Source organism: Musa acuminata, chromosome BXJ2-8, assembly GCF_036884655.1.
Source record: "Musa acuminata AAA Group cultivar baxijiao chromosome BXJ2-8, Cavendish_Baxijiao_AAA, whole genome shotgun sequence".
Lineage (NCBI taxonomy): Eukaryota > Viridiplantae > Streptophyta > Magnoliopsida > Zingiberales > Musaceae > Musa > Musa acuminata.
In genome coordinates, this window is record NC_088345.1 from 48,709,200 (window position 1) to 48,840,324 (window position 131,125).

The 131,125-nt window shown below is 39.3% G+C and overlaps 19 protein-coding genes and 3 non-coding genes across 36 annotated transcripts; 9 read left to right on the plus strand and 13 right to left on the minus strand.

Annotated features, from left to right (window-relative positions):
- Positions 1–5,114: 5,114 nt before the first annotated feature.
- LOC135619907 (uncharacterized) lies at positions 5,115–9,824 on the plus strand. Its single transcript, XM_065122369.1, has 2 exons — positions 5,115–6,160; positions 9,279–9,824. Exons 1-2 carry the CDS (start codon positions 5,704–5,706, stop codon positions 9,326–9,328), a joined length of 507 nt encoding a protein of 168 aa, XP_064978441.1. The 5' UTR covers positions 5,115–5,703; the 3' UTR covers positions 9,329–9,824.
- A 1,325-nt stretch (positions 9,825–11,149) lies between these two features.
- LOC135619908 (probable inactive receptor kinase At2g26730) lies at positions 11,150–13,910 on the plus strand. Its single transcript, XM_065122370.1, has 2 exons — positions 11,150–12,480; positions 13,215–13,910. The coding sequence occupies exons 1-2, from the start codon at positions 11,211–11,213 to the stop codon at positions 13,757–13,759; spliced, it is 1,815 nt and encodes a 604-aa protein (XP_064978442.1). The 5' UTR covers positions 11,150–11,210; the 3' UTR covers positions 13,760–13,910.
- Positions 13,911–16,280: 2,370 nt separating this feature from the next.
- LOC103996230 (homeobox-leucine zipper protein HOX16) lies at positions 16,281–18,720 on the minus strand. The gene is made up of 4 exons (XM_009417098.3): positions 18,071–18,720; positions 17,827–17,969; positions 17,221–17,460; positions 16,281–16,870 (listed from the first exon to the last, which is right to left on the minus strand). Exons 1-4 carry the CDS (start codon positions 18,162–18,164, stop codon positions 16,484–16,486), a joined length of 864 nt encoding a protein of 287 aa, XP_009415373.2. The 5' UTR covers positions 18,165–18,720; the 3' UTR covers positions 16,281–16,483.
- Positions 18,721–23,976: 5,256 nt separating this feature from the next.
- LOC135621339 (small nucleolar RNA SNORD14) lies at positions 23,977–24,098 on the plus strand. Its single transcript, XR_010490506.1, has one exon. It is a non-coding gene; the product is annotated as a small nucleolar RNA SNORD14 (small nucleolar RNA).
- Positions 24,099–24,228: 130 nt separating this feature from the next.
- On the plus strand, positions 24,229–24,349 carry LOC135621337 (small nucleolar RNA SNORD14). The gene has a single exon (XR_010490504.1). It is a non-coding gene; the product is annotated as a small nucleolar RNA SNORD14 (small nucleolar RNA).
- A 152-nt stretch (positions 24,350–24,501) lies between these two features.
- On the plus strand, positions 24,502–24,623 carry LOC135621338 (small nucleolar RNA SNORD14). The gene has a single exon (XR_010490505.1). It is a non-coding gene; the product is annotated as a small nucleolar RNA SNORD14 (small nucleolar RNA).
- Positions 24,624–27,105: 2,482 nt separating this feature from the next.
- LOC135619910 (early nodulin-93-like) lies at positions 27,106–30,784 on the plus strand. Its single transcript, XM_065122374.1, has 4 exons — positions 27,106–27,266; positions 28,498–28,559; positions 28,931–29,006; positions 30,455–30,784. The coding sequence occupies exons 1-4, from the start codon at positions 27,200–27,202 to the stop codon at positions 30,544–30,546; spliced, it is 297 nt and encodes a 98-aa protein (XP_064978446.1). The 5' UTR covers positions 27,106–27,199; the 3' UTR covers positions 30,547–30,784.
- A 1,022-nt stretch (positions 30,785–31,806) lies between these two features.
- On the minus strand, positions 31,807–37,419 carry LOC135619909 (phosphatidylglycerophosphate phosphatase PTPMT1-like). Of its 3 annotated transcripts, none has more exons than XM_065122372.1 (6): positions 36,817–37,419; positions 36,240–36,362; positions 35,761–35,854; positions 34,171–34,253; positions 33,928–34,017; positions 31,807–32,172 (listed from the first exon to the last, which is right to left on the minus strand). In XM_065122372.1, the coding sequence occupies exons 1-6, from the start codon at positions 37,009–37,011 to the stop codon at positions 31,912–31,914; spliced, it is 846 nt and encodes a 281-aa protein (XP_064978444.1). In that variant the 5' UTR covers positions 37,012–37,419; the 3' UTR covers positions 31,807–31,911. The 3 variants fall into 3 exon arrangements, with proteins under 3 accessions (XP_064978444.1, XP_064978443.1, XP_064978445.1); XM_065122371.1 differs by having other exon boundaries at positions 31,807–32,199; XM_065122373.1 differs by having other exon boundaries at positions 31,906–32,117; positions 36,817–37,415.
- An 842-nt stretch (positions 37,420–38,261) lies between these two features.
- Positions 38,262–42,495, minus strand: LOC135619911 (acid phosphatase 1-like). Its single transcript, XM_065122376.1, has 3 exons — positions 41,981–42,495; positions 40,580–40,789; positions 38,262–38,557 (listed from the first exon to the last, which is right to left on the minus strand). Exons 1-3 carry the CDS (start codon positions 42,379–42,381, stop codon positions 38,380–38,382), a joined length of 789 nt encoding a protein of 262 aa, XP_064978448.1. The 5' UTR covers positions 42,382–42,495; the 3' UTR covers positions 38,262–38,379.
- Positions 42,496–45,054: 2,559 nt separating this feature from the next.
- Positions 45,055–46,572, minus strand: LOC103996225 (myb-related protein Zm38). The gene is made up of 3 exons (XM_009417093.3): positions 46,266–46,572; positions 45,936–46,065; positions 45,055–45,833 (listed from the first exon to the last, which is right to left on the minus strand). The coding sequence occupies exons 1-3, from the start codon at positions 46,555–46,557 to the stop codon at positions 45,278–45,280; spliced, it is 978 nt and encodes a 325-aa protein (XP_009415368.3). The 5' UTR covers positions 46,558–46,572; the 3' UTR covers positions 45,055–45,277.
- Positions 46,573–51,512: 4,940 nt separating this feature from the next.
- LOC135619912 (zinc finger CCCH domain-containing protein 2-like) lies at positions 51,513–53,161 on the minus strand. Its single transcript, XM_065122377.1, has one exon. It carries the CDS (start codon positions 53,105–53,107, stop codon positions 52,034–52,036), a length of 1,074 nt encoding a protein of 357 aa, XP_064978449.1. The 5' UTR covers positions 53,108–53,161; the 3' UTR covers positions 51,513–52,033.
- A 3,847-nt stretch (positions 53,162–57,008) lies between these two features.
- LOC135620429 (probable F-box protein At4g22030) lies at positions 57,009–58,277 on the plus strand. The gene has a single exon (XM_065123355.1). It carries the CDS (start codon positions 57,009–57,011, stop codon positions 58,275–58,277), a length of 1,269 nt encoding a protein of 422 aa, XP_064979427.1.
- Positions 58,278–58,699: 422 nt separating this feature from the next.
- Positions 58,700–61,993, minus strand: LOC103996223 (peroxisomal membrane protein PMP22). Its single transcript, XM_009417091.3, has 7 exons — positions 61,714–61,993; positions 61,537–61,635; positions 60,870–60,971; positions 60,294–60,369; positions 59,346–59,416; positions 59,165–59,250; positions 58,700–59,062 (listed from the first exon to the last, which is right to left on the minus strand). Exons 1-7 carry the CDS (start codon positions 61,783–61,785, stop codon positions 59,014–59,016), a joined length of 555 nt encoding a protein of 184 aa, XP_009415366.2. The 5' UTR covers positions 61,786–61,993; the 3' UTR covers positions 58,700–59,013.
- A 1,308-nt stretch (positions 61,994–63,301) lies between these two features.
- Positions 63,302–64,622, plus strand: LOC103996222 (inorganic pyrophosphatase 2-like). The gene is made up of 4 exons (XM_009417090.3): positions 63,302–63,474; positions 63,593–63,714; positions 63,818–64,019; positions 64,113–64,622. Exons 1-4 carry the CDS (start codon positions 63,337–63,339, stop codon positions 64,485–64,487), a joined length of 837 nt encoding a protein of 278 aa, XP_009415365.2. The 5' UTR covers positions 63,302–63,336; the 3' UTR covers positions 64,488–64,622.
- Positions 64,623–65,459: 837 nt separating this feature from the next.
- Positions 65,460–69,563, minus strand: LOC103996221 (protein NDL1). 2 transcript variants are annotated; one of them, XM_065122378.1, is made up of 12 exons: positions 69,398–69,442; positions 68,809–68,899; positions 68,057–68,156; positions 67,431–67,528; positions 67,240–67,328; positions 67,058–67,118; positions 66,885–66,971; positions 66,724–66,801; positions 66,581–66,637; positions 66,413–66,468; positions 66,196–66,331; positions 65,706–66,062 (listed from the first exon to the last, which is right to left on the minus strand). In XM_065122378.1, exons 4-12 carry the CDS (start codon positions 67,524–67,526, stop codon positions 65,841–65,843), a joined length of 882 nt encoding a protein of 293 aa, XP_064978450.1. In that variant the 5' UTR covers positions 67,527–67,528; positions 68,057–68,156; positions 68,809–68,899; positions 69,398–69,442; the 3' UTR covers positions 65,706–65,840. The 2 variants fall into 2 exon arrangements, with proteins under 2 accessions (XP_009415363.1, XP_064978450.1); XM_009417088.3 differs by lacking the exon at positions 68,809–68,899 and having other exon boundaries at positions 65,460–66,062; positions 69,398–69,563.
- Positions 69,564–71,408: 1,845 nt separating this feature from the next.
- LOC135618309 (uncharacterized) lies at positions 71,409–78,428 on the minus strand. The gene is made up of 7 exons (XM_065119188.1): positions 78,191–78,428; positions 77,375–78,098; positions 76,180–76,282; positions 76,032–76,097; positions 72,579–72,746; positions 72,403–72,499; positions 71,409–71,735 (listed from the first exon to the last, which is right to left on the minus strand). The coding sequence occupies exons 2-7, from the start codon at positions 78,036–78,038 to the stop codon at positions 71,616–71,618; spliced, it is 1,218 nt and encodes a 405-aa protein (XP_064975260.1). The 5' UTR covers positions 78,039–78,098; positions 78,191–78,428; the 3' UTR covers positions 71,409–71,615.
- Positions 78,429–79,063: 635 nt separating this feature from the next.
- Positions 79,064–80,701, minus strand: LOC135618375 (uncharacterized). Its single transcript, XM_065119256.1, has 2 exons — positions 79,619–80,701; positions 79,064–79,502 (listed from the first exon to the last, which is right to left on the minus strand). Exon 1 carries the CDS (start codon positions 80,554–80,556, stop codon positions 80,008–80,010), a length of 549 nt encoding a protein of 182 aa, XP_064975328.1. The 5' UTR covers positions 80,557–80,701; the 3' UTR covers positions 79,064–79,502; positions 79,619–80,007.
- Positions 80,702–85,335: 4,634 nt separating this feature from the next.
- Positions 85,336–89,200, minus strand: LOC103996506 (receptor kinase-like protein Xa21). Its single transcript, XM_009417423.3, has 2 exons — positions 86,258–89,200; positions 85,336–86,051 (listed from the first exon to the last, which is right to left on the minus strand). Exons 1-2 carry the CDS (start codon positions 89,145–89,147, stop codon positions 85,642–85,644), a joined length of 3,300 nt encoding a protein of 1,099 aa, XP_009415698.3. The 5' UTR covers positions 89,148–89,200; the 3' UTR covers positions 85,336–85,641.
- A 2,358-nt stretch (positions 89,201–91,558) lies between these two features.
- LOC135619913 ((6-4)DNA photolyase-like) lies at positions 91,559–99,634 on the minus strand. 3 transcript variants are annotated; one of them, XM_065122382.1, is made up of 14 exons: positions 99,118–99,633; positions 98,019–98,090; positions 97,750–97,830; positions 97,405–97,575; positions 97,262–97,333; positions 94,968–95,054; positions 94,785–94,883; positions 94,621–94,704; positions 93,842–93,928; positions 93,666–93,737; positions 92,981–93,094; positions 92,777–92,864; positions 92,597–92,696; positions 91,559–91,860 (listed from the first exon to the last, which is right to left on the minus strand). In XM_065122382.1, exons 1-14 carry the CDS (start codon positions 99,535–99,537, stop codon positions 91,848–91,850), a joined length of 1,560 nt encoding a protein of 519 aa, XP_064978454.1. In that variant the 5' UTR covers positions 99,538–99,633; the 3' UTR covers positions 91,559–91,847. The 3 variants fall into 3 exon arrangements, with proteins under 3 accessions (XP_064978454.1, XP_064978452.1, XP_064978453.1); XM_065122380.1 differs by having other exon boundaries at positions 92,601–92,696; positions 99,118–99,632; XM_065122381.1 differs by lacking the exon at positions 94,621–94,704 and having other exon boundaries at positions 92,601–92,696; positions 99,118–99,634.
- A 406-nt stretch (positions 99,635–100,040) lies between these two features.
- On the plus strand, positions 100,041–106,450 carry LOC103996218 (calcium-dependent mitochondrial ATP-magnesium/phosphate carrier protein 3). 8 transcript variants are annotated; one of them, XR_010489536.1, is made up of 6 exons: positions 100,041–101,417; positions 102,832–103,440; positions 103,552–103,617; positions 103,713–103,803; positions 103,889–104,302; positions 105,193–106,450. XR_010489536.1 is itself a non-coding variant. In XM_065122383.1 (4 exons), exons 1-4 carry the CDS (start codon positions 100,940–100,942, stop codon positions 104,079–104,081), a joined length of 1,548 nt encoding a protein of 515 aa, XP_064978455.1. In that variant the 5' UTR covers positions 100,042–100,939; the 3' UTR covers positions 104,082–104,308. The 8 variants fall into 8 exon arrangements, 1 of the variants encoding a protein (XP_064978455.1); XR_010489532.1 differs by having other exon boundaries at positions 100,042–100,745; positions 100,875–101,417; positions 102,832–103,617; XR_010489535.1 differs by having other exon boundaries at positions 100,042–100,745; positions 100,875–101,417; positions 102,832–103,617; positions 106,286–106,450.
- Positions 106,451–107,256: 806 nt separating this feature from the next.
- LOC103996217 (peroxidase 25) lies at positions 107,257–108,954 on the minus strand. 2 transcript variants are annotated; one of them, XM_009417082.3, is made up of 4 exons: positions 108,660–108,954; positions 108,212–108,391; positions 107,902–108,064; positions 107,257–107,779 (listed from the first exon to the last, which is right to left on the minus strand). In XM_009417082.3, exons 1-4 carry the CDS (start codon positions 108,864–108,866, stop codon positions 107,355–107,357), a joined length of 975 nt encoding a protein of 324 aa, XP_009415357.2. In that variant the 5' UTR covers positions 108,867–108,954; the 3' UTR covers positions 107,257–107,354. The 2 variants fall into 2 exon arrangements, with proteins under 2 accessions (XP_009415357.2, XP_064978457.1); XM_065122385.1 differs by having other exon boundaries at positions 108,212–108,484; positions 108,660–108,798.
- A 5,972-nt stretch (positions 108,955–114,926) lies between these two features.
- On the minus strand, positions 114,927–128,253 carry LOC135619914 (aladin-like). Of its 2 annotated transcripts, XR_010489537.1 has the most exons (16): positions 127,998–128,253; positions 127,842–127,897; positions 127,408–127,569; positions 126,253–126,367; positions 126,072–126,171; positions 125,793–125,976; positions 125,512–125,566; positions 123,891–123,978; positions 123,712–123,787; positions 123,328–123,427; positions 119,406–119,457; positions 116,725–116,862; positions 116,521–116,608; positions 116,363–116,430; positions 115,252–115,325; positions 114,927–115,140 (listed from the first exon to the last, which is right to left on the minus strand). XR_010489537.1 is itself a non-coding variant. In XM_065122386.1 (15 exons), exons 1-14 carry the CDS (start codon positions 128,053–128,055, stop codon positions 116,368–116,370), a joined length of 1,335 nt encoding a protein of 444 aa, XP_064978458.1. In that variant the 5' UTR covers positions 128,056–128,253; the 3' UTR covers positions 114,927–115,140; positions 116,363–116,367. The 2 variants fall into 2 exon arrangements, 1 of the variants encoding a protein (XP_064978458.1); XM_065122386.1 differs by lacking the exon at positions 115,252–115,325.
- Between the last annotated feature and the right edge of the window lie 2,872 nt (positions 128,254–131,125).

The following is a 131,125-nucleotide window of genomic DNA, read 5'->3' on the forward strand; positions in this document are numbered from 1 at the left end:
TTCCAAACAAGCAGAAATGGTATATTGGCTCAAAACAACATGGAAGATAAGATTGGTGATCGATCCGGTGCAAACATGAAGGTTGATCAAGCAACAAAAGAAAATTTTTACAAGGATTTACTTGTTTGCAGAGTGTGAAACTTCAGGATATAAGTGTATTCTTAGATATGTAAGTTAAATTCACAAGGATTTACTTGTTTGCACAGTGTGAATCTTAAGAATCTAATTAAATTCTTAAGGGTCAAACATATTGTGGACATGTATACTCATATTACAAGGATTTACTTGATTGTATGCACCCTGTCAAACTACAGATACTCATTAATATTCAAGTGAAAATAAAACCAGCTCATAAATCACCAGAGGGGTGATGATATGGTACTGAATTAACAATGAAAAACTATGGTGTGGCGGAAACCTACATTCTGAAGACTTTGATGCCATCAAGTTTGATATAAATTAACATAAGAAAATTGTGTTTTTCATGTAATTCTTATCATCCATGAATATTTAAGTTACACCAGCAATTCTGAAAAAACAAAACTACATGAAGGGTGCGAAAAATAACATAAACACAAATGTAAGATTAATTCAGAAAGTGCTCTGTTCAGTAATACAAAGGCATATGAACTGATTAACTTTCAATTTGAATCCTTTCCTCTGCACCTTATCTCCTTATCGCGAAATTGACACCAACAAAACTGTAGAGATGGCAGGTGATTAAAACTGGACTGCATCTTTAAATTGCTGGCACAGGATACAAGTCCTGGCCAGTTCATCTAAACAACATGCCTTTTGATCAAGAATTAGCTTTTCTTCCTCTTAAAACTAAAAACTTGTGCACTGTGTTCATGTGATCCACTAGTAAGACCATTATGATTGTGAATGCATAGTAAATGCTCTTTGTTGATTGATCAAAAATAAGTTGAACATATTTGTGATCTGGTCACAGAATATTAAACTTTGGTTAATCCAGATTTATTTTAGAACTAGTAGTTGCCTACTTGTTTGATCATTTTATGCTACTGTGCATGATTTAGAAAGTTCAGCTATCTCTGAATTGCTCAAATCAATAGAATGTTGTTCTACCTTTGGATCGACACAAAAAAAAGAAACTACAGTGCCAGGTTCCCAAACTGGTTAGAGTAAGTCCCATAACTTCTTGTTATGCCCAGGAGTTACATTGACTGATCTTCTATCTCTCATAAGGACAATTATTGACAGACAATTATTGCATAAATTCTGATATTTCTTGACAGACAATTATTGCATAAACCAAATACCAATAATTTATATGTAGGATTGCAACTAGATGACAAAGGAACAATGCATAATCATGATTAAATTATAAAGATGACCTCTCTCATTAAACAACTAGTAGTGCTTAATGGAATCTCAACTGAACTTTATGCCTTCTATTTGCCACATAAGCATTTCAAATCTCATATTTCTTTCTGGCTAAGAGAGGTCAATGGCCATTAACATAATGCAAATACATATTTCATAGGGTTGACATCAGATGGGATCAGTGCTGCTTGAATGATTATCTTCAGTTGCTATGCATTCTGATTGTACATCTGAATGGTAAACATGAATCAGCATTCCAAGTGAAAGAGGTCCGGTAGGCTAAAATTTCTCTTCTTTACTTGGAGAATGACACAAACATAAAAATAATACCATGGATGGGTCAAGTATTTGCTCTCCTTTGTGGTCTCCATTAAATGATGGTGACATATAGGAGGAGAGATTGAATTCCCCATGCAACTGGTATGGAAGGTGCTTTGTGGGTCAATGACACCTCTTGCACTTAGTGGATGAAGACACAGCTTGCTTTAAGTTGGTAAAGCAGTGAAGACCAGATTAGAAGAACTTTGTAGCAATCTGCAGGCATCCACAAAAAGGAGCTTTGTGGTAGCTTGGTGGCTCACACTCTGTTATAGGCACCTAATCAAAAGAGAAGTCTTGTGTTCATCTGCTTTACATGTTTGAAGTCTTCTGAATGGCAAACTGCACATCATAAGCAAACTGATTCATTCAATGCACTCAGAGGAAGAAAAGGCTGGTATAGAAAAATCATATCAGAGCAACTCATATTTTCATTGAGCAGCAGAAACATAATTTAGACTCCTTTTTGATCTATAGCTTGCCAGCTTAATATAAATTCCTCTCCCTAAAATTAGATTAATCTTAAAATTTTTCTCATGTAACACATCTCGTGAAATCTATGGACTGAGGATAAAGACTGGAAAAAAGAATTATTATGAATTTTGTCTTGTTAAACTTAAAACAATCATTATGTACATAATCTTCCATCCTTGTTCTTAGCAGACAATGTGCAAGAAATGACACACAATTCAAGTTCTATATTTTTGTGATCCAGATCTGGGATTAAGTTTGCATGGACTTACAAACAAGCTATACTTTTGCTGACTATGTCCTGAAATGATGCAGATGAATCAACATCAATCACTTGATGAACAGTGTAGTAACAAAAGAAAATTAAATAAGCTTAAATTAAACAAAGGATACAAATTGGATGGGACCGCCTCATTCATTCACAATGATGATAAATGGTGTCTCATTATTAGTATTATCATTTTCTATTTTTGTCACTGTCACATTGTCACCACTGCTATAGATGAAAAGATCTTAGCCACTAAAAGAAAGAGATCAAGTTGCTGAAAAGACTGTAGAAGAGCATTAGAAGTCTGTAATAAACTATACCCATCTTAGTTTCAAAATAAATAAAAAAACAAAATTCTTTTTAGTGATGAGAAATTATTATATCTAAAAGTGTAGTATATTCCTTATCCTGATTAGACCTTATCTTTTAATTTGGTCATTATCATGAGCTGATAAAGATAAGAATATTCATTGACCACTATTCTAGAAAAAGAAAATGGATTGTGAAGCAGTTCAAGTGCAAACCCAAAACCCAAAGGAGAGATTAAATGAGAGGTGACTTCTTGGACAGTAATCTTGTCTCTTGCTCATGTGGATACAAACAGGTTGGTGAAGTATAGATCTGAAGTTTTTTTTGGGGATTTTTACATAGCCATCCTACAAAAGTTTGGGAATAGCATACTTGCTATCGCAAATTTTAATAAAGCAATTATATCTCTCCTGTTGATGTTCTTCGACAAAAAATCTAATAATAATCCAACAGATTGAGTTTAAAATTTGTAATATATATATATATATATATATATATATATATATATATATATATTCTTCCAAAGTGGTTTAAATTTAATACATATTCCTACATAACTCAAAACTTTACTTAAGAAATATCAATGCGGAAACTTTAAATAGCATCAATGTTTCTTCAATATCCTTTTACATTAATGATTTTTATATTCAATCTTAAAAAACTAAGTTTAGAAAATAAGAGGTAAAAAAATCAAGTGATAAGTACTACAATATATTTAAAAAATTTTAATAATTTTGAAATATATTAATAGATAGATGGTTACAAAATTGATATTATAGAAAGTAGAGACTCTCTATGTATGTTTTTATTCTCAGCTCATTGAACTTGAGTTGTTAAACTAGATTGCTTGAAAGGGATTTTGTTCACCTCTTATTGGATTTGAAAGTTTGTCACCCTATCAAAATAAATAAATCCCCTTATCATTATGATAATAATTAACTTATAAATTTTCAGAGCATATATACAAAAAGGTATATTCACATATGAAGTATGACTTAGTAACTATCCCTTTCTATACGATGCATCTATTCATGATAAACAAAATATATAAAATATTTAACACAACAAAAATATCACCTTTGTTTGTGATGTGTCCACTTAAAATAAAAAAGAAATATTTTAAAAAATTAATGCTATTAAGGTGTCCCCTTTGTATTATTTGTATACAATGAGTTTACTTAAGACAAATATATATATATATATATATATATATATATATTTATATATATATATTTATATATTTATTTATTTATTTAAACTACCTAATATAATATTCCCTTAGGATAAAAAAATATTTGAAGCACATAATATGACTAAATTATCCCTTTTGCATTTTGTATATGATATATTCATCGAGTATGAAATATATCTTAAGTGCTTACTTAATGAATGTGTTTACATGTGATGTGTTTGTCCAAGATAGAAAATATCTATAATATCTAATAAAAGAAAAATATCATCTTCGCATGCAATATATTCGCTTAGAACACTTTACATATAACACATTTCTTAGGAGAAAAATATCAAGAGTACCGACATGACCAAGGTGCCTTCTTTGCGCATGATGCATGCCACCCAATATAAAAACATCCAAGGCATCATGTATGACCAAAGTGACACCTTTGTAAGCCATATATTCATCTAATATAAAAGCCATTTACATCACCCAACATAAATAAGTCATCTCTTTGCATGTGATATGGTTGCCTAGAACAGAAAAATATCTAATGTGATCAAAGTATTCTTTTTGAACAAAATGCATCCATTAAAATAAAAATATATATTCAAAATATTTGATGTGATCAAAGCACCTTTTCATGTTTGATGCATCTTCCAAGGACAACAAATATATAAATAAATAATTGATGTGAGAAAAATATTGAGGGCAAACGATATAATACCAATCTTACATGTTAGATAAGAAGAATATTCTCTTATTATATATATATCTATATATATATATATATATATATATATATATATATATATATATATATATATAGAAGAGGCAAATATGCTATTTAGCCTTATTATTATTTTCGGATTAAATTGGGTAAGGCAACCGACGTGGCAATACAATGCACGGCAAACATACGCAATGATTGGACCTGAATACCTCCCTTCCCTTAATATTCGGTTGCCGGGTCCCACCATTTCCACCGTCCACAGATCCACCGTCGATTGTAAAATTCGAACGGTTCAAAATACGTCGCATATGATCGTATATGCGCGGCTCTATCGGAAACTATCTCATGCACCGGTTTCATGGTCTCCCGATCCGTGCGAACTGGGAGAAGCGGCCCGCTCATCGACGGTCTAGATTGAGTGTTCGTGCATCTCAACCGTCGATCTCTCGATCGCGACATCTGAAGCAGCTGTCCGACAGATTAAAATGAGCGGACGGCGACGGGGAGTCGCCCCGTTTCAATCGCTACTGCTTCGTACCTCCACCAATCTCCCTCGTCTCCGCCTCGCGCCCGCGCCCGCCGGTGGCCCGAGGACCACTGGATCGCTTCATCGCGTGGGCTCTGAGTTCCTTGTGGGATTGGGATTCTAATCAGCAGGCAATAGCTTGCTTTGTTATTTGAATTTCTTCTGGAGGCGTATCTCTTCCCGATTTTTAGGAGTTTTACCCGAAAGAGATTAATTTGCTGACAATTCTTCAACGGGATTTGAGATCCTCCGCTATTCCGAAAGATCTTTTGTAGATTCATTGTTATGCTTGTTTTGATCGGAGTCGTTCGTGAAGATTCTGATTTGATTGATGGTTTTTGGGAAGAAAACTGGGATTTTACATGTCGGTTTTCGCTAGATATGATTTTTAACGGTTCATGGGAAAAATTCGTTTTTTGATAGCTGAGTTTTGATTGTTTATGACTCTTTCGACAGATTCCAAAGCGTCTTCTTCGTAATTCTTTGCTTGTCGAAATCGTTTCGGAGGGCAAATTTAGTGGCTTGATTCTGCCGAGAAGGGTTTTTCCGATAGAAAAATGTCTATGTCTTTTCCTCGTTTCTCTTTCTGGATTTGGGGTAAGAAGAATCACGAATCCTCCAATTCATCCCTGAGTTCCTCACCCGAATCGCCTTCGGAATTTAAGGAGACGGATTACTTGAAATTTCCGCCCGCAAATGAGCCGAGGACAAGGACAAATTCGAGAAAAAATAAGAAGAAGTGGCAGAACCGGCAAGAGCGGCGTTTCGATAAGGAGTATGATATCGAAGTTGTGCCCTCGGACGGTGGATGCATGTCGGGGTCGGAGTCTGACGATTCCGATTGGTCCATCGGATGGCTGGAACATCTTTCCCCCGACTTTCGGAGTAATAATGAGTCGGAGGACAGCTTCGCCGTCTTGGTCCCGTGTTATGCGCGTGGTCGTAGTGAACAGGCGGAGAGCTCCAAATCTCATGCCTTGGGAGCGGTTGATCGCACGGGTGATGATCTTTCTGGTGAGATAAATACTTTTGACTTCTTCGGCAGATGTAGCCTTTTGTTCAACGTGTTCCTTAAATCATGCTGTCATAGCTTTCCTTTATTTCCCTTGCATGCTGTATTTGTTCTCCTAGAGGTAATAATAGTTCTATTTAAGTTTGATTTTGTAAATAGTTAGACTGAATGATAGTTTCATATTTCCTCGATATTCAAATTTTGTTTGTCATAGTATATCATTTAAATTATGGACTTCTGAATGCCAAACTGTAGCCACTGAGATCTCTTGAAATTTACATGGAAATAAGAAGACAAGAAGATGCTGCAGAAGGATACTGTTGATATATTTTATGTCTTGCGTATACTAAAACTCTGGAAATGTAAAAATCTGATTGCTATTGTTATGCGTTGCCTTGACAAAGGCTTAATATGATATTGCTTTTAAATTCTATCCTTGTGTAGTGTTGCATGTGCTGATGTGCGTTAGTAAATATGCATATGCGCAAATATTCTTCTCTTGAACGTGCCGTAGATTGCAATTAATTTCGCTTTTATAGCTGTGCCTTGCTGAGTAATGTGCATTTGAATGATTTAACTACATAAGGGACTGAAGAAGGTACCTTGCTTATGTTCCATTTGCTTGGTTGTTTTGATCAAATGCCTTGTTGGTTTAAGTTCTCCTCGCTGTGTATGTCTTGTTTACTACACGTGCTTCATGGGGTATGCATTATCTTACATTCACTAAGTTGACATTATTTGATATCATTGGTCTGATCTTTACGATTTTCATAATGCTAATAACATGCTGAAAGCTTGAATCTGATGAGATTTTTGATTTATTGCTGATCTTTATGTAAGAAACGATATGGTGACTGGTGAGCTGTGAAACTGGTAACCTGTAACAGACTTGCTGAGCTATATTTTTCTTCCAAGATGATTTTTTTTTTTCATATTGTCCAGTAAGCTTATTATCAGTTTTATAGACTAAATAGCTTTTAGGAATTGAGTATATTCTTCCAGAGGAATGTTTTTGACAATTTACAATGTGCTTGTGAGGTGGATTGGATACTAGATGATCAATGGATGACTGATTCTTAGCCCATCATGGTTGACATGCTGTTATCTTTATCTTCTTACATACTTGTGACTAGATTTGTTGTGTATCATTTCTGTATTTGCATCTGCTTAATTATCCATTCTGTTGGAAATATTACGATTCTGAGACATTAGTTTCAGCATTTCTAGCATATGTATTCATATAATTCTTTAATTTTATGGAAAGAGAATATTTAATTGTCTTTTTTTAAAGATATTTTGCTTGTGTAGAGCTAATTGACCTGCTGTTCTGTTAAAATCTTTCCTTTCTTGAAAGTGCATCTTTTAGTTTGAAACCTACAATCTGCCATTATTTGCCTTTCATCACTGTGTAGTTATTAGGGGAAAGTAATGAGTCATATTTTTATGGATGAAAATTACAACTACACAGGAATATTTCTTTGGGCAATAGTTCATTTTGTGAATATTGATTTGAAGTTTTTCAAGTTCTGCTTGACTGTCAAGAATTTTGTAATATTATCTGATTATTAATGATTATATAATATGTATAACTTAGCCAAATATGTACATAGATGACAGATGTTCTTAAGATTTTCAACCTTCTTTTTTTGTCTTGCTGATATGATATTGCTTGCAATCTTAAGCATGGTCATTATCCTTTTGGTATCATGATAAGTGATAGACATGATAAGTATATGCTTATCCGTGGTTGTAGCATTAGTGCAGGGAAGATCTGAAGTCTTTATGAAAGGTATTATAAGATTAAATACACGGTGGTAATCTAAATTTAAGTGAAAACAAGCCAGCAACTCAAAGTGACAACCCTGAAAGGAAAGACATGGTCTCATCATAGTCTCTTCCTTATTAAGTGATAGACGTGATAAGCATATGATTATCTATGATGGTAGAAGTAGAACTAGTGCAGGTAAGATCTGAAGTCTTTGTGAAGGGTATAAGTCTAAAAAAATGGTATTAATCCACTCAAATATGCACTAGTCCACTCGTGAAACATGAGTGTCTCCTGTGAGCGAGTGTACATTCTTTTGCACATATTGGAGAAATATTTTATTTTACAAATTATGATATTCAGTTTTCAGCATTGCAGTTGTGTTTGTGGTTACATTCTAGCCTCTGGCAGTTCCATCTTTCGATTGGAATTATTGACCTTATTGGAAGATCTAACTTCATTTAAGGACATTTATATTAAATGCCCTTGATTTTAAGATATATTTCCTTGGCAAGTACATTCTATGACTACAATAATACATTTGTCTTTTTTAAAAAGTTGTGCACTCGAAGTCCCATCTGTATTCACTTCAATGATAATATTGTATGAGATTGACAATAAACATTTTCTATTACCTTTTCTTCTCTTAGTTGTAACACCCTGCATAGTTTAAGCACAAGTATAATAATGAATGATGACATGCATTTTGTCTTAACTATTTCGATGCACTTATAGAAGTACATTCCCTCCATTATGTTGCAGGAAGGCAACATATTTTGGTGATCATAAAGATACTGCATCCTTTTTATTTTTTGGTTATTTTTAACATAATTTACTATGGTCTTTGTCTTCCTCCTATCGCATCTGTAGCTTTTATGGGCTCACCTGTATTACTGGTGCAATCAAATGCCATCTTTCTATTTCCAGATAAACTTTAAAAAGTTTCTTTTCATCTTAGTCTGATCTTGGTACTTCTATGGTACTGAAGCGTTCAACATTTTGATCTATGAAGTATGTATAATTTTTATTTTTCTATTTAGTACAATGTTTTTTTTTTTTCCAGAACACTTATTTTTTGTCTCTAAGTGGAAATTTAGGTGTTCTAAATGCATGTGGCCTTGTTACAGGCACTAGGGACTATTTTACTCTTTAACTTGAAATAATTTGATTTTGGAGAGATTATTTATTTCTCCCTTTTGTGTTATTGTTGTGATCAAATTATTGGATTATGATTTTTCACTCTAATGTATTTCAATCCTTTCATTGTTTCTTATGCATACAAGTCATTTTATGTTGAAGATGCTACATGTTATTAAATGCTTATTCTAATGGTGTTCTCAATTTGATTGTTACAGATGGAAAGAAGCACATAGAGGAATGGCTTTCGTCTCTTCAAGACAACTGACTTTGTGGAATCTAATTGAGAGCTTGGCCTTGTAAAGTATGATTCTTGTGTAGACCATAAGTTGTTTTTAATCTATAGGTTAAAAAAAGAGGAAAATTCCACATCAAAGAAGCACAATCATGGAGCAATGGGGCAGCTTGTCTGATATAATTCCTGCTGGACACCAGTCACTTGTGATATATATGGAAGCAAATTGTTTCTTAAGACCCGATAGGAGGCAACTAGAAAAGTTAGCAACAGAGCTTTGCAACATCCTGAAGGTTCAGATTCTTCGAAGGGGATGAGTGAAGTTAGGAATATTGTTTTATTCTTTATCCCCTTGTGCATCCAGACGGGGATTTCCACCATTGCTTAATGTACATATGGGTGTAAATAATGTAAATACTGCTGTAAATATGGAACCATCCATCCTTGCCAATTTTTCTGTAAATATTATTATGTATGATCTAGGAAGACCAGGCTTTGCTTTAAACGCAGGATTCATCTCTTCATTCTATGCATGGTTATTGATTTGCCCACTTCTTTTCAACGACTTTGTCGGTCTATGATTATATCTGCTGGATTTATGGTCAAATCAAATTTAGAAGCGGAAGATTAAAGTTATACTGTAAGCAAAGTGCTGATAAATCAGTCCAACTTGTTTGCTGTTGATAATTACAATATTTCCTTTGTGCTGAGAGCAGAGTATTCCATTTATATGTTTTTTTGTCTTTTATCTGTGCTTTAGATGAAAGAAAGCTTTTCCACCAACTTTCAAATTTGTCATTCTTCTTCTTCTTAAGAACTCCCTCTGAGAGCTGATCATAAGATGTGTGGATATTGAAATCAAGTCCAGTAATATTAGCCACTCCAATGTCTCCTCAAAATATACACCATCACTGAAAGTTATAATTTTTCAATTGCCATGAAGATGAACTGGATCTTATTGTTTTTCTATTAAGATTTCAAACAATTCAAAAAGGGAAAATTACATGGCTGTTTCTCAAAAATTAGATGCAATTTGAGATTGATCCCCATATAATAACTTGCATTAAATAAAAATTTATCCTTGAACTGTAATGCTTGCTGTATTTGGTCAGGTTGGTGGAGCAGATCTCATCTCCTAATTTTGTGCCGTGACTGTCGTAATCTTTGACCAATTCACATGATAGATGTGGACTTTTAGGCTCAGAAAGGTGTTCTTTTGTACTGAGGCAGCAATCTTGATTAGATTCTTCATCCCCACAACACAGCTTCCATTCTTCCTACCATTGCCCCAAGCACCAGTCATGGGATACATGTGGCCTGCTGTAGTCCTCATCACTCGTTCCTCGACCTTTCTTTCCCAGTACAAATAAAGCCTGTTATACGAAGTCAGATTCATCTTGAGATGAGTCCCCGCATTGTTCTTTGCATGGAATTCATGCAGCAATGATGATGATCTCAATGATGGCAAATTCATGCAGCAAATTTCAGATAATTGAAGCATACACGATCTTGTTATTATTGTTATACAACACATATATTATTTCTAAGCTGAAGTTTACAGCCATCGATCCAACTGGAAATGGGGAACAGAAGAAGAAGAAATAGTCACTGGGAACAAGTTGCAGTTTCTTTTTGTAGCAACATCTCGATCGAGAAGACTGATTCAGCCTGCCGGCTTCCATGTCTTTCAAATCTCACTCTCTCTTGCCTTCATCGAGAACTCAGCCCATATGGCACCATCCACTTCACTTGAACCCGTTCGTTCCTTCTACACTTTCTCTCTGTCACTTCCCTCCAAGACCAATCCATTAAAAATAACTTCCAACTGTCCACCACCACCTCTTCCTCTTCCCCTCCAGCTTTATCATCTCCTCGCCAACCTAACCATGCAGCCTCACTCCCTCCCCTCTTGCCCATGGAATGGAGCAGCACCCTCTCCTGGCTGATGTCTCTCCTCCTCCTCCTGATCTGCTCCGGCAACTCCGAGGAGTACGCCGTCAGGCTCTCGCTCGTCGGTTTCCTTCAGGTGCTCTCGGGCAACGACACCGGGATCATCGAAAAGTTGGGTTGGAGTGCCGCGACTGATCCATGCACCGATGGCTGGAATGGCGTGACGTGCAACAACAGGACGAGTTCTGTGTACAAGATCAAGCTCGAGGAGTTGGGACTTCGTGGAACAATCGACGCCGGCCGGCTCTGTCAGGCGCCGTCGCTGGCTGCGGTGAGTCTCCTCCACAATGCCATTCGGGGAGAAATCCCCCCGGAGATCTCCGACTGTGGCCGGCTGACGCACCTGTACCTCGGAGGCAATAGTCTCGCTGGAAGCCTGCCTCCCTCTCTCACCCTCTTGGGAAACCTCAAGGTGCTCGACGTCTCCGACAACGACTTCTCCGGTGAGCTGCCGGACCTGGCAAAGATCTCCGGCCTGGTCGGCTTCCTGGCGCAGAATAACCGCCTCCATGGAACCATTCCTACTTTCCGGTTCGGAAACTTCGATCGCCGACGCTTCAATGTCTCCAATAACCTGTTCGCCGGTCCCATTCCGCCGGGCGGTGATCGGTTGGACCAAACCAGCTTCATCGGCAACCCCGGTTTGTGCGGGAAGCCACTTCCTGTTGCATGTCCACCTTCGCCATCAAAGGAGGATCACAAATCACTGAAGCTGTCACGCGAGAAGGCCATCATGTTCTCGGGCTACATCGCTCTCGGTCTTGTCCTGTTCCTCTACGTCACGTACAAGTTGATCCACAGGAAGAAGAGGACTAAGCACAGGAAGATTGCTGACGAGAAGATTGCGTCTGATGGAAGCAGCGTAAAGAGCTCGATCCCGTGGTCTTCAACGGAAGCTTCCGCCACGGCGACATCCTCGTTGATCGTTCTGAAGAGACCGGGGACGATGACAGACTTGAAGTTTGACGACTTGTTGAAGGCTCCGGCGGAGTCGCTAGGGAGAGGAAGGAATGGAAGCCTGTACAAAGTGACGATGGCCGATGGCACTTGTTTGGCCGTGAAGAGGATCAGGGACTGCGGCACTTCAGCGGCGGAGTTTCGGAGGAGGATGGAGAGGATGGACATGGCTGGACACCAGAACGTGCTCCCCGCGGTGGCGTTTCATTGCTCGACTCAGGAGAAACTCGTGGTGTACGAGTACCAGCGGAATGGAAGCCTCTTGAGTCTCCTCCAAGGTAAGAAATAACATGAACTGATTGATAATTCAATTCTATAACTTTAAGTCATTAGATTCAAACTCATCACTCAGACTTTAAATAAGATTACTATTTACAATCTTTTTTTACTGTTTATAATCATATTTTAAAATTTTTAATATTTTAATATTATCTTTTCATATCTAAACATAAATATCTTTTTTACTTTTCTTCTATCTTCGATTCTTCTTCTTCGTCCTCTTTCTCGAGCGATAATCTTAAGGGGATGACAAGTGGGATCGAAGCATGAACTATGAGGGTACGATTTTGAGAGGGTCGATGATCGACGACAGGGAGTGCAAATTGAGGACAACAACTCATGGTGGTCTGGACTAAGCTAGATGGTGACAATTTGTGATGGGTCAAGAGTAGAGATAGTAATCGGTGATACGTACAAGCTAAGGGATGATTATCAATAATAGGAAACACTCGGGAGGCAATGAAATATGTGTATGAGCAGACGTAAAAAATAATAATAATCAGAATTAAATGAGTCATAAATAATAAAATATTATTTTATTAAATTTAAAAATTGTGAATAGTAAAAACAGACTCTTAGTAGTAAGCTCTAATATTTATATTAATTTTTTATTTTTAAATTTTTTGCTATACATAAATATTTTCTAACATACCTTAGTCCTTTTTTAAATATTTTTCCCTTTCATGTGTGGTCGATGTTTCCATGCTCCCTAACCTATATTGCCCTTTCTCAGGCAGGCAATTGGATTGTGTTGCTTTTGACTGGAGTTACAGGCTGAGGGTGGCCGCCGGAGTAGCCGAGGGCTTGGCCGCCATGCACAGGGAGCTTCTTGCAGATGGCATCGGCCACGGGAACCTCAAGTCCTCCAACATCTTGTTGACCAACGTCATGGACCCATGCATCAGCGAGTACGGCCTGGTAGCAGACAGCCGCAGTGTCGAGAAGGCCGGTGGCGGATCCGCCGTCGCCGCTGCCGACGTGCATGCCTTCGGGATCATCCTCCTGGAGCTGCTGACGGGGAAGCCGGTCCGGAATGAGCCATCGGAGCTGGCGAGGTGGGTGAACTCCGTGGTCAGGGAAGAGTGGACGGTGGAGGTGTTCGACGAGGCGCTCGTCTCGGGTGGAGCCAGCGAGGGAGGAATGGTGCAGTTGCTGCAGGTTGCGCTCAGGTGCGTTCATCCCTCCCCTGCTGCTCGGCCGAGCATGGATCACGTGGCAGCAATGGTTAACACCGTCCGAGAGGAGGAAGATGAGAGGTCTGATGTCTCTGAGCCTTAAAAGGCCAAGACAGGCACGTAGAAAGCTTTCACACATTTAATTAAGCCTCAGTGCATGCATGCGATTGTAACTGTGCAGATCTTGGGAAGCTATTCCATGACTTTGCTTCTTGAAAGATTTGGATTGGGATTGTTTCTTTGGTTCACTTATATTAAGGATGATTTATCACTAGATTTTGTTTGGAAAATTGAATTCTTTAATTAGTTATTTGATTGATGTTTAAACCTTTGGTGATCTGATCTATATATTGGCTAATCTGAGTGATATATGAGTTACAAAACACTCCTAATACATGAGTAGCTTTATTGTTGATTTGACTCTCAAAAGAATATTGAATTATAATTCATCTTTAACTTGTAAGTACTTCTTTGTGAGCATAAATGTGTTTCCAGAATAAAAAATATTTATTAGATTATGAGTGACCAGTTCTTGAGTTGAAACAGCAGCAACAAATGCCTCCAAGCTGTATTGTTGATGTTGTCACACATGTTCACATCCATAACAACAGATAAAGATATTTACCAATGATCTTTACAATAAGTTTGTAGTGGATTCCATGTGAAATATATGGGTGTTTATGTCTCTTATTCGTACATGGATGAGAGCCATAGAGTTTATGGGAATACAGAAGATTTTATCCAGTGCAGAAGAATAATCACTAAATATTCTCCCAAGTCACAACCATGTAAATGAAGCCTGAATGTGAAAAGCATTAAACCACCACTTAAAAAGTGATTCCTTTATTCTTCTATAAACACATGAGGTTCCACACCCAAGATCAATCTAGAAAAATCTTTCTTTTCTTTCTGGGAGAATATACCAAGAGAATTGTTTCAATGGCATGTGTTCATCTCCACAAGGATTGATGAGGAAAGGGATCAATCAATAGGGCAAAGCCTGATCTGTAGAAGTCAGACTTATTTGAATGGCAAATCAAGCAATTGAATCCTCTAGTGTTGTTAATATGCAAGCTACTATCTTTCACAATTCATGGCTGCTAACTGGATACAATATGTCCAATTCATTTTCACTTATCCTTCCATTCCCCCCAAGTATAATGAGTTATAATAATCCCAAAACAACAAGAGGAAGCACACTCTGTTTCCCCTTGCTAATATAACTTATCTTCAATGGACAGGACAGACAGTGGACTACACAACAGTTGTGTTGGATATCATCTTTGGGGAAAGCCAAAGAGATTGGATGGATGCAATCATGCACATGAGACAGAAAGCATGATGTCTGGCACAGAAGCTGAGCCACAGTTTCTCTGGTCTTCCTGCCTTTTAAAAGTTGGTGGCTCCAACTATGAATTCTATGGCTCAATAGCATCTTAAAGGACAATTCACCACTCAAAATCAAGTATGTAGTGGAGTTGGCACCATATCAGCAGGCGATGTTAAAAAAAAATCATGAGAGAAAAAGAGAGAGAGAGTCCAAAGCAAAACCACTGATTGGCACAAATAAAAAGAACAAACTATGATGACCAAGACAGCAGAATAAGATAAAATATGGTCAATGTCAACATCAGTAAAGGGAAGAATCAAAAGGAGAAGCAGCGTCACCCAAACAAGAGCCAATCAATGTGCTATTTCTTGAGTTCTAAAGTGGGAACTGACACTTGTTGGAAACTTGAGTCAGCCTGCAATAGGGTAGTCTGTGTCCAAAGTAATATAGAGACTGATTACCCAGTTCATGCTTCAGTTGGAGCAATTACATTGACTATATATACTCCACCCACCAATTCATTACCAGCAGGATCAAAACTGCTTTTCCAGTAGTGTTGAAACTTAAAGAGTAAAAGAAAATGGGTCTAATGCCAAGCATAAATTAGAATAAAATGATAATAAATGAAGAAGATTTCTTAGAACAAGTTTTGCTATCAAGCACAAACTGGGAGTTCAGGTTTTCAAAGAACAGGACTTTTGAAATCCTTCTGAATTTAATATAATAGCAGGTGTAAACTTTGCATGGCAGTGTAGCCCCAGCTAAACCCTAATAATCTATGTCAACATCATTAAAGGGAGAAATCAAAGATCCAACTTATTAGCCAAAAGGTGGATCTACAAATGTCATTTCTGGAGCTGAAAAGTGGGGGAACTGATTGATTGGCTGCTTGAGCCCACCTACAATAGCTAGCCTCTCTGTATCCAAGTAAAACAATGCATCTATAAGCACCATACAAAACAAAACTTCAATCATCAGCAGTCCCATTATTGTTTTTCTAGGGAGCATGAGTGAGCAAATACAGAGTAAATGAACATAAAATGATCTACAGGAAGAGAACAGGGCATTTCTTGGTTGTTTTTTGGATCTAATCACCATTATCCACATATGAGTAAGATTTTAATGCATATATAGAAAGGGGTACATATCTTGCATGGCACTGTACCATATATAAAAAAAATACAATTAACAGCAAAAGAAATCCAAAATTTAAAAGAGGAGCTGAATCAAAGAACATGACTATCCTTAAATAGAAGATTTTCCAACCAACCCTTCATGTGGAACATCAGACCAGTGAAGCAAGCAGAGTTCATTACTTACTAGGATAATAAACCCAAACATGCATAGCCTTTTTCCTCTTAAGTACATATTCTTACGATCCAAAAACATCTCATCATACAGGTAGTACACATCCAACAATGTTCGACTAGTGACATTTAAACAGCAGCGGCAGCATGCATGCATGCATGCAGCAGCCAGGCTATCTCATCCATGTACTTAGTTCCAGATACACCAATCCAGTTGAGCTTCCACCTCCTCCTGCTGGTGGTGCTCCGTAAACATGCCATCGGGGTAGTAGCTGCAACCCTCGTCACTCATGTCGTCCTCGGAATGGATTCCGACGACGTCGACCAGCTCCACACAGTGGTAGTTCTCCGGGAGGTAAGACTCCCGGCTGCTCTCCACAAGATGATGCCCGCCGTCCGCTTCGACCACCGCGCTTCCTCCACTCCCGGGGCTCAGCATGTCCTCCACCTTCTTCTGCTGGATGTTCAGGACCGTCAGATCCGCGGTTGACGCCGCCTGATCGTCCACCGTCAGCACGGTGACGCCTGATGCTCCTTGCTCGTTTGCTTCTTCTAGCTTTTCAGCCAGTGTGCTCAGCTGCAACACAATTAGACTACTCAAAACTCTGATGAATACCTTCAACCAAATTTTAATTACTAATTCAGCTAACTAAATAAGTTATTCGGATCATTAACGAGTGGAATCAACATAAGGAGAATAAAAAAGAATAACATTCTCACAATTGAATTAAAGATGACTCCAAATAATTAAAATATTCTCACAATTTAAAACCTTTGGAGAACATGAAGACGATTTAACCTCGGAATATCAATTTTCACTTTTCCTGAGTTACAAATCACGCTGACATAGCATCGGTCTAACAAACTTAGATCAAACATGAATCTTTGGGTCGGGAGGTGATGGGAGGGGCAGAGAGAAGAGGTCACCTGCGATCGCAAGCGGTGGTTGTCCTTGAGGAGGGCATCGTGGTCGAAGAGGAGCGCATCGTAGGAGGATTTGAGCTGATCGAAGTCGCGCTCCAGCTGCTTGTTCTTCCATCGGGCACGCCGGTTCTGGAACCAGACCGCCACCTGCCTGGGTTGCAACCCTAGCATCTGAGCCAGCTCGCTCTTCCTCTCTGGCTCCAACTTGTTCTCCTCCTTGAAGCTCCTTTCTAGCAAGTGGACCTTTTTTTCACACCAAAACATATTGTTATTCCCTATCCAAAATATTTTTATCGAATTTTTTATTGAAAAAAAATAATTTTCATAAGACTATTCAAAATTGAGATGTATTAATTGCATAATAGTAGTAAAATTGTCTAATTCTTTTCCATCCATTTTCACTCGGCAAATAATTTTATCCCACAATAATGAAAAGAGGGAGAAATAACGCCACTACTTAACGAACCCGTCGAGGAACACTCGCTAATCTATTGGAACTTTTGCGGGACCAAGTGGGAGACACCGACAAAGCTTCCGATCGCAAGGGAGGTCGATAACATCGTTATAGATAGGCTTGCTGATAGGAATTGGCTGTAAAAAGCGAATTACCTGTTCGGAGGTGAGACGGCGCTTCTTCTCCGGCAGCTGCTCCTCGTAGTACTCCTCATAAACCTCATCCGGCGACGTGAAGAACGGCCGCCGCTTGCTTGCGCCGCCCTTCTCGGCCACCCCAACCACCACCGGACTCACCGCTTTATTTCCCAACATAAAACATCCATCACGATCCGTGCTCTTGCCCACAAAAAACCGAATTCAAACCCAAATCAAGTAAAAAAGCTGTAGCGATTAGTACCTCCAAGGACGGGATTTCCGCCGCCCCAGAGGAGCAGGGGGCCGCGGGAGGACGAAGAGGAAGCCGAGTCAAAGATCAGACGGCCAGAATCCATCCCCTGGTCTTAGATCGGAGTCGATCGACGGTCTGATCTGGGTTCGCAGGTACGTCTCTCTCTATGTACTCGCTTCTAGGTGTATGTATGTATGTACTCCTCTCCCTGGGATCTCGATCGGTCGGGATCGATGGAAGGGGATCTATAGATCGGATTAGAAGAAGAAGAAGAGGAAGAAGAAGAAGGCAAGGATGGAGATGGTCTTATGGCGGAAGAAGCTGGTGCTCCAGAGGAGGCGCGTCGACGTCTTCATCGGGAAGAGGGAGAACCCCATCATCCAGCTTGGGGTTTCCGGAAGTCACGGTTGACGTAAACAGCAACGAGAAGAAACGTCACTACCACCACCGGGGAGAGCCTGCCGGAGACCGCCTCAGTGCGCGGTCAAGTCGAGGGGACGCCGGGGAGAGGTAGCTTTAGGGTGGGATTTCGCCGCCGGAACTCGAGATTCCGGCGATATGAGGGCTTGGAGGAGAAGAGTTTTGTTCTCCGGGGGGGTTTTTGTTAATTTATTTTTCAGTACATAATTCGTGGGGGCTTTCCGGCTAAAATTGGAGAAGCGAAGGGGTGGAGATTTATAGCGGGAAACATCGAACGGTCGGACGGATTTGCCCTTCGAGGTCTGTGGGTGTCATATTTTAGTGAGGGGATTAAAGAAGGGATACCGGATTCAATATTGGGAGGGTGCATAGGAGAGAATACGGCTTACGGCTGGATAACGGCCTTGGGAGAAGGGTAACGATAGGGGAGAGGATTAGAGCGGGGATACGGTATTCACGGATACGAGAGTAGGATTCACAAAGGTGAGGTTGGGTAGGGAATACAGCGCTTGTTCCGGCTGGATAACAAATCCATCGCTAATGGGGGTGGCGTAGGAGAGGATACAGTATTCAGGATGGGAGAACGGAGACTGAATAGGAGGGATGCTAACGTGATGAGGGTGGGACGGGCAGTGCCTCCCCGTCCTGTCTCAACCTGCATCCTCCGTATCTCTAGTTCTCACTCCATTTCACGTTTCGGACGGGGGATGGAAATCCCTATTTGGGACGGAGAATTATGCGTTCTTCATATTATCTCAATTATTTTTTTGTATTTTTAAATTTAATTTTTTATTATTAAAATTTATTACTAATATTAAAATTTATATAAAAAAAAATATAATAATAATATTTATAAAATTTGTGTATCGTAATAATATTTATTAATACTATATCATGTAGTTTGATTGAATCAAATAACTCATAATCGACTCAACTAACATTCAATCTAACTTGATTTAAAGTAGATGGGTGCATGGATCACCTAATATTTGAGCTTAATATTTTGATCTATATATTAATAGATGAGTCTGATTATGGGAATAAGGATAGAGAGTGTTTTATATGTCCTTGCTGCTCTATAATTGTGTAAGTAATAAAAAATAATTGATGAAAAATACTATTATCATTATCCATCTTTATTAATTAAGTGAGGGTAAAAAGATTTACTATTAAACGTATTAAAAAAATAAATTGATGGGTATAATTTAAACTTTTTTATTTTTTATTTTTTACAAAATTCATCCCTAATCGACTAAAGGACTTCTGAAGGCTTTCAATTATCTGAGAGTAACAATATGGATATTTTGTTATCATTCCTCTAACCACATATTCATATAATATTAAATGATCCTTTCTCTCTTCTTTTTTTTTTTTTTCCTCTACAGAAACATATATAATTGTTCAACGGGTGAAAATATATATCTCTTTTTATTATCTTAATAACTCTACACATCCTAACAAGCATTCATAATTAAATTATCATCTTTTACTAAATAATTCTTTCATTATATTAAAACTATATAAATAAGAATTTGGAATGTATCGACTATGCAATAGTAAATCACTCAAAAGTTTTAATATGATCGACACTTTCATATATTTACAAAGTCATATTGGTATTGATAACAGTCAAAAATCTTTCGCGATAACAACCTTAACAACAGCCAATATCTTCCCAACTTCATGATGAGATATCACATTGCAAAGTCACGTTGCAATTTTCTTCTTTCTATTTTATTTCTATTAGGCATCACATATTTGTTATCACTATCGAATCAAATCACTGCATCCCTGCGACATAATGCAACTCATCCTATCCACATCACATGCTTTCAGAATATAAATCCACTTCCATCACAAATTCCACATTCTGGAATATGTCAATTTCCGTCGACGACTAAAAAGAAAAAGATTCAGATGGTGTCTCCTCCGCGGCCATTCCGTGTGGACTCAGCGGAACAGTCGTCGTCACCCACCATGTCCCACTGAATACTAAACCTTCTCTTTTCCTACAGTGGACTTTGAAAGCAAAATGATGGTGGACAAGTCACATAGAAGAAGAAGAAGAAGAACAAGAACAAGAAGGAGAAGAAGAAGAACAATTTATAATATTAAATTTAAATTTTAGTCTGGAATATAGTGAAAAAGTTATCAATGCCATCTGGTAGACAGCATTGAATAGCTCTACTAAAGCAGCGCATAATCCATCAAGTTTCTAGTTGGTAAATTATATGTCCTCATAATAGGTTAAGATATGTATCCCTACCAAGCTCAAAAACTTATAAATATACTATTGTAGTTGACCTTCGTCAGTAGATTGTCAACATAATGACATTGAGATTCAAATTGACATTAATATTTGTTTTCAAAATATTGGGAAACATGAGGGGGTGGGTAAAATAATTAGTGAAAAAAATAAAAAGGTAGTTAGGTATATAAGCTTTAATATTTCTACCTTTAATGATAACTAATCAGTAATAGTTGATTTGAGTTTATTGAATGGATTTTAATGTGAGTGACATTTATGAAATTTTTAAATACTTAAAGGGATGCACATATATAATTTATATTTTTGTAAGAATATATATATAATATTTAAATAGATAAATAAATTCTCTATATTTAGAGGTAAGACTATATATATTAATCCTTCTTAAATCAGGATTTGTGTCATAGAATAACTTATATATATTTAGAGGTAAAACTATATATATATATTGTATTTCTAAGAATTTTGTACATTAGGTACACCCTTTTATAACATGGAACAACGTTAAAAAAAAAAAAACATGGTTTCTTATTTATAGTGTTAAGAATATTTCTATTTTTTAATATAATTCCAAGAACCATAAAATTTCTTATGTTTAGAAGGAGGAAAATAGAAATGTTCATTTGTTGCTTACGTTTGTGAAAAGAAAAAAAAACTAAAACTGTTGAGATATGGAGAAATAACTCATCTCCAAAATTATAAATATTTTTTGCTTTAATGAGCAAGAGATGAAATGTATTATACTATTGAAGTGAAATAATTTTGATCTTTTAGAAAAGAAAAAGAAACAATGTTGCATGGGTCTGCACTCCCACCACCAAGGCTTTCCATGATGTTTACAAGTCTCATCAACTCCAGGGTTCAGATGAGTTGCAAATGGAATCTAGGAAGCTAAAGAGAGTTGTTCTGTTTTCATTTCTTGTCACTGTTGTTTCCTGTAGTTGGGAGCATGTCCCTCACCATCATGGTGTCATGGAATAAGATGCCTGCCTACACATCAACTTGTTCCGATTGGGAGGAGGCACCTTGTTGTTGTTACCATCAACAAAGCCTGGACATTTGACTTCTGAATAATATGTTGCAACCTTAGTTTCTGACCCACAATTATGTGGTCGATCATACTATGTAGATTGGTTTTATGTTGGACAGCAGCTAACCAGTGAGCCAAACCAATTGATACATGTTCTATATTTCCCTTGGCATCACCAACTACCATGCACTGCCTCCTCATCATCAGCAATTCTCCTATTTCAGGACACCATTGATGTGTGATGCTGATGAAGTTATATTTAATGGCACCACTTAGTGAGTTTCTATTTGGCACATCTTATTTGGCTCCTATGTGCTTGGCACTAAGAAATAGGTAAACTGTGGTAATGCTCAAAGCAGAGTTGCTGAGATTGGAATATAAGCTGCTTCCATATCCAAATCCAAGTAAAAGATGTGTAGTGTTACATATGAACAGTAAAAAAAAAAAAAACTTGGTTGCTTTGAAGAGCCTTGTTTTTTTTCTGATGATAAATGGTAAAGATGGAATATGATCCTAAAACATAGTTAGTAGATCTGTATTAGCTAAGCTAGCTAACCTCTTTATAAGAGGTCATAGAAAAAAAATACTTGCTTGGGATGAAATCTGGATGAACCAAGAAAAAGAATATTATTGCTTTTGTGTTGTTTCTTCTATCTATTGTTCTATATTAGTTGGACTATTCTTAGATTCTTTTTTACTTTTTTTATCCATTAACCTTGAGAACACAAAGTTGGACCTTCTTTTGCTAGTTTAGATGCTTGTCCTATTTAGGCCTGAAAAGGCAGATGACCCTTACATGATTACCAAAAGCCTCCTCCTTTCATAGGTGAGGACTATTAGTATTGTGCATATGTCTGACAGTCTCAGGGATGTTTTGACATCACTGAGCTCTATACAAAACATTATCTTTAGTTAAATTAAACACATTTAGGTTTAAATTTTTGGTCTTCAGTAAAATCTTGTTAGCTCTCTCTTTTTCTTTTCTCACACCAATGATGCTAATAATTCATCTAACTACAGACTGTACATATATATAGATATATAGATTTATCAAAAATTAACAGTGTTTTTTCTTTGGAATTGTGAGGGCGAAATCGATCGGAATTGCGACATCCACTTCATCAAGCCGCCTAATCTCCAATCATCGTTCAGTGAAGAGATGGTGAGTTGGAACTCTTCTTGGCTCCCATCTTTTCTGGTCTTACTAGCTTTTCTATGTCAAAAAGAAAGTGTGCAGACATGAACCCTTTCTCTCTTTTATTTGCTTAGCTACGAAGGGATGAAGGTAGTGATCGAAGTGCGTGTTCCTTTCAATCCTTCTTCCCAATTCTAACTTTACGAGTTCAAGGTGGGAATAGTAATGTGACATGGATTGCTTGTCTACAAACATGATTGGATCCATTAAATTCATGCTTTCTCCTCGAGTTCTAAGAGACCTATGAACACAACAAATTACTCTGCTACTGTTCTACTGGCGCCAATGGGAGCCATTCAGCTCACAGGCTTCACGTCCAGCTACAGTAGGAAGGATTTCTCATAGATATATCAGACAGCCATGAGAGATTAATAAGAAAAAATAACCTATTCAAAAATACTGTAAAAAATCCATAGGGTGTTCCCCATAGATATTACTTCCCTTACATTTTATAGAGTACAATAAAAATATGAAAAAAATGAGAACTTCTCGAGAAAAGCCAATAAAGAATATGTTAATATTCGGAAAAGAAAATCAATTAAAATGTTTATAACATTTAATTTTAACAAACAATCTATATCAAATGGTTTAAGAAGTATGAAAGGGTGGTTTAAGCGGATCGAATAGATTTAACAGATCCGACCCGTCATTTGAAGCCCATTTTTATGAAGACCAAAATTGATTTAATGCGCTTTAAGATGAAGCCCAACATACCGAGCCCACATAGAGGCCACTATGGGCAGCGCTCTATATATTCTAACAAGGTGCCTACACCATCGCATGCAGCGACAGAAACCCTATGGCTTCTTCCGGGGGCCGCCGCAAAACCCTAGTTTCCCCCTTTTCGTCCTCGGCTCGTCGAGCGGATGATCCCTCAGCCGTGTCTTCTTCAATCGATGCCCCCTCTGCGTGATAATGTCACAATGTTTTCTTCTTCGACCGATGTTCTTTTTTTGGCTAGTCGTTCGTATATTTCTTGACGGAGTTTTATGTTTTGGGATCGTCGATGATGATAAATCTAAAGGCTTGTTTCTCAAGACATTCGCAGTGGCCGCCTGAGAGCTTTCGCCTCGCCGGGCTTGAGAGCTTGTGCTGCTCGACTCTTCCTTGGATGTCTGAGATCGATCCCGAAATCTATTCGGATCTTTTAATCCTTACTTTTTCGTTTCTATTGCGATAGAAAGTAGTTATGAGTCTTTTGAGAGCTTCAAAGTCGTATCTCTTTGTTGTTCTTGGTGAAATGTTTTGGTTTGTTTCGATGATGACAAATTCAAGGCTTGTTTCTCAAAACATTCGCAGTGGCCGCCTGAGAGCTTTCGCCTTGCCAGGCTTGAGAGCTTGTGCTGCTTAATTCTTCCTTGGATGTCTGAGATCGTTCTTCACCATTAATCCAATTCCTGGGTATTTTAACTGACTTCGCTGCGTTCGTTTTTGAAAGAAATGTGGTTCTTAGCACTTTAAATTTTGTTGCCCAATTCATCCAGCTTTGGTTCTCGAAGTCGTTACATTGAAACATCAAAGTTAATTGCCAATGATGACAGATAGTAAGGCTTGTTTCTCAAAACATTCGCAGTGGCCGCCTAAGAGCTTTCGCCTCTCCAGGCTTGAGAGTTTATGCTGCTCAGTTCTTCCTTGGATGTCTGAGGCCATCAGCTCGATCTCAATGTTAATTTGGTCTTTGGTTTTTGTCGTCGATTGGATTTTGGCGTCAAAGTACATTTCATTAATACAATTCATGTGGAAATTTTATGGTAAAACGCAAAGAACCCTATGGTGGGACTACACGTCTGCCCCTCTGGCCTGTTCACATGTCTTAGGGATGAAGTAGTCCCTGATATCCATCTGCCCTTGTGCTTCACTTGTCGGCAATCTTCCTCTGGTTGTCCTGGCATTCTCTTTGAGGGATACAAGACTGAGATCTCATCTTAACTGTTAGTTAAACGGCCATAGCTTGTTTCTAAGCTTTGTTGATGTAACTTCATCTTCTCCTTGTTCATATTTTCTTATAATTTGTAGTCATGATCTTCATTTTTTGGTGTGAATTTTTTTTTTTTTGAGTTGTTAGATTTTGGTCATGTTTTCAGGTTGGAAAATTTTGTCTAAGGATTTAATTTTTGATGCAAAATTATTTTCTATTTCCTATTGTTGATACTTTTCACTGCATATAATGCAATCAATGGGCATAAATTATGTTAAACTTGATTGGCCATTCTTTATTAATGGTGACATATATTGCAAAGGAATTTGGCAGGAAACAAATTGTTATTATTAATGGTGATATGTTTTAATCTGAAAATTATATTTTAATGGTGATGTGTGGTGTCACATTAGTTACAATAAACGTAAAATTATGTCAGATCTGCCTTATATTTATCACTTGGGTGTTTTAAATTGTAAATGCTTGGATGTGGTGTTAAGTTGTTAGGGGTTCTATTATTGTTTTGGATCAATAGGAGGAAGAAAATTAGAGTAAAAAGGTTAAGAGATTAGAATTAATAGATAATTTAAAAATAACTATTATAGATAATGTTAGATTTAAAATTTGATATATTATTAAAGTTAATCATGAAAATGGTTTAAGAATTATTTTTATTAAGGATTTTTTTAATATTATTATAGATATAAAAAGATTTAAAGATATAATTATAGTTTTTAAATTTATGAAAGGATAAGATGTTTTGAATTGTTTATTTTTTTTAAATCGGATTTGATAATTAAACTAAAAAAATTAAAAAAGTTTAGTCGATTTTACTTTTTATCATTGAAATATATAATAGTAAGAGATTTAAATTATAATATAAAGGGGTGTATGGTGATTTTGGTTATGAAAAGAGAAATGAAGTTTGTGGAATAATTTTAGATTTTATAATAATTTTACAAATATAAATATTTATTTTAAAAAGATATAAATATTTAATTATTTATAATATTGAAATATAGATAAAGTTACGATATCGAAAGGTATTTTAGTTTAATTTATTATACTTTTTATATGCGTTAGTTGGTAAAATATTTTAAACTCAATTTCATTGTTTAAAGTGTAGAAAATATCAAACTTCGATAAATGGGTGTAAAGAAAAATAAAATGACCTATTGTACGAATTGTATACACTTTATAATTATATAAAAAAATTTGCATATTTACATAAAAGATAAAAAAAAAAAGCTTTTGTATATTACAAGCATGCGTACAACTAAGTCATCGTATATTGCGAGTCCAAAGTTGCTGTGTTAGTTTGAATTGCAAGTCGAACTACGCTTCACATACATCTTTTGTCTTCTCCAGTTTTGCCCTTTTTCTAAGTTGAGAAGAATGCGATCATGGAAGAGCAGTGCTGTCCTTTCCAGTTTTCCAGCCATTACAAGCTCAAGGAAGCAACACTATTGCTCCAGAGAATTTTGTGCCCCCACTGAAATCAGATAGCTCTTTATTTTAATTTTGGCTTTGGAATTTTGGGCTTTGAAACATCCTTTACTTTCCAAGATGATGGATGGGTATGCTGTACATGGAATCAAAAGCCCTTTTCCTTGAAATCATATGAAATCCATGGCAATTCTCTCATAGAGGAATATTATCTTGGAGCTCCTCAAAGCACCATGATCGACTAAGAATAAAGAAATGGATTATTATCTATTCTCTCTCTTTTTTATATTTTTTTCCTGTTTCTTCTTGTCCATAAAACATTATGCTTAGTGCTTTTTATTATCTGATTATTATCCTTTAGGAAGTTTCTTCCTGTCGATGAAACATTAAGCTCTCATCGGATCTCCGCACGAATCTCGATGGCGCCTGTCAACGCTGACCGGTGGCTAATGTTGCGCGACGTGTGCGGTGGACACATGATACGCGTGCGTGAACATACGCATCATCCGACCGTTCGTTTTAGAAAGTCCGCAGTAATCCGCCGTAGTATCGTCGCGCTAAACCCTTTCCGGCTGTGTATGTGACTCACATCCAAAGTTAGCAGCAGACACACAATTTGCTTCTTCTTCTCCTTCTCCGTCTCCTTATTATGAGCAGCAATACTTTTCTACCAGTTAATGGACCACCCGAGTCTACCTGTTCTCTTATTGGACCAAACTTTGGACCCCACCGGAGTCTAACTTAAGGGCTGACCTTTTTTGTCTCCGCATTCCGCCCTTATATGACGGGAGGTGCTAAACGAGCAAAAGGAAGTTGGATCTGGGTCGCATCGACGGCGAGAACCTTTTTGGGCGAGCGCGATGAAGCCTACCGTGATCGCTTCCCCGAACGAAAATAAGATTTCGGATTCACAAAGCACCGTCCGAGGTACAGATTTCTGAATCGAATCTTTTTTTGCCCCATCAGTTTGGCTTTGCTTTGTCCCGTTTATTGTGATTCGACCATGTAATTCTCGAAAGATACTCCGGATTTAGGCCGGATTGTTGTATTTTATCAAGCAGTGACATCGTCTTTGCCATTCTTCAAACTTATTTCGATTTCTTTTTGGACCTTCTATTACTGTGGTGTTTGTTATGTTAATTAAAACGATCTGTTGCGCGTTAGCTAACACGATCGATATTGCTGGAAAAGGTTTCATTTGATTCATAAAACTTAATATGCTGCACTGCGCAAGTTACTCCGGTGCTGTCATGTATGTTTCACATACATTTGTGACCGTGTCGGTGGTGATTTATCTCCCGCTGCAGCTGGTAAACACCGGCGATATCCTCTTCTGGGCCGAGTCTCTACCATGTGCTGGTATCTGTAACTGTATTTGCTTCCGGTGGGAGTAATGCTGATGTCTTTGCATACAATGATCGTTTGTCCTCTGGTATTGTTTGTAATATTACATCAATTCCAGGTGGTTTATTGTGGCTTGTGGTAAGAAATGCTGCTATATGTAATTACTAAGTAGTCCGGGAAGTTGGTTTAGTTTTGGCCATGATATATTTGCATCGATTATCTTATTCCAAACACATTTGACACTACACTGGAGCATCGTTCATAGGAATCTGTACTTGTATTGATTAAGATCTGAAGGTCGTCTCCCTTGTTTTATCATTTTTTTTACCTTTTTATTATTATGTACTTGTTCTGGATTATGCACTCAGTGTTCTACAATGATTATGCTCGTTATGGTGCTACCTATTCTTCATGCAGCTCTATAAAATCAATTTACCTTCAGTTTGAGACCTTTTTTTTTCCGAGAAAACACTTGTTTTATTGTGGCAGAATCCCGTTGCACTGAATGGCTCTCTCTGATCTCATATGAATCTTTTTATTCACCTTTCGCTGTCTCTGTTCTCTTAAATATCTTCGATATCTTGATCATTGTCTATATGGTTCTTGCTTTACTCTTTTTCCTTTTAGTTATAATTCTGTATTCTTTTCATCTGCTTACTGTTGACCATGTTTAAAGCTAAATATCGAGGCAAGCTAATCATTGTTGTTCATCTTATGCATCATTGCCATATCTTTGTCTTCTAAATTTAGCTTGCTCTCTCGTATATCTATTTTTTGATTTGTTTTTGTCATTTCTGGTTTTTATGCTGTACAGAAGCAGCCTATTCTGGATTTAAGACAGCTGCAATTTCAGGTGCTATTGCTGCTGTGCCCACGGTATGTTTTCCTTGAATCTCTTTCTGCTTACCTCGATTAGTGGTATCAGCATTTCTAGTTGGGATATTGCATTTAATTGTCATTAAAATGCGTAAACTCTTGGCATCTTCTTTTGTCGTGTGAGTATTTATACTTGGGGCAGTGCATTATTTCTTGATATTCAAATATGTGATCTATTGACATTTTCTATCCATTTGTACATAATCAGTCACACATGAAGTAGACAATTAGATAGGATCAGAACTTAGAGCAGTTTAAGCTATCATTCAGTTGTCAACTATAAAATGGAAGTTTTAACTCTACATGCCAAGTTTTTTATTTATTCTCTCTCTTTGCACGTTGATTGTACCTAATTTACTTATTTTTCTCAGTTGGTTGGTTGTCGTGTAATTCCTTGGGCCAAAGCTAACCTCAACTACACTGCACAGGCACTTATCATATCAGCAGGTATTCTATTCTAAAGTACATTGGCTTTGCTGGTGACTATACTAGATTTAAACATTAGTTTTTTTCTGATTACAATGAAAAAGCAATTACTTCATTTTTTTGCTCATATTTCTTACCCATGATATGAGAAAATTTCCTACCATGATCCAAACTGCATTTGAATTATTCGGATACTCTTTTCTGGATTACTAATTCTGGATTATTCAGATCACTGAGTTAAAGACTCTTTTCTGCCCTAAAAGTACCTTCTTGGCAGTTAAAAGACATCCTTTCCAAACATATAAAAAATTAGAAGTTATGATGGTTGGTGCTACTATTATTAGTCTTGAAATCAGGAAGTTCAGTGCTGTATGTTCTACAACCAAAGTTCATAATACGGGTCCGAAACAACATATAGGGAATGAACAATACCAATTTTCTACTGGTAATCATGTTTCTAGGAATTATTGTATCTTCACTTCATTTAGAAATTCTGTAGACATGTCCTCCAGTAATCTTTTCAGAAGTAGAGGATAATAGGAAAAAAAAAACATTGACCTTTGCACTTTGTTACCATTTGAGGGTTTCTCTTTGTCACAGGACAGCAGACTGGATTTTTGTCCATGTGATAATATTCCACATCTTGTCAACTACCTAGTCTTTTTATGTTTCCATGTGGTTCTATTTTCAGTCCTTCTGGTTTCAAATTAAGCTTGTAACAATATGGAGTTGAAGTGTTCCTACATTTGGTACTGAAATGTCCAACTGAATCTCCTGCTCTTATTTTATAACTACGTTAGACCATTTCTTTTGTATCACAACAAGTAGTTTGTACATTTTTTTTTGTAGTCATGTAGCATTCCCATCAGTGGTATGAAGTAACAAGTATTAAGGTCTTTCTGATCTATACTATACCCATTATCAACTAACTTTAAGTGGCATGGCATGTCTAGCTGATACTAAAAATTCTTTCTGCATTTTGATGTGACTATAGACAAAATGATGAATGAGTATTTTGTGGTTGATAGAATCACCAGGAGACTTTAGTAGTGAAGCAGGACATTTCATTTGTGGAAGTTAGCAGATAGATAACGTTAGTTCAAGAAAAGAGGTGGTTTCTAGGGGTTCCAAAAGTTTGTCAGTGAACTCCAATGTTATATAATTTCAAAATTGATGTTCAGTTCACACTTGCTGGTTTCTAGGGGTTCCAAAAGTTTTTTGCTTGCTTATATTGACGTTTGGCTTCTGCTTTGATGAGCATAAGTATTGTGAGTTATTTAGCTTCCTGGTGACATGACCTCGTAGCCTATGCATGTCTGTAATTTTGAATTTAGTAAATTGTTTACTTTTGTTTTTCCCCTAGAAATAAATCATCGAAATAAATGACGTTATCTGGTCAGGCGTGAGTGTCACTTGATTCAGAAGACCTAAGGTCAAGATCACTAACCATTTGTGCTTCTCTTTTGCAGCTTCTGTTGCTGGTTTCTTTATAACTGCTGACAAAACCATTCTACAAAATGCGAGAGGCAATAGTATAGGGAAGTACGATAAAAGCACTTGATAAGAACCCTGTTTTTAGTTTTCACCGCAGGTCATATTCCTTTTCAAATAAGATGCATGAGATTTCCATTTGAGAGGGAATTGTGTTATTGTTGCGAGGACTCTATGGATGTTAAGGATAGATATTTACCTCTTTTGGTTGGTGTTATATTTAAAGTAACACCGTGTAGCAGGCAACGATCAACTCTGTTGTGAACATCTTTCCTTTGTCCAATCTACTCCTGTTATGATTTGATTTACTTACAAATCATATGGCATGAAGGGTGTTGCCTTATAGGAGCATTGATTAAACGTCAATTGGAACAGGAGGTTCTTAAGAGGTAAAAGCTAAAGGTTTAAAGTTCTGTAGATGTGGTGGTAGGTAGAACAGACAGAAATTGTGGTGGGCAAGAACTTGTTTGATTGAATATGTTAGTGAGTGATAAATCCAAATTCCAGTGATTCGATTGCATATGGCTATCTAACATTATGACCCTGTTTTGAAATTGGTGTTCTGCTGAAGTTAATAATAGCAATCGTTTGAGGCTTAGACCGATATGATAGAGTCTTATTTGCTACCGAGTAGCTGCTGGATGGTTTCTTTTTTTGTATGTTCCTCATGGCCACAACAGTTGTGTTGATGCGCTTATATTATCTGACTTGTTGATTCCCAGTTTATATATATATATATATATATAGAGAGAGAGAGAGAGAGAGAGCGAAACTATCTTATCTCCATAAATTTAAGCAACAACTATCTCTCTGGTGAAATTTCGGAGCACAATCAGCTTTTTAATCTTTACAAAATTGAATGAATAATACGTGTCCAGGGGAGCTTCTTCCATCATAACAAAATTGTGAACGTTTAATCTTTCTTAATATTGAACAAAATAGCTTCATTCATCTTGTGAAGAGCGTGCAACAACAAGTCAGTCGATCGGAGAGATCCCACAAGGAATTGGAGATCTTTGCAGGCCTCTGGAACTTAACACCTATCCTCTAATCAAGAATAGAGCCAAGACCCAACATGTAGAAGGGGCACCATCATGTCACTTTCCTTGGTTCTTGCTCGGTACACGAAGCTCTCAATGCAATCCTTTACGTGTAAGTAGTAATGTCGAGATCTCTTTTGCTGGGCCAAAAAAACTGTTCAACACCAAACAACATCTGAGAAACAACCGCATTTCTCAAACAATTGTGGGTGTTTGGCAGGTACCGGATGCAATGTGGGTATGAGTAGCATTTCTCAAACAAAGTGAATAAAGAAAGGAGCCACAAGAAATCACACCTTAATGTACGACATCTTTATTAGAGCTGTCATTTAGTATATATAAATACTGTACTTCCCAACTTGTATGCACAGAAAAAGGATTACCCATGCTTTTTCCTAGCAAGCTCTTATTTGTGGCAGTTGAGAAGTAACTGTTGGACAGCCACCAGTAGACCTCAAAGCAGACAAGAGACAAGAGAGCCTTGCTACCACTGGCATGGCCAGCCCAAATCTGCACGATGTAATGATGCTCAGTTCCTTTGAAGCAACCATACCCGTGTCATAGCCTTCTAAATCTGCCTCTGTTATCAGTACAGCATCTCCTGCAGGAAACAAAGAAGCGCTGCTTTTAACCATCTTGCTGAAGTCCTCCACCGCCTGAAGGTAACAAGAACCAGCATTCATCTTAAGATAAAAGCAGTTAGCAAATTACTCTGTTAAATATCTGTTGTAAATTCCTTTTAAGCAAAATAGACCATCAAATAAATGCTAACATTTGCAAAATGAATTCCATAGTAAAGTGAAATAGCTTTGTTGCATTTTCCATCATAATTGAAGGTCATACATAAAGGCAACTCCTATATACATTATACCCTATCAACCATTTAAAAAAAAAATTGATTCAAACTGTGCAACCAACAAGATTGGCAATTTCTGATTTCTCAATCTCTTCAACAAGATGGAGAAAACAAGTTTGTGGACAACTGTGTTGACAGAGAAGCATGTCCCCAGATTCTCAGTGATTGATGACTCGTGATATCAATATCAAAAGATAAATATGTGGGGTACTATAGCTAGCACCCTCGATGGTGATAGTGTGCACCCACATCATCTGCTGCATGGACCCTACCACCAAGATGGTTACAAGGAGCATCAAGAACTCTGATCCAAAACTGAATGCTACCTTCTGAGTACGATTTCAGGTTTGTAGGAAGTCTGAGACTTCCTCAAGCCCCAAGAGTGTTGTCCTTTTCCCAACAATAGCCACCACTAGCAAGCAAGAGTCTTGCCATTATAAAGCGGAAATCTATAGCCCCTCAAGATATATAACTTCTTATCCTACGGGCACTACATGTCATTGCCCTTCAGCTTCCGTAGCTTCTTCTCATTCTCCCATTGGCAGCTGTAGGCATCAGAGTGTTATTCCCTTGTATTGCGGGGTACCCATCTTCTTCCTTCCATCCTTTTGACAAGTGTTATTTCCTTATCTTGTGGGGTACCCATCTTCTTCCTTCCATCCTTTTGATTGATGACCTAGTCAGCTTGATGTACAAACGAAAAGGAGCCACACAGCTACCTTTTCATCAACCCAGCTCATCTTCTCTGATCCAGCTGGAGATAATTGTAAATCAGAACTGCCACAACCTATTCTTTTGCTGACTTCAAGTGAAGTTATTGCTCTACATATGAAAATGATTAACTCTTTGAAGTAAAATATCTTGCCCATGCTGTGAATCTCTAGGAAAGTATGGTTTCCTAATTGCATCGGTATCACGTGATCCATTAAATATACTAGGCTGGTGGATGACTATCATAAAAGTCCTAAGAAAATTAACTATCTAGACAAGTACAATATTTAGTAGTAACTTAGTCCTTATTTCCAAAATCATATAAAGAGGCATCCATTTATCATAAACTGAGGAATCATTGTTGGCAAACGACAAAATAAATAGAGTTGCTCCATCACAATTGACTTCTCGATCACAAGGATTACTTTGGTATATCACTGGTTGGGTTCAGCAACTTGAAATCAGAAAAGAAGATTTTAAGGTGTTCTGATGCTTATGCATCGGTACACTTGGTTGTAGCAGGACAATTCTATATTGGTGTAAACTAGTCCGTATGCCCTACATAACACAAAAATTATATCCTTGTTATCCATTGCAAGGAGGGCACTAAAACTAAAGCCAGATTACCACCCACTACACTGGTTCAGGAGAATCAGAGGCAAAACCAGGTGATGCATTCATGTAAAATATTTACAGCCCAACAAATAAAATGCTAACCAATAGATGACTGCATCATCGAGGGAATTAGACTTTTGTTTCATTTTTTACCTCTAAAAAATTAAGAAAAGCTAGACTTTTGTATCATTTTTATCTCTTCAAATTTAAGAAAAGCTAAGTTGCATACCCGCCATTGTGAAGGAGCCAGTAGCACCCTTGATCTTCTTGATCTAACATATTCCAGGGCAGCTGCAGGCGTCATATGTTTGTATTTAACCTATGACAATATGTTATGATAAGAACAGAAGTTTTACCAAAGATAATGTCACATAACACACTTTACTCTTGGTTCAGATTTTTAAATTTGACACACAACACAAGCAAATGCAACATTTTATATTTCCATGAATATAAACAAATATTAGATTACCAGATAGCACAAGACAATGGTGGTGCTACGACCCCTTCCAGCTTTACAATGAACATAAGTGGTCCTCCCAGAAGATGCATTTCCTGATAAAAAATTTGATACCTCACATAAATTACAAAGAAATCTATGTTTATAAGCTTCGATATCAAAACATACCAGCAGACCCATCACAGATAAAAGGAAAAAGTTACCTACAAATTATTCGTCCTTAATGTTTAAAGATATAAGAAAGATCCACTAAAGGTACTTCGAGTTCTAGACTTCTGATTATTGTTATCTGTTGAATTTTCAGTAGAATTATAGCAGAATTTCACAGTTTGCACAGTCATTCCTCCAAAGCATTTTAAGAGTAAGGCTAAAAAATTGATCTTTGAAGCAAGCAAAATTTAAAAATTCCTATGCAGCCTTTCTCAGGGTCATTATTTGGTGTTTGCACTTTGCACACACCTGTTTAATTTGAACACTGAAGTATAGCATCAATAAAATTCTAAATTGATTTTACAAGAATGAATCTGAAGTGACAAGAAACAAAAAAGATACAGGCATACAAGGAGGTGAAAATTATTGAAAATGACATGCACTTCAGTATGTTATATATGAACATTTAGATATGGGTTTACACGAAGCCTCGGACCACAATATAACCCACCTTTCAAAATCGTTAAAACTGACAGTCAGAGTTCGACCTGAGTCTGAATCATGATAATTATCCTAAAAGTGTATGCATACCAAAATTGATGTGAAGAGTCCAGGTAAGATTATACAGCTGGGATCACAAACCAACCAGCATGAGGGTTTGACTATGGCCAGCACCAGAAACAGCTCTTTTGGTTATATTTTCTAATTTTATGTAATTTTGGGAAAGATTTTTCATCTATATATTTTATTTTAAGTTGAGTTCATAGCCATATTTTGAGTTGTCTTTTGATTGCGTGTCCTATTATAGTTATAGATGGTTATAGGAGAGACCTTAAGTCATTCAGAGTCATATTTCAAGAATTTTAGATGTGTCTTTAAATAGGATTTTGTGGGATTCTTAGATTTCGAACTAGGAAGCTTTTCTCCTGTAAGTGATCCCCATGTAATATTTGTTAACTATATAAATGGAATACTACTGTAATATATTTATCATATTCAGCAGTAGTAACTTCTCTCTTTTCTCTTTTGCTTACATCCTTGGGATGCCCATTTTTGTTCTAAAATTGGGGAAAGTACCCTGAAAGGAAAATCAATCTATTTATTAGTATCATAGTGAAAAAGATCCATTACAACTTGTCACGTATATTTATTTTTCACTACTTCCATTACGAGATATACAATCTCATCTTGGCCTATCCACCATTGCATCATCGTAAATATCAGAAACAGACATCACTTAAAAGGAGAGAAAAAAAGCTTGAAAAAGCCCAGCACATAGCCACCACATAATACAAGCTTGAAATAGACATTGCAGGAGATAGACAAATCAATATTGCATTAGTAACAAAATTTGGAGGTGAGAAATAACAAGTTATGCAGGTCAAAGAATCATCACTAGCATATAAGAACATTAAAATATAAGCAAAGCAAGGACAAATTTCATAATCTTACTGTGTATGAAATCAACAGCTCGACATATATCCACAAAGGAAGGGGCATAAAGGTAGTCTCTTGTAGGAATCACCAAGTGATCAATTCCATGCGTCTGAAAATCAAACCAGGAAACCAAGATAAACAACATGTGCAACTTCAATGACTGCAACTTGACTTAATTCTCAATAAAACCAGGATAAAAGGTTTAACTCCCGTCAAAATGCATAACAAATGCAGAAAAGTTCACTTCAGCAAAAGTCAGCCAAAATTGTTGCATGATAATGAATTCCATTTTAAACAAATTTTATCAAACTACATGCTGGAAATATTAAGCATGGTGTAATTAGTGTAGTACTGTTGCAATCACTACAACAAGATGATATGGAAGCTCATAAACCTTACAATCAAAGTAAACAAATATATCTCATTGGTTCACATCGACTGCAACGAAAGGTAGGTTATTAAATAATGTGAATCCATAAAAACAAGAAACTTGCCTGATATAAGGATGATGGAACCAAAGTCTCATATGGTTCATTCAATGTAACAACACCCTGAACTCCAAGCTGATGCAACTGTGGAACATCTTTAGGAAATGGAACAGCCCCAAGCAAAAGAAACTGCAAAGACAAGAAGTACAATCACAAAGTAAACAAGCAAAACTGACTTAACAGTGTATCATTTAGAGGAAGGAAACAATATGCAAAACCCAAACGTCAAGCAAATTAAGACTTAAAAAGTTAAATGCATCTCCACTTGCAATAGCAACTAAAACTATAAGATCCAGTTTATCATATGATTCAGGAGTTCACAATGACGAAGTGATTATATAAGACAAGAATTTTATCACAAAAAGTTGCTAGGATTATCCAGTTTAATCTGACGAAATCAGAAATATTTCAAGCATGATGTATTGTACTGTACTTGTAACAGATCGATTATTTTCACATATAAGTATTAACCGAACATCTGATGCGCTACTCGATAACCCTGTCAAGAAAAGCAAAAAAAGATAGCGGCATACATGTGAAAAAGGGAAGAGACAAAGCCAAACATAACGAAATGAACAATCACCTCGTCTATTTCGTCCCACCAGCGGAATTCAGCTTGGATCTTGTTTCGAAAAACATTGTACAGAAGAGTCGGATAGAATAAAATCCGTGCTCCCGCCCCGACAATAGCCCTCTTCGCCTTGGCCGGCACGATCTCCCGCACGCCGGAATCGCAAGAATCATCAGATCCTCCGTCCTCCAACTCCGTGATCCTCATACCCTCGTTGCCAATTCAAACAAATCGAGAGCGAACCAGAAAATCCTACTCAGACCCCGCCTCCAAAACCGATCACCCTGTTACAAATACTCCGACAGCAAAGGAGACGCAACCCACCGCAGAATCCACCGCGGCAAACCGCTCGATGCCACAATAAAGAGATCGAACCTTGGGTGCTCCAATACCCACCGATTCAAGCGATTTCCACCCCGATCGGGAGCCTCGGCGGTGGATACACGAAATCCGATGATTCGGGCAAAGGTTAAAGCACAAGAAGGAACTTCTATTGGGAAACCACGATCTCACCCTCGCAACCCTAAACAGAATCTCCGCCTCGGTGGTGACGAACGCGACCGATCACGAACTCCACTCCCGTAATAGGATATTGCCGGTGACTCGAGTTTACTAAAAAGTTCCTCAACGTATTGGAATTTACGTGTAGACCTTAGCTTGAGATGCACGCCGTAGAAGACGGGATCACGACGGATTTAATCTCTACCGTCCGTAGTGGAGCGGCCCGAGAGCGTTGGCGTCGGAAGCGTGGATGATGACTTGCTGTTGACGATATAAGCGACTATAAAATTAATCTACCCGTTTGTCCGTCACCCGTCTAATCTGCCTTGTGTTCGTGGGAGGGGCAGGCCCACGAATCCCCACTGCTTTCGCCAGTAAGAAGGCGGGTACTCAAGAAAACGGGAGGACTATGTTTTTTAACAAAATAAATGGCAGGAAGTGGATATAAGTCCAATTATCGGGCCACAGGATAAGGACCTGTGGGCCCAAGTTTGGGTTCTCTGGACCACGACAAGTTTAGGTGACGAGCTGGACCAAGTAATTAATAAAAGTATGGTCCAAGAGATACCTCATCCAATGCATTTTTAATGGAATAATTGAGATGAAATGAACCAATTCGAAGGAATTTTACTCATTAAATATTTAGCCAATTACAAATTTGAACTACTTGATAAGATGTTTAGGTCAAACTATTTCTGACATTTTTCAACATGGCCCACCAACCACTTGATGGAAACACAAAACAAAAGATTGTGGTTCTCCTTACTCCACGCCATGTGATTCAAGGATAGCTCTAATCTTAATTGTTTTCCATTTTGGATGTTGAGGGAGTGTTGAGATAACCATGATATATATATATATATATATATATATATATATATATATATATATAATGACATATTTGCCCTATATATATAGAGGGCAAATATGTCATTTTAAAACTGCAAAGATAGACATGTAAACACTTAGTAGTTGACATGTCAAAACATCCAGAATCACTGTTCAGAAAGACTTTCCCATACAAAGGCACATGAGTTTGACGAATGGCCAAAGAAGCACTGCAGATTATATACATCAATTGACGTAGTACATGGGATTAGGGAGTTTGAAGGATCTCTTGGCTAACGGCAAACCCAACAAATCACTCCACTGATCCCCCGAGCTGCCATGGATCCTGAATCCTTGCGCTGCCAAGTCCGCCCGCCTTTCTGATTTATATACCAGCGCAGGCTTTCCAAGGTCAGAGGTTTGCCTGTTTCATCATTTCACCATCTATTAGCAGATACATTAAAAATCCATGTGCGTTACAGTGCAAATAAATGTGTGTTCTAGAAATCCTTTATGATGATTTAGGAGATCAAGGAACCGTTTGAAGAAAAAAAGATCTTACACCAATGATCGTAGTAAACTCAAAATAATGGATCAGCACTGTTGTTTATGCTCTAAATTGAATTTCAGTGTTATTTTGACTACTAGCAGTGATGGAGAAAGCTAAATAAGATCCAGGCATTCAAGTATATGCGATAAAAACTCCATATTTGCATTTATAGAAGATATATAGACTACACACTTGAGTGGGTCGAGTACTTTAGCACAATTAGCCACATATGCAGAAGCGGAAGGTTGGTTTAAATTTCCACATTCTCACAGGAATTTAAATATGGGACTTATTCAAAAAAAAAATACATGAAATATGATATCCAGACAACTATAATTCATGGTCTAAAATAAAAACGTTTATGTGAAGAATTCCTGCTTATGCTAGTTTAGGTATAACTAGATAATTAAAAATAATGCAAATTTAACATAGGAAGAAGTCTTTCTAGAAAACCGAAAACACAGCTAAAAAAGTTAATTGTGTGCAGAATCTGCAATTAACCAGTTTTCTGTTTGTTAAATTTTTTAACCCCATGAACAAGTTTTCCATCTTGTCAATAAGGTAGGAGGCCTCATGGCTTTCAAGAACTTTATTATCTGTGGCAACTCCTGGAAAAAGTACAACAACCATTCATGCTGACCAACTCACAAAACCAGAGTTTGGCTTGATCTAATCGAAAAGCAATCCATACAGCAGCGCTCAACTTGCAAAAACAAACTTGTTTTCTTATGTCTGATCCATGCAATCTTATTATATTACTGAAACAGACTCTCAGCAGAAAGAGCTTGACATGTCAAACATGACAATGCATAAATCAGGGTTCAAATTTTCCAGGGCAGAAATGTTGCTGATGATGATTCATCTGGCTAAATGTAACCCATTAACCACTGATGCCTTGGATTCTATTAAATTAAAAAACGACAGGTTTTAGACAAACAAGCCAGCGGAAAAACAAAGTGGATGAACGGCTAAAAGGGCACTAAAGGAACAGAGATATATTTGCCTAGATATGAAGCTAGCGTGCGAAAATAGTTCTTTATATGATCCAAGAGTCAGAGGTATTAATTGATAGATGATCTTCTGTTGAAAATGTTTAATAAAAAGTGTATTTTGAATTGAAATGAGAAAAAAATGAAGGCATCCGTATGAGACGTGATTTGGATTGCCTCGACCTGATTTTGAGGCCTGGATTTCAAGGTATCCGTAAATGCATTTGTAATTTTGTGTCCGTAATGCTCAAGTTAGGTGCTCAGTGCTCCCATTACACAGCAATAGCATTTGAGGCAGCATGCAGAAAGAATAACATAGAAATTTACAAACAAGCAAGTGATAGCATTTAGTTATGATGTTCAATTCATTTTCTAGTCACACCGATGTGATAACAAGTTCATATGCTATAGAAAATGGTACGAAAAAACAGGTTGAATTCCAGAAATTTAAACATCTTGTGAGATTTTCATCACATTCAGGGTTGTTTCAGCATATGGTGATTCCCTAGAGTGAAGCTTCAGACCTCATATCTATTGCATGTTTAATCTCTTAATCATTATTGCAGCAAGTGGAAACTCATGGAAAAATAAATCTAGTTATAACATACTTTTATGTGGATAAATCTTGCCAAAGAGGAAACAGGAAAAGTAGGAAAAACCACTTAACAAGTCAAACTATAGATGTCAGAAAATTAACATTGAGCAGCAACCAAACTCTTTACAGGAATGCTCAATGGCAACCTAACTAAATTCATCAACAATTAGATTTGAAAAAAAAAAAAAAAAGAATGAGTTTGCAAATAGTTGGTTTGCACTGACCAAAGCATTTTTACTGTTATTATTGTGCTTATGTGGAATGAAATACAGTACCAACTGTTCAAAGCAAAGATATAGGAAGTAAATGCACCTCAAAATAAGTGTTATCCAGGAATGATAACCAGCATACAGTAGATTATTCTCAGTGGAATTTCTTTGGTTCTCGCTTCGACCGGTCAGAAGTACCATCTGAAATCCAAGCCCAATAAGCTCCTCGTACAACCTTAGACTTGCTGGTAAAGCTGGTGCCCTCGCCAAGTCCACCCATTCATCAAATGAAGTTTCATTGAAAACCTCAGATCTAAAAAGTATTGACAAAGCATAAGAACTAAGTCAACTGAACTATAAACTGCAGAGTAGTTAAAAGTGAAAAATGAACAAACTCTTCAGGTACTGAATATATATAAGAAAACATATAATTTGCATATTACAATTACAACTAATATAATTCATCGTACTAAAATTTAGATACCAAACTTCTGCATACATGATTTGCAAACCACTACAAACATTCGAGATAAGTCTTTCATCCACAATTCTCTTTGCTGTTTACAACATTGCCCGCTGAGATGTTGCATAATTGTGAGGCAGCAGTCATATGTAATCTAGTCGGCCAATGTCTTTTATGAAGTATGCCTAGGCCCTAATGCTTAAATTCAAGATAACAGTAGTGGACTATGAAATTCTTATATACATATTCATTCTTTCATAGTTCACATTAGGTTCGATGTGTACACCCCTAATTCCTTCTCTATTCAGGTAATCAAAGTGCATGATGTCAGACTCGTTATTCTGGGCATCGGAGCGTCACCACGGTAGCCCTTTCCTCTGGGTCTACTCAGAACAACCCACCATCAAGATTACTATAACCTATTCGATTGGCTAATCAGTTTAAACTGAACCAAGTAGGGTCAGATAGCATGGCTAGACCTGACGTATATAACGATAGAGCTGTGCCGATACCAATTTAAGGCTCAAGCCTTATCATTAGTCTAAACCTATTTCTTCGATTGGTCCACGGTAATCTAAACCTTGAAAATAATTTGCTTGTCAAATTGCAATTGTTAGCTGCACCACCATCTAAACTAAAGCATAACAACAGATCATCATCGTCTTTATCTTCTTCACTTCAAACTTATTTGCATTCGTGGAAGCAGTTGACTTTCGTGAATTAAATGAGCTCCGCATCCACTCCCATATAAAATGGGGGGAACATCCTAGCGGAAGCAACAACCAAATAAGGAGCATTGGTACCAAGTAGCTTCGGAGCCATTAGATTATTGGCAAACACAAACGTGCTGGTTATAAAATGAAAACCACATCACATCCAAGAACAGCCCATGCTTTCGACTAATATAAGATGAATCTTGACACGGACTGATCTCCGTTCTCAACGAGAGAGGCATCGAGATGCAAATTAATTAACAGAATTTAACCCTTTTTTTAGGGATTAAAGGAAAAGTTCATCTAAATGGAACAGGAAGGGAATTACCCGTATCCGTTGATGGCGTAATACGGGACGTTGGAAAGCAGCGTCTCGTCGATGTCAAAGATCCAGACGTCCTTCCCATCGCCGGCGATCGGGACAGTCTCGGCGAAGGACAGTGACTCGCTGGAGATCACGTCGAAATCCGACGCGTAGCGATCCCCGTTCACGTAGTCCTCTACGAATTTGAGGCATTTCTGAGGGATAGTCCGCCAATACCCGGCGTCGTTGGTCTCCACCGACAGCCTCCAGCTATCGCAGAAAAGGCGATCGGCGACTCCTTCGCCGTCGGTGGAGCGGCCGGGGGTGGGGTCTTCGGGGACGGCGCGGAGGAGGGAGTGGAAGGGAGCGGCGGAGGCGACAGCGGAGAGGGCGAGGAGGAGGAGAAGCGATCGGACGAGCCCCATCGGGGAGCAACAACGCCAACCCGAACCCGAACCCGAACCCAAACCCAGCTGAGACGGATTCGATCTGGAGCTCTCCGACCGATGACTTACTCTCCGACCTTTCTCGCTTTTATTTTATACGGAGAGGAAAAAGAGGATGGGATGGACAGCATTTGCTTAAATAAAAATAAATAAATAAGATTATAAATAATAAAATGGCGGGACAGAAAAGTGATAGCTGAGTTGTCCATCTTCATCAACGTGCAAATCGTGATCTAAAAGTGGTCGAGAACGAGGAGGACAAAAAAGCTATAATCATGATCGGTCATAGATCTATTATGACATGTTGTGGTACGATCATGCGAGCTACAACGTAAGACATCAAATCGGTAGCAATGGCTATGTTAAGTTGATTAACAATGATGAAGCCGAGGGAAGTGTTCGGACTTCTCCTTGCCGTGTTATAGCTCTTTGTTGGATCAAATCATATCACGATGGTTCTTAGAATCCTAAATGTGATGGTGGTACTCTTATCGTTTTTTCATATTATGAATCCTCTATCAAGCGGGACAACAAATATTGTAAGGCCATCGGCCATGGTGGATCAATCCAAAAAGGTATCAGTCACATAATGCCATGGATGGGTAAGCAGACGTCGGTCAGGTGGTTGGAGGGCAATACAACAACTCAATCCTAAACGTCATAGATTTGTCTGCTGATGTTGTGATGGAGTCAAAGGGGGCTTTGGCATCGTCGTTTGCGATAGCGGGTTCTTTTGTATGAGTCGATCCGATTAGTTCACTATCGAAAGTACAAGTTCTTTTTGATGACTCCTTCTTATTGTTAGGAGAGTTGATATAGAGAGTTTGTTGGGGAGATATGGTGAAATCAAGTAAAAGAACGGGATTCTCTTAATTGTTGAGTCATCTCTTAGTCGCATCTCCATATGGTTTGTGTCAAGTGTCTCGACTCAATTTTTCGAATATATAAATCAGTGAAAGATGGAAAAAGGAAGATAACAATATGAGCAGTGTAAACGAAAAAATGTATGGTTTTTGCTCATCTCCTTTGTGTTGGTTTATGATCTGATTTTTAATATTTTGGTGTCAAGCAACATAGAAGCATGTATCGTGAAAGTATTAATAAGGACAACTTCTTAGCATGTGTCATTTAACATGTTGGACGGATTGTTGAGATGTATTTGGATTAACTCCCTTACCGTTTTTTGTTAGATAAGGAATGATCTCCCGACTGTTCGTAGAAAAAGATTGATGAAATCGTATAATATTATCATTAATACGAAGATATAATTTCTACTAAAATATCAGTCGGGAGATGATTGAAAAAACTAGGATACACTGTCAGTCATTAATACGATATAATTTTTTGGATTATAATATTAGTATCAGTAAGGAGGATGGGCATTTTGAAAAGTCAGGACAGGCAATAAATCTCTGCTGGCGGCTGGAGAGAGTTAACAGTATCAAACTTTTCCATAGCAATAATATAATATAATATAATATATTAACCATGCGGCCCTCACAGGCGAAGAACTTTCCAAAAGATGGCCAGCCTTTTCTATATGATGCACTGATTAATGAAGAGCAACCTCCCGGTCTACGCCGCTTATGGGAGCGTGGTGTATTCCAAAAGCCAAGAAACTACCGGGAAGCAGGGGACGGAGGTGAGGGTCCCAAGGTCAGAGTGTTTGACTTTTCAGCCCATGCGGGAGAGACTTGAGATATGGATCGACGCAAAAGTCTTACAGGGAATGATAATTCCCGGGAGAGTTTTAATGCGAGAGCGATGGTCTAAATGAATTATCGTAACTTTGCAATTTAGTTTCCCTGTCTGCTCTCATTTTGTGACTGGATCCAACATCCTACAAGTTGTTCTCGAACTTGTCTACTGTTCCCTGTCATAGAAGAGTTAACATCAGCCGCCGTGGTCAAGATTATATACAACTCCATTCTTTTAACTACAGCCACAGAAGTCTCTGCAAGTCAATTCTTCGAGTTATTTCTCACGACAGCACAGTGCATGATCTCATCTCTCTCTCTCTCTCTCTCTCTCTCTATTGAAGTCGGTAGAGTGGGCAGGCCAACGATCAGAGAGAGAGAGAAAACAGAGGGGAGTGATGTCTTTACTGTGATATGATCGAGATCTATGTCCAGATCTGTTTACGTATTATGTTAGACAAGTGGTCATGGATGGAAGATGAGATATTATATAACGTGGATAACAGAGGATCAAAGACGAGGCGCGGCTGACTAAAGTGATGGCTTCGACAAGTGCAATGCGTGACCGAAGGTTCTTCGAAATTGATTCGCTGACATGTGTGCATGCAAGAAAAAGGCGGCATCTGACAAATTAATGTTCCTTCTCCTTCGGAAAAGCAACCGATCAAGAGATGTGCTGAAGAAGCTATGAGAACTTCTCGAAATTGTAGAAACAGGTGAACATATATATGGCAAAAGCTTTTTCGCTTTGAGCTCACGCGAGTTTGATGACCTCAGTTGGAACAGTCGAAAGAGTCTTGCCGACGCTCATCTGCTCTTCGCATCACCGATCGATGACAAAAGAAACACGTTTATAAGTTGTAATTACTCGATTAATACTCCTGTTTCTTTGTTTATGAAACAGGAAGGTGTCATCATGCCTCTGCGTATCTCATCAGCGATGTCAAGAGCAAGATCGAGTGCAACATAATTCTTTTGAACAATATAGATGGCCACAGATCTGGATGACCTATGAAGGAGGGGAGTATAGATAATACAATATCAAGTTTAGCAACATGATGGTGTCCGGGAAGCTAATGCCGCTGTTAGTCTGCCGTAAATTCCTTATTTATGATGCACGGGCTTTCGACGGGAAAAGCCAGAACACAATACTCTGCTGGAACGTAGCAGCACGAGGGCTACGTGACCTGCGATCTGGTTTCGGTATCGAAGAATGAGGCGTCAGAGGAACTAGTCAAGAATTCCATGGGGACTTGGCCACCAAACTCCAGGAAGAACTCATCGGTATCACCCGATCCATTAGTCCACCAGTCGGAATAGAGGCTGCCGTCGTCCACGGTAACCAGAGAGGAAGCGTCGGACGCATTTAGCTGAACCCTGGGGGGGCCAGCGAGTCCTGCGACCACCGGAGGAGAATCGTAGCGACCGAAGCCAAGTCCAGTGTCGGTCGTTGCTGACGCTGGAGGACTTGGGACTACAGGTTTCAGAAAGTCATCGCAGGTGTATGTTTCGTCCTTTACGATTGGGATGACTACAGGAGATGTCGATGGCGGTGGCGGTCTAGGAAAGTCATTGATTCGGTCGACGATGGTGTCGATGGAGGTGGTGTTGTTTGAGCTGGGTGCTTGAGCTGCCGCCATCGCCATCGTCCTCCTCTTCTTCAGCTTAGTGTTCCAGTAGTTCTTGATATCGTTATCGGTTCTGCCCGGCAACTGCGAAGCTATAACGGACCACCTAGTACAGATTAATGAGTTGCCAAGAAGCGCTCAAGAAAGTGGAAACACGGAAACCGAGTCATAATTTAGAGGAAGAGGAAAGGAGAAAAGTCGAAGATGCCTGCTTCCGATGTTGTTGTAGAGACCGCAAATGATGTCGTCCTCTTCCTCGGTGAAGCCTCCGTGCTTGATGTCGGGCCTGAGGTAATTGAGCCACCTCAAGCGGCAGCTTTTGCCGCAACGTTTGAGACCTGAGAGTTGTGGGTTTCCGTTTGTTCGAACCGAACCCAAGAATCAGAGAAATAGATGGAGGAATATGAGCAAATTCACGATAAAATCTGGTAAACCAAGAGATGTATTTGCCATTGGTGATTTCATATCTAAAGTAGCCAAAGAGAGCAGCAGACACAGTGGATGGGTTAAATGCTGAAAGGGCAGGGCGGTGAGGAACCTGCTTTCTGGGGCAAGGCAATCCAGTTTCCACCGGTTCCATGACCCTCTATATACTTCTTGAGAACCATGTCCTCCTCCGGAGACCATGGCCCTCTCTTCACCTGCGCCTTGTCGCAGCACGGAGTTCTGCCCATCACCTCACCTGCCACCAGAACCGACAGAGAAGCAGACCCAAGCTCGCCTCCGGCCGGAAACAGAAGACGAGTGGTGAAGAGACTAGCAAACAGCGGCTGCTCTGATCTGGTCTGGTCTGTGAGAGGATGGTAACTAAATGAAGACAAGGTAGGCATCGTTGGTCCACGTCCGTGGTGAAGAAAAAGAGACAGGATTTACGTGGACCCAGTCAACGCTGTGGAAGGATGGATGCACACCGCGGTGATCAAAGATTAATGTTTTTGAATTTCGAAATCATAGGTTAAAGAGTACAACGAGGGGAGGGAGAACGGTGTGGAAGATGAGAGAGTCCATCAAGTTGGTTGATGTGTTAATTAAGTCCCCTTATTACTCTTTGTCATGTCCTGCATCTTTTTTGCTCCCTTGTCGACGACGACGACGACCCAACGGGTTAATCTGCAGTGCGGTGGAGGTCGACGCGTGGAAGTTACAGCGTAGGCAATTGAAATGAAGGTTTGAAATGATATCCGAGTGTGTATATATATTTATTTATAAGCAAGTAATTGACTAATAACAGGTGATTGTGAGGGCAGATTGGGGTACGAAGAACACGCTGCCGTCGTTAGCTTAGATTCATTCATGTCCGGGGGGGGGACCCACGAGTGGATGTCAGAGGAATAGGAGTCGGTAGATGGAGCGTGCTAAAACTCGTAATTTCTTGATCGTCAAGCGTCCGTAAACCTCCGGTAGATACGTTTGTTGAGGTGGAATATGGATTTGACTGGGTTTTGGGGGAATCCGGGACGATGATGATGTCACCATCATCTCTTGTCGATCAAGGACAATATTATAGGAGTGCTTCTCCTCGGTTCTTTATAGGTGGAGAGGATGATTTTGGAATCAAAACTCTACGTGCAATTAGTTTTGCTTCGTTTATATCCCCCTCCTTGCCCTTCCATAGTAGTATGTGTTTATAAGAAATGATACCCCTATATATTTCAATTTTATGATTCTTGGGGTTTGAGACTTCAAAGTCTTTTACCAGTAAGGGATAACCTAAGGAAATATAATATTTTAACGTAAATTCTATTTTAGTATCTTGAACTCAATTAACAATGATGGTAACGACTTTGACTCGGTCTAAAATGACGTACTATTTCTACGATGGTACAGTTTATTCTCTCCACTGTCGTGTTGAGTGTGAAACATTATATGTTTACGAATGCTTCCTTCCTTTACTTAATAAATAGTAAATTCATCGTTACAAAATTTCAAGGTATGAAGTGTCTAAACATACTTTTCGATTTGTTCCTCCACTATATATTTTTTATATCTGAAATTTTTCAAAAATATTAGTCTTGAGTTTAACAAAACCTTCATTGACAACTCATCAATGAAAAGTATACAGTGAGCTCCTTTCTTTCTTTCAAAAGTCCTCGTTTGTCAGTGATGGGCCCTACTACTGTTGAACCTCGAAGTCAACAGTAGCAAAACAGTAGTAGAAGACAATCACATCCCCTAAGAGACTCTTTTCTTACCTTCAAGAGTCCTCTTTTGCCATATCTCTTGAATTTAATTGATTTCGTTCCAATGATCTTGCACGATGAGCTGTTCCTCATAATCACATTTCTTTCTTGGTTGGGTTAAGAACTAATTTGGATGTGGTGTTATATGAAATGAACATGCGGTAAGGAACAAATACTAACATGTCACAGTAGAATTAAATAAAAATATATTTAAATAAAACATTAAGATATACTTGTAAAATCCCTTTAATGTAAAGGATAAAAATTACGGAACAAACTAGAAATAATCCACTATGAAAATAATGAATATATAAATCTTAATCTCTTGCCCTAAACTCTAGCAATAATTACAAGATAATAACGGAGATACAAGGATCGTGTCACTATGCACAATATCTAAAATCTCTCTAAGTAATCACAGCAAGAGTCTACTGTAGATTTGGTCTAACCTAAGATGAGAACATTGCTAGATGATTGAGAATAGTCTCTTTGTATTGTCATTGTTTTCTTTCCTTTCTTTCTTTTGTTTTTCTGTCTTTTTTTTCTCCTCTTTTCTACTGCGAAGATCTCTCCATTTGCTACTCTCGTTGCTGTCGTATTTATACAGTCTTTAACAATCACCATACCTCCCCTAATGTTAATTAAGATTAAATTAAAAGAAGATAAAATATGAATTGATAAAACTCATATTGGGCTGAATACGAGCCGTCAGTCAAACAGGTTAAGCCTCTTTGTCTCCGAGAAGGCGAGATCGGCTCTTAGGGAACTTTGCCTGTAGTAGTACTTTCAGACATGTTCCGCACTTTACAGTTGTGATTATTAAGGTTGCCTGAAGCATTTGGTGATCTCGACAGAATGCCGTAAAACTCGAGAAGACCATGAGCATAATAAATTCATACCGGAGACTCAATTCTGTGACACTTCATTTTTGGTTGGTTCGATGCGACATTACTTCATGTACAGCAATTAATGAACATGCTCCCCGGATAGCAAAGAGAGAAAAGAAAGATGTAGCGTGAAATGGCATTGGGCTTTGCCACTCAAACATGTCTCTGCAGCCCAGAAGGCCCACGTCATACACCCACACGTGCATGCGTGCATGAACTTGCACGTCGAGATGAGAGCTCAATAAATGGTGTGATGATCGGTGGTCAGAGCCTGTCGGTGAGATGGTCCTTTCGCCCGAGTTCTGGTTTTCTTTTTCCTTCCCATCCCTGTCTTTCGGGAGTGACCTTGCGTGATCTCCCTTGCGTTACCCTTTCAGCTCACTACCTGTGCTCCTGTGGAGGCTGCAGTGAGCCGAGTCGTCGTATCAAAGGCGGTGAGAGTTGCTTCGGTGAAAGCCAACAGGGCAGGCCTGCTTGAGGCTGACACCGGAATGATTTCCGGATGAGGACAACGGCCACCGTCATCTCAAGAGACCGACCCCCGTAAGAAGATCATACGAAACCGACGGAGAAATGAAGGCTCCAATTGTAGTAGTCCTGTTAGAGACGAGACATGCGGATTCGGACGGTGGTGAAAGGGGATGCATGGTAAAACATATGGCTGGAGCAAGGAAGACGAAGCCCTGAAAAAAGCCAAAGGCGCAAGGATGGGTGACCGTCGGATGATTCCACTAGCCGAGCTGAGTTGACACTACCACTTTAGACTTCAGCTGCTCGCAAAATCACCGTTCCATATCGCCTCCAGTGTCTGAGAAGAGCAAAAAGGACGAGAAGACGGAGAGAAGAATCCTAAAATAGTTGGATCTGATGGCATGTAACTATATATGCAACTATTGCGGATAATGGGGGTGGAAATGTGACAGATGCTGCGACCAGAAGAAGGGGGATGTGGAACACCGGATGTGGTCTTGGGACGTAAACATCAGAATAATACTTGGTGAGGGGTCCCCGTCCATTATAGCCATCAGTTCCTCTCATGCGTTTATTCCATCTTTTAATCATCGATCCTGGAGGAACAGGTTAATCAATAGAACCGAAGCTTGGTAAGGTTTGACCTCATCGTGTATAGATATCGGGCTCCCGACGATATGAATCAGATAAATCTTGGTCTGGGTTTCAGGCAACAGAGCTCCACTTTAGGTCGAAGGCCGGTTGTTGGGCAACCACGCACCACCGAGCTAGTGTTTTTTCCAACGTAGGACATGGAACTATTGTGACTTCAATCCACAACCCAACCCATGTCCTCCTCCCTCTTACCTTACCGCAGATTTGTTGACCCGGAGATAGTGGATAAGCTCGTCCGAGGGGGGGGGTGGGGTGTGAAAGATGACACATCTCGAAAGATACCATTTTGCGCGGCCTGTCAGCTGATCTTTACCCGTACGACATCTTGTCATGCAGGTAGCTGATGGGGAATTCCACGCTGGAGTGGATAGCATCCACGGGATGGACAAACACGTCCACATTTCTCTTACGCCGGGTGCGTGGGACCCACGCCCTTATCTTCCCCCCCCCCCAACCCCCCGCTCTTTTCCTCCATCCCCGTCCCATCCCGTCGGTGTCTTCTGTGACTCAGGTTTCGCGAAGGGTGCAACGCCTTGACCGCGTAAATCGGAGGAGATACTGTTCAGCTCAGGAAAATTAGCGGTGCTTAATTAGTCTTTGATCCAGTGCGGTAATTAGTATGGAGTTCAGAGGCACATTTCCGCGGCGGCTTCTCTTCCTAACTTTTCTGCTCTCTTTTTCTCAAAGCAGTCATATCAATCAATTCATCGTATATCAGCTTTCATCATTGCGCCAGGCGAGAGGAGAAAAGTTTACCGAGGAAATCATCGTCTTTGTTGCTCCGAAGCTGCTGCCGCGTTAGAACCACCGGAGACCGAAACCCCCCTCCCCACCCTTGTGTCTCTGCTTAATATCAGGAGGAAGATTAAAGAAAAGCTGTCTCTTCTGTATCAAACACGACTTCCCACCTACCGGTCTCTAACCGGAACGCACCAACTACGATAGTGAGAGACATCCGTGCATGCTATGCTATACCATGTCTGTCATAGCAAACCCAAAAGTAGGCACCCTCCGGCATCGTGCCGATACATCCAGCTCCAGGTTCTACCACCTAGTCCACTCGATGCCCGTCTTCCAGGCCTCTCATTGCTCGAGCAGACACGAGGCGACGCACCGTGTCTCTCCGATGCCAAACATCTTACCGTATCTCACATGAACCACTAAAATAGTCAGTCAATAGATCGCATCGAGCTTTGCAATACGAGGCAATCGACACACAGCCAGCCCGTCTCTCACAGGCCAAACATCTCTGATCTCGTGATAAGAGTCTCGCTGTTAACAAATTCTCTGGCGACACCAATAACAACCAAAGCACCTCTATGTGTTATCCCTAAACCATGCCAATCTGTGCACCGATGAAGCGGTCAACGGATAACTCGACAGCAAGCGAAAGAGGAGATGTTCCTGTTCTCGGGGGACTAGCGAATTCATGTCGCCATCTGATCTCCTGGCATCGACCGGGCACGATTGCAAACTTTCAACATTGTAATGCAAAGGTTCACATCGGAGGGTCTCAATCGTGAGGTTTTGCGATAAACCAACTCCATCCATCCACGCCCACCGCAAACATTTACGAAGCAAGAAAAGAACCGCTTATGAAAAGAAACATCTGAAATCCACTGGATGGAAACTTAAGATACACAATGTCAACATGGTGACAGAGATGCTACTATAACACCTATTTACAGGTCCAATATTTCAAACTGGACATCCAGCATAACCAGAATGACAAGAAAAAGCAAGACGTCGATGACCCAAATAATGCAGTTTCCGCAGAATGCTGCTTCCTCCTCTAGAAGTCTTCAGCACTCATTCAACCCTTCCTTGTACGGCAGAAGCAGCATAATAGTTATTGAATTCCTCATTCTCTAACCCAAATCTGATCCAACCCTCCGCTACTCTTCATATATATATATATATATATATATATATATATATATATATATATATATACAACAGGAGACAACTTTTTTTTTTCTCTCTTTTTTTTTTTTGACCTCGGAGATCCCAACGTTGGCAACAATTCAAGAAAGAATTGAGGATAATAGCATATTTTTCTTCCTTCAAATCTTCATCACTTTTTGACCCCTCACTTTGCCATTAGCATCTTTCTGCTACTGCAGCAACTCTGACACCCACCCGACGTCCGGCGCGGCCTCTGCCTTCTCAAAAATGTTCTCTTTACTCAGCCTCTCGAACATCTTCGCCCTCAGAGCCCTCCCGGACTCCACCCTCTCCGCCGGCTCCACTTCCTCCAGCCACCTGGCATCGCCACATATCATCGTACTAGCCGTCGGAGTCGATGGCAGGCTGCAGAAGCCAGCATTAAATCCTGCAAACGCGCTTGGCGAGGCAAACCCACCGCTACCCACCTGCAACCCCCAGGAGCTTGGCGCCGACTTGGCCCTGCTGAGCTGTAACTGCCTCAGCGACGCCACGATCTCGTTCACCGACGAGCCAGCATGCCATGAACCCAGCTGCGCGCCGTTGGGTGATATCGGCGGCGACTCCGTCGGCGGGGAGTTGGGCGGCGAGATCCGCACCGACGTTGGCGAGGAGACAAGATTCTTGGGAAGATAAGGCTGCATGAACGACTGCTGGTGAAGAGGCAACCCGTCGTAGGAGTCGACGCCAGCGGCTGCTGCCGTCGGCGAGCTCTGCTGATGGTGTGGAGGCACCACACGGAGCTGATCGGGGGTATGGGCGAAGAAGCAAACGCGGCGGCGGCAGGCGGTTCCGTCTTTGCAGGGCTGGGTGCGGTAGCGATCGGGGTGGAGCCAGCACTCGAACACCCCGTGGGCAAGATCGCATACGTCGCCGCGCTTGCACCCACTGGCCTTGCGGAAGTCCGGACAGGCGGAGCCGGAGTATCGGTGCTTCCGAGGGTCGCGACGGCGGGCTTTCTCCGCCGGGTGAGCGAAGGGGCACTCGGTCCAGTCGTGGGCGCGCCCCCGGGCGCACCGCCGCACCTTGAACTCGTACATCCTGAACTCGTCCGATGCGTACGCGTCCACCAACCGAGCGTTGTCCTCCCCCGCCTCCTCCTCGCGGCGGAGGTAGAGCTGCAGCGCCGCGAGCGTGGCCTCGTCGGGGAGGCCGTCGCCGGCCATCGAATCATCGAAAGAGGACCAGGGTGGCACGTGGACCGTCGGATTGTGAAGGGTGACACCTCGCCCGATCATCATCATCGTCGTCGTCTCTCTCCAGCGCCACTCCTGTTGTCTTCTCTCGCTCTCCAGTTTCCACTGCGCTACATGGCATATAAAGGGGAAGGGGGTGACCGGGGTTGGGTTATTAACTAACCGCGATTATAAAATATCTATAACTGACGGCGTTTCGGGGGGGTTGAGGCGATGACGGGTGGGATGGTTTCGGTTCCGCTGCAGCGGCGTCGGGATGACGGAGGCAGAGTTAAGCAAGCGGTTTTTCGGGAGGCGTGTAGTAGGTGGTGGTGGACACGTGGAGGAGGGAGAGGGATCAATCTATCAGACCTGCGCTTGTCCCGACAGCAGACACGTTATATCTCCTCCACACGACAAAGGCAGTTAGTGAATTCAAAATCCTCACCTTCGGAGCGTAACTATGTGGGCTTCACAGTTTTTATCCAATCAGTAGAAAGGTAAAAGACCCCGGTCGTTGGAAAGGGTTCTTTGTGGGCTTCACAGTTTCGATCCAATCATCAGAAAGGTAAATAATGCGGGTCGACGTTCGTTGGGGATTGTGTAGCGTTGTTATCGTTCAGAATTGATGGTGGTTCGTACGGTTGAGATTGGGCCTGGGGCCGCGGGAATAACTGTTAAGATAAGTCGGTGGAAGCGTGTTATTACTTTTATAGCCTAAGATGAAAAAGGAGTTGGTGGAGTCATGTCATGTCACATGAGCCTCGCTTTATCATCGGTCTTGATTAAGGACCGTCCGATCGAAATCACCACGGCCATGGAGTGGTTTACCGTAAGGCTTGGCTGGGAACGGTCCTTGTCTCGGCGGGTCGTCGTCACGCGAGCCCCGCCGTGATGCTTGTGGTCCGAAAACGCCATAAATGCTGTTTGGGAGGAGGGAGGAGGGAGGAGGGAGGACGGAGGGCCCACGAGAGGGAGCTCCACTAGCGAGTGCACAGCTATGGCGTACTGTCTCTTGCTCCACCAGCACGGTGCAAGCTCATGGAACATCAACGCAGGGAAAAGAGAGCAGCAGCATGTCAGAGTGAGGAGATGGTACCGGTGGATCCCATCCAAATCTAATCCGATCGAACTCCAGTGAGGCGTAGCAGACGCAGCACGCGTGTGAGTGCCCAGATTCGTTGTGTCCAATTATTGTGGTCCAAGCATTCACTGTTTTCTTGCTTCTCCGGAGATACTCGTAAAAGCTACGTAACAGCCACGACAACAATCATGGTGACAAATCCTAGCCTATTGTGTGTTTCAGACAAGGATTAAATACTGGGAGTCACACATTATGTCCTATTCTCCGATGTCCGCTTTGGTGAGATGAATGAGAAGACCGGATGGATTGCCCCCAGCCAAAGTGAAGACCCGGGAGACGACGTAACCTCGACGTGCACTGCTGGTTTGCTTTGGCTCGGGGCGAGGAAGACATTAATGAGAGGAGGGAACAGTTGTGGGATAGACCGGTGACCGACGGCATCGCAAGACGTACGGGCCATGGAAGAAGACCACGTGAAGGATCGGCTAGGGTGTGCGACATGCGTGCACGTCGTTGGGGGGACAGGTAGTGATCGAAGGGAGTAAAGCATGGCTGTTGAATGCAGTACGTACGGCTTCAGACTATCACGACATCTCCGATATCTCCCGCTTCACCGTGACGTGTCCCTCCTTCCCCGAACATTTTCACGGTAAGATCCTCGACGCATTTGTTTCCGGGTATTAATATCTGGTGTGTGTCGTTGTTGCTGCTACTGATTGTGGTTTGGTGCAGTTGTTGGCCAGCTCACGAGTTGACGAATGTAAGATTCGGATTTCCAACAATAGAAGAAATGAAATCGTAAGATATATGTTGGTTATCTTTTATGTGATTAATTAAGTTGGTGGGTACGCTTCTGCGGAGACGAGCACCGATGTGATTCTGACGTGGTGAAACACGAAGCGTCGGCAAGTTTTACGCAGACTTTGGCGCATCCAATCGCAGAATCTAAGAAAACGAGTTCCAATGTGTTTATAGAGTCGAGGAGGAAGAGAGAGAAGCTCTGGGCCATTTCCGAGGCTATGGGGGGAACCCATCGCCTTCCTCCTTCATTACCTCACCTCGATTGACTGCCCTGTCCACTAATTCTCGATCTTCGCCTCCCGTTAATCCTAGCCAACCTCCCGATCCCACTGGTTTAAACCCTTCTTCCTCGGTTCTCAAAGGTCCTCCTCCGGAGGTTCCTTCTGCTAGTTTTCCCTCTTCTGGTACACCGACACCTTCAGCCAATGCCTTCGGCCCCTGCTCGGCCAGCAGCACCTTCGAAGGTTGTTCTCCCTCACGAGGTGTATAATGGCTCTCCCCCTTCCAAGCAGGCTCAATCTGATGGCTCTTCCCCACTGTTACGCAATGCTCGTAGGAAGACTTCTCTTCTTCAGCCCAAAAAAGAAAGCGGGTGACCATCCTCATAGGAGGACTACAAGCGATGGACTTCTCCTCGCTTACTCGACAACAAGCAAGAGAACAACGGAGTCCAGAGTTCATCAGGCATCCATCCTTTTTCAAGATTATTTATGGTAGGTCTTTGTTTTTTCTTTGTGTGATCAGCGCTAAAGAAGAAGTATGCCCTTCCCCTTCAACCACGGCATGTGACCGAAGGCTATAGTTACATCAAGTAGGTTTCTCTCTCTGTGATTTGATCGGAGAAGTGGGTTTTCCTGCCTTGTAGTTAGTACAAGCCCAAAACACCAAGTCATGGATTTAGGTCCTGTGGTTGATCAAGAGGGTTGCAGATCATAATGTTTCCCCCTCATTTCCAACAACACGACACCAGCATAGGAGAAGTTCATCCGAACAACATTTTGAGGCCCCGTCTTCTCGTCACCATCCGCTTCTCGTCTCGTTGTTGACCAGAACGTAGGAACGAGTAATCTGCAAGGTAAACAAAAGAGGAAATGCAAACGCTTGACAAGCATTGTGTCACCGTTGATCCTCCTCGAAAGGCTGAGCAACATCTGCGGTACGTAAGACATGCAGCCGACTGAAGCAACCGGCATATCTATACAGAGGCCGTGTCAGAAGCGTCACCAAACTCACGCATCTTTACCGAGTCAGTAAGCTTAATACTTGGAGGATGAAGGCAGCCTGCAACCTGTGAGGAGCCATCTCGAGGTGAACGAAGCTGAAGCATTTGGTTTCGACGTAGAGATGGAACAGCGACCCTATAATTCGTGAAAAAGATTCCTCGCCGAATATAAGTTTCAGAAATTATACTGTACGATTAACTGTTTGTGTTTAAAGACTTCTTCAATATTTGAAGTTAATAAAAGTTGGTTCACTCGATTCAAAGGGAAGCGTCCGATTTGCTCTATATTCTAACAGTGTTTCATGCGAAGTCAGACTCGATCACTAACGATTTGGAGAAAAGCTTACTATATACTATGTATGATACATGCAACCAAGTGGGATACCACCAAATAGGTCCTCCGAGGAAGGAAGGAGAAAAAGACGGTTGGACTCGGACCCCGCGAATGAGAAGTCAACAGTATGAAGAGGTGGAAAAATGTTAGGGTGTAACAGTGGAAATAGTAGGAGTTCACACTTGAGATTCTCTTTTACGCTTCAACGTCTCCCCGTGTTGGAATCTAAGTTAGTTATTCGATGAACAGAATGTGGAGAAGAAGTCAACCGTTTACGAAGTCAAACTGTGAAACCCAACGACTTTGACTAATTCATCTTCGTTCAGGCTTCTCCGAATTCGATGTTTTGAGGTCTAACCTGCAGTCAGCCGACAATGATCCCCGATCGCTTATATGTGTGAAATGCAGCCATCCCGTTTCATCGCAACCCGGTCCAACAAGTTCTTATTTCCATTTCTTTCAAGTCTGCATCTGCTTCTTCCTCGATCCTTGAAGACATTTCAAAACACAAACACAGAGAGGTTCAGACATGGCAGCTCTCCAATTCCAGATCTTGCAGCCATCTAAATCATCATCATCTGATCGAAGATTTCACGCGAGCCTGTATCCCTCCTCCAATTTCAGAGCGAAAAGCGTCTACCATCAAAAGCTGTCAAAGAAGATCACGGTTGAGGTCTTCATCCTGAGACGAGAGCACACTGCCGCCACGGAGGCACCGACACAAACCGTGCCAGGTAACGAGGACAAGGATTTTGTGGTCAGCGAGCTTCTTGCCATAGCCGAGGCGGTTGCTGATAGAGCCAACATGCATGCCATCATCGGAGCACAGAGAGACAATTGGAATCACCTCCTTACGAACTCCATCAACTCTATCACTCTCATCGGATCGCTCTTGGCAGGAATCTCATCGATACCGGTAGGAGAAGCAACACCGCAGCTACTACCGCTCAAGGTAGCGTCCGTGCTCTTATTCAGCACCGCGACCGGAATGATGCTGATCGTCAACAAGGTTCAGCCTTCCCAGCTAGCTGAAGAACAAAGAAAAGCAACGTGGATGTGGAAGCAACTGGAGCGATCGATCCAAGACACTCTCGCACTGCGAGCTCCAACCGAGTTGGATGTCATGGACGCCATGAACAAGGTGCTCGCTCTCGAGAAGGCTTATCCCCTGCCTTTGCTCCCTGGAATGCTCGAGAAGTTCCCGAAGAAGGTTGATCCTGCTTGTTGGTGGCCTAAACTACGGCAAAGGCGACCAGGAACACATCAGAGGCGTACGATTAATGGCGTAGAAAGGAATGGTTGGAGCAAAGAAGTGGAAGAAGAGATGAGGGGTCTTCTCAAAGTTCTAAAGCTGAAAGATGAGGAACAATATGTGAGACTGGGGAAGGTGGTCTTGAACATCAACAAGACGTTAGCTGCAGCAGGACCTATATTCGCTGGCCTAGCTACCATCGGATCTGGTTTATTAGGTGTTTCGGCGCTGGGGCCACTGCCAGCATTGCTTGCGGTGGCCGGAGGGTCGTTGGCGACCGTGGCGAACACCTTGGAGCATGCGGGGCAGGTAGGGATGGTGTTCGAGCTGTTCCGGAACAATGCCGGCTTCTACAGGTGGCTGCAAGAGGAAATCGAATCCAATTTGGGGGAGGAAGATTTGGAGAAGAGGGAGAATGGGGAGTTATTCAAGTTGAAGCTGGCTTTGCAACTCGGAAGGAGCCTCTCGGAGTTCGGAGACTTTGTGCCCTATGCTGCTGCTTGTAAAGATGAAGATATCAAGGAGTTTGCCGGGAAGCTGTTCTAAAACGAGTTGGCCTTTTCTTAGGTGTAGTAGCACTTCTCTTGTAGAATCGGATGGGATCCCATACATAAAGGCTAGTGGACTTGCTATATGCCGAACTGAGTCACCCAGCGACTTGCTATACTCGTAATCAGCATGTGAACAGCCAACGTTGGCTGCAAATATTGGTGTTCCTCGCCAAGAGTTCACCGGAAGCGAAAGCCTAACTCCAACTCCTTACGAGCAACTGGGGATTGGCTCCCTCTCCGACAGCATTTACCGCCAAGTTCTATGCAGATCTATCTAATCATTCGGCATTTTCCCTCTGTAAGGAGGAACCACAGCCAACAAACAAGTGCTAACCGGAAACGTTGCTGTAACCAAGCAGGATAACTTGGCCTTCTGAAAAGACAAAAAAGAGAGAGAAGAGGCCAGTCAGTCATCTCTTCAATTTAAAATCACAGATAATGCCTAATCAATTCAAATATTACATTCACCCCTGTGGCAAGAGAAGATATACAGAATATATGCTTCATGGCTATCTATGTATATGGTACTTTTGAAGTTTCAAATGTGCAACTCAAAAGATATATTTCTTTCGAGAGGTATGAATATGGAATGCTAAAACTTCAAAGAGGCAAAGATATATTTTGTCGTTTCGAGAATAGAGCCTTCGCCGAGCTATGAATCATATAATTCAAGTCTTGATCTTTTTTGCTTTTTCGAATGAATCCCCTCCTTGCGCCTATATTTCCTTCCATCATTTAGGCAACGCCTTAGTCCTCGCTCTAAGGTTCAAAAATATTCCCCTGTGGATTGCAACGACCACATATAAACATTGTAGTATCAGGAAAAAAAAAATGATGAGGATAAAATGTAAATGAGAATGTCAAACGGGACTAAAATGATACCAGCAACATGCCACAAAGCTATGGAATATAACACGGAACTGTAGCGGCATATACCGATGATTTACCCACCCTACTGCTGGCCAGAACTGCAAAACATAACGATCAGTCAATATATAGTTTTGAGTTGAGCAAACGCTAGAAAACCCACAACTCAGACCAGAGAAGACATCATCTTACGCACCATCCATGAAGTCAACTGCACTGAGGGGTAATCCTTTTTAACTTTGTCCTTGACCTGTGGCCAAGGCCTTCCTACGGGCAATAAAAGTTCAAATCAGTTCCGATGATGCATATGGTATGACGTACATGGGCAAGACACTTGGGGACAAGAAGCGCTAATCTGTCCTAGTTACTTTTAACTCTCAGACTCCACCAACTAGGCGAGAATTAACAATCCGTGTCGCTATCAAAAACTTTCATGGGCACTCATCATAGGCAACTATGAGTGGAGGGAGACGAAGATCTTCTGTGAAGAATACTTATGATGTTTATCGTACTTAGTTGCGACAGACCCAGTTGACATTATTTCAGTTTTTCGCCATAAATCAAGTCGGAAAGCCAAAGTGTAGCCACTTTATTCACCAAATTCACCATTAATAAGATGGGTGGTTGAGATTAAAAAGAGGAACTCTTATTTGCATTAATAAAAGAAGCAGTTCATGTCCATGGTTGGCATGAAAACAGAGCTGTTAAATTTGAACCATTCATATAGTAAGAAACCTTCATTCAGATCACAATTAGAACATATCTTCAATCACCAAACAGTAGCTTGGATCATATCCACTCTCATTCTCTTATATAAACTTTTCAATCAAATCTAGAGATATAAAAATTGTGATTTGGGTAGTTTCAAACTCTAAAAATTATATTTATTATAGTAGAGAACAAAAGGATAGACCATATGTGAACTTCCATCCTTCATGCTAGCTGCTGAAGATATACAAAGGTTCAATTAAACAACAGAATCACAAATGAAGATTAAACATAAAAAATCAGCGATCCACAAACGAACTTACAGAGAAGAGTTTCATTCGCTAACAAAAGTAAGTAATTGAAGTCATGTCAGCATATAATATAGCCATTGACACAGTTTATCTTCATTTAATGTTACTGGTTTAAGGAAACTTACTCTCAACGATCAAGCCATAATATATCAAGAAAAGAAAATTGTTCCAAGGAGAAGATGTCATCTGTTCCAATAGCACCTGAAAGAAAAATTATGAAATTGATAATTTCGTAAGAACAGAGCCATATTTAAGTATGAAGATGTCATATGTTCCAATAGTAGCACCCGAACAAAATATCACGAAATTGATAATTTCATAAGAACAAAGCCATTTCTAAGTATAGGATGACCTAATGATTTAAGAATTAAGAATACATGCTTTCCATTCTCAAAAGATTACAAAACAAGCATATGGACAAAGAACTCAAACATAACATGAAACAAATGTTCTATATAACACAATTTATAAATGTAGGATATGATACAGCATGGAGACAACATCTAATAATACATGAATATTATCATAAGTTATATAATTTTATACTTTGCACAATATAGACTAAAATCTCTGACCATCAAAACTTATGTAAAACACAACGACAGTTCACATAAGCTGCAACATCTTCCGGATATAAGTCGATTGCTACCTTCAAGAAAAGGAGGAAGCTGATAGACATGAAACTAGATGCATAAGAATACCTTCTTAGCTACCGTTTTGGAATCTTTCTTTCCCTTGAAAATGATCTCCAACAGCTTGTGCAAGAAGTGCCCAAAAGGTCCACCATAGGCAAAGCCAAAGAGCTGAAGTACATGATAAGGGAAAGTGTCATGGTGGAATTATGTGAACAAGTGACGGATTTCAGCATGGAAAACAAAAAATGAGCCATGAAGAAAATATAAAAGAGAAAATTTCCATTTGACACAAAAGTTGGTGACGACGACATCGAGTATACTGCAGCTACAAAGTGAACAAGCTAGCTCGGAGCCATGCGAACATTTCAAACAGCTTTGAGTAAAATCTACAGGTAGATTATGTTAGTACTGTGTGCTTCAATTGGGTTGTACCGATCGCATGGTTGTCAACTAAAGTTTGCTTCTCCGACATAAAGGAAATCACCAAAATCTAAAGTCAAGAAGAACCAGAAACCATGGCGCTTGATGGTCTTTGTAGTGACGAATCGAAGGAGCCGGACCCTAATTTTGCCGCGTCGAGGACGAATCTAAACTATTTCTCGTGGAACAAATTTCTGAAACTTAAATCAGCAAAACGCACGCATATTTCTCAGAGATCAGATCAGCCATGCAACCGAACACAAAAGGTGGACAAATCCAACCAAAACCATCAAGCAGAGTCAGTCAACAGTACCACTTTGAGGAGGAGCCGCCTCAGCTGCAGCCTGGGGATGCCCGAAAGCTTCTGCGCCACCGAATCACTGATCCCTGCCAAAACGCCGGTCGTGATCGCCTACAGCCCAAGCACGATCAATAGAAGAAAGAACACAACGTGCTTTGAAGCGGAGAGTAAAAGATAAAAAGTCCGAACTTTGGTTCTCAGAGGGTGCAGTTGGAGTTGAAGCATGTACCGCTCCCATCCCTTCTTCACTACTGCGCCCATCCTTCCTTCTTCCCCTTTGCTTTGGTTGGAGAGATCCAAGACCAGGCGAGGTGGAGGGCGGAGAAACACAAAGGAAGCGGCAGTGGATTACGGAGAGGTGAGGACGCCGGCCTCGACGAATCTAACCAAGATTGTGATCCCAAGTTGCAGGTGGCCGTGCGCGAGGTCCACCGTCAGCAGGGAGAAAATATCTTGGAAGCGCACGAGTGAGCGTACGTGCGATGCAGTTGTGCTTTGGAAATCTTATAAACAGAGCAAATCATGTCATGTTGCATTCAAATCTTATAAACAGAGCAAATCATGTCATGTCATACGTACACTGTCCAAGTAATAGGTTGAAAAATTACAAATACTAGAATCAAAATATATTTATTATAGAATATTATATAGCCTCTAAAATAATATTATATAATATCTAAAGTTTTAGATGGACTAATTATATATTATTCTTATACTTAGATTTTATTAATATCATAATTTTTATACTTAAAAAATTTATACCGAGATCTCTATAATTTTAAAAATAAAATAAATAACTCTATTTATTCTACTGTGACATCAAGTGTTCTAAGATAATAGGATAAATAAAATTATTTGTGCTAAAACATCACGTGTTCTAAGACATGACACGTGACATCAAGTGGATGGATCGGTATAAAAGTAATGAGTAAAAAAGATAATTTTAACATTCTTATGTTTTCAATAATTTTACTGATAAAAAGATAATTTCAAAACGAAAGGGATATTGAAATTATCTTTTTATCCATCACTTTCGTACCGATCCGTAGTATCATATATAATATTTTTCGTCAAAAGATTATTTATTTCACTTTCAAATTATAAAAATTTTAGTATAATTTTTTTAAGTACAAAAATTATAGTATTAATAGCATCCAAAACATACAAGGTATTATATAATTAGCCTACTGATGACGCAACACCAAATATAGCTGCATGGGATCTAAGCTTTCCAATGTAAGTTGGTGTCCTAATTTCTTCCATTTATTATTAATGCAAGTAACCAATATTTCATCTTATCAAGATAAGAACCTTCCATCATGTGCCCTGCATGACTCGTTTGTCATGTAGAACGTATGAGCCCTAAAAGGATAAGTATTTTCCTTCACAACATACATACACACATTAAGTATGCTCAGATGGCTTATGCTCTCTACTCTGTTTGAGCTAATATATACAAGTATATCCTTTTTGAGAAAAGAAAAGGAAGAAGAATTGAAGTACAGCATTATCTTGCGTAAGACAAAGGACATTCCCCACGCCAGGAATATATCATCCGCTTAGTTGAGGGAGAACATCTCGAGAAAGATTCCATATGCTTGATCGATGTTGTCATCCTATGCCTTCAATTTGCCAAGCAGCCACCGACATTGGAACCAGACGTTTCGATCGGTGGCTTCTCGGAGTATTTGAGTCGGAATATTGTATAAGGTGCTGTGGAGGCCATTAACTACAACATTCCATTGGCATATCTTGTTTCCTATAAATACTGCCTCGCACCTCGCATTTCTGTGCATTGCCATTGCCACTGCCATGGCCAACGTCGTTGTGGTGTTCGACTTCGACAAGACCATCATCGACTGCGACAGCGATAACTGGGTCATCGACCATCTCGGCGGCACGCAACTCTTCGATGAACTGCTCAAAACCATGCCATGGAATTCCGCTATGGTATGTATTTTTTGCGGTTTTGGATGCAGTTTGAGTGCCATCAGTCATGTTCTTTATTACTTGCACGAGTTTTTCTTCTCTTGGACTGATCACTGGGTTGCGCTTTGTTTGTGTGCAGGATAGGATGATGGGGGAGTTCCATTCGCAGGGAAGAACAATCGAAGAGATCGTAGAAAGCCTGAGGAGGGCTCCGCTGCCGGCTAACACCATTGCTGCCATCAAATCTGCTTTCGACCTTGGGTACAAATACACGTGCTCGGCCTTTTTCATAGTTGTCGTTGATCGTCACTCTGGTTTCTTTTCCGATCGACCTCTTCATTAATGGCATGCGATCGATCGTCAGGTGCGAGTTGCGGATCGTAAGTGACGCCAATAGATTTTTCATCAACACCATTCTCGAGCACCACGGGCTCATGAGCTATTTCTCGGAGATCAATACGAACCCAGGGTATGTCGATGAGGTGGGGAGGCTTCGAATTTTCCCTCATCACGACTTCGAGACTTCTCCCCATGGCTGCAACCTCTGCCCTCCCAATATGTGTAAGGTGAGTTCCTTTGTTCGCTTGCTGTTAATCTGACTCACCACGTTGTCCTGATGAACACCGCTAATACATACATACATACACGCATGCATGTAGAGTAGAATCATAGAGAGAATGCAAGCATCGGCATTGGTGGAGAGGAAGCGATTCATTTACCTGGGCGATGGAAAGGGCGACTACTGTCCGTCGCTTAGGCTGAATAAAGAGGACTTCGTGATGCCGAGGAAGAAGTATCCCCTGTGGGAGCTCATCGTCGACAATCCTCCTGAGGGCGCCCTCAGAGCATCGATCCATGAATGGAGCGACGCGGAGGAGCTTGAGAAAGTCTTGCTTCGGCTCGTCAACGAGTCGGTGACGGCCGATCGCGGCAACGTCGACAACCAGTTGGTTTCAGTTGACTGCAAGTTTCAGACGACACCACTGTCTTCGCATGAGGCTAATTTACCAAACCCTCTACCTGTTCCTCACTAAACATGCCACTACTTTTGAGCCTCGAAGACGGGTAGAGACGGCAAACCCTTTTCGACTCTTGTCAGAAGATTGCTTTAGAATGCCTTCTTGTACTTGATCTCATACAGAAAATAATTATCCATGAGATATTCGATATGTTTGAGAGATTGCCATACAACAAAAAGAAAATTTCTTTATGAGATATTCATAGAAACCAGTAAAGATCATCATAACTTAATCAACCCCATATTAAAGTCAGTTATTCACGGGTTGAAGTAGCGTTAGTGAATCAAAGTTTGACTACTCAACAACAATGATGATGGAGAACAGTTAAGAGTCAAGAAAGATGTATTGTACCTAAAGTAAAAGATTGAAGATTCAACAAAGATGACGAGATACAGTTTCTATGAAGTTTCGATGAGAATATCAAAAAAATAAATGATGAATAGATCTATATAAATAATATTCGATATAATGTTTATATATATCGGAGAATATTTTTCGGTTTTATTTATATTTTATAAAATATATAAAAGATTTATAGTAGGATTGACCGTTTCATTTTGAATAGTCTTTGTGATTATTTAAATTTTATAAATACATATTATGTACAATGCAGAGATAAAATTATTTAAAAATAAATCATTCAAATGATTATTTTAGAGATTTTATACTCTTGGTTACTTATTTGCAGCAGAAACGTTGAGGTGTGCTGCTGCTAACAGTCCTACGATTAGCTTTTGGAAACCCGAAGGAGGCTCGCAGGCAGGACCTGAGGGCCAATTTATTTGTGCAGATGTAACCTACACAAGCAACACTATCACGGTTGGCTATTCTGTAAATTGATACAGGATTTGGGATGTGTTGGTTTATTACACAAATGATGAAAGATAAGCAAGCAAGACAACACCAATCCAACCCTGTTTCAGGATAATAAATAGCATATATTATTCTGTGTCATATTGACAGGTGGGTACCTCAACAACAAGGACCTCCGAAATAATATCATCCCAAATATTAAGTAGCAGAATAAAAGAGCTACAACAGATACAAAATGATCTATTAGATCGAGGACAATCAGTCACCCCCTTTTATTGTCTTCTTGTCCTCACAAGAAATAAAAGATATACACATCGCACATCTACAAAGTGAATCAGATGGAACCCCACCGATCAGCGATCCCCCACCTCCTCGGTAGCTTGTCCTCGACACATGCTTCTGTTTATCACTTCTCGTATCTACAGTCCAAACGACCAAAAATTTGTATCTATGTTTATAAATACATCTTTAATTTACAGTTCTTGAAGACCGATCATTCAAATTTGCACAAGCTGTCGCCGATCTGCCAGCTAGGTACCGCCACCTTCTTGATTTTCAAACGTGGAGTGAGATCCGAGTCTTGATCGGCTTCAGCTTCACTCCCATACTCTCTGGAGAGAGTAGCTCCGGCGAGATGCACGATGGACTGAGTGGACTCCGTGGGCTGCAGCTTACCTGGCTTGGTCGGTACAAACCATAGCCCATGAGGAAGTATTCGATCGGTATCAGCATTGCGTAAGGCTGCTCTTCAGTCACAACTGATCCACACGCCTGAACCTGCAATGTGATTTCAAGAAACAAACCAACCACACTAATTGATGACAGAAAGACCAACATAAATCAGATGGTAACTTAGAGTACCGAAGAAAATATAGTACCACAGGCAAATATTTCACACGTCATAAAGTACCTCGACCAGGGCACTGAATCTTCTGTCCAGTTTTGTCACCATGTTAATGGCCTCCAAACGGAAGGGAGAATTCTCACCAACAAAAATTAGTGTCCTACACTGAAGTTTCTTCGATGCCTCTGCCAAGTCATATCTCCTGTTTGGGCATTACAACGTTTAGAAATATCCACTAGCTTGCTTTAGTAGAATAACAACTCATAAAGTAATACAAACTTACTCATTTATTGACTGAAGAAATCGCCACACGTTTACACCATGCCTTTGATCCAACAACTACAGAAGGTAAAAAAAGCACAATAATGGAGAAAAACATAAGTATAGCAGAATAGCTTAAACAATCTTCCCAAGTGCAACACAGAGAAACAAAGAGGTTCAGAACACTAACACTTCTACATGCTTGCACAATATCTGATTCAGGAACCTGTGAACTTCCTCGTACTCCCTGCCAACAAGAGAAAAAAAAGAAAAAACTGAAATATCAAATATATACAGCATACACATTCAAAGCATGAGAGAGGGCTGGCGTACCTTACTGAAATATCGATGAAGTAAGGATTCCTTAATCAAGCCACAAATTCCATAAAAATAAAGAAAATTTAACATCACCTGAGAATTTAGAAGCACTTCTTAGAAGAAACATAAATTATTAAGTTTGCAAACATAACTTTGTAAGAATACAAAAATGATACCTTACTATACAACCATTCTGTCCATGAGGGAGCTTTACAAAGGGGTGATACAAGTATCAAACCTAGAACGCGTTCCCTATATTTTGTCTATAACCAAGATAAACAAGATGCATAAACTTAGTGAAGATTCAGAAACCAGAAATTGAAAGGTGTATAATTGGAGAGGAACTTACAGCAAACAGAGTGAGTACGTAAGCACCTGCTGTGACCCCCAAGCACATTACGGGACCCAACCTGTAAACTGTGACGTTTCAAGACACTAAAAACACTAATAACCAATTGCATCCTGACAGAGCACTATGTTTGAGGATGCTACAATCAGAAAACATAATTGAAAAAAGTCATATGATATTACTCAAAGAAATCAAGAACATCTGCCACTTGATCTGCTAATTGATCAACAGAGAGAACTGGATCATTTGGAGAAATTGGAGCAGCACCTAACTGCAAGACGCTTAAAGAAACAGACCAACAAAATCATGTTAACATAAATATGAATAACTGTCTAAAAGAATTTGATTTCAGAGATACAAAGAGAAAATGGACCTCATGTCCTGGAGGACTGATATGGTAGATGCAGAAATTGTGAAGAAGCAAAGAAGCAGCTTCAGGACAAAAGAATAATCCTTGAAAGCAGGACATATCTAAACCAATCAAAAGGCGCAACATGTTAGGTGCAGAAGTTTCTGGCTTTCCAGAAATTTAATATAAAGAAACTACAGATTATTTTCATAATTTAATATGTATTGTACTTTGGAACTCATGTAAATGAATATGATAAACTAAATACAGCCAGATAAGAACATGGTTGCATACACCATCCAGGGCATGATAGTCATGTGACTAGTGTAAATACAGTGTAAGCAGTTTTGAGTAGTGATCAGCATGCCAGTTAAAAAAACAAAAGCAATAATGTTGACCAAATAAACATATCAATGGAGAGAAAAGGATCTTGCATGAACGGGCACTTGACACTAATAACCACCAGAAAGGAAAGGATAATAGCGTTATCCCAGTGAACGCTAATAGTAGTATCAAAACATAGAACAAAGCTTACAGGCTTATTCAATTATACATTTTAGTTCATGATCCAAGTAACCAGAGTAACAAATAACGGGAATATGTAAGGAAAGAGAAACAATTCTTAATCATTGCCTTGACATCAAACTTACAATTTAAAGCAACATCTGGGTAAGTAATAAGTCCAGGCTTCTCGAGATCCCCATACACGGCAACTGATATGGGACCATGGCTTGTTAAAACATGATGTTCCTGGCAATATAGATAATATACAAAAATTTAATCACTTAACAAATTAGAATGACAAAGTTAACCAGGTGAAGATGAAAGAAAGGTCTATTCTAGACATAAAATCTGACAAGGCATGTAATTTGGCACAACATCAAGAAGAACCTTTAGATGATGTATACAAGAGATAATATGCATTGGAAGAACCACCATAAGTTACATTCTCAAGGTTACTTTTGAAGTTTTGAGCACCAGAGCGTACTAGGTGTAGTTTATCAACATACCAGTGACAACAAGATTTGTTTAATACCCTACAATGAGTGGTTTAAACGTGCAGAATTTTTTATAAGAAAAGAATTTGGCTATAGCAACTATTTTTATGAGTTCAAACTAGGTTTATTTTATCTGCGTGCACTTTTAGTTTACAGAACATAAGGGAGATCTAATAGATGTATGAGTTGCAATATTTCACTTTTCAAACGCCAAATTAATAAACTGTTGAAACTTCTATCCACAAACAAGCAACATAATCTAAAAACAAAAGGATCAGTAACATCAAATAGGAGCTTAATTCATTGAAATCAACAAAAAAAAAGCCCTGGAAGCCACTCCACAAAATCGACATCTTTGTCGATATTACTAATACACTACAGTTCCGACAAAAGGTAGATTTTACCTAAAAGGATGCACCAATGATCCTCGCCTATGTAGTTAAAGAAGGGATTCAACAAAATATTTTCCAAAGAAGAATTATCTTTCGATTCAGCCTACACGAAATATGAAAAATATTTGAATCCAATGGAACAAATACCCAAAAAAATGATAAAAAGGATTATCATTAAAAGAACATAGGTAAAAGAATAAATTCCTAGGAAAACAATCAGTCACCAAGTCGGGAAAAAAGAATCAAATACATATATGCAAATATATAGTTAAAGGAGCACTTCACATTTCCAAATCGGATGCCTAGATAACAAGTAACAATAACCATTCCGTAGTCTCTCGATCAACCATTCATTATGTACAAGACACAAACTCCTCGAGAATCCAATTAATAGAACAAAGATCACGTATACAAGTAAAATGAAGCAAAAAAATCCTATAAATAATGAGACCTATCGCTCATATCAAGATATAACTTTGGACAAAACAGATGGAATAATGGTGGCGACAACACTAGATCCAAGATCGCACACGATAGAAAACTACGATAAAAAGGAAAGAGAATACACACTAAAAGACTCCACAAATTGAGAAACCCTAACCTTTCCTCCAAACGAGATCCGCTCCACATCCAGCGAGACCGACGCGCTCGATTCTCCCATCACCAACCCCCGCCCCCACCCCGCTGTCTTCTCCTCAGTCCTCTCCCTCGAGGAGATGCGTCTTTCCTCCGATGGTCTCGGCTTAAATACCAATCTTCCCTTTCTCGACTTCCCCGTGCTGTTTGTTAACCCCGGTTAGCCCACCGACGACGCCCTCGCTAAATCCAAGTTATCCTCTACCGGTGGCCCGGTGAGCTTAACCGCGGGTTAGCGTACCGACAGTTTTCTTTGTTAATTGACGGAAAAGCCCTCCACGGGGATTTGTCTCATGTCGAGGTGCCGCTTGATGAGATCTCTGTCGTCGGATCGGCGGTCCGCCACGGTTTGACCTGTACCACGCGGTGGTCCCTTTGACTCTGGCTCCTTGTCGGGCTACCGGTAGCAGGCCCCAGTCACGGGACCCACCCGTAGACCCGCGACTTGGTAGGTCCGGTCTCTGGTCGCGTGCGGGTACTAATTTCCCGGTCACCCATTTCTCCCACCGCCCTTGGGATTGGAGCTGCATGGCCGCGAGGAGCGGAACCCACCACAGCTGGCGGGCTCCAGCGGGACGACAGGTACAGACGTGCGTGCAGGCAAACTAAGAATGGGTTTGGGTCTCTAAAACGTTCTAATGGATCCATCACATCGCCATTCTTTATATTTACATGTCAACGTGAACCTCGTGTCATAAATGACGTCATATTTATGTCATCGACATTTACTCGGCGAGGGAAGTAGGTATCGCAACAACTCTGGACGGTTGGAAGTCGCGCTCAATCAATGTTTGCGATGGGATGGTAAATCATCATCCCAAGGCAATAATTTGATGTAAACACTGTATCCAATTTAGTCCATTAACCCATTGGTTTCTGGCCAATCATTGATGTAAACACTGTCTCCTTCCTGTAATCACTTCCACTTCCAATTTACTCCTTAAACCTTTAGTTTCTTGTGTGAGTGGCAACAGTCAAATCGAAATTAAGTCAGTATCATCTTTTTTGGGTCATTAAAGTGAATTGTGACTCTCGAAAAGATTTGCTGCTCCTCACTAGTCGAATTATTCCGATGAATAAGAAAAGATGTGACAATCGATGGTGTGTCGGGTTCCAAACCCTCAAGTTGATCTTTTAAAGAATAATTTATCAATAAAGTTTAGATCGATAGTATCCACTGAAAAATTCACATGATTTTTAGTTTTGGTCAATCCTATGATTTAAATCTAAAACTTGGTCGATGTCTGTCTTAATTGTTTAGGTTTCCAATTCCATAAATTCTGCCTATAAAATTCATGTTTTTGATTTAAATTTTAATTGTTACCATTCAAAATTAGATTAGATTCGATCGATATGATACTAATTTTGACCCAATTGTGCTGTAGTGTAGACCACCGTTTTCAAGTAGAGTAATTTATGATCACATCAATTATTTAGTATCTAAACTCGGGTCGTGTCGTCGTCGGATGGTTTAGTAATTTTTATTAAAGTGCTTTAAGATATTTGAAACAAAAGAAGAAGAGAAAGACGATGATAATGATGGGATGAGAGAAAGAAAATAAGTGTAATTTTCTCCATTCTTAATTTTTCTATGTTGCGTCTTTCCAAAGATGTTAGCAAGTCCAAATCAAAATGTTAGTGAGAGCCCAACAACACACCCCTTTCATTGGGAAACCAAAGCTAATATGAATGGTTTGTCACAGGCAGATGATGTGATTGGATGGTGAAAGGCAGTATTATGTCAGATGAGATAAACATGTAAACAACCACCTCTGACCCCTTCAAACTGATGTATTTCCATCCACTCGACCGATAAAAACACTTGGAGAATTTCAAGAATTTGGAACTCAAAACTGGCTGACATCAAGTGAAAAATATTGTTTCCAATTTGTCTCACAGCATCAGCATCAGAGGCGAGCGATGAAAGACATTTTTTATCAAATTGATAAAAAAAAATTACCCTAGGGAAAATTTTATTATGGGGTGTTATTTGATAAAAATCCAAAGGACGATTTTGTCGATCAATGATACACGGCCGGGTTAAGAAAGAAAGACAAATACAATCCTTATGTTGCTACTCCGACGCTAAAAAGCAAAGAGAAAAGACCGGGTGATCAAACAGCACAAATTCACAGGAATCTACTATCATATACATCAGTGTCTCGAATGAATTAGCTGGATAACTAACGGAACTCATCATGATAGTTATAATCGTCTTCCTCGGGAATGATAGCACTATAGAATACATATGGATTTTCAATCATCTCTTTCAAATTTAAGCGTCCATCTTTATCCGTGTCTGCCTGCAGATTTGCCAAGAATTACTAGGTAAGAAGTCACTTCAGCTTCGATATGAATATTCCAGCATTATGTGAACAACATATAAGTCTACCATTCAAACAGGAAAAGCTTACTAGCGAATGTATAATTTCCAGAAAATACGTTTCAAGAAATTGTACAGGCACTCTTCAATGTCTCAATGGTACAATTATTTAAGATTTTGCACTTAATCATGCTATAACCGACACATTACCTGAGAAATTGTGAACAAAGTTCTAAACTTTTCTATTCCACCTTCCATGCCATGACAAGTACCGAAAGACAAAACAATTAAACTGTGCTATATGTTTATCACACCAGGACCACGACACCAAACTCGAGTCCTTTTTCTTCTGTCCCCAAAGCTCATTGAGATAATAGGCAGACATAATTGAGGAGAGTTGAAACATGGAATGTAGAAAATGAGATATTGATTTTACTATAATCCTAAAATTACATCCAGCAGTTTAAGACTGGGTACTGGAAAAGAAAATTTTAATTTTTCTTCTCTTCTCAAAGAAAAGTTTCGTGTTCATGCCTAGGAAAATTTCTACTTGGATTTATCAAAGTCAATCACTGGCATTTGGATTGAAGAAGATATCTTGGCACGCTGTGAACAGTAACATTATCTAAGAAGTCATCAGCAGATACCTCTGAAGCAACATAGTCAGCCTGTTGCTTAGCATAGTAATGCTCCGATGGGTGTAGATCACCAATTACAGGTATCAACTCATCTTCAGACAAGTATCTGTAAAGAAAATCAAAATTTTTCCGAATAAATTCCATTTTCAATTTACAAAAGTAAAAACAAATACCAATGCATGTACCCATCTTTGTTGTGGTCAAGCTGCGAGAATAGCTTTTTAGCTGGTGCCTCTGTTGAAGCATCAGATACATGTGTAAGGTTATAAATATCATCTCTCCTGATTAAGTCAAATAAGCCATTAAAAAACTCTTGAAAATTAAGCTTCCCATCTTTATCTTTATCTCTTTCCCTGAAAAAGAGAACTGGAACTTATTAGCAAAAAAAAAAAAAGTTGCCAAGAAAATATTTTCTGTACAAAATTCAATAACAGAAACTTTAAGGTTTTTACTCATGAAATGTGCGAATATCAAGAATGGTCATCAAGCCTTTTTCCAATCAATAGAAATATCGACCATACCAACGTATTAAAAGGATCCATGAATAATTTGATACCAAGGTTCTCAAGATCAAGATCAGTTAGAATCAGTCTAGAATTTAGGTTCAGGATAGGTCAAGATCTCTTAGATGGTGCAGATGCCCACCATTGTTTGGATTTGTGATCAGCCAGATCGTGAATAGAAATATAAATCATACCTATGTATTAAAAGGATCCATGAATAATTTGATACCAAGGTTCTCAAGATCAAGATCAGTTGGAATCAGTCTAGAATTTAGGTTCAGGAATAGGTCCAGATCTATTGTATGGTGCAGATGAGGACCATTGTTTCGATTTGCAATCAGCCAGATCGGCAAGAAGATTTGAAAATAGGATTGAAATTGACAACGGTCAGCTAAATAAGCTGGAAATTCATCAGGATTGGTATCTGCGTGAGATCTGTTATATAAACCAGGTCTAACTTGACCAGTCAATAAGTGGATGAATCACCAAACAAATTTCAAAATCATCACAATCGGAAAGATCAATTTGAAAAAAGTGAGTGTGTAGATTGGAATTAGCCGTGCAAACCATGTTGCAGGAATTGTACACCATCCATTTAACACTCGAAAAGATGTTCCTAGTTTAAGAGATAGGATTATAACCTAAAAGGCTATATCTAAAAAACAACTAATTGGATTGCCCAAAGTTTGTTGACAGATATGATGCAATATTGTTTACTTATTTGTTCTTTCCCCGATTATTTTGATAAAATCTTTTGGCATATAAAAATGTTAATAGATGACCATAGAACAAAGACAAAGTAGAGAAACACAGTTTAACTTGAAGTAAACTTTGAAAGTAATTGCATACCTAAATGACAAAACGCCATTACAAGGTTTTCAAGCTCATCTTCTAGGATAACAAAACTCAGAAAGGGTTAAATTATCAACTTGTACCATACATATAGACAAAGAAGGATATCTGATCTCAGTCAAAGAGAAACAAGGTTGAGCCCTGATGCCTTCGTAATATTTTAAAAACCTTAATGCATCAGTCAAAATGAACTTTTCGTCATAATTTTGTCTAAACACAGAAAGGTTTGAATTATATACCTGTCATATAAACAAAGAAGGATATCTGCACTCGGTCAAAAAGTATCAAGGTTGAGCCCCGATGCCTTCATAATATTTTAAAAACCCTAACGCATCAGCCATAATGAACTTTCTCATCATAATTTTATCTCTATTTTATTGAACAAGCATCTGAACATCAGATTGATACATGCCGAGAAGGATCACCGACATATGATGTTACACGGTTTTTATGGACTTAAGAGTAGCATGTGGTATGACGGCTAAGGGAATAAAGCTATCGATAGAATGTACAATTACTTAACAAGGTAAGGACATGCATAATGGAGTAGCTTGAAGTACAGGGCTAGAGCAAAGAGGAAACTGATGATGAAGAAAGTTTCCAAGAAGCAACAGCAAATCCTCACCTTTAACCTTGGCTATAGTTATATTTCCAAGGCAATTATAGAATGAGCTTTGTTAACATCTGAACACTGATGATTGTAAGCCTTTTAGAACAAGCACTATTAATTATGCAAGTTTGGCAAGAAAGCTTAAAAATGCTAAGACATTGTATACTTAAAATAAATGATCAAAAAAAAAGAGAGAGAGAGAGAGAAGAAAAAAGAAAACTTGCATGAACTAATCAGTTTTTTTTTGTATTTTGTGTCTTCTTTAAACGCTCAATGGCCAAGGTGTTATGGATTGTTGTTTCCTGTAAAAGATTCCAGGTTGGTTATCTATTTCATGGTTTGATTTAATGGACAAAGGGCATTGATTCTGATAGTAAAGATTTTTCTTATGTCTGTAGATGCTATTTGTCAGACTCTAACTTGAAAAGAACCAACTTGCTTCCTAGGATAAGTCAAAACACTTGAATTTATTGTTCACTGCTGCTTCTTAACTGATAAACGACTGGCTTGCAGCACTTAGGGATTCAGTTGTCCGAAGTGGTTGGTCGTTTCCTCTTTGAGTTTTTTTCTCCCATTTGCTGTTCTTTGGTCTGTCCCCTCCCTCCCCCCACAACCCCAATTCTTTGTGGGCTTTCTTATTCTTTATTTACTTTGTTTTCCTTTTTCCTTACTATTATATAGTTTCGGTGGGTCAATCTTTCCCCATATTTCATTAAAAATAAATTTTCAAAAATAAAAGATTGAAGATAACACTACAATAGAGACAAAAGTACAACAATGAAAGTGAAAGGCCCTTCTGCAATGTTTGTTGATATCGGAGAACACCTTGGTTGGAGAAGGGAATTTCTAGGACAATAATGAGATCAACCAAGAACTGATAGGAGGTTCCCCAATCATGATGCTGAACATGCAGAATTCAGAGTAGTACAGATTAAAGATGGACAGATAACCAGCCATTAGAAGATAGGATAAAAACTATCGAATCCTAGTCAAAGGTAGCACATGCTAAGCATATGGAGCTATATTCTAAAGAAAACATTATGTACTGTATTCCTTCATCGCACCCTTGACGCCTGAAAGAAGAACCCAAAACCAAAACTGTGGCATCTGCATAGAACTTTTCTTTTGCATTATATGAGACAAAAAAGATTGAGTTTATATATGCAGTTTGAAATTAGTAAGTTTAAACTTCATGAGATCACCACTGCAGAGCATGGAAAGGAGTTTATGCTTCGAGCATAACATATAGTTTTCAGTGAATGGATAAACTAGTGAGACAAGAAAATCTCTTCAACAATAGATGACATACCATGCACAAAAATATGAAATTATTAGCATATATATTAAAATAAGAACAAAGAGCTCTATCTTCAAAACCTAAACAAGAAAACCTCAGAAACTTATATATGCTGGAAACACATTTTTTCAGTTGATAACAGAGAATTACTTGGCTGAGTCAGTTACAAAACATATGTGAAAGAAGTTATTTGGACAAATGTGATATAGTCTAATGCCTTTAAGCACAAAATTAACATCCAAATAAGAGAACTAAAATCAGCATGGTGCTTCTACCATCCTAAAAGTATGTTATACTACAAATATGACTAATCTTTTAATGAAGTATTGACGCATACAAACTATAAGCATGTTTGGCAAAGCAGAGAAAGCAGTACCTAATTTCTTCCTTGGACAACCACTGGATCAGTTTGGGACTGTTAGTGTTTGCTGGATGAAGAAAGCTGCATCCATAAAATAAAGAAACCCAATAAATAAAGAGCAGTACCATGTAAATCCAGATGGGTATGTGAACAAAGAACATACTCATTGAACTCTGTCAAATTAAGAAGACCATCGCCATCCATATCTGAAGCGTTAAAGTGATCCTCTTTCCACCACCCCACTTGATCACCAGTTGAATTATCATCTGCCAATATATTAGAGACAGAAAGATCAGAAAATATATTTATCTCAGGTTCAAACTTCAAGTTCCATATCTCTATCTATATGCACGACCAAGCTTCCATGTGTATAACAATTAAATGCATAATGTCGAAACTTAATGACTGAATTGACAAAAGATTATGTATATTTGTGCCAAACAGTAGCGATTAATAGCCCTCAAAATGGATAAGTTGTTGATAAATTTGTGTTCTAGTACATGTTGTTTGAACTAACTTTAAATTTACTTTTGTTGTTAATCTTGAGGAAAGATTTATAGTACAAACAGGGGCATTGCACTGGAGATGGACAGACGACCTACCAGTTGAAGGAAATGATTCTTTAAAGACGACTGACAACTTTGGATAACATTTCTTTTTTGATATCCAAATCCCAAGGTAAAAAAGAAAAAAAATATATATCTACTTGATGCTTTAGCCCTTTAACTTCAAACCAGTATCATAAGACAAAAAACACATAAGTTCGTCATATCTGCTTTTATTATTATTTTTTTCTCTCTCTCGAAGCGGGGAGGGTTTATTATTACCAAACTTAAATGCATTAAGCTTTTGCAATATACTTATTCACTCATATTGGACTCCAATCTTTGTGATCCAAACACTTGTCGATTTCCTAGATCAAGATTGTGCATAAATAGATTCCGCTGAATCCAAACCTCAAGATATCATTTTTTTTATACTTCTGTGCGGTTTCTCAGCCAGAATTCGAGACATAAGGAGAAAATAAACATCTCAAATTAAACAGGTCCGAAAATCCACAGCAACAATGCAAATAATGCAAAACAGATTCCCATATCAAACGAAAAGTTCAAACATCAGATGGGTAAAACATCGCATCTTTTGCTGAAATATAAAGTCCCCCTTAATGATATAAAGGGTATTCTGGAGAAAGGGAAAACTCAATCTTGACAATGAAGAAGTACAGCAAACAATAAATCTTTCACCAAAGAGGACGGAAAAGAGAAAATGCCTAGAATTTCTGTAAATCAGGAACCAAAATTCACGTCCAGGCAAAAGAAAAAGAATAGAATAGTCGCAAAGCAGGGATCTAGACCGACCATGGTATCGATGAACCCAGCTGGGCGGCTCGGATTCCTCGAACGAGATGAAGCCGTCGTGGTTCCTGTCATGGAGCTCCATGTCCCGCTGCGTCCGGTGCATCACCTCCTTCTCCACCTGCCTGAGATTCCACTCCGTAAGCTCATCGGAGCTGACGAAGCCGTCGGCGGGGCTAACGTCGATCTTGGGAAAAAGCTTTACGATGCGGTCGGTAACATTGAAGCGCTCCTCGTCGTTGATGAAGTCCTCGGCGTCCATGAAGTCCTCCCACTCGGGCTGGGCCTCCATGGCGGGGGCGTGGCCCTGGGGGAAGAAGTTGGCCCGCTCCCACTCGCGGTCCTCGCGGCGGCGCTCTATGTCGGCGATGATAGGGTCGAAGGGAATGCTGCGACGGTCGTGGCCGGACATGGCGGAGCGGAGTCTGAGACGGCGGTGGGGGTGATTAGGGCGGTTCGGGGCGAAGGTGAGGAGCAGGACGATGAAGAGCACCACGCTCAGATAGAGCAAGACGGAGGATCTCGCCATCGCGCGCAGGATCGCTCGCGTGAACAAACTTCTCGTATCACATGGAAAGCATACGGCTGCGGCGGATGTAAACAGGGGCGTGCCACTCACTCTCGTGTCTCTGTCAAGACATCGAACACAGAAATCAAGTCTTCGCATTGGTTCCTGACGGGGCCCACGAGCGAGCTATTAGCCAGTGGGGAAGCTTGCTGTTTGGAGCTGAGATTGGGATCAATATGCAAAATGTTATAGTTGATATACAAATTCCAAAAATTGTAGAGATCTGTATGCTTCCAAAACTAATCTCTCACCATACGTTTGAAACGGATCAGGCATCCGACGGCGTAAAAGCCCCGAGAGTTACAATATAACAGGGATAGGAACTCGGGGATAATTAATTTGCCCCTTTTCGTCCCGACGAAGGAGCAGTGATTTCCAAGTACTTGAAATTGGTGCAGCTAATGTAATAGACTCATTTGAATTGAGCGTTTTGACTAGCGGATGACATTATGATGGCTGTAAGCTGTTGTTCTTCGGATATTAGCATCTGTTCTTGCGATTATTTCCTTGCAACCACAGTAAGTAATGAAGCAATCATACTACATAAAACTATCTCCAGGCTTGCAAACTGCAACAAAATGGAAATGTGTGATGCTGAAAATTGGTGTTGAGATCCATCAACATCATACAGTAAAATAAAATGGATAGGTTAACCATCATCCTGAAGTTGAACGAGTTGCTTAGGCAAAAGCACTATATATATATATATATATATATATATATATATATATATATATATATATATATATATATATATATATATATATATATATATATATAAGAATACTCTTGGATTTTATCAAAGTGTTAGAGCAACCTTATGTCGTGGCCGATGGATCAGCATAGCTTGATTCGATCCCAAAAGCACGAGGTCACTTGTGTGGTTGCTTCGGCGGGGGTGGTCGACGTCAGGTCAAGTCTGAATTTTGCCTCTAGAGTCAATTTGAGGTAGAGCAACGAGTTGTTCTTCCTTCCTTGTTGGGTTGTTGTTCCTTCTTCGTTGAGTTTCTACACACAAGCCAAAGTCGAGAGGAGGATTTTTCGATTCGACTCCTTTAAAACTTGAGTTAGTCTTGGGTGGTGGGTGTTAAAGAGAGTTTGAGTATTAAGTCCGACTTTTGACGTTGGTCAAGAGGCTAATTTTTATATCTGCGAATAAAGGTCGGTTATACATGGTCTGTTAATGACCGCTAACTTCTCGAGTGATCGACTCATACCTTCCATGTGGACGTTGACCGACCTGCACGGATTTGCACCACATGGTACCGTTTCAAGTTTCTCGGAGTGGCTCTGCACTATGCGTCTCCATCTTGCATAGCCTTGGGGTAGCGCGGGAGTAGGCGATGCTATTCCGAGTTTTCTAGCATGGCTCTGTACTATGCAGTGGCATCTTGTATAGCCTCGAGCAACGCGAGAGCAGACGACATCGTTCCAAGCTTTCCGGAGTGGCTCTGTACTATGCGACGTCATCTTGTACGACCTCAGGAAGTGCAAAAGCAGGCGATCGTCCTGTTCGAGTCCGAGGTGTTGCACCGAGCAATATACTATGTCAACCTTGAGGCTCTACGTTGATACTGAGTGTTACTTCGAGGATATTACCGGAATATGTCTTTATCACCAAGAAACCTATACGATGAAGAATGCATAGAAGACAGAAGTAGAAAGTCAATTATACTCACCGAAAGCTTAAACGAAAGTATCACAAACCCTAGAAAATCCCACACGCGATGCGATGCGATGCGATGGCAGTACCGAACCAGCTTTCTCCTGCACCCACCAACACAAGGAGTAAAACATTCTTCGCCCACTAAAGTGGGGAGGAATGCATATGAAAACCTCCACGTTGTATAAAGAAGTTTATATGAAATTAATAGATAGTGAAATTATTTTTTTATCCTTTTCATTCAAGTTCAATGTTTTACAGGAATCTGAATATTATTTTTTAAAATATAAGAATCAAAATATTAATTATAATTAACTAAAAGATAATATATAATTACTCCAAAATTTCATCATCTTTTACGGAGTAATCTAATCAAACTGACCGTCTTCGAGTCGTCGTTGCTTTTTACACTGGAAACCGTTCGTTTGTACATGTCACCATATTGGACGCCACACACACGTGCACTGCTTCCCAATCCACCTCATCCTCATCCTCGGCGGCGCCGCCGCACCCACCCGCCTCCCCCGCCACCGGCGCATCATCCGATCGGTCCCTCAGCTTCCCGATCGACGGCAAGGCGGACGGCCACGCGCCGTGGTCGGAGGGGCACCCCATGAAGTAGGGCACGCCGCAAACGCCGCCGATGGTGTCGATGCTGGCCATAACGGTGCACGCGGAGCTGGAGAACGATGGCCCACAGCTCTCCTCGTTGCCGTTGATGGTGACGAAGGACGCCTCCTGGCAGCAGGACGGCGAGGAAGGGGGATGGGAGACGGCGGCGGAGCGTACCTCCTCCTCCAGCCATTTCATCACTTCCGCCACCGCTGCCTCCCCCATCTCCACTTCCTGCTCTGCGTCGAAGATCGCGGCGGGGATCGTTTTGACAGCGTTCACCACCTCTCCTCCGTCGTCGTCATGCTCCTTCCGCTTTCGGCTGTCCGCCGTCTCCTCCATCGCTTCGTCTCTCGCAGCAGAGGAGGAGATCTGTGGGACGATATATGCTGGAGGGGCGAGGCTCGTCTGTCTCGACGCACACAGGGATTCGACGTCTCACATCACGTTACTACCACGGTGGGGTCAGAGAACAGATCCGTGACGTCAATAAGTACTGGGGATCCCTGTTTCCTGCCCCGTCTTGGGATCCCCAGCCCCAAACTCGTCGGTGGGCGAGAGGAGACCCGTTATATCATAACGTGGAAAAGCAATATGATACTTCCTACAAAATATCCATCTTCTTTGTCGTATATCTTTTTTCCTACAATCTAAAAATGATATCTTATCAGTTTATACAAATTCACTATGGAGGCTACAAATACCATCAAATTATTGAATCAAGATTTTATTCGTTTGGATCGTTTTGATGGAACGAATTTTACCCGTTGGCAAGACAAGATGAAGTTCATGTTGACTGCTTTGAAGATCTTCTATGTGCTTGATCCAAATCTTCAACCAATTCCTAATCCAACCGACGATGACACCGATGAAATCAAGGCTAAACAAAAGAAAATAAATGAAGATGAAGTCATGTGTAGAGGACACATTCTCAATGCTCTTTCGGACCGGTTTTATGATCTTTATACGGTGGAACCATCTGCAAAAGCAATTTGGAATGCTTTGGAATTCAAATATCATGCCGAGGAAGAAGGTACAAAGAAATTTTTAATTTCTAAATATTTTGATTACAAGTTTGTGGATGGCAAGCCAATCTTGGCACAAGTACATGAGTTGCAGGTCATTGTTAATCAATTGAAGGCTGAAAAAATTAAACTTCCTGAACCTTTTCAAGTAGGGGCTGTAATAGCCAAGTTGCCTTCATCTTGGAAAGGGTATAGGAAGAAGTTTTTGCATGACTCCAAGGATATTACTTTGGAGCAAATTCAAAAACATCTTCGAATCGAGGAGGAATCGAGGATGAGAGATAAGAGTGAGAACTCTTTTTGCAATATAAAAACAAATGTTGTGAATCAGCCTGAGAATTCCAACAAAAGCAAACAAAACAAGGAGAATCATTTTGGCCCCAAAAGGGATCAAAGAAAATTTAAGAAGCCATAGAGTGGAGGCTGTTTTGTTTGTGGAAAACCTAGTCATTTTGCTAGGGATTGCAGATTTAAAAAAGGCCAGAAACCAAAAGTCAACTCCGTTGAGGGAGATGATAATATAATCGCTACGGTGAGCGAAGTGAATGCCATATTTGGCAAGGTTTCTGGTTGGTGGTACGATACTTGTGCTACCGTCCATGTTTGCTATGATAAGGGACTCTTCAAGACTTACAAAGAAGTCACGGAAGGGTAAGAGATTCAAATGGGAAATGAAGTTCGTTCTAAGGTGATTGGCAAGGGAAATGTGGAACTCACTTTCACTTCAGGTAAGAAAGTCACTCTTACTAATGTTTTTCATGTACCGGATATGAGTAGAAATTTAGTGAGTGGGAATCTCCTTAGCAAACCTGGAATTAAATCTATATTTGAATCCGGGAAGTTAATTCTATCCCGTAATGAAACTTTTGTTAGAAAAGGCTATTCCGCTGAGGGAATGGTCAAATTATCTATTGTTGACAATGATTCTAAAGTTAATAAAGATGTTGCTTCTATTTATATCGTTGATTCTTATTCATTATGACAAAGAAGAGGATAAAACCCACTATGGAAACAAATAACAAACACAAGATCAAGAATACTTTAGGAAAGATATTTAGGCTTGAAACGTGTATAAACACTTTCCTAAAAACGATATTTGCACCCTCTTCTCAATAAGATTGCTCTGGGTTTGATGCAAATAGTTTTAGTGGATATGACAAGCCTTTAGAAGATCTGTATTGAGCAAACAATAAAGAATCTTCAGAGAGGAATTGGAGAATGTCTAACTCAATCACTTGGAGAGTAAAGAAGAAGATCATGAAAGAATTGTCTATGTAATTTACCCCCAAATAGCTATTTATAGATATCTTCTCAAAAGACACGACCTTTGAAAAATAACTACCAAAAAATAAAAGAAAACACCTTTTCAAATAAATCTTTTGAAAAGAAATTCTGAATTTGAACAATTTATAACAGTTACTACCACGGGGTCAGAGAACAGATCCGTGACGTCAATAAGTACTGGGGATCCCTGTTTCCTGCCCCGTCCTGATTGGGATCCCCAGCCCCAAACTCGTCGGTGGGCGAGAGGAGACCCGTTATATCATAACGTGGAAAAGCAATATGATACTTCCTACAAAATATCCATCTTCTTTGTCGTATATCTTTTTTCCTACAATCTAAAAACGATATCTTATGAGTTTATACAAATTCACTATGGAGGCTACAAATACCATCAAATTATTGAATCAAGATTTTATTCGTTTGGATCGTTTTGATGGAACGAATTTTACCCGTTGGCAAGACAAGATGAAGTTCATGTTGACTGCTTTGAAGATCTTCTATGTGCTTGATCCAAATCTTCAACCAATTCCTAATCCAACCGACGATGACACCGATGAAATCAAGGCTAAACAAAAGAAAATAAATGAAGATGAAGTCATGTGTAGAGGACACATTCTCAATGCTCTTTCGGACCGGTTTTATGATCTTTATACGGTGGAACCATCTGCAAAAGCAATTTGGAATGCTTTGGAATTCAAATATCATGCCGAGGAAGAAGGTACAAAGAAATTTTTAATTTCTAAATATTTTGATTACAAGTTTGTGGATGGCAAGCCAATCTTGGCACAAGTACATGAGTTGCAGGTCATTGTTAATCAATTGAAGGCTGAAAAAATTAAACTTCCTGAACCTTTTCAAGTAGGGGCTGTAATAGCCAAGTTGCCTTCATCTTGGAAAGGGTATAGGAAGAAGTTTTTGCATGACTCCAAGGATATTACTTTGGAGCAAATTCAAAAACATCTTCGAATCGAGGAGGAATCGAGGATGAGAGATAAGAGTGAGAACTCTTTTTGCAATATAAAAACAAATGTTGTGAATCAGCCTGAGAATTCCAACAAAAGCAAACAAAACAAGGAGAATCATTTTGGCCCCAAAAGGGATCAAAGAAAATTTAAGAAGCCATAGAGTGGAGGCTGTTTTGTTTGTGGAAAACCTAGTCATTTTGCTAGGGATTGCAGATTTAAAAAAGGCCAGAAACCAAAAGTCAACTCCGTTGAGGGAGATGATAATATAATCGCTACGGTGAGCGAAGTGAATGCCATATTTGGCAAGGTTTCTGGTTGGTGGTACGATACTTGTGCTACCGTCCATGTTTGCTATGATAAGGGACTCTTCAAGACTTACAAAGAAGTCACGGAAGGGTAAGAGATTCAAATGGGAAATGAAGTTCGTTCTAAGGTGATTGGCAAGGGAAATGTGGAACTCACTTTCACTTCAGGTAAGAAAGTCACTCTTACTAATGTTTTTCATGTACCGGATATGAGTAGAAATTTAGTGAGTGGGAATCTCCTTAGCAAACCTGGAATTAAATCTATATTTGAATCCGGGAAGTTAATTCTATCCCGTAATGAAACTTTTGTTAGAAAAGGCTATTCCGCTGAGGGAATGGTCAAATTATCTATTGTTGACAATGATTCTAAAGTTAATAAAGATGTTGCTTCTATTTATATCGTTGATTCTTATTCATTATGACAAAGAAGAGGATAAAACCCACTATGGAAACAAATAACAAACACAAGATCAAGAATACTTTAGGAAAGATATTTAGGCTTGAAACGTGTATAAACACTTTCCTAAAAACGATATTTGCACCCTCTTCTCAATAAGATTGCTCTGGGTTTGATGCAAATAGTTTTAGTGGATATGACAAGCCTTTAGAAGATCTGTATTGAGCAAACAATAAAGAATCTTCAGAGAGGAATTGGAGAATGTCTAACTCAATCACTTGGAGAGTAAAGAAGAAGATCATGAAAGAATTGTCTATGTAATTTACCCCCAAATAGCTATTTATAGATATCTTCTCAAAAGACACGACCTTTGAAAAATAACTACCAAAAAATAAAAGAAAACACCTTTTCAAATAAATCTTTTGAAAAGAAATTCTGAATTTGAACAATTTATAACAGTTACTACCACGGGGTCAGAGAACAGATCCGTGACGTCAATAAGTACTGGGGATCCCTGTTTCCTGCCCCGTCCTGATTGGGATCCCCAGCCCCAAACTCGTCGGTGGGCGAGAGGAGACCCGTTATATCATAACGTGGAAAAGCAATATGGTGAAGCGCAGAATTGTAGGACGTGGCACGAGAAGAGTAGAGGAGAGGAGAGGAGAGTTTCGTAAACAAGTTGCGTGCTCGACGCATGAGACGGGATCTCCGGACTTGTAGGTGCACCGGCCGCTTCGCCGGTAAGAGTAATGGTGTACGTAACGTAACCTATTACCCTATATCTTAGATATGAGAACGAATCCGATGTATATACACTTATTAAAGACTAGCAATGCTCGAATCAAGCCAAGTCAATCATAAGATTCAGCAATCTTCATGAGTTTTGGCAGCTTTCCTTCTCTCGATCTAGAAAAGGAACTGCAAACATCCATTTAATTTCCTTAAATGCTGTGATCGTGAAGAGGAAGGCGCCCGGAACGCGCTGCCACCGGTGACATTTAATTTCCTTAACAGCTTTGTGTCGGAGTTACCACTGTGAAGGTTGAGAAAACGCCATGGTGAAGAGGAATAAGGTTGACGCATGGCGTCTTTTCGTCTCGACATGATCCGAACTCATATGCAAGAGTAATCGTATAAGCGTTTAATCAGGACTCAGACGACTCCATTGCTCTAACATTTTTTCGGTTCTTGGCAACACAAACAAGAGTCAAATTCAGAAAAAGAAACAATCTCAGCAACTAGCAAGACGAAAGCCAAATAGTAAAGCACAAAACTAGCTAGTAGCAAACTTTGACGCCTCCGGTGATGTACGATTGATTATTCAGAATCTTTACTCCGATCCTACGTTACTTAACCATCAGGAAATTTGGGCAGACCTGCGTGCAACTTTCGTGCTCGACTTTGATAGTTTACTTCGCTGTCGTAGTCGATGGAGGAACATCATTTCCGAGTTAGATTGCGACTCTTCTCCCACCTTGCACCTTATGCCTGAACAACGTGCTCCTGATCGCAACTAATTCACTGATCACATCTTTCATCTGCATTCGCTCCGGTGGCGATTCTTTGGTGCACTCGATGCCAATCCTAAGGATGGAGATTATGCACTCCACTGCATCTGCTTTCATACGCTCCATGTCTTGATGTGCTTCTTCTTCATCTCCCTCCTCCATTATCAACTGCAAGTTGGCATCCATGATATCGGCGACACGCTCTGGGAGCGTCATCTCCACGTATCGAGGTAGACTGAGACCGTTCTGGGCAGTCACATCCGTAGGTTTCTTTCCCGTGAACATCTCTAGCACGACTATTCCGTAGCTGTAGACATCCCCTTCGGTAGAAGCTTTATTGGCCACTCCATACTCTGCATCATCATGGTTAGAGTATGTATTCCGCAAAACTATAACCAAAAAGAGATGTCCGAATGAATGCCACCACATCGGCCATGAGTTCGTAACTGGATTGAACTCAAACCATGGCCAGGCTTTCCCAAACTTACATCTTTATCGGTCAAAGCAAATGGTAAACGAGAAATAATTAAGGTGGAGACGATAGAAGATGAGTGTGTACCTGGAGCGACGTATCCGATGGTTCCCTTCAGTATCATAGAGCTAGATGATCTTTGAGGTTCGGTGATGGGAACTCTGTTGAGGATCCTTGCCAGGCCGAAGTCGCCCACATGAGCCACCATGTCATTGTCCAGCAGAATGTTTCTGGGCTTTATATCACAGTGTACAATTGGATCTGGACCCTGGTGATGCAGATAGTCTAATGCGCAGGCCACGTCCATCAGAATGTTCAGCCTCTGGGTGAGGCTCAGCGTCCTCCGAGTTGGCCCTTGTGCGTCCGGATGAAGCCACTGGTCTAGATTCCCATTCGGCAAGAACTGGTAGACGAGTGCTTTGAAATCGTTGCCTCTGAAATCGATGCTTGCGCAAGCTGTCAATATCTTGACAAGATTTCGATGGCGTATGTTCCTCAGCGCGTCGCACTCGGCAATGAAACTCCTCGAAGATCCTCTCTGCTGCAGGTTGAAGACTTTTACTGCAACGACGTCGTACACGTCGACGACGCCGTTCATAAATCCTTTGTACACTGAACCATAGCCTCCCGCACCGATCAGATTTGCGGTGGAGAAACCATCAGTTGCTCTCAGCAACTCGGCGTAGGAGACCTTCTTATATCGATCTCCGATGCTTGTCATGGTGCGAGTTTCCCGCTTTGACTTTAGTATCCAACGAAGAGCGCAGAACGAAGAGAAAAGCAGGACCAGGCACACGGTTCCAGCGGCAGCCGAGATGATGGCGATCAGCTTTGGAGATGTATGCTTCTTCTTCGTGGAGGATCTGTGGAAGGAACACGGAGGCAATTTCAGATTCCGGACGCCCCCACAAAGCTTATTGTTTCCAGCAAACGAGAAGGCTCTCGCGTTCCGGAAGATCCCATCTGGTGGTATTTCGCCCTCAAAATTATTGAAGGAGATGTTGAGAAGCCTCAAGAATGGGAATCTCCCAAAAAAGCTGGGAATGCTCCCGGACAGGTTGTTCCGTGAAACATCCAATTCTTGAAGTCCCTTCAACCCGCTAAACGATGGAGGAAGGGGTCCGTCGAAAAGGTTCTCTTCCATATGGAGATACTGCAACACCTCACATCCGCCGATACTGCCAGGAATTTCGCCCGACAATTTGTTCTTGGAAACATCCAAAGCTCGAACATTCTTCAGGTTTCCCACCTGCGGAGGCAGGGATCCTGTCAGTGAATTGCTGGAAACGTTGAGGAACACGGTGAGAGTGGAGATGGATAGGATTTCTTTGGGCAATGTGCCGCTTAACTTGTTGAAAGAAAGGTCCAATGTATCCAGTGGGCAGCGTGCGAGAGTAAGAGGTATCGGTCCGTGCAGTTCATTGGAGGACACAAGAAGTGTAGACAATCCAGTTAGGTTGCCAAGGGTCGCCGGGATTTCTCCCGTTAACTTGTTATCTTCCAGAGCTATTCGTTGTAGACTCGGGAGGCTTCCAAGTGTTGCAGGAATCGGACCGCCGAGGAGGTTAGAGGACAGCCATACCTCGCTCAACTTAGCAAGGTTGACGATCTCAGCGGGAATGCTCCCAGCTATGTCGTTGGTGATCATGGACAGCCGTTCCAGGGTCGTAGACAAATTGGCTATCGATCTCGGTAAAATGCCGCCGAGATAGTTCCTCGATAGATCCAGTGCTCTAAGCTTGGTACAGTTGGATAGCGCAGCCAAAAAGCCCCATTCCACATCATTCCCTGCTTCTAGCTGGTTGTCGTAGAAACTCAAGATGTATAGATCTTTTACGGATCCCAAACTCGATGGAATGGTTCCCACCAGGAGGTTGCTAGAGAAATCAAGATTCCTCAGCCTCCCAAGGTTGCCGATCTCGGATGGGATGGTTCCAGCGAGCTGGTTGCCAGACAAATAAAGTAGAGTCAGGGGGACAAGATTTCCAATCTCGGATGGGATGCCTCCTGTGAGTTGATTATTCGAGAGATCAAGCAGAGCAAGGGAGGAGAGATTCCCTACTGCGGCAGGAATCGCCCCAGTGAGTTGGTTGTCATCCAGATACAGAGTGGTCAGGGTCGTAAGATTCATAAGCTCCGATGGAATGCCGCCTGCAAGATAATTATAGGACAAATCAACATGTGTCAGGGACGTGAGGTTCCCGATGGCGGCAGGAACAGAGGCGGTGAGTTGATTGTGTTGTAAATTGAGCTGGATCAACTCGGCAAGATTCCCAATAGCCGGAGGAATGCGTCCACTGAGGCTGTTGTTCCAAAGCGAAAGCACCTTGAGCTTGGAAAGGGATCCCAGCTGACTTGGGATTCCCCCCTCCAGCATATTATCCGTCAAACCAATAAGTTGGAGTTGCGAGCATCGGCCGATGCTGCGTGGGATTGCCCCGTGCAAGTTGTTGCCGTTCAGGCTGAGGTATCGAAGACGAGAACAGTTGCGAACCAGATTCACCAGAATCTTGCCTCCGGCGAGAGGATTGTAGCTCAGGTTGAGATGTCGAAGACGGGACAGCAAGCCCAGCTCTTGCGGAATGACACCCCGAAGACGGTTCTCAGGGAGGTGGAGCCTCTGGAGGAAGGTAAGATTGGATAGGGAGGGAGATATGGAACCCGCCAAGCCGAGAGACCCCAACCGCAGAGCTGTGACACGCGGTTGATGGTTGCGGAGGCGGCACCTCACACCCCGCCATTGGCAGAAATGCAAGGATGCATTGTTCCAGGAGGACAGCGCCCCCAGGGGATCGTCACGTATGAAGGACTTGAAGGAGAGGAGCGCCGCGCGGTCGGTGGCGAATTGGGTGGGTGGTGTCTCCGATCGGGAAGCTACCGACTTCACAGGACACGAGAGGAGAAGAAGCACTCGTACGACAATAAAAAAGGATGGCCAAAGGGCGCATGCAAATATGGTCTTCCTCATGCTTGACATGCACGGAGGCTCAGAAACGATCGACCATATGACAGTCTCCCCCGCTCGCTCAAACACACACACACACACACACACTCTCTCTCTCTCTCTATATATACACACATCCCAGAGAGAGCTAGCTGGCTTTAAAGTCGTTTCCAAGGTAACTTTTCTCTGGTCGGCAATAACTCCGTGCCTTAGATTCATCCCTCCGGTGCAGTCATCCTACCGCTGCATGGACCGTAAGACACGCACGTAGTTAGTCAACGATTGCGTTGAACGTCGTTGCACTCACACCGTGATGCTACCACTGCGGTTTGGTGATGTCGAAGAAGCATTCATCACGCACTTGGCCGTGGTCGTGGTAGACCATGGGATGGGACGGGAGTTTGTCTGGACAGGTGTGAATGAAGATACTGCACCTAGCTGTGTTGATCAAGAAACAACGACTTCAACGCGGGTCAATGATTCTACTGATAACAAAACCATTCGTCACGCACCAGAGGAGAAATATTTCAGACCTTTTAGACGGACGGTACCGGTGAAATGATTCCGGTTTCACACCATGAGAGACGTCGGAAGTCGGGGACGGATGGTCCAAACCATGATGGTGTTATTGGGAGGAGTAATCACGAAGTTAGCGTCATTGGAAGTCAAAATTCATCGTATAAGTTTGGTCAAGATATACACGGTGGTGCCCTGAGAAGATCATGAAGACTACGTTTGCCTACTTTTCAATGACAATTGAGTTCCAGAATCCAAAACCACGGATATACAAGCCTAATATTTAGCTACTACCCTTAAGCAGCAGTTCACAGGCTTGGCTTGCCATCATCAGATCCTATGGAAATAAGTTATAAGTAAAACAATGCTGAATTCATTGACAAGGGAATAATTATCCTGTCTGGATAGAGGTTAAACAACCAAAAGCTAGTTTTGCATCACAACAAAAGCAATTTGATACCTTATGTATTCAAGTACATAGATCCACCTCGGACTTCCTCCTTCGTTGCACATCCCTGAAAACAACATTGACCACATCCAAGGCTCGATGTGTCGATGAAAAAACACATTTCTTCCAAAAACTCTCGACGGGGACTCCCTTGCGATCTCAATCTCGATCATCATCAAACGGGTCCACTCCGAAGATGATCATCATGACGGGGCCAAAAATAAGGAACTTAGGATCGATACAAAACTAAACCGTAGTGACAAGCATAAGTAAACGAACGAGTAGATTAAAGAAAAAATGCATGCACCAGCCAGGAATCAAACTTAAGATCAACACTGAATCAAACAATAGTGACAAGCATAAGTTGAGTTCGCAATTGATGATGTCACGAATACCATCAATTGAATTGGTGAGTCGGTCTGGTTAGTGTAGGTCTATCATCGTGTCTCCTCCATGCTGACACGAGGGATGCTTTGGCTTGAGAGTGAAGAGGTTAGGTAGAGGGATTGAGATCTTCTTGACTAACATGGTTCTTTCTTGGTCGTTGAGTTGCCTTCCGGTAGCGGGATCATGTCCTGGGCACCAGTGGTCCTGTACGATAGGTTAGCATCATGGGATTCTCGACTCGACCCTTTCAATGTTTAAGTTAATACAAGAGAGAGAGAGAGAGAGAGAGGGGGGGGGGGGCATAAGTTGTATAATGGAGTGAGTGTCGAGCCCCCCTTTAGCATAAGCTTGCGGGTGAATTTTATACCTCTCATTAAAAGTTAGTCGTACATGGGTCGTTAATGATTACCGATATCCTAAACAATCAAATCTTCCACTTAGATGGCATGGGCCGACTGTTCTAATTCCACATCGTGCGAGGCTATTTTGCTTATTTTGGATGTTGTTTCGTATGGTTCTGAGTGGCGTGATTACTATTGTTTTTAAGTTTGTTGTGTCATTTTGAGATGCGATCGATTGCGTTGCTCTTAAATGCTTATGTTATGTTGATTCGAAGATATCACATTGGTTCCGAGGTTGCTGGTCATGTCCCATATCACTAATATCTCATATCACTAATAAAAATATAAAAATTTGAAAGAATATATATGGGTCTATACGGTGACAAGGCATGGACCACTAGTGCATCATCAATTTAATTATTAAAATATTATTAAAATAAATAATATTTTAAATTCTTAACTCGATTTGTATAGAGGGTAATGAGCCTCCCCATAAACCCACTCTTGGGGGCATGGGTGTCACATTCTTCGAAATGTTATGGTAGATTATATAAACTTATTTAATTATATAAGATATACTATAAATATAATTAATTAAATAATATATCTTATCTAATTAAATAATATTATACATTTTTGGCATCCTCAGCCTTTGGTCTCTCTATAATTGCTTAGGAGCTTAAAATGCGTAACTTATAAACGTTATTATATGCTATTACCTGAGTTGGGCAAATCTGACGATTGCTAGCAAATTAACCATAAAAGACTTTCATATTTTATGTATTGTAGGCCCATTCCGCGTCATAAACTTCGACGACAAAAAGACAGTTTGTTTCTTTCTTTACTTTTACTACTCTTTTTTGTTAACATGGTTTTTGCACACAAAATGTTACGCAATCTATGAGCTGCATTCCTTAGGTCCGCCTTTTCCGTTTCTGCATAGCTGTGGATTCAGAAGCTGCTACATTGTCTTCCTCTTCCACAGAACCGACCTTTCCATACGCTTCTCCCATCTTTTTTCTGCATTCTTTGCTCGCTTTGTCATGGACGACCACTGCAAAGTTATCCAAAGAAAGAATGCTAGCGATATCAAGGATAACTCTACATACAAATGGTTGCTCAAGTAGTGTACTGTGCAATTTCATTTTTCTATTACGCTAGCAATGGTTCATCTGCAGCTAGCTCTCAACAGCCACCAACAAAAGAAAAAGAAAGTGATCATATAGCCAATAAAACTGTCGTCGAATGACCATTCAGGTGCATGGATGCATGAAAATTATAAGTTTGCATTCACTATTTACTTTTTAGCAACTCTTACGCATGGAATATCAAGTCAAAGTTTGACCAAATTATTCTGTGGAACATAATGGTTACCCATAAAGAAATTTGTTACTAGGGTAGATTTCTGTGCGTCAAACTTAAAAAATGCAAGACTGTTTAATAAAAAAATATTGATAAGCTAGCATATGCCATCTGATATACTTAAATAGGGCTATATCAATCATCATGATTTGATCTAATGGATAATTAATTCATTAATTTCATTAAATTTGATCCAATGACCTGAAATATTTAAACCTATAAGTCAATCTAGATCTTATCCTATTTTGATGTGCGACTAAACCGGGGTGTTACACATCCAAATATATTTTTCTCACTAAGAAAACATATAAAAACAAGTACCTGGTTGACCAGCAAACATTGTCACTGTTCCTAAGCTTATGCTGAAATATGGCCTACAATTGTTTCCATAATAACATTGAAGAAAGAGTGATGCGACATATGCAGACAGACCTGGTCTCGGATAATCTTTTCCAATTATGCAGTTTGCTTTCTTTTGGATGCTAAGTGGAGCTGTCCAAGGTTCATAGATGTACTCATTCGGCATATCTGTGACAAACCAGGTGGCCTTAGCATAATGGTAATTATCATCATAAAAATTAATTTGGTGTCGAAACAAAAATAAGTACCTTTTAGTACCGGGAGAAAGTGTCGAATATATTTCCCATCAGGATCGTACTTCCGTCCAAAAGATATTGGAGAATAGATGCGGTGATACTGACAATAAGCAAGATAGCAAAATAATCAGGAAGATTTCCAAAATGAAACTGTTTATGGCAGATAAGGTGGAATCATTCAGTTTTCATGAGCTTTAAGGATGGTATGCTGCCTACCTGGTAAAAAAAGGCTGAACAAGAAAGCCATAACCAATTACCATTATTAATGGCCCAATCAGAATCGATCAGTAATCTCTCAAAGACATCACGCCCTTTTTCCCAGTGGATAAACTGCATGTCGGTCAAATATTTCATCATCAAACAAAAAGAGGAAAATCCTAAGAAGCTATCCCAACACTCTAATTATGCACAAAAACTATAACTACTGCCTATCGACAAGATACAGGAGTAAAATAAATTGGGTATTCTATCCTGGTAGTTTTCAGAAAGCAGCCTCCCATATATTACCATTCATTTATATCATACTGTTCAAAGATTGAATCCAACGAAGTTTTTCCAAGGTTGACTTCATAACAGAAATTTGGCAGAAGCAATAACTTTATGTAAAGCTTTAAAATTCTTTCTGATCTGTGTTACAAAACCAGGGAGGGATTTGATTGGATCTTCACCTACCTTTCCCTTTAAAAAAAAAGAACCTTAAAGAGATTCTGTTATTTATCTTTTTTCTTCCATCAACAAAATACAATAAGCAACGCTAAAACTATAAGCTACAACATCCAATGTTTCAATCATCATTTTTCAGTAAGGAAAGAGAAGATCCCAAGTTCAAATGTTAATTTCAAGATAATGACGAGCAACAAACTTAATAATTAACTAAGTAATTTAAAATTTACACTCATACCAGATCACCACGTGTCAGGAAGCATGCAACTGAATGCCGTGCCAGATGGTGCATCCATCCCCATTTCTTAAGCTATTAGAAGATGCAAAAGCTTCAGAATTTCTGTTATACGGAAGTAAATATATAGCTTGGTTAAACATATTGCAAATTTTGCCTCATCAAAGGGTTGATCAAACCTGTATCATAATGGCATCGATCCAGGGATATCCTGTCCGACCTTCTCTCCAAGCTACAAGTAATTTGTCATCGTCCTTCCAAGGAATCTGGAATTTCAGAATGTCTTCAGTTAAAAAAAAAAGAATTGAGTAGCCTTAAAATTCCTGAGTAGGTTGCAATAAAAATAAAGATCTGGAAATCAAATCATATGAAACAACATTATATTAGAGAGGACATGCAGCAAAAAAAGCCTTCATAACATTGCCTTTAATTAGAGTGGGCAGTAGAATGCATGACTTTATTAATGACAAACTTTGATGGCACAAAGGTCATTAAAAGCAGAATTTCTCTTTGGGAACTGATTATGACTTAGGGAATGATGATTATGTTTCTTTGGAGAATTACCTTTAACAACATATGAAATGCTGACAAGTTTTTGACAAAAATTACCTTTAGACAGAATATAGTATCCATAATGATTAATAATTTTTCCTTTGTTTCCCTTTCCATATAAATAGTTATCCTTAGCAGTAGCACAAACAAATTTAACGAGAACAAAAGTACCAGATTTCAAAAGAAGATAAAACCGCAAGACCAACAAATGGGCATCAAGGCCTCTAACCGACAAGACAGACAGCAGAAAGCATTCACATTTGCAACTAGAGCCAGTTCAGGAGTAATTTAGATTTTCATGAATAGAGTAGCAATTCATAGTTTTATCCATACCATAAGGTATCGAAGTCTCTATTGAATATCAAATACAAAATGATATACTAAAATGCCTGAAGTTTTCACTAACTTGCTTGCATATCTTGTTTCCTCTCATCTGATCAAAATTAGGAGTTCCAAAAGCCACCGTGTAGAAGAATTCACGCCATAATAACTATCATAAATTTGATGGACAAATGATTAGCTAATTTTCACTTAGTAAAGTTGAAAATAAGGGGCTTGTTAAAAGCTAACCTGGCCAACAAGTGAAACTGGAGGGGATGTGTGTTTACCAACAGTCAGGTAGACATTGTGAAGGCAATGATAAAAGTACCTTGAAGAAAGACAACCAAACTGCACCATTTCAACAATTAAAACAATCGCACTGTTGTGACTTCAATATGTCTAAACTACCTCATTTATTATTTATCAACTTACTTTCAGATATGGTGACAAGACAGTGGTTGCTGGTTTCCAAAATGCCGAGGGATCACCCTTTGGTTTCTCAAAATTTGCTACCCACTCCTACAAAATTCACAGGATTAGAAAGATAAGAAACTTCTACCAAAAGAAGAAAGATAAGCAACTGCTCTTATATAGACTTCGAAGAATTTATATCATTTTCTCACATTCTTTAGAAACCCTAGATAGTGTCATATCTAGATACCCCAAAGAGAAACCCAAGAGCACAAAAAGTATTCCTCACATCTTACTCTCTCCTCTCACCAAAACCTTGAGACTTAAAGGTGTATTTATAGGAACATACCCTAATTCACTAAGGAGTTTTGATTTAATTAGGATACTATCAACTAATTTGAGTACAGTTAGGACTCATAAAATACTTACCAATCCTAACAATATCTATTTTGGTGAGTATTTTTTTACTTTGTGTCTCATGTTGAAATTTAATCATTGGCTTGAAGAATTTACCATAGCTATACAAACTGAATCAGTTTATAGTCCAACATTTGATTTCAATAAGCAGCCAATACATCCTATGTAGCTGGAACCGAATCAATGGTGCTACTTGATTCCAGAGAGGCCTCCATCTCACTATCTTACCACCAACAAGATTTTTTCCCTTACAAACATTTGTATATTGAAAATCATGAATATCACCCTTTGTTTTCTTGACTGCGAATGAAGCTCGCTACCATAGGTACTTACCATCCCCTACATGTACAACTTGTTTTCAACCCTTTGAGGTCTTTAATATACTTCCTCTAGACGTACAATCCTTGATGTAATCTTCCTTTCATTAGGACTCAACTTGTCATTCAGTGAATCAAAACAATCCTTCTGAAAGAAAACATGAGTAACATAAGCAAAATCTAAAAACCAATTTTTCTAGAAAGATGGATCATTACCATTGGGTATTGTGGGAACATCTCCATCACCATCCATCATAAGAGAGCACTTATCGATCTCTTCTTCCTATTTTATTTTTTTAGGAACAATTCTGCTTCATATGTTTGTACTCTTTGTATTTACAACACTAAATATTATCCAAAGAGTTGACTTTTGATCTCAACCTACCATATTGAGTTTTACCCATCTGAAAATCCTCCTCATCAATCTCTACCATGAGAAACTAATGTCTCACCATCCATATTCCTAGATTTATCATTTTTCTTAGTAGCATGAGACACTAAGGCTTCTTCAACTTGTTCTAGAGTTATTGTATCCTTCTTACACAGTATTATCTCTACAAAGTTATTATAGGAGTCGACGAGTGATACAAGAAACAACAACTTATCTTTTTCATCAATCTTCACATTAACTTTTTTCAGTTGATCCAATATTCCTTTTAATATATTTAGATGCTCTACCAAGACTCTGTCTTCCTCCATCCTTAGCTTATATAACTTTCGCTTCAGATACAACTTGTTAGTTAAGTATTTTTGCCAGATAAACCTTTACTAATTTATCCTATATTATCAGTGATGCAAAGATGAATAGTACTCATGCACTTTGCCTCAAACTCCTCCCAATCTTTGTCGCTCATCTTTTTTTATTTTTATGCTCGTCCCCTCAATGTTCTTATTAGACTTTACTGAACAAGAAGATCATTCACCCTCCATTGCCATAGAGTGAAAATATATTTTCCATTAAGTTTCTCCACGGTAAAGCCAATAGAAATAACCGATGACATCCTTGTTGAATCTCTGATCACTGGATCTTTTGGGCTCTATAACTACTTTGTTGGGGAGGGAGAAGAGAAAAACAAAAACCAAAAAGAGAAATCCACCATAGATCAATGATCAAATAATGTATCAGAAAATCAACGTGACTAATATGGCTCAACAAATCTTGCCACCATCCACGGAGAAAACCAAATTCCTCAATATATACAAGATCAATTATAAGACCTTAATTTTTCCTACTGAAGCACATATTTCCTTGTTGACCCTCCCATATAAATATCAAAGAATTTACATTATTTTTTCACTATCTCTAGAAACCTTAGAGTGTACCCTCTATAGATACCCTAGAGAGAAATCCAGGTGCATCAAAAGTATTTCTCATTTCTTTCTGTCCCTCCCCCCACCCCCCTCTCCTCACCAAAGTCTCGAGACTCAATGCGTATTTATAAGAACAAACCCTAATTTACTAAGAAGTTTTAATTTAATTAAAAATTTATCAATTAATTTGAATATGATTAGGATTTCTAAAAATACTTACCAATTGTAACAGAACTATTGTATGAATATAAGTTAAAAAGGATACAACACCTTATCTTTAAGAACTTCCTTCAGTCTTCGAAGAGCTTCTGATTCACCACCTCCAAAAGGTGAAAATTCTTCCTACAAAAGCAACCCACAACATAAGCCCACGTTTCTATATTAATCAACCAATAATGCTGGAAGCTGAAGACCTGTTCTATATCTTTGTAGCCAAGTTCTTCAATTGTTGGAATATTTAGCAATTCAACATTCCCAACATTTCCAACAGGAGGAAGTTCAGAGTATGTTTTGGCAAGAGGGTCTGGGGGTTTTCCAGCAAGTGCCACGAATGACTGATAGGTCAAAGGTGGTCTTCCTCCATTCTTTATAGCATGAGATACATGATAGAAAATAGTAGCGAAATGAGTTAGCAGCACAAATACGAGTAGATGCACAGATTTAAACCATCTCACACCACAAGAAAAAGAACAGAAAAGAAAATCATGATGCACAAGGATGCTATTCACTATTAATTTATCAGAAGTTATCAGTACTACCTTCTTAATAACCTCCGCAGGGTCGAATAAAGTATGGCTCACGGGAGAGAACACTTCAATTCCATGTTGACTGGCAAAATCCTTCAGGAGTAGAGGAAATTTTTTTTTCAGGAGTCAAGGGCGAGCTATGCTTTTGTTATTATTAGCCAAGTTAAAAGAGGTTGAGCTTCAAGAAGTTAAGGTAGGGAATCTGTTCTCAGTTCTAGAATAGTTTTATGATAAAAATAGAGAAACAAGAAATAAGAAAGGTGGAAGTTAAAACCATTCACCGTGACTTGTCTGTCCCGAGCTTGACCATATGGTTCCGTGTCGAATTCATAGCAGAGCTTCTGAATATTCCACTACAACAAACAGCAAAGCAATCAAAACAGAACAAATACAAACTAGAGTACAAATTTCAACTCTACCTCCATATATTGAAACTACTTATCCTAAAACACTACAATAGCATTTCCAACTAGATTTCTAGAGCACGAAAAAGAAAAAGAAGAGACCAAAACTGATAGGGGTAAAAACAGATTTGACGTAACACACCGGGTTTAACGTAACACGCCACGACGTCAGCCACCCCTGGACGGCACACTGCCCCAAGGGGCGAGCATTAACACCAACATAATGTGCACCCTCACTCACCGTACCCAGACGACCTCATCGTCTGACCCCCCACGACCGGCCGAGGCAGGAGAAGGTGTCGACCGAAGCTCGCCATACCCTGCGGCAGCTCGGCCCTCCACGCAACGCCCACGACGACGACAGACGCCATCAAAGGTACGGCCCGCTCCGGCAAGATGGCACATCAGGTAACATCAAACTCACTCAGACACAAAACACTCAGAGGCTCTTCTTCTGCCTCATCCACAATCCCCTCCACATCGCTAACTTGATCGTCGGAGGGGTCGGGCCGAGCTTCCGACCCGACCAGTGTGCGTACGAGACAAGGTTACCTCTTCCCCGACGCTACGGCAGAGCTCTCCTCCTGACGGGACATCCAGACCAGACCACCGAGGTCGGCCACCAGGAGGACCCGAGGCACCCCACGCAAGATCCCCGCCATTCGGACCCCTGAACGAGCGGCGTCGGCCCCGAGGCCACGGCTAAAAAAGTTATTTACCATAACAAAAACCAATGGGGAACTTCATAACAAAACCTCAAATAAGGAAAAGGAATGCAGATACCACGCTAAGAACAACAACACAAAATCACCAAATTCGCAAAAGAAATCACTTACCTTCTAAAGATAATTACGCCAAAAGGCCAAAAAGATGAAGTAAAAGAACAAGGGAAACACCCCTAATACATATCTCAGGAAAACAGAAGAGAGAGAGAGAGAGAGAGAGAGAGAGAGCGATGTCACCGAGGCTCACTCACGTCCTTGAGGATCTGGCAGATTACCGAGGCTGGTTCAGGGTGCCCCTTGAGGACAAGGAGGCGGGAGCCAAGGTTGCGGAGGCTGGAGTCAAGATCGAGGAGGCAATCGAGGAGAAAGCGGATGCGGTTGAGGCCAGCGCGGGCAGAACCAAGGGAGAAGGCAGAGGGGTCTGGATGAAGGTAACGGGGATCGAGGACGAACACTGGGAAGATGTGGCTGGATCCCCTGCAAGCGTAGTCCAGCGCGGGGTTGTCGTGGATCCGCAGCCCCTTCCGGAACCAAACCACGGCGTTCGACTCCATGTGATGCGACGTCACCAACAACCAAAGAAAGAGGACGATGGACATCGCAGTTATGATGAGGCTTCGGCTCTGCCGCTCCTGGAAGCACCGGTAGCGTAGAAGTGGTTTGATGCACATCGGACGGATAGCATTTGAAAGGTCGGGCAACGATGGCGAGCGGTTACGCTGCTACCACGTTGCCCACTGTCTGGTACTTCTCGTGCTGACCATCACCGGTAGCTCTCAGAGACGACTGCTTGGGTATATTGATTGTGGAGATGTATATTTGTCATTGCATCATATGGTTGGATTTACTTTGTCCGAAACCCAAAAACCATAGTGTCACTAAATATATGGTTCATTGGAGATGAAAGGGTTGTGTTTTCTATTAATATAGTTAACGACATTATGATAAATAAGATTATTTATTTTATTTTAGAATTATAATTTTTTAAAATTTTAGAGATTGTAATACTAATAGATTCAAATATAAAGGATAATATATAATTAGTACCCAACCTTTAAGCACAGCATGTCCAATTGTCTCTTCTTGAAAATAATTTGATGTTACCCTAATTAAAATTTTATCGAACATTGAATATTGTTAAGAGGTGATTTTGCGCGCATGACGAGCATGTCACCGATCACCTATCCGATGTGGTCAGATCGAGAACAATCGAGTAGCGGAGTCGAGAGACTTCTCGTCCGATGCCCTACCCATCGTCCCGACCCTTGCTGTCTTCGACTTCCAGGGTTCACATTACCAACGTCGCCATGCCCTACTGAGCTTGTCATCTGATGCATATGGCGTGGTACTTACCAAGGCACCCTAACAGGTAATTCGCGGTGCACCTCAACTCTGCGAGGGATCCATGGCTTTCGCCTTAAACTACTTCCAATAAATCAGTATTTCGAACGAAAAGGATTCACGTTCTCGATCGAAACCCCTATAAATGGAGAGGGAGCTACTGCTTCTTTGTAACAAACAATAGGGAGCAGAGGGCATCTTCTTCTTGCTCTTCCTCTTTATTCGATCCCCCAATCTATTCCACTCACCTCTTTCTTGTTCCGCTTCTGCCGAACGATCGACAACTTCTCTCACGTACTCCCATGGTTTCCCGGTCCTTGATGGCTCTGTTTCTGTGACTTTGCTCCCCAACCCCAATCTGTTACTGCTTCCCTCACTTCTCCCGTCAATTCCTTCACCGAGTTGGGGGGGTTTCCAATCCAACCTTTCTGCATTCTTTCGCACGAACAGAATTGGGGCATGTTTCTGATTCAAACATCTTTCCGTCCGTTTTCATTAATTTGTTGCTAATGCATCCCGTCGCACAAATAGAATTGCGGTATGTATTCTGATTCAGACATTTTTCCGTCCGTTTATATAGTTGTTTGGTGGTTACTTAGCCTCCTCCGCATCGCCCGATCTCCGTAAGTAAGCCACCCATCCTCCTCCTCCTCAAATTGAGTTTCAGGATGCGCTCCGCCACCGTTATTGGGATCAGCCAGACCGATTGATCCCGCAAAGCGGTCGCGGCAGATGTCCGGCGCTACCAAAGCGGTAGAAGAGAGAATTCTCTTCCCGGCAAAGATGGAGGAGGCGGCGCCAGCGTCGGATGGTGAACAGTGGCGACGGCCAGGCGGTTGTAATCCTGTGAAGAAGCCGGGACCAGTGTCCATGGACCACGTCCTCCTGGCCCTGCGCGAGACCAAGGAGGAGAGAGAGGTCCGGATCCGGAGTCTTTTCAACTTCTTCGATGCGGCCGGCGTCGGCCATCTCGACTACGTACAGATCGAGGCCGGCCTCTCCGCCCTTCGCATCCCCGCCGAGTACAAGTACGCCAGGGATCTACTGAAGGTGTGCGATGCCAACCGAGACGGCCGTGTCGACTACCAGGAGTTCCGGCGCTACTTGGACGACAAGGAGCTCGAGCTCTACCGCATCTTCCAGGCCATTGACGTCGAGCACAATGGTTGCATCTTGCCGGAGGAGCTCTGGGACGCACTCATTAAAGCAGGTAAAATGAATTATCTAAATCTGTCGCTCTGCTATATACTTCTGATGCCCCCAAATAAGAGAAAAATTCAGGGAGTGATGATTATGATGGGAAGCATATTATCTGTGTGACACCAGATTTCTGGATTCCCAGTTAGTCACATGAGATTGCACTGGCTTCGTTTTCCAATAGCGTTTCCATAGATGCACCATATCTTTGAGGGTCAGAGGTCACTGTTGGCATTCTGAATTTGATGATCATCATCTTTTAGATGTTTGCTAGGCATTTGGGTGCATCCATTTTAAGCATACAATCTGAACAAAAACTTTTGTAATTCTTTACTTTCCTTTTGCTTTCTGTCCTTTGTCATTCTTAAACTGCTGTTTTGATCATGATCTTTGCTACTTTTTGTCTTCTGTTCAACTTTGACTGATTTATATTGTTGTGCTTTGGTCATCATAATCATTGCTTCCCGTGGTTGTCGTTGCACCTGAACAAATGTCACTATGTTATTATCGGATGTGTTGGGATGAAACATCATTAAAATTGTGGTGCTGCATATTGGTCCAATGTAAATGCAGGTCAGGGAAGACAAGACAGTTGCCAGGCCTAAATCTTCAGGGTTCATGGTTTTGTTTCTTATTTATCTGAAACTTGTTCTCAGCTGAGATTTCATGATCTTATATGGATTAGATTTGAATTAAACCAAATATGTATCGTCGCATTCTTATGTGAGCTCATTTGCAATTGTGGTTGGTTTTGATTGAATATGCTTCCTTGTAGGGTTTTCTGCATTGAGAAGTCGCAAGGTTGATTAGATGAGAATGAACGTAGAATTTAACCATAAGCGTACCTGAATCCTTTCCTTTTCTCCAATTTAGAATTCTGCACTCCTAAAGCAAGAATTATCTTTCTGTGGGCGCATAGGTTGGGCCTTTTCTGTGTTCTGTTCATTTTTTGGGTAAGGGGGATGACATTCAAAGAGTGGGAGAGGTCTGGATAGTCTGCTTTGATATTCCATTGGAGTGTTAATTTTAAGAGAGAGGTTTAGAAAGCTTGATTTGATATTCATGAGCAGAATTCATTAGTTGATCAATCTGAACATGGTTATCACAGTTTTTGGGATCAGTGGGAGAGGTCTGGATAGTCTGCTTTTGTATTCCATTGGATTGTTAACTTTAAGAGCGAGGTTTAGAAAGCTTGCTTTGATATTCATGAGCAGAGTTCATTATTTTATCTATCTGAATGTGGCTGTCCGAGTTTTTGGGATTAGTGGACACAAGTGTCTTGACAGTTAAGAGGCATATAAGATCTTCTAGGAATATTTTTCATCTTTCCGTTTTCCTGTGAAAGTTCATATTTTTCGAATCACTTCTCAACTATACATTCAGCATCTTCTTTTACTATGCAAGGCCTCTTAGTTTCTCTTATGCAGGGATTGAGATTGATGACGAGGAACTTGTCCGTTTTGTGGAGCATGTGGATAAGGATAATAATGGGATAATAACTTTTGAGGAATGGAGAGATTTTCTTCTGCTTTACCCTCATGAAGCAACAATTGAAAACATTTATCAGTACTGGGAAAAAGTTTGTCTTGTGGATATTGGAGAACAGGCAGTTATTCCAGAAGGGATAAGTAAACATGTAAATGCAAGCAAATACTTGATTGCAGGAGGGTTAGCTGGGGCAGCTTCTCGTACAGTTACTGCTCCTCTCGATCGTCTTAAGGTAGTTTTGCAAGTACGAACAACACAAGCACGCATTATGCCGGCAATAAAAGACATTTGGAGAGACGGTCGTTTCTTGGGTTTTTTCAGAGGGAATGGCTTAAATGTAATGAAGGTTGCACCAGAAAGTGCAATAAAATTTTATACATTTGAAATGCTAAAAGATTTCATTGTCACAGCCAAAGGTGAAGAGAAGAGTGATATTGGGGCTTCTGGGCGACTGATTGCTGGTGGTTTAGCAGGTGCAGTGGCACAAACTGCTATATATCCACTTGATCTTGTGAAAACACGATTGCAAACTTATGCCTGTGAAGGTGGTAAGGTTCCCAACCTTGCTACTCTGACAAAAGATATCTGGGTTCATGAAGGACCTCGAGCCTTCTACAAAGGTCTCATCCCATCTCTTCTTGGAATTATTCCATATGCAGGAATAGATCTTAGCGCATATGAGACCTTGAAAGATATGTCTAGAACATATATTCTGAAGGACAGTGGTAAGCTCCTAAATAATCTTTGGTTTTTTCACATGTCTCTAGTGTTTTTTTTGCTCAGTCTGACCTAATACTCTGAAATGCTGACTTTCATCTAGAACCGGGTCCACTTGTGCAACTAGGTTGTGGAACTATCTCAGGAGCTCTTGGAGCAACATGTGTCTACCCTTTGCAGGTTATTAGAACAAGGTAGTTGATGATTACAGTGTTATAGTAGTTAACTCACGTTTATTTATGACTTTGATTAATGATTATATCTACTATTTACTTGCAGAATGCAAGCCCAGCACACCAATTCATCTTCTGCATATAATGGAATGTGTGATGTGTTCTGGAAAACCCTTCGAAATGAAGGTTTTTCGGGATTCTATAAAGGGATAATTCCAAATCTGCTCAAAGTAGTGCCATCTGCTAGTATTACTTATCTTATTTATGAGACCATGAAAAAGAGTCTATATCTTGATTAGACAACTATTTGGTTTTGCTTCATTTCCACCATAATTGACATGACTGACTATAAAGTACATGATGATGATGATGAAGAGGAGAAGATTACAGATTTGAGTAGGTGATATGATTGTTTCAATTGTATCTTGGTATTTTTCTTCACATATGAAGTGAAGGTTGTCTGAACAACTCTTTTTACACTTCTCTTTGGAGATAATAATAAACGAGTTAGCTTTTTCAGGTACAATTCCTTTCTATGAAGGTTACTTTAAATCTTACAAAAGTGATTATAATACTTGTCATTCAATGTTGCTTATCTGAAATTTTATCTTTCTATTGATTTCTAAATGCGGGCCTCTGAGTTTACTAAAGAGATTATTTCTATGGCCATGACTTAGCAATCTTGGAAATTATAAATGTTGTAAATAGGTTGAAGGAAAGGATGGAAAAAGTGACAGTTTTTCGGGAAAACTGTTCTTTATTTCATGTGCTTACTAGTAAAACAACAATTTTAATTGTGTATTAACATGACAAAAGGCTGTGCATCTAATAGAATCAGTTTGGTGCTTTGCTCACTTTAAGTATTCTAAACGTATGATACAACCTAATATTTTTAGCATATTACAACATAACACTTATCCATCACACACACAGATACAACATAACATGACAATGTGGATTTGAGTTTCCTTGAGCATGAAAATGATTGTTGCACAAATATGTAACTTCATATTGTTTTCTATTTAATTTATTTCTCTAGTTTTGCTGAAATTTACAAAGGAAATATATCTCCTGAGGTGGGATGAATAGATTCAATTGTTTGGAACCCTTTCTCTCTTGATTGATCTAGTCTTCAATACGGTCCTCCGATCTTTCTTCACCTGATTGAATCATTGTATACCACTTTATATATATATATATATATATATATATATATATATATATATATATATATATATATATATATATATATCATACAATTAGGTCCTTTACAATTGTTCTGGGGTCAGAGTGTTTTTAATGAGAACTTTGTATCCATTTCTTCTATCAGAATTTCTTTTGGGTCTTCTGCTCTCACAGCATCTTCTTTTTCTTTTACATCTTTGGCTTATTAGTATCTCACTTTTACAGGAATGATGAGTTCTTAACATTTTCGTGATCAAATATATTAGAGATTTTAAAGAAGATGATTCATTGCGGTCTTGGAGGCACTTTGTTTGATGGTCTTGCTCTGATGTGATCTCATCATCCAAAGGTTTTATGATAATACGGAGTTCAAATCTTGACAATCTTGCAACTGACTTCTGTTCGAAAAATGGAAAAGTATTGCTGAATCATTTTCTAATAGTAACAAACAGATCTATGACTTTATATGAGAGGTTCATTGCTGAAAAGTTAATATTACATCAGAAAAATAATCCCATCTCAAGATGTTAGTTGTACCTAGTTGAAAGTCATTATTTATCTATGAAGACTAACTGTTCACCAATTAGAATCTTGGGTTTCCTTAATTAAGAAAGATGGGATAGAATAGATAACTTCAAATCAGTTATTTTTGCCAAAGTCAAATGACATGGCCATTGAGCACAGCCATCTGTAAGCATCCAGTCTTCTGTTTGTTGACTAAATTGGTTCTTCTTGCCTAAGCATTCTGATAATATGTTGATGCTGGTAGTGGTCATTCTGATATTAGAATTTTAGCTTCTGTGTCTTTTGTCCACCATGTATTACTCTAATAGGTTTCATCAAATTCACTTTCTGTTTTGTTCCAGTAGGAAGCTTATCCATCAGTGCCCTTTTGTGGACTTTGTCCTTGATGCCTAAAGCAATCTGTTCAACTAATATTGGTGGCAAACTGCATGCACAATTGCCTGAATTTTTCAACCTCTCTTCTCTATTTTCATTTATGCCTTTGCTAGTCTTCTCGGGTGTCCAAAAGGTCTCACAATCATGATTCAAGAAAGCTTTCATGAGAGTAGCTTCAAGTTCAAAGGAATTTAACTGTGAAATTTAGATCTATTTTTGGAGTTCAAATATCATTCAACCATGGCTCCTTGCCACCATGAAGTTGGATACAAGTACATGCTGAGATCAACATTCACAACCGAAGGACTATGAAACTTTGCCATCAGTCTTTTGTACTCAATTTTATCCTTGCTTGTTGCTGATGCACTGAAATTCTTTATTTTAGCTGTTGATTACTTGGTTATTGTTTTTATTGCAGTGCAGTGCTCTCTAGCTTTTAGAACATACCCAAGAAGGAAACTGGTTGTGCTAGGTGACGTAGCTTCCAAGAGTATATTTATTATTTAACACTGATGTTGTATGATTCATACATAGCAAATATAATGTCAGGAGGTTAAATTCATGACCATCTAAGTTGGTTTCACTGTATCTTTCTACAAGTACCAGCCTCGTTCCTTTTTTCCTGGTCACTTTCATGAGGAGTGAATTTTCTCGAATTCTCTTGCGTGAGATTCTGGGATTTTGGTCCAAGGAGAAACAAATGGTTAGAAACTTGATCAAATAATGTCTAAATTTTGGCTGTTTGGTGATTGATGCCTTGTTTCCAGGCGTGATGGGAATATTTTTAAGAGTGGTAAACCGGCATCTAAAGAAAGGTACGTCTTCTCTTTTGCTAGGACTGCCTCGACTAAGCAGATTATTTTGTTTCTTACGTCGGGATCTCCAGGCGAAATATGGGTCACACACTGCTTTGTATCGAGTGGATTGCAATTTAGTATATAATAAATAGTGACTGCAAGAGTTGTAAAGATATCTTTGATTGGAGGGATACCGTACTTGACCACCTAGTTATTTATTAGTAATTATTGATTACTTGGACACTATTATTGTGATTTATATCATATACGGCTATGCGGAGACCACTAGAAAGGAATGAAGTTTTTCATTTCATACTCTTCAGTTTCATTAGGGTTTGGGCCGTTCTTCTTCTGGCAACACAAATGCATATCTACTGATTTTTCTTTTGCTTCCGATTCTCTTCAGAATTTGATCGACTCCATGTCTCTATGGGAGGACCATGATTTTTTTAGGGGCCAAGCTTATCTTCGTTTCATACATATCTTTGATTGGAATTCAGTGTAGGATTCCATCGGTAGGGGAAACTTGATTTATTATCGTTTTAATATAATACAAATTTATTGGTCAACATATAATATGATACCCACCCAGTTCATATCCCACTCGAACGGGGACCAGTCTCCTCTTCACTATACTTTCTTCAGATATTTGAAAACGGTCTCTGTTCAGTATATATGTATTGATACTTGTCAATTGAATTCTGAGCATGTCGTTCTGATCTGTCCATCTGTCCCCGTTTTGACACCAACGCTGCTCAACTTGATCATGGCCTTAGAAAACTCATAGGCAAACCTCAGACCCAAGAGGCCGCGTAAGTTTCCGGCATAGTTGCCGACAATGTCGTGGGTTGCGTCATCTTCCCAGAGTCTCTGGTCCGACTCCAGCACTCCGTTGCCATCCCTCACGTTCTTAAAGTAGCTCGCGTCGAACTTAGTCATGCTACCTTTGTCGAGGGCGACTCGGTTGGAAAAATCGGCATCATCATGGGGGCAGATCGCTTGAAGTTGTCCCAAGAAGGCTTGATTGATTGTAGGATCAGCGTTACCGGTGGCTGTGAAGTTATAGATCCGATACCGGACGAACACACAAGCCGTTTGACCAATGGTATGCGCTCCTGCACGCGAGAAAGCAGAGGGATAATAACCAAGATCGGTAGGATCAAGAAGGATTTGTTCATCTCGGAAGCGCCATATTTGGTATGGAAACTTAAGAGCTGTGAATGACAAGTGAGATTACCAACTAGCGTTACGAGATCATGATCCGTCAAGCCTTTGTCAGCAAACTTTTGTCTCTGCACAGCTACGGAATCGGTCGGCGACGGTAAACTCGTGGCATCCGAAGCTGATGAAACCAGACCATCTCTTCTTCCCAACGGCACCGACCAGCTCGGTCCATCACTCTACAGTTTAGTTACATGGGCCCCAAGGTATTAAAAACCAAGTCAAACATGGTAATATTATTATTATTATTATTATTATTTTCTGCAATTCAATCCAATCCAAGTATTGTTGCTGTAAATTATTTAGTTACTAGAGGACAAACGCACCAGATCCACAGCATCACGAGCAGCTAATGCAAGTACGTCGGCACAAGAGACGACTCCCGGGCACGTTGCCTCCAACTCCGATTTAGCATCGTCCACAACTTGGAATCCTCTCAACCCAAGGTTTTGCACCGCGCTTCGCTCCGCAGAAGCCCCGGAAATCAAAACTGATCCATCGCAACCCTTCAAGGCAAACAAAGTATGCCACGGATGAGCAGATGACTGCGACGATGGATGCATTCAAAGGCGGCTGTTCCATCATGCCAAATCGTCGGACTACAAATTAACCTCTAGAATCGCATTAGGGAACTTTTATTTAAGCTCAGTAAATTCAAGAAACAACGAGCAACCAAACATTAAACCATACGTACATATATAAGGAACTGATTTGTTAGCCGGTGCTAGGGAATAACAATATTGATTTTATTACGAGAGTAAGAAGAAGGCGAACCTGCACAAAACAATCGTGAAAGTGCAGTCTCAGCAAGCCTGCGGCGATGGTGGAGTCTCCGTTGAAGTACTTCTCGACAGTTGACCTCACGATTTCCTCCGCTCTGGGACAGGTGGAAGAATAGAACCCCTTCTGCAACCCACCATGGGCTTGAACAGAAAATTCTATCAATAGAATTACAAAAGAAACAGTCAGCGCGGCGATCATTTTTGTCACCGCTACGATCTTCTATCACATGTCTGAAGAAGGATCGGATCGATTGTCCGATGCCTATCCCAAGCGCCTCCTTATATACATAATAGAGGAACCGTAGTAGGTTGGCATTCCATCATTTATTTTCTCCCTAAGATAGTGGATAGAGAGCACTTGAGCCACATGTGGAATAGAGTAGGTTGGTTGGCCAATAAGACACATTCTAACAGTTTCAGTAATATGAAGTAAAAGACTTGCTTTTCCAAAACGCAACTTGTTGTTGCACATGAACACACACCGAAGAAAGACAATAAGAAACAATGCACACTAGTGTGAAAGGTAGGAGAACCACCTCGGGTAGGAGAACCGGAGGTGGTCGGTGCTTTTGCTAGTGGATTTTGCTTCATAAAAGACTCCACTATGCACGTGACGTTGACGGTTTAAAGTGTTGTATTAAGAAAAAAAAATAGAAAAACCTAATAAATAGATCACTCGGAAAAGAGAGACAATCCATTAGTGGAACCCTCATACGATTCCACTATGCTTGTTCGAATAGAATCCCACCACCATGCACATAGATGCTTATGGTTCGAATGTTGCTCGTTCTATAATAACATAGTTGGTTTGGGTGCAGCACTTAGATATTGAAACAATTGCTACAAATAGTTTCAAACTTACGATGGCAACTCTTCTTCGATTACAAAAAGTAAGATAAATAGAAAACCTGGGCATGCTGAGAGGGACACTCCCCTCTCCAAATACTACAAGATTTGGTGGACCTTACATCCTTGACAAGCTGGTTGGCTGCCTCATTTCCCTCCCTATCTATATGGGAAATCACAAATACATCAAAACTTTGAAGAACGCCCCAAATATCATGCATTACAATTGCCTAAAGCCCCCAAGGAGAGGTGGGTTCCTCTTCCATCGAATCTTCACCAAGATTTATCAATCAGATTCGACATGGATCTAAAAATAGCCATCCGCCGCTGCCAGTTTTGAGTCCATCACTAACCGTAGCAGCCTCACAGTACAAGATATCCGGCACCCTGCATGCATCAACAATAGCATTACCAGCATCATCTCTTAGGACAAATCCCAATTCGCCTACCTGATCACACCCAACAGATCAATCACAGTTCAGTTTCACCCATCCATTTTGGGATTTAGACCACCTAACCTGCTGGCGATGTATACCTTCAATAATGCCATCATGTCTTTTGGCCTCGCCACTAGCCGAGATTAAAGCTACTACTTTCTGAAAAATAAAAAAGAGGAAAGTTTTTCTGATTGAAAACAGCCTCATTTCTAGCCCTCCACAACCACCAAAGGGTAGTAGCGACAATAGACAAACACTAATCCAGCGTTGTCACCCAACAACAACCCCTCTTTCGCCCAACAACAACCTCCGGCCAATCATTATAGGATATAAATCTCAGCTCAAGTTATTGTTCCACTGTCCTCCATTAATCAGCCGCAAAATTACAAAGGAAAAAGCTACGAGAGATAGATTCAGATTCCAACAAACAAAAAGGATACAAAGCGGCATTGCATACTACCAGGCGAGCAAGTCTATCAGACATAGGGAGGCGGCGGTGCAGAAGCTTCCAGCAAAAACCGTTGATTCTAGGCAATACTGGCAGCCTCCACAAACAACACCACCAGCCCTCCTCCTGTCCAATAGACAAACCCACCTGGCAATGCAAATACTTGTAGGCAGATTTAGCATAAATCACACCCTTCGCATCAGACTGCCAAAGTGAAAATTCACCAAGTGGCACAAGAGATACATCAATCTGGCAGATAACACTAGTCAAAACATTCCCAAATCAATAGTTCAACTTATCCACATTCTAGCATCTATCTATCAATATATCAGAGACCATACAAGTATCATGCAATTCGAAAACATCACAAACTGATGGTGTATAACAAAAAGGAGTATTCAGAATTCATAGATTGATAAAAGCTCTAATAGAAGATCCACTACTCACGAATTTAGGAAAACCATTCCATAATTTCTCAAGGGCCGTAAAAAAACCTCAAGCTCTAGCTATCCTTATGGAATAGTGAATATTCCAACGATCAATGTCCCCATATTTAGTCCTACCCACATCGATTCAAAGACCATTAGACCTATTCAAATACTATAGAATCCTCCTACCCTGCAAAGCAGACTTCATGATGTTCAAATCTTTAATATCCAAACCACCGTCATCCTTAGGCAATATAACCTTATCCCAAACGATGAGATGCAAACCACATAAACCAGTATTCTTACCCTACAAAAAATTTCTAATAGACTTCATAACCCCATCTCGAATAGAATTAGGCATCAAAGTAATACTGATTGTGTGTGACAGAATAGAATTGAGAACATAATTAATTAACATAAGCTGACTAGCTTGTGGAAGGAGATTTACCTACCAAGACCCAATTTTGTCAATAGTCGATTGAACAACACAATTAAGATCCGACTTGCTAACTCTCTTAGGTGCAATCAACGCTCTAAGATACTTCAAAGGTAACTGGCCCTCTCTATACAACATATTACAAATCTCACGCCTCACCCCCCTAATAGTTTTCCTAGGGAAAAATAATTTCAGATTTAAAGACATTGATTTTCTCATTAGTGAGAAACTCATAAACATGGAAGATGTGTCTATTAGATTCACAAGACCGTTCGTTTGCCCAAAAGCAAAGCAAGATATCATTCACATATATTAAGTGGCATACTTTAAATTCTCTCTTAAAATAGAAAAGAGTGATCAACTTTTTATCACAAGCATCATTCAATAAATAAGTCAAGATTTGAGTCACAATGATATAAAAATAAAGGGAAAGAGGATCACCTTGTTTGATACCCCTCTCCCTCTTGAAATATTGAAAAGATAAACCATTAATAAGACAAGCAAAGGAAGGGGTTGAAATGACAAAAAAAGTCGCGGACCTAAGGCATCCTCAATTTCACCAAGATAGTTTTTATTCCAAAAGGACAAAAACCCTCTAAGCCTACCTAAATTACCCAAAATGACCTGCATCGGACCCCACTACAAGAATCAACATTCCAAACATGTTGAACGTCACAGACCTTATTGTACTCAACCCAAAAACAATGAAATTTAAAAAGTCTACATGAATGCATGCGTTGAGAGGTAATAGATAATAAAATAGGACAATGGTCAGAGTTAGCTCTAGGCAAGTGCTTAACAACAGAGCTACCAAACACATTTAACCAATTGGAGTTTGCATAAACCAGATCAAGACAAACCCAGATCCTAGGACTACCTTGGCGATATAACACCAGGTGTACTTCGGACCCATAAAACCAAGATTATAAAGGCCAACATTTGAGAGAAATTGATTATAAGATCTAATAGAGGAACAATACGAAAAATTTCGACCACCAAGTTTGTTATCAGCACAAGATAAATAATTAAAATCGCAGAGAACCAACCACAGAATCTCATGTAAATCAATAAAGCCCAAAGCATTCCATAGACGGTTTCGACTATTTAAAGAAACACTTGCATAAATGCCCATTAAAATCCAAGGACCCAAGTTTTAAATTGAACTACGGCATGCACAAAGAGGGTTTGGGCAGAAAGCACCAGAACATTATTGCTACCATAGTAACACAATGCCCCTAGATGCACCAGCCGCCAGGACTGCCATAGAGGTCCAGCCCCATACCAGTCTACCAGCAACCCTTCGAACCAAGGTCTCATCAGAGTGAGTCACCAGCAAAAACACCAACCCAATATTATTGCTACACACAATATACTGAATGAAATCCTTCATAGGGCCTCTCTAAAGCCGTCGACAATTTCAGCTTAAAACATTCATAAGAAAAAAGAAAGTAAATGGTTAGGCAACTCCCTTTGGCAGTGTAGAACTACTGCAGGCAACAATGTATGCTTCGATTTGCCAGAGTTAAACTTTACCAAATTAGAAAAAATAGATTTCAACATAATTTCTAAAAGAACATAAAGACCAGCTTTAGATGAAATTACCAAATTATATGCTTGGAAAAATATCTCAATATAGATAAGCTAAAAATATATTATTCAGGAAGAATTAATCCAGAATTTGAAAAGAATAATGTCTTCCTACTACGTATTGTAATAAAAGATGCCACCTCCTTTGACGATGACATTGATGCTAATAAATGCCAAATCTCATCTTGCTCATTGGATCCTATAACAGAACCAAAAGAGGAGGATCTTATTCTGTATCTTTTTAGTTAGAATGATTAATTTAATCCAAATTCCATAGCTATAAACCTGGTTAGCTTGCGGACACAAGATCAACCATATTTCCAACTTATGCAACTAAACTTTTGGGTGTTGTCACTTATACATCATAATCTTTGTAAACTTTTATTTCAAGCTTTTTATAAGCCATGAACCAACAACTATCAAACATCAAACCAATATATATTTTAGAGAATTTTTAGGTCATCTGCAACTGCTTTCAGACCAATTAAACTGTGCTGAGCTTTGATCTGAATATACATTTTAATCAGAAAAAAAATCTTGAAACTTAATAGATGAAACAATTATTATTGCATCGAATTATTGTTATCCCAATCATAAATGTAAATTGAGCATCAATAAAAAGCCAAGTAATTCTTGTCCATATTAAGAAGTCAATCCTGTGTAGACTATTTCAACTTCTAACTTATCATAATTTAAATAAATATTATTTTTTACCATTTAATAAAAATAAATATACTGGGCGACCACATACATCAAAACCTAAAAGGACGGGTACCAAGAACATCATGAAATGTCAAACAAAGAGGAAAATAAACTATGCCATATTCTAGAGAGAAGATTATCTACAAGTCCTACTACACTATATAGCTTTCCTTTCCTCCAGAAAACACGAGCAAAAAAGAAATAGGCAATTAGGAAAACATTTTATAACAAAATGCAGACATGTGAGATTAAAATTAACGGTGTCAAAAGGATGATCAGCATACCCAATAACTAACATGCCACCTGTAATCAGAGAATATAAAAAATAACCTACTCTATCAAGATTTTCAACATCAATTGCCAAGATCGCATACAATAACCTACTATATCAAGATTTTCAACGGGAGGAGGAGAATGGGTGTCGTGGAAGGGGGAGGAGCTGCGACGAAGGGGGAACACGGAGGAAGGAGGAGAAGGAGGATGGTGTCGGGGAAGGGGAGGAGCTGCGAAGAAGGCGTGGGGGGTGTTGCCACGTGCCACGAGGCGGGGGGCTGCAACGAACGAGGGGAAGAGGGAGGAGGGAGAAGAAGGGAGGGAGGGGGAGGATGATGTCGAGGAAGGAGGGGACTGCGACGAAAGGAGGAAGAGGGAGGAGGGATCCGGGAAGGGGGGGAACTGCGAAGGCGAAGGATGTACAAAATTTGGATTAAAAAAAAAAAAAGAGGGTAAAATTTGTTTCGAACCCTCAATCAATCCCTTAATTAAGTTATCGCAATCGAATAAACATTTTAGATATAAAAAGGTTTATTGACTGAAACTTTGGAACTTCACACTTTCGTTAAGTTAATAGTCTGATGTACTTACGACATTGATGGCTTTTATCTGTTACTTTCCCTCGTTGTCAAATCCATTTATTTATTTATTTATGTTTTTCCCCTTGAAATTTAATTGACAGCTCTCAATGATCATCCATCTAAGCACATATAAATAAGGACTTGGTTTATTAATTAAACCGATGCCAAAGAACTCAAAAAGCGATCTTAATCAAACCACAAGGATCTTTCTTAAAATGGGTGATTACTAGTCTTTGGTTGCAGGATCGCCTATAACAACTGAGATGAACTCCTTAACATGCCCTAGTTATTTCAGATACATTACTACATTTGATATCAAATCAAGTGTCCAATATTTGATCAGACTGACTGACTGACTTACTAGTTGATGCACAACTTCACGAAGAATCAATCATAAGGCAGGCTGGAATAGCGAGCCCAGGAGCAACTAGTAGAATGAGGCAATAGGAAATCTAAGAATGTGAGAACCAATAGCTACAAGAGAAGAGCATGCGTCTCTGCGAGGTACCATAGCCACTATGTTTCGAAAGAAGATTTTTTTGCTTGGAAGTAATATCATCTCCGGAACAAAAGTATTAGCTTCAGCTATTACAACAGCATATTCCTGGTAACATTTTAGATTACAGAACAAAGTCTCTCGCGCAACCCTATGCTTTGTCAGCATGTATTCAAATCATAACCATCTTGTCAAAGCTGCGGTCATTGACTTCTCTCAACCCAGACAAAACTGCAAGTCTGTAACAATATGCAACCAAAAATATAATCAGCTAAAATGTTCGATAACGTAGTACTCAGAGATTACTAGGGATTCATTGCCAGTATAGAATGAATTCTTCAAAATGCTACCATCTGCTAGTTATGTTCGATGTAGGGCTGACGTTTGCTAGATAGCTTTGGAGGCTTGTTGAATACCATAGGAGCTATGCAGGACACACACACACACATCAACCGCTTGTTTATATTAATCTATGACTTTCTGGACATTTGACTTACTGGCAACAACTTTTGTTTATGAAAATGTTCTCAAGTCAAATAAGATGTAATCACATTTATTGACAGAAACAGAAATGAATACATTTATTAACTTTAGTGTCTTTCTTTTAATATCTAGAATCCATATTGTGTCATATTATTCTATCCTTGTCCCAAATTCGTGTTTGTGCCTCTCAAGTGTCCCTTGAAGGAACAGTTATAAACTTAGTGGTCATTAAATGCAAACGTTATCAATATCAGTTTGATAAATGCAACAAACAAAAGAAACAAAAAGGAATCTACTTCAGGAACCAGGAGAAGAACCAAGCCTCACCATTATTTTCAATAACAATAAGTTATCTGTTAGCATGCGATAGTTATCTGCATAAAGATCTAGTTGGCATGCTCAGGTCTAGATGGTTTGTCTTCTTTCAGTATGCAAAAGATTATTATGGATTAAAAATAACAGAGTAAAACAGATGCTAGGCGTTGATGCAAAAAGCAGCACAGTAGATGCACAAATATGGCTCCTATGGTAAAAGTTTAAAATAGTATCCTGGATGAACCACGAAATAATCTTAAAAATAGAATGAAGGTTTAAACCATAATCTAAAATTTTATACTTAACTCAGATTAAACAAGAAATAACGAACTTGGATGTTGTGGAAATGAAAGAAAGTTCATGTGAGAGACCGAAAGAATGGGGGAAAAACTAAAATCTGACTCTCTGGACTTGAACAAGACCTGAGAAAAACCCAAATTGAACTATAACATTGACTAAACTAATGTAACAATGGACTTAATTCAAATTTTAGGTCTCGGCAAGGCATTGTCAGCAAATGCATTGACAAAGACCTTCATGTTTAGCTCTCAAATCCACTAGTCATACCAGTTAATGAAGCAACAAACTATTTAGAGAGTTTATCAATGCCTTTGAGTTGCACAAATGCTTGAACTTCTGCTGATAGACAGGCAGATTTTTTACCTAAATTAAGGAAGGATATGAGAACGAAATATGAGAGGATATGTGCAACACCATCCACTGCTCCAACACTGCAATTAACAGATTCAATAATAATACAACGCATATGATAAAGAGAGTATGTTCTTGAGCAACAGATGGGGAATACTACAATAGCCTACCACAGATAGAAGTGGCCCTTGCTTGAACTTATTGTGGAAGGCAAATCCAAGTGGCTTTGGCTTTTCTCCTGGTCCTCTAATGAAGCCACTAGATTTAACAAGAAAATGATACATTAGTGAACATTAGAGCATATTATTACAGGTTTAAGAATGAAATATCATATAAAGAGAAAAAGCATATTGCTGCAAAATGATAGTGCTAACACTAATGATGCTGAGACGAGAGGTGTCCTCTTAGTGTCATATATGGCAATCAGACCACTGTACATATCATCTCCATCTTTGTATGACAAAGCTAAGCGTTCTCCTGAAGCATCCCAGGTTACCTTCTCAATGCCTCTACTGAGAAATTACAAATAGAGCATCAACCAATAATGCATAACATGCTATAACTGTCATAACATACTCAAGATAACATGTATAGGAAAACATGAACTAGAAATATGCAAATTATATGTAACAGACAGTCATGATTCATTTGCTTTACTTTGCATCAATTTTCGCACGACATTATAGGCGAAGTCCACATCCTTGTAAAAAGTAATTTATTTATGCATCACAATATTAACCATTGTATTATGAGTAAAGTTCAACAGTCCATCACCTTATCTAGAGATGTAAAGGTTTAATGAGTTCGTCTTCTAAGGATTTAGTTTGCTATATTTTCATATTTCACAGGAACGATAACAATAGAAATTAAAACAAAGTCCCCTTTCTACAAACTTATATTACCAACCGCTGGTGATTGCAATTATCCTTCAAGGTTCTCCATATATCAACTCTCAAGGCCACTTTCACATGGATGGAACCTGTCTATTGTGAAGTACATGATAAATGTTGCAATTCGTATGGGATGTTAGTGCAGAGAAGCTACCATGTCGTGCTGCTGAATAGGGTCACACTGTCTAATACCTCAGAACGGCAGCAAAATGTCAACCCATCCGACCCTCATCTCTCCAGGAATCTTTCTACTCATTTCTGCACCATCATGTCATAACCCAATAAGTTTCCTAGAATCTTTTCCTCCCAAATTATTCCACTTTTGAGCAAATGATGTTACATGATACCAATATGGCAGAAAGATATGATTATGAACCCAAACATCTGCATTTTCTTGTAAAATTTCCCACAAAATGTATTCCGTCACAGACACCCACATGAGTCAAAAATTCCAGCAGTTCCATTTCAAACATCATGGGAATTAGATACAAGGTTCACCAAATCCCAGCACTACGTAGGGCGCCAAGGTGTTAAATCAGGTTTGTGCATATTGAGATGCATACGAAACAATAGAACTATCAACTCAAACCCCACATTTGACAAGTGTCAAAAATTCAAACAGAAACACGAACATGTCTAATAATTTGTTCAGGTCCGAGGCTAACATGATTTGAATCAAATGACTCATAACCAGATAATAGTATTAACCATGTAAACACACAATTCAACCCACTTATGAGATTGAAATGCACCATCAGTAATGCACTAACCTGAAAATGGCACAATAACACATTTAACTTGATTATTGCTGGGTTGATCAGGGTTAGTCATGTAATTTTCCTAAACACAAACCAAAAATATGTACTAATTGGATTAGAAATTTAGAACCAGCATGTTCATGGCCAAAGCACAAGAAAGCACAACTTGAATCCACTAAGGCACTAATTTCATGTCAGTTTCAAGTCAGTTCGCAATTCAGGACAAGAATTACTGCCTCTAATATTTTTCATGTTTCAACACCTGCAAAAAGCAATTACTTTAAAACTTCATGATACTCAGATAGCATCTCCAATCATGGGTTCCTAAAGTGCTGATGACATTATTTGATTGATACAATTGACTTGGGATAAATTGTACAAAGGAAAATTTGAGACAAGAACCAAGGGTTCTTAACTAAGTAGGACTGAAACTAAATGTGTAAAATGCAACTTTGATAGCATCGAAAAAAGAGGCAGCATTCATCAATTAGAGGTAGCTTCTATTAAGAATAAATTAAGTACCAATTAAGGTGGTTTGGTCATGTCTAAAGAAGATCTATAAAAAATTAAAAACATTGGTTAGGTGTAGTTAACAATTTAGTTAGCAATTAATTCATACTGATTTATACTGATGGAGAAAGGAGAGACTAATCAAGAAAAAATATACTTTATCAGAAACATGAATTTGGTGGTTTCTAGTTTGATTATGGATGTTGCCATCTGTGGCCAAAAAAACAAACAAACATGCAGCCAGCACTATATGAAACTTATAGATTACTTTGTAGTTTTGTTTCCCTACAGCAAAATTTTTTGTCCATTAAATTCACCAATTCTTTCGAAAACTTGTTAGACCCTGATTTCTCATGTTGGAAGTACCATATAATTACATTTTGGCCAACTAGAAAGTAATTCTTTAACCGAATATCACCATCATTTTGATTCGATCCCATGACATAGGTTGGGCATGTTTATTTGGACATCCTCCAATTGTATCGTGCATGATGTTTCAATTTTTTAGGATAAATTATACCAAGTGGAGTAATGTAAAACCATGGTTTGCCTCACCGTCCCGACCAGTGTATTGACCGGCCATCGGTATGGTACGTACCGACACATGATACGGTGGGGTGTACCGACAGACTGGTACGTACTACCCATATTGATCCCCTGTTGGACCGGTATATACCGCCCGTATTGAGTGGTATACTGTGGTACAACAAACCTTGTGTAAAACATCTTTCATTTCGTTCCATTGTTTAATAACATTCAATGACCAATATTAAATGATTAATTATAATACTGAAATTACATTAAATGAGTAACTATGATTCATATAAGTCTGGATAGATTTAGAAGCTTGCGAGATATAAAAGAATGACATACAATAAGGTGGTGAACTTTCATTACCTTCCAGTCAAAGAGACAATTTCTGGCAATTCCACTGGTACAAGGTGTGCATCTGAGGTCAAATGACACAGAAATAACAAGATAGTTATCAATCTGCTAGATCTAAGATTATATCAGAAGATACTATAAATTACAACTGTGCTGACATAGATACTGGACAAGTAGCTTTCTATTGAAGGTTCCATATATTCATGATGATCAATATTTCTCAAATAAATAGGTAACAAAATGTGCATCAGGAATATAAAACTATTGAAGACAATAGTACAGTTATTGTAATTTCTTTAACAAACAAAAGAGCTGCTCTGTCTAAAGCAAAAGATTTTATACTTCCCAATTTGAATTCTACAAAACATCAAGTGCATATACCATGATATCTTTGTATAACTTAGTATATGCTAGCACAAGTACCTAAATTTCTATGATTAGCACTATTTTTTGAACTTACAATCACACAATATTGCATTACGTGAAAAGCATATTTAATCAGTTAGGTTCTCCAAGAACTTCAGTGTCTAACACTATCACATATATCTGACGCTATTAGTGCTATTACACCTTTCTTATCTCCCTCTGACTCAGTCAAGTAGATGAAGTTGAACTATATTGTCCTATCAATTCCAATCTACACAAATGTCAACTTTCAAATAAAGAGTTTTGAAGATGGTCATTTGCTTCCACTTTCACAGCTCCAACACACCAGTAAAATGAACATAATTTCACCTTCTTTTTCATTAGACTGTCCTGAAACAATAGCATTGTTGATGTCACAAACAAGTCAAAAACAAAGATAACTTTGAGGATCCAATTGGTAACACAGAAAGTGTACAAAGAATGAGAATGAGAATCACATTGTTGATGTTTAGAAAAAAAATTAGTCTTATCCCCATTATGATTATGAAACAGAATTGGTTTACCCTTAAAACAAAATTTTGGTATGTACCAATCCGACTCGCCACCGAGCCTGAGTCCTCGTCGGCATGTCCCGACGTACCATATGTTGACACACCAGTATAGACCGGTATGTACCATACTGACAAATCTTCGAGATGGGTCTGGTATCCGAAAGGGCAAACCTTGATATAAAGATAAAATCAGGGTTTTTCATTTCATATCAGACTAGACCAAACCAGACACATGGTACATGCTATTCTGGGCATGATAAATCGATATAAAATAAGATAATTATATAAAGATAAAATCAAGGTTCTTCATTTTGTATCGGATCAAACTAGATGGGCGATACATAGAAGTACGAGTGTGGTAAATAGATAGGAGCACAACCCCCCTTTCAAGTGATCCAATCTAACCCATTAGAAAAATTTTAGAAAGAACTTAAAGCTTCAATTAGGGTTCACGAACATGAGCCCTCTTTTCGCGGGGGGCATGGAATTGCTCCTGAGCTGCTGCCATCTGACACTGCCACCACCGCTGCTATACACCAAGGTACGCTTCCTCCTCTTCTTCTCTTCCTCTATCGCTTTCTCTTCTTCTTTCTTCCCCCACCGCTTCCTTGTCTTCCTTCTTCCCTTCCTCTTCTTTCATCGCCATCACTTCTTCCTTCCTCGCCCTCTTTCTTCCTTCCTCCTTCCTCTTCCTCTACTGTGCTTTCCTCTGTTCCCTTATTTGTCATGTGTCGATACACCCGCACATGCAGGTCCTTCAAGGACCGATATAGATATAGTACACATGATATAATATTCCTTGGATAAAATAATGTAAGTATGAAATAATATTAAAGAAGGCATATAAAAAGGAGTACAACATATATTATATATATAATAAATACAAGAATTAATGATATAGAAAAAATATGATATATAAAACAAAAAACATAAAATATATCACATACATAAATAACATCTCAAGTTAGTATATTTTATTAGTTGTTTAAACTAGAGTTCATAAAAAACATGTAAAAGGACTCGATGATTTGATTCTAGTCCTACATCACTGCTTCTAACCAACATTTCTTCGATCTAACTACTACTCATCATTACATGCAAAGTGCATGAAACATAGATAACAAGAAATATTCAAGACATCTAGTTTGATTGGTGACATGGAAACTTCTACGTAGTGTAGTTCTATCAAGATTAATATCTTCTATTAGACTAAAACTCATTTCTCACTGCTTCTAATGAATGATTGTCTTCCCACCAAAATGTTACAAAACAAGCGGAACATACTCAATGATCGACACATGGACTGCTCCATTCCAGATGGTACATAGGAAGAGGCGGCGTACCAATCAAAGTGGCTGCATTTTTTTTTTTTTCTTTGTAGCCAAGTGGTGGCTACAATTTGCAAGGTCCGCATCCAATCCAATAAAGATTGCAGTCTATGTGCTTTCACAAATGACAACATCAAAAGGATATGAACATAATTGGTCAACATTCGATTTGATTCCCATGGCGATCTACAAACCGGCTATTATATAGACACTTAGAGAAAGCTTGTATATGTGCACTACAATATGCGTTGTGATATGCCAATCTCAACAAGGAACTGGAGGAGCCAGAGATAGATTCTTTTGACCTCTAGTTCTATAACAAAGATTATCAACCAATATTGGAATGGGTCGAGGCAACAAAAAACCTAGGGGATCATTTGCTTAATGAGGTAGGCGACCCCCACATCCATCTTGTTTCATCACTAAGGCTATATAAGAAAAGGAACATCCTAGTAGGAGGAACAACACCCTCAGTCAGAATGTGACAGTCGCACGTTGAGGAGTCAATCTCATAGGGTCTGTGGCACCAAACAACCACAAACGTTAGTCTAGCGTGTGAAGAGAAAGGGAAGGTAGTATTATCAACCAATTCAATAGAAAGAATCGTCGAGCAACAATTTCAGTCTAGTGATGAGACACCTCCCTCATATTCTGTGCTCCACATAGACAGTAGTGTCGTCGTATTGATTGTTCCATCTACTCCTCAGGGTGGGGCATGGATAGAGGGTCATCTACTCATGATAGGGCATGTATGAAGTAGCAGCACTTTACATATGCCACCCAAGATTCAAATCACGAAGCTCGAGGATCCACACATATTATTTATGAAAAGGGGAAGACAATCGATGACTTTAGGTAGTCAATGACTTTCGGTAGTCGATGACTTTAAGCACGTATGACAGAACCTTTATGATGATAATAACTCATCGTATTTGTAGCCTTTGTATTATGCAAGATTTTATGGCCAATAGATTTACGATAATAGTTGGTCTTTTTTTTTCCGAGTTTGATTGTTCTTATGTTACATACCAACAAGTTAATGATTATGAATTTATGATTTTTTGGTCATTTTATTGCCTTTTTCATACTGATCCGTCCCTAGACCAATACCACCAGCCAGCATGGTACAATGGTCCTTGCTTCTAACCAAGGTTTCTTTTAATTTTCTTATCCTCATCACAACAAAGGTGAGACCTACAAGGAAGCTGGATGCCTCCTACTACACTCTAGGACAGATTGCTTAGATGCATTTTAAGGCATATATCGATGATGATCAGTCACATCAAACCTACACAATAACATCAATCATTCAATGTAAATGACTATGAGAATAATGAGTTAATACATTAACATATGATAATATCACTAATGTTTCTAATAGTTCATTAAGAAATCATAAACAAGGTGTAAGCAGGTTGATTATGATGAAAACATTCACAATAAATTGACGACAGATTGAATTTTTTTGTTTTAGCACTTCCTGGAGCATCCTTGCTAATAATGCTGCTCCATATGTGAGACCCATTTAATGATAAAACATCTGTATGACAATTATTAATCAGCAGAAACGTTCATACACGATCAGTTAAGTTAATTATAAGAAAACTAGTTTCATCATTCATAGTTTCATACAACAGAAAACACATGTTAGAAATAAGATAAGCTTCTAATTAAAACCAGATCACATACCCAATGAAGGAGGCCTTGATGCAAAGTGAATTGAACCTAAAGTTACTGATTCAGAGAATGAAATTAGTATCATCCGTCCTTCTGGATCCCATGTAGCTCCCTAAAGAATTTAACAACAAACAGAAAGATGCAAATCTTTTAGAGAAATAACCACAGTGACCAACAGAAGAGGGAGAAAAACAAACAGGAACAAAAACTATATTTCAAGATTAAAGTGGCTATAATGCATAATCATACTGGATGACAACATTTACAATTCATAAGCATTAAGGTTTTGCAACTTGACCATTGTATTCCAAGAGGGGGGAGAAACTATACAAGGGCAGTCAACAATTTTTTTTCATAGAACCCAACTGAGGACAATATTATTTTTGAATTACATACTGTGACATATCCGCTAGTTGAAGACCAAGGTTCTGATGTCCAAGTATTTGTCTCCCATAGGTAGAATGTACCATCGCTGCATAGAATATTGAAATAAACTTTCAAATGAATGTCAACTAAGAACCAAACTTGTTTATATAATCAAACAAAAATTTAAAAAGGATAAAATTTGAGCATACAACTTAGCAGTTAGAAAATAGTCACCACTTGGTGACCACTTCAGCATTGATATCGTGCCTAAACCTCGTCGAATAGGAGTTCCTAATCCTGTACATACAAAGTTTAGAAGCATTAGAAAACAAAAAAAAAACATTTATTATGAATTGATCTGACAACCTGATGCAAAGTTAAGACTGACACAAGTAAAGCACCTCATAGCTGATCTCTCAAGAGAATTCATTTTTATATAGCCAAAGATGTGAATTGTCTATGATATGGTAATTGTTATTTCTTTGGAATAGGAACAAAAACCAAATGAAAATCACAAGAATAATAGACTGGTTTCTGTCCACCAGGAGCAACCAAATGCAACAATTTCTAAGTGAAAACAAAAAGACAACAAATAAGAACACTGAATACCATATATATCATTTTGAAAGGGGCAGTTACTGTAGACATCTGTTGTTTTAGTACATATACGGGTTTAAGGATTAAGAAGCGACAACTGAAATCGTACTTGACTCCTGAATAAAAGCTGCTCCTCCTCCCTCCTCTCCCCAGTGCCATTCCACCCCCTGCCCTCCCCAATGGAGAGTGTCTTTGACTTTAGATTATTTTCCAAATCAGGTATAGTACAAACCCTCATTGGAGGTCCATGGTTTCTAAGGGGCCAAGCCCTATGTTTAATCCCATGACAACCTTGATGGCAACCTCCCATACTAAAAATAACTTTCGCTCCCACTTACTTACACTTCCCAAGGCTTCCACTAGAGTTTATGCAACCAAACATTCTTGTTCAGCAAAATTGCTTAAACTTGATGACATCACTCTCAGGTACAAGATGGGAAATCTGCTTATCTGTGTATCCTTCTAGACCTCTCAAAACCCAACTCTCAAGGCCTTCGGATTAGAGTGGATACCTCCTTCGAGTCAATAACCTATGAGAATCACCCTGTATTAGCAAAAGATTATGATTGTGTAATCAATTATCATCCTAGGAAACCGAATGTAGTTGTTGTATAATTGTTGTCGATTGGGTTGCTATCAGTTGGGTGATTGTGGGTTGTTGTCAGTTGGGAGGGGAAAAGGGGGAGGAGGTTGTCGAGGAAGTTGGGGGGCGACTGTAGCGAAGCGAGGGGAGAGAAGACACTGACCACGAGGGGGGAGAATTCACCTGCTAATGCAATGCCTTATCTAGATACCAGAAAGCATACTGATTTGACGACTAAACAAACCCATGGAAGTATCAACTATCAATGACAACCAAATGAAAATGCTAACAAATAAATATTTTCCATAAGGAAATATTGGAGAAAGTTTTTTTACTCTACGTAAGAAGCAAGTCAAGATACAATGTCGAACAAAATTATTAAAAATTTGTCCCACTTTTTTTCCCTACAATGAAGCCACAAATATTCGAACATCCTTTTAAGAAATGTGTATTCACTTATAGTTAGCAATTTAAGGAAATAAAAGAAAAGATGCCACATCATGATAATAGCTTATAGTTGCTTATATACTAAGAAGCAGAATACTTTTAACAGATCAATCACTTGGCATAACAAGAAAGCAATCAATTAAGTGAGTCCAAATAAGAACAATATAAAAACATAACAAAAAAAAGATACTGAATAGCTTTACCTTGAGAAACATCCCATACCGTAAATGCTGAACTATCACCCGAAGAAGATGCCAAATATGTAATATAATGTCAAGAATAAACTGTTTAACAGAACAAATTATATCATACATACAAAGATTATATTGTTGGTAAAAGGTTCATTCAAAAATATTATATGACATCATCTACGAAGGGTTACAACATTAAATTGCATTGTGCATCGGAGAGCTTTTGGCCTTGAGAAATAAGTGCATTGAGGATGTTCTAGAATTGGCTGCAAAGTTTGAAAGAAGTGAAAAGGATATCTTCCATTGGGACTCCAAGAAAGTACATTTATTTGTTCATCATTGGGGCTTTGAAGAAAATCTACCAGGATCCATCGAACTCCAGAGCCTCTAGAAACACTACTCACAGAAGAGGTAACTCCAGATCTAACAGACGGTGCATTGCCTGGGAAAGAAGCAGACCAAATGCATATTCCACCCCTGAGAAGAGACATTTGTAGTACTTTAAATTCAAGATATTTACAGTGTAATGCAATATAATAATGTTAACAAGCACATAGCAACCATAATATTACTTGCATGCAACTGAGAGCATCTTGCCACTGTTTGGCCTCCATTCAAGTGTCTTGATGCCTCTTTGGAAATCACTAGTCAATATGCATGGATCTTTACTATCTGGTCACATGGAAGTTGATTTTCTCAAGGAAACATACTAAGTTTATATTGCACATAAATAAAGAAGTTCAAAGGACTTACCTGAATCCTCATAATCCCTTATTGTTACTTGACTTGGCCCATATACAAATGCTAAACAATGCTTATGTGGATGCCAACTTACTCTTTGAGTATCAACTTCTTCTAGTGCATTCAACTATAAAAACAATCGAAGAGGAAAGAGAACATTAGTATCAACCTCTAAAAGACCATCATCTTAGATCCAGTTCATAAAAGAACAAAATATCCTTTTTAAGACAAAAGAAAAAAACCTAAAGTTGAAAGGTGAGGTCCACAAGGACAGATGTGTTTAGGAGGTTATATGATTGACATGCCTATGAGATACATGTAACGTTCACCATGTTTCATAGCGTAAAAGTTAATGTAAACTAGATTTATCACATGATATTTGAATATAGAAAAAAAATCACAAATCAGAATTAATCGTTCCTGATATAACATTATTGCTTTTCACTGTACAAACGTCTTGAAATGCAATGAAAACTTCAAAGCAATATAAAAATTTAAGAAAATAGGACAAACAACTAAATGGACGACAGGCTTATGGAACAGCTAACTCTTCAACAGGTAAATACTAAGCTATCAAATGATAGTTTTAACTCAACTCTCAGCATATATCTATAGTTGTTTTTTCAAGGCATGAGCAATAATTAAATTGTAATAATCTTAAAATAGTGGAAAAACTTCCAAATCTTATGTACAAAAAGAGCAAACAGATCTAAGACTATTGTTTCTAAAGGCTTTATGAGTGAATATCTTGGCATTAAAGTAATGTAGATGGATAGATCTCTTCAGGAATGAACCTAGGATCAAAGTTAGATCGCTCAATCACTTATTTCTGCGAACCAAAGTCCTTTGTCCCAATATGGACATCTCCCAAGTCACGTGAACAAATATCAGCAGTTTATGGCAGGAAAGCGAGTGAAAGAGGAAGACAAAGAAATACAAAGAGTTAAAGTAAGAAAAAAAATAACTTGAGAAACAATCACTATTTGTATGTGTACGTACGTATAATGAAAATAATTCCAGTGAAATATAAGAACAACATATTTTTGTATGTGAGATAACAATCACAATTTGTAAAGAAAGGAAGAAGATAATTATTTCCCACGAAGCATTTGGAATGATCATAGCCTTGTTTATAAACTAATAACAAGACCGGAGAAACAAACTTACCTCATTTGGGCAGAAAATGCGCTTAATGGACTCAGAGATGCTCACTTTCAAACCAGCAAAACCCCTCGTCGGAACAGGAATGTTCAGTTCTTGTTCTGCAACTTGCTCTGTATCAGGCATCATAAGATCTGGTTGGAAAGCAATAGGACTGAACACCATTCCCTAGAAAGGCCAGTATCAATTAGAAAATTCAACCACAAAATGAACTTAACAATAAAATTCATCCCGCTCATAGTAAGATACAGACTGCGAAAAGTTAATACAATAATTTATTTTACCACGAGCTTATGATACTGTTAGACAAAACACGTAAACTATTTTGTACTTTCGTTTCATTCACATTACTAATCAACCAGTAGTTTAAGAAAAGCGAAAAACACCAAGATTCACGAAAGACATATTTATTTCAAGAGTTTGTTTCAAAAGGAACTTACCAGAACTTTGCCATAAGTTTCTTTCGCCCGATCATCGAACAAGTTTTCAGCAGTAACTAAGAATAAGAAAAGGGGAGGGACCAGAAAACATTATTTTCTTACTCGAAGATAAGTTTCAAAATGCACATAGAATGCGATAAGAACAGAGATTAGTACTGAGATCGCGATTAATCTCGCAGATGGTCACCGCTCCGGCCTGCGGAAAGCTTGGCATGTTGCTTGCAAATAGAACAAGGGGGAAGATGAATAGATCTAGTAGATCTCTCGGTGCGACTTAGGGTTCGTTCTACGGCAAGACGTCAGCGGATGTGATTAACTGAGATGGGAGATGTGGTCTGAAGAAGGGGTAGTCCGAGTGCTGCTCACGCGCCGTCTCCCGGAGACAACGGTGAGTCCTGGCTACGGTCATCGATGTTCAGCAGCCACAGTAATACCCTATTTAAGTTTCATACGTATAATTAAAATTAAAATTAAATATGATATTTTAATTTAATTATTACTATCAGCATAACAAAAAAATTAAATAAAATATACTAATTTCCTAAACAGAATGACAGAATTTTTTTTGTACCTAACGATTTTGATATATTTATTTATCTATTATATCTAACTAAAAAACATACCTGTCTAAAATTTATATATATAAATATACTTATACGTCATCGCTCGCTCGTATCTATGTTGGTATAGACTTGTACGTATTTACTTTCTTACTCAATTATTTAGGTAAGGTATTAGTATTCTTATCAATAAAATAAAATATATAGTGAGTAATCATTCGATAAATATAAATATTTATAATTTTAAACACGTATCATATCATATAAATAATATTTTAAAATTATATACATAAGACACTTAATAATAAACATCTCATCTTATGATTTATTTAGCAAGTGTAATCTTGCAACATAGTATATGCATAATAAAAAGATAAAAATAACTCAAAAATATTTATATGGATATATAGGATCATAATATATTCATATACTTCTATATCTCATATTAGCACGTTATCGTAATATATATGCACTCATACATTACGTGTCATAATATATATATATATATATATATATATATATATATATATATATATATGCATTCTCACACTATAAGTCATAACATATACATGTACTTCCATAATGCACGTTGTAGTATATACATACATAGCACGTTTTAACATATCCATATACTCACACATGTAATAGAAAATAAATGTACTCTCACATATACATGTTATAGTAAATACATACACATATATATATATATATATATATATATATATATATAGCATGTTTTAATATATTTGTACACTTCCACACCCCCATACGAAGATGTCACTACCATTTTGTTATGAACTTAATTGGAATTGTCTAAGTCATGAGAAATCCTTGATTATTCATTCACAAAAGAGTCGATCTAGTTGTAACCTTGCTAAAGTCTCGAATGATCGATAAAAGAGCAAATTGATTTATTCTAAGAATGAGTGACCGACAAGTCCCAACGTCTCGTAAATATGATAACTTTTCAAGCAATTCAGCAAATACTTATGTACGAGAGAAAAGAAAGGAGAAACTATGGACTTTAGAAGGGAAACGAATAATCGTAAGTCTATAAACGACAGCTCATTATGTGTCGGACATATTGGCAAGTCTCTATAGGCTTAACATATGAACTTGTAAATCTAATCAAAGCCCAATACTATCCCAAACTCCCACCCAGTCTTGTGCTACCTGAGTAGTTCTAAGGTACTGAGATAGCGGATGTTTTACTCGCTCTATAACATGTAGAAAATAGACTATGACATATAAAAACTAAGTCATTCTGGGATAATTTTGCCTATTCTATTGAACAATCACTCTGTAGCCCTATAAACTATTACTACTTACAATTTTTAAGTAAAAGCATATAAAAATAAGGTAAAGCACGCTACCAAACGTATGCATAAGTAAACAAAAGCGATAAACGATCTGTTAAAAAATATGTTGTAGGTGCAAAATGATCATTCATGATATTCTTCGCCACTTAAACTATTAACACCCTCGCCAACGTTTGCTAGAAAGCTCTAATGATTGCCTCTTCGTGTTGTAGGGTGTTTTATGACTTTTTGTTTAAGGAAGCCTTCACCAATTCACCAAGCACTTGATCTGCTCTACTCTGTTGGGTAGCTTTGTCTTGTGATCCGTTAAAATAGCTTCAACTCACTTTTTATTTGAGGTTCTAGTAGGGGATAGTTGAGTTAAAAACACATCGAGAAGCATCTTACGGATCTGAATGGTAGTTTTTCAAATTACTCGCGTGAAAGACATTATAAATTTTAAGCAACGTTGACAATTACAACTTATAAGAGATATTGCCTACCCTATTGATAATTGGGAATGGTCAATTCATACTTGTGTATCAATCCCTTATGCACTTTATGCCTAAAGAACTTGAGTGATGCTGGTTAGAGCTTCACCAGCATCAAGTTGCTGACTTAAAACTCTTGTAATTGTTTGTCTACTCTTTTACCTTTTTGATCGTCTTCTCTAAGTAAGTCAAGTCAATATCTATGTTTCAGTATCATTTCTTTGTAAAGTGATATATTGACAAGCTACTCTTGATATAATCGATTATTAAGGCATGAGGAGTTGACAACTGCTATCTCATAATAATCTCAAATGGCCTCTTGTTGGATGTAGAGTTTCGCCACAAGTTATAGGAGAATTAGGTTATATCCAACAATTTCACTCAATCTCGTTGATTGACACTCATATAGTATTGAAAATATTGCTTAAGGAGTAAATTTATTATTTCAATTTGACCATCTATTTATGGGTGAAGGGTTGTGGAAAAGTATAATTTAGATTCAAGTAATTTGAATAACTAAATCATCTCTGTCTCAATTATTGATGATATTATATAGGATTCTCCAATACTTCATCACATTCTTAGTTGCTTCCTTCGCGTAAGGGTGCAACAATGTATATTATATATTTTAAAAATCGATTGATCATCACGAGTATCGATCTAAGTCCTTTTTACAATCGATGAGCTTGAAGAGTTTAAAGTGATGGATAAGATATTTAATATCCTCTTGTTAGTTGAGAGTGCGTGAACTTTTTAATTTTATCATTTTATAGTGAAAGATTGATACGATTCTTTTTTTTTTCCTTCACGTTGAATAGTTATTCTACGTAAATATTATCTCATGATTTTTTAAATATTCTATCATTAATTTGATTAGCCTAAACTGTTAAAGTATTTATAATATTTTGATATTAAATTATATTTTATTTAATTAA

What these genes read in the sequence shown, in the direction of transcription:
- LOC135619907 (XM_065122369.1), top strand. Translation starts at nt 5,704, where the DNA reads ATGTCTATGTCTTTTCCTCGTTTCTCTTTCTGGATTTGGGGTAAGAAG. An exon ending in CACGGGTGATGATCTTTCTG is followed by an intron (nt 6,161 to 9,278) that starts GTGAGATAAATA and finishes TGATTGTTACAG; the next exon opens with ATGGAAAGAAGCACATAGAG.
- LOC135619908 (XM_065122370.1), top strand. Translation starts at nt 11,211, where the DNA reads ATGGAATGGAGCAGCACCCTCTCCTGGCTGATGTCTCTCCTCCTCCTC. An exon ending in CCTCTTGAGTCTCCTCCAAG is followed by an intron (nt 12,481 to 13,214) that starts GTAAGAAATAAC and finishes GCCCTTTCTCAG; the next exon opens with GCAGGCAATTGGATTGTGTT.
- LOC103996230 (XM_009417098.3), bottom strand. Translation starts at nt 18,164, where the DNA reads ATGGATTCTGGCCGTCTGATCTTTGACTCGGCTTCCTCTTCGTCCTCC. An exon ending in CGGAAATCCCGTCCTTGGAG is followed by an intron (nt 17,970 to 18,070) that starts GTACTAATCGCT and finishes TGGGAAATAAAG; the next exon opens with CGGTGAGTCCGGTGGTGGTT. An exon ending in ACCACCGCTTGCGATCGCAG is followed by an intron (nt 16,871 to 17,220) that starts GTGACCTCTTCT and finishes ATTGTGTTGCAG; the next exon opens with CTGAGCACACTGGCTGAAAA.
- LOC135619910 (XM_065122374.1), top strand. Translation starts at nt 27,200, where the DNA reads ATGAAGCCTACCGTGATCGCTTCCCCGAACGAAAATAAGATTTCGGAT. An exon ending in TTCACAAAGCACCGTCCGAG is followed by an intron (nt 27,267 to 28,497) that starts GTACAGATTTCT and finishes TATGCTGTACAG; the next exon opens with AAGCAGCCTATTCTGGATTT. An exon ending in CTATTGCTGCTGTGCCCACG is followed by an intron (nt 28,560 to 28,930) that starts GTATGTTTTCCT and finishes TATTTTTCTCAG; the next exon opens with TTGGTTGGTTGTCGTGTAAT.
- LOC135619909 (XM_065122371.1), bottom strand. Translation starts at nt 37,011, where the DNA reads ATGAGGATCACGGAGTTGGAGGACGGAGGATCTGATGATTCTTGCGAT. An exon ending in AGCTGTTGATTTCATACACA is followed by an intron (nt 34,254 to 35,760) that starts GTAAGATTATGA and finishes ATTTTTTATCAG; the next exon opens with GAAATGCATCTTCTGGGAGG. An exon ending in CCATTGTCTTGTGCTATCTG is followed by an intron (nt 34,018 to 34,170) that starts GTAATCTAATAT and finishes ATATTGTCATAG; the next exon opens with GTTAAATACAAACATATGAC.
- LOC135619911 (XM_065122376.1), bottom strand. Translation starts at nt 42,381, where the DNA reads ATGGGGCTCGTCCGATCGCTTCTCCTCCTCCTCGCCCTCTCCGCTGTC. An exon ending in TACGCCATCAACGGATACGG is followed by an intron (nt 40,790 to 41,980) that starts GTAATTCCCTTC and finishes AATACTTTTTAG; the next exon opens with ATCTGAGGTTTTCAATGAAA. An exon ending in TGGATAACACTTATTTTGAG is followed by an intron (nt 38,558 to 40,579) that starts GTGCATTTACTT and finishes ATGATGAAACAG; the next exon opens with GCAAACCTCTGACCTTGGAA.
- LOC103996225 (XM_009417093.3), bottom strand. Translation starts at nt 46,557, where the DNA reads ATGCCTACCTTGTCTTCATTTAGTTACCATCCTCTCACAGACCAGACC. An exon ending in TGCCTTGCCCCAGAAAGCAG is followed by an intron (nt 46,066 to 46,265) that starts GTTCCTCACCGC and finishes CACAACTCTCAG; the next exon opens with GTCTCAAACGTTGCGGCAAA. An exon ending in TACAACAACATCGGAAGCAG is followed by an intron (nt 45,834 to 45,935) that starts GCATCTTCGACT and finishes AATCTGTACTAG; the next exon opens with GTGGTCCGTTATAGCTTCGC.
- LOC135619912 (XM_065122377.1), bottom strand. Translation starts at nt 53,107, where the DNA reads ATGATGATGATCGGGCGAGGTGTCACCCTTCACAATCCGACGGTCCAC.
- LOC135620429 (XM_065123355.1), top strand. Translation starts at nt 57,009, where the DNA reads ATGGCAGCTCTCCAATTCCAGATCTTGCAGCCATCTAAATCATCATCA.
- LOC103996223 (XM_009417091.3), bottom strand. Translation starts at nt 61,785, where the DNA reads ATGGGCGCAGTAGTGAAGAAGGGATGGGAGCGGTACATGCTTCAACTC. An exon ending in GGCGGCTCCTCCTCAAAGTG is followed by an intron (nt 60,972 to 61,536) that starts GTACTGTTGACT and finishes CATGTACTTCAG; the next exon opens with CTCTTTGGCTTTGCCTATGG. An exon ending in CCAAAACGGTAGCTAAGAAG is followed by an intron (nt 60,370 to 60,869) that starts GTATTCTTATGC and finishes TTTTTCTTTCAG; the next exon opens with GTGCTATTGGAACAGATGAC.
- LOC103996222 (XM_009417090.3), top strand. Translation starts at nt 63,337, where the DNA reads ATGGCCAACGTCGTTGTGGTGTTCGACTTCGACAAGACCATCATCGAC. An exon ending in AAATCTGCTTTCGACCTTGG is followed by an intron (nt 63,715 to 63,817) that starts GTACAAATACAC and finishes ATCGATCGTCAG; the next exon opens with GTGCGAGTTGCGGATCGTAA. An exon ending in GCCCTCCCAATATGTGTAAG is followed by an intron (nt 64,020 to 64,112) that starts GTGAGTTCCTTT and finishes GCATGCATGTAG; the next exon opens with AGTAGAATCATAGAGAGAAT.
- LOC103996221 (XM_009417088.3), bottom strand. Translation starts at nt 69,457, where the DNA reads ATGGGAGAATCGAGCGCGTCGGTCTCGCTGGATGTGGAGCGGATCTCG. An exon ending in GATGTTCTTGATTTCTTTGA is followed by an intron (nt 67,119 to 67,239) that starts GTAATATCATAT and finishes CACAGTTTACAG; the next exon opens with GTTGGGTCCCGTAATGTGCT. An exon ending in TTGTGCAAGCATGTAGAAGT is followed by an intron (nt 66,469 to 66,580) that starts GTTAGTGTTCTG and finishes TACCTTCTGTAG; the next exon opens with TTGTTGGATCAAAGGCATGG.
- LOC135618309 (XM_065119188.1), bottom strand. Translation starts at nt 78,038, where the DNA reads ATGCGAAGACTTGATTTCTGTGTTCGATGTCTTGACAGAGACACGAGA. An exon ending in TTGTCCAAGGAAGAAATTAG is followed by an intron (nt 72,747 to 76,031) that starts GTACTGCTTTCT and finishes TCTCTTTTTCAG; the next exon opens with GGAAAGAGATAAAGATAAAG. An exon ending in CTGACTATGTTGCTTCAGAG is followed by an intron (nt 71,736 to 72,402) that starts GTATCTGCTGAT and finishes GCAAATCTGCAG; the next exon opens with GCAGACACGGATAAAGATGG.
- LOC135618375 (XM_065119256.1), bottom strand. Translation starts at nt 80,556, where the DNA reads ATGGAGGAGACGGCGGACAGCCGAAAGCGGAAGGAGCATGACGACGAC.
- LOC103996506 (XM_009417423.3), bottom strand. Translation starts at nt 89,147, where the DNA reads ATGTCAAGCATGAGGAAGACCATATTTGCATGCGCCCTTTGGCCATCC. An exon ending in CATCGGATACGTCGCTCCAG is followed by an intron (nt 86,052 to 86,257) that starts GTACACACTCAT and finishes ATGATGATGCAG; the next exon opens with AGTATGGAGTGGCCAATAAA.
- LOC135619913 (XM_065122380.1), bottom strand. Translation starts at nt 99,537, where the DNA reads ATGTGCATCAAACCACTTCTACGCTACCGGTGCTTCCAGGAGCGGCAG. An exon ending in TCTTGTCACCATATCTGAAA is followed by an intron (nt 94,884 to 94,967) that starts GTAAGTTGATAA and finishes GAAATGGTGCAG; the next exon opens with TTTGGTTGTCTTTCTTCAAG. An exon ending in CAGTTTCACTTGTTGGCCAG is followed by an intron (nt 94,705 to 94,784) that starts GTTAGCTTTTAA and finishes AATTTATGATAG; the next exon opens with TTATTATGGCGTGAATTCTT.
- LOC103996218 (XM_065122383.1), top strand. Translation starts at nt 100,940, where the DNA reads ATGTCCGGCGCTACCAAAGCGGTAGAAGAGAGAATTCTCTTCCCGGCA. An exon ending in ATATATTCTGAAGGACAGTG is followed by an intron (nt 103,618 to 103,712) that starts GTAAGCTCCTAA and finishes ACTTTCATCTAG; the next exon opens with AACCGGGTCCACTTGTGCAA. An exon ending in TTGCAGGTTATTAGAACAAG is followed by an intron (nt 103,804 to 103,888) that starts GTAGTTGATGAT and finishes ATTTACTTGCAG; the next exon opens with AATGCAAGCCCAGCACACCA.
- LOC103996217 (XM_009417082.3), bottom strand. Translation starts at nt 108,866, where the DNA reads ATGATCGCCGCGCTGACTGTTTCTTTTGTAATTCTATTGATAGAATTT. An exon ending in TTCACGATTGTTTTGTGCAG is followed by an intron (nt 108,392 to 108,659) that starts GTTCGCCTTCTT and finishes TTTGCCTTGAAG; the next exon opens with GGTTGCGATGGATCAGTTTT. An exon ending in CTCGTGATGCTGTGGATCTG is followed by an intron (nt 108,065 to 108,211) that starts GTGCGTTTGTCC and finishes ACTAAACTGTAG; the next exon opens with AGTGATGGACCGAGCTGGTC.
- LOC135619914 (XM_065122386.1), bottom strand. Translation starts at nt 128,055, where the DNA reads ATGCCAAGCTTTCCGCAGGCCGGAGCGGTGACCATCTGCGAGATTAAT. An exon ending in ATGCTCTCAGTTGCATGCAA is followed by an intron (nt 125,977 to 126,071) that starts GTAATATTATGG and finishes GTCTCTTCTCAG; the next exon opens with GGGTGGAATATGCATTTGGT. An exon ending in ATCAAGGCCTCCTTCATTGG is followed by an intron (nt 119,458 to 123,327) that starts GTATGTGATCTG and finishes ATTTGACCTCAG; the next exon opens with ATGCACACCTTGTACCAGTG.